General features: G+C 39.4%; 1 protein-coding gene across 1 annotated transcript; it reads right to left on the reverse strand.

Annotated features, from left to right (window-relative positions):
• Positions 1-13,157: 13,157 nt before the first annotated feature.
• IPCEF1 (interaction protein for cytohesin exchange factors 1) lies at positions 13,158-101,019 on the reverse strand (the record flags this gene model as incomplete). Its single annotated transcript, XM_082668721.1, has 10 exons — positions 100,993-101,019; positions 88,176-88,215; positions 87,404-87,573; positions 56,448-56,521; positions 54,944-55,015; positions 48,886-48,944; positions 47,472-47,560; positions 37,331-37,703; positions 22,072-22,265; positions 13,158-13,373 (listed from the first exon to the last, which is right to left on the reverse strand). Exons 1-10 carry the CDS (start codon positions 101,014-101,016, stop codon positions 13,158-13,160), a joined length of 1,311 nt encoding a protein of 436 aa, XP_082524847.1. The 5' UTR covers positions 101,017-101,019.
• Between the last annotated feature and the right edge of the window lie 42,282 nt (positions 101,020-143,301).

A 143,301-nucleotide genomic window follows, 5' to 3' on the forward strand; every position in this document is an offset into this window, starting at 1 on the left:
TCCACTAAGTGCTTTATAATTATTATTTCATTTAATCTTGACAACAACCTTCTCAGGCAATACCACTGCTATCCCATTTTGCAGATGCGGAAATCAAGACTGAGAGATTATATTCTCCTTAGTAAACCAGGGAGTGAATGATTTCAAAAGTATGCTCTTAACTTTCACATTATACTACTTCTTTCAAAAATTATTTCCCAACATTCAAATGAAATATAAATAAAAGCCCATGATTGGAAAAATAAAGCTAGAGGTGAGCTTATGGTAAGGAGAAGAATTACAGCTATTTACAGTGATAAAAAGAATTAGATAAGAGTATATTTACTATTTAAAAATGTATCTGTCGCTGAATATGTTTATTTTCTGTGGCATGTCTTGTGCAAGATTAATGAATTATTTTATGGTTAAATAAAGAGATAAACCTTTATATATTCAGTTCTTTATGCCAATAATTTTATTTTCTAATGTTAGAAATACTTTTTTCTGTAATTTGGACAGACTAATTTAAACAGACATTAATTAGCAAGTGCTCTATAGCTGGAGTATTGGGGGTTATTGGAAATTCAAAACAGAAGATTCTGGTCTGTTTACAGTCTTACTCCAATCATCTTACAAATCCAAATGGGAGTATATGATCTTTATACATACAACATAGAATGGTACAGATTTAGTCATAAATCAAATAATATAATACATGTGTTAAGTGCCATGAGAGGTCAAAGAAAGAAAAACCATTTCAGCCAAGTTAGCCTGGAAAAGTAAGTAGGAAAATGTGGGTAAGATAAAGCGAATAAGTGTGGTGTGGAGATCAATGGATAGGATAATGTGACATTGGAGGCAGAGGGATTCGCAGGAGCCAGGTGCAAAGCAGAAGTGACTCTTGTTAAAAACAAGGCAGGGGCTTCCCTGGTGGTGCAGTGGTTGAGAGTCCGCCTGCCGATGCAGGGGACGCGAGTTCGTGCCCCGGTCCGGGAAGATTCCACATGCCGCGGAGCGGCTGGGCCCGTGAGCCATGGCCGCTGAGCCTGTGCGTCCGGAGCCTGTGCTCCTCAAAGGGAGAGGCCACAACAGTGAGAGGCCCGCGTACCGCAAAAAAAAAAAAAAAAAAAAAAAAGGCAAAAGGCTCAAAATGGAGTCGCTTGTGCTAAGCCACATGTCACCCAACGAAGACTGAAATACAGATTTTGCTCTCCCAGAAATGGAATCTTAAACCAGTCACTTAGGAATCACCTGATCAGCATTAATAGGTAATCTCCCTGACAAATCCCCGCTCTCCTCTGTAAGGAAGGTAACCTTGCAATAACCAACCCACTTTTCTGCCTAGTACAACTTACTCGTCCTGCTCCCCTCTGCCTACAACATCTCTTGCCTTGTAGAGCTCTTTGGAGCTCCTCTCTATATGCCAGGTCGGATGCTGCCTGACTCATGAATAAAGCCATTAGGATCTCTGAAACGTATTCAGCTGAATTTTGGCTTTGAACTCTCTGAAGACCCAGAAGTCAGTGCCAAGACCCATCTCGCTACTGAAAGGCCCTGGAACTCTTGAACAACATACAGGATTCATCGTGTCCAACTATCATCAGGCATAGTGCCGAGCACTAGAAAGAGAGCCATGAAAAGCCTTCATCTTCTCCTTCAAGGGGCTCAGATCCCCGTGTAAAAGAAAATTAAAGCAGCGTCTGGAATGGTGCAGTAATTAAAATTCTGAGCTTTCGAGTCACTGACCGGGTTTAACCCCTCACCCCTTCTACTCACTAGCATTTTCTTAACCTCCCTGGGCCTGTTTCTGCCAGGGCATAATCATTAATAACTGACATGAGGATTAAATTAGACGATATGCAGAAAGTTTTCAGTAAAAAAAAGTGACAGTTATGTGGCTTTTGATAGTGTTAATATTTTAGAGTGTCTTCATACAGAAGTGATTCTTATCCCAGTTATTGATTTAAATCATCTGATTGTTTTCAAATAAAAACTACCAATGCCTGGGCCCTGCTCCAGATGAATTATATCTGTTAAGTGTCTGGAGGTGGGCCCTGGTCATCAGGACATTTTAGAAGTCCCCAGGTAATTCACATATGCATGCCTTCCAGGTTGAACACACAGAAGAGACCTTTGGGAGCTTTGCCCACATGCTTGGAGGGCAGGGAGACAGCCAAGGTGGGCATCCCAGAATTGATGAGTCCTGCCTTGTGCAGCAAGTATCAGAATCCCGCAGAAAAGATGGGAAACATATCAGATGTGTAACAGACATTGGAGAGATCATGAGCAAGGTTATATTTCTCCCTTAGGGGACATAAAAATGTGTCCCCTTCATGGTACATCTCCAAGTCATTGACTTCTCCCCTTGCAGTCTCTTGCCTCTTACTTTTCTTCCAACTAGGAGCAAACTACAAACCAGAAAATACACAGAGTTCAGCAGCTGCAACGGAAAAGGACAGCAATCAATAACAGTGGCCCCTTGAGGAGTCCCCTGTCCATCTTCGCTCTGACCATGTTCCCTCTCTCTCATCTGGTCACTGGAGTGTCAGAAAGAGCCCCTAAAGTGGAGGGCGGGGTATACACCGGGAACACGCTTTTTATTTATTTATTTATTTATTTATTAACATCTTTATTGGAGTATAATTGCTTTACAATGGTGTGTCAGTTGCTGCTGTATAACAAATTGAATCAGCTATACATATACATATATCCCCATATCCCCTCCCTCTTGCGTCTCCCTCCCACCCTCCCTATCCCACCCCTCTAGGTGGTCACAAAGACCAAGCTGATCTCCCTGTGCTATGCGGCTGCTTCCCACTAGCTATCTGTTTCACATTTGGTAGTGTACATGCGTCGATGCTACTCTCTCACTTCATCCCAGCTTACCCTTCCCCCTCCCCGTGTCGGAACACGCTTTTAGTTTAGAATTGTCCTGAAGGAAAGAAAGGGTGTCATCATGGCTGCAGCTGTGTCTAACACAGCCATCAGTCTGTAGTAGGCTAATACATTTTCAGAGAAGCAGTCAGAGTAGAAAACACTGAAGGACCCCGGCAAGTGTGGGTAGCCACTTACATCAGCTCCTAACGCCTAGCTTGCTAGAAATTTAATCAAAAGCTTTTCATTTTCTCCAGTGTTTATAAAATGAAAAACATGATGTGCAGACTGAAATGGCCAGCAACAAGGAACACTGATCCCATGTGTTACATTTCCCGGTAAGGATATCTCTTGGCCAGAGTCACACTTGAACCGGTCCTAACCTGCAGGAAGTTGGAGAAACCAGCGTGCAGACTCCAGTAAGGACACTCCAGCTCTCAAAGAAAACCAGCACAAGGGGCCTGAAACATTGATATGCAAGTCACTCTCGGGCTGTGAGTCAGTTTCTTCTTGAAGCAATTAGCAGTTACCAGCATTTAGTCAGTGAGCAGGGCTCAGGCAGACAGACACTGACAGTCTGTCATTATCACAACAAAAGAACCACAGCTTTCATTCTCCCCAGAGGAAGTAAGATTTTTAAGAACTCCAGGTCTCCATCTCACACTCTTCCCAGACCTATGATTTATTTCATCATCAACCTTAAAAATAAAGTTCAGCCATTTATTTATGAGGGGCTGCTCACAGAAGGGCCTCGCGAGAATCACATGCAGCCTCAGAAAACTCTAGAAAACTACTGGACAGAGAAACAGAGATTTAATAGGTCACCTCCCAGGAGGCGCCATCTCTACCTTCACCCCAGTTGACTACAGTCTGGGAAAGGGCACCCTTTCTTCAAACTTCCTGCAGACCGCTTCCCTTGCGTTACACCCTGATCACTCAGCTGCTGTGCTGGTGTGGTCAAAGCGATCGTTATTTGTCACGTTCTGATTATAGGCCAATATTAGACCCTGGAGAAGCACGAATGAACAAATGAGCCATTTCTGCTCTCAGCTCTTGAGTAGCAGAACCTACGGTTTTGTCGGAGCTTCAGTAACGGAGCCAAAGTCAAACTGGAGTCACAGTAAATCCACCTCCAGCCACAGCTTAGTGGGCATCAATTGGCCGACTCATCCGTCTACTGGGTTGCTTAGTGCTTCTTCTGAAAGGGATGCTCTCTGAGGGGTATGAACATTCAATACAAAGATCAGGTTCTCACACATTACGCCCTCTCCCGTGTGTAGATCCTCAAGCTTCTCCCCCAGGCCTCTTTGTCCTCAGTGTCACCTGGGCCACCCCTCTCTCCACGCAAACTGGATAACCAGTCGCACTGCCGGAAGCTCTGACGGAGGTTTGCTGCTCACCACCGGCTTTCAGAGTCACCCATACGTGAGACGGTAGGGCAGTTGAACAGTTCATTTTTGGCTTGAACTAACATATAAAGTCAACCCACCGATTACCTAGGTTCAGGCATTTTCCTCTTCTGTCTGACAATGAAGACTTCCCATGGGGTCAATGTTACACTAAGGGAGATGACTGTGCGACAGTGACAGGTGGCCGAGGTGTCCGATTCACCTGCTTATGCCATTTCCTTGTGCCCCCTCGAGCTGCTTAAGCCCAGCCTTGGATGTGCCACTTCCATTTTACAAGAAATTACTTCTGGGCCACCCTGAAGTTATGTCTCACAGCACTCACCTCTTGATGGTTAGTTCTGGCTGCAAAGCCAGCAGAGACGCCATGGCAGGACCTTGGTCCAGAATCCTAGGGACCTGTGCCGGGACTCTCATGTTGAAAGCTGTCATAGACTCCACGTTCTTTCTTTCTGTGCTGTATAAACCTCTACTATCATGGGAGCTGCCAAGTCGTATAGCCCAAGCAAGAGAAGGACTGCTTGCACCACAGCCTATTCTCACTGTAGAGCCCATTCTTGTTCTGGGCTCTGAAAGCTTTCCCTGTCACTCAGTGGATAAAGTCAGAACAATCCTCCCAATTACAGGATGTGTTGCCTTCAAAACTTGAACGGTCTCACCAAGCATAACGCTTCTTTCTTATTGGTAGTAGTCTAAGGTATGATAAGTTACCCTTTGCTTGAGATGTCCTGGTTTTCCCCAAGCAATTGGACCCCTAGATATTTCACATATTTAGTAAGATTTTGAATCTTTGACGGGTTTATCTATCACGCTCTGGAGTTCCTGTGTCAAATCATAGCCTCTGAAGCACCTGCCACTTCTTGTTCATCAAGTTTTTATTGTTTATTACATGATGTCATCGATATGGTAAATCAATGTGATTTTCTGTGGAATGTTCCAATGGTCTGGTTCCATTTTAACTACTTTGTGACAATAGCAAGAGATAAACATAGACCTGGGGCAAGACCATAAATGTGTATTGTCATCCCTCTCCTATAAATGTAAAATGAAGGATATTGAAGAGTCCCCTTACCCAGCCAAGGTCTATGTACTTGAGGCTGTAATCTGCTCTAGTAAAGGGACCACATCCAACACCGCAGCTACAGCTGGGGTTATAACTTGGTTAAGTTGGCAAGGATCCACCATAATTTGCCATGATTCATCTTGGTTTTTCAGGAGACAAACTTGTAAATTGAATAGGTATGAGTGGGAACCACTACCCCTGTACCTCAAAGTCTTTTAGGGTGGCGCTAGTCTCTGCCATTCCCCTTGGATGCAATGTTGATTTTCATTTACTATCTTTCCTGAAGAAGGCAGCTTCAGGGACTTCTATTTGGCCTTTTTTTTTTTTACTACAGTAGCTATTACTGGTCAAAGAACTGACATGAGAAGTCTTCCAGCTGCTAAGCATGGCATTTCCAATTGTACATTTAGAAATAAGAGGGAGTTCCCTGGTGGTCCAGTGGTTAAGACTCCGTGCTTCTACTGCAAGGGGTGCGGGTTCAATCCCTGGTCAGGGAACTAAGATCCCACATGTCACATTGTGTGGCCAAAAATTTTTAAAAGAAAGAAAGAAAAGAAAGAAAGAAAGAAAGAAAGGAAGAAAGGAAGGAAGGAAGGAAGGAAGGAAGGAAGGAAGGAAGGAAGGAAGGAAGGAAGGAAGAAAGAAAGAAATTAGAGGACATAGGCTATTTATCACTTGGCGTGTATATGCCCCGCCCCTCCTGTAACCCATTGGCCATATTATTTGGGGGTGGTTCCTGAGAATTTGTACCCTGTATCCAATTTCCCTTGAAGGTATTTCTACATGTTGTTGGCTTCCCATGTATTTTTGTCGCTGGGGTACCATTTTCTATTAGCAGTCTCCAAAGACCCATACGGTCAGCAGCAGACCCAGGCTGTCACTACGTCCATTCCAGTAATTCTGACTACATTTGCTTGTGATTCTCAAGTGCTGCCATCTGGCCTCGGCGTTAATTGGCCACGGCCACCCTGGTTGAGAATGAGGGACATGACGTCCTGGCTAAGTGGCTCTCATTTAGCTGAGGACGGTTTTCTGGAAATGGGGGACGCAGTTAAGTGCAAATCCTGAGGTATGAAAGCTCTGGCCAAGTGAAGGGGTCTGGGCGGGCATCCACGGTGTCCACGACAACCATCTTTGGTGCTAGGATAAGAACTGGCAAAACAGCCAGGCACCCTGTTTGCCTGGGAATTTTGTCCCTTCCCCACACCACCTGCTCTGGACAGAACTGCCGACACACATTCAGCAGAGACCTCGGTGTAGGCAGAGTGCGTATGGCTTCCTCAACCACGAGACGGGATAAACCAGCAGACCAGCATCCAGGAATTACCTGTAAAGATAGGCTTGTTTGGGTGTTTTAAGAGAAAAGGCAAATATAATACTCGGATTGTGATTTATGAGGACCGGGGCCTATCGAAATTCTATGCCTGTCAGTACATTTGAACACCATCACGCTCTCACAAGAGTCTCTGCAACTCTCATGGGAGAGAAAGCTGGGACTCGTCCAGAGCCCTCAGCCAGTCTGACATGGCACAGAGCAGCTCATGAACCTAAGATTTTGAGGCCTGAATTATCCTCTGCATCATGATACTCAATTCTCAACAGTGACATTCTAATGCTTTGTCTTTAAATGCAGGTATTATTAAAACTTGATCTGATTGTGAAACTACTGTACCTGTCAAACCTGTGTATGTGTGACTTTAAAAACTAGAAAACTTTTCCCCTTTCTCCTCATAAAGATGGAATTACTTTCCCTGTGGTGAACATACTTTGATGAAACCAAATTCAAGCCACATGGTATGACAAAGGATTTCATGCTTGTCATGAAAATTTAGATGTCCTGGAATTTCTGGAAGAAATTGATGGTTCAGGGGGACTAAGCAGGATATTTGAAATGGAGGTTTACAGTCGGCAGAATGATGACCATGAATCACTGGACCTGAGTCTATGTTACAAAGGGGAATAAAGGTTGCAGGTTGTATTCAGGTTGCTAAAACAGAGAAGCAACCTGTTGCTACACTATCCAGGTGGGCCCATGTAATCCTAGGGTCCTTAAAAGAGTCAGTCTGATATATACACTACCAAACGTAAGGTAGATAGCTAGTGGGAAGCAGCCGCATAGCACAGGGAGATCAGCTCGGTGCTTTGTGACCACCTAGAGGGGTGAGATAGGGAGAGTGGGAGGGAGGGAGACACAAGAGGGAAGAGATACGGGGATATATGTGTATGTATAACTGATTCACTTTGTTATAAAGCAGAAACTAACACACCATTGTAAAGTAATTATACTCCAAAAAAGATGTTAAAAAAAAACAAAACAAAAAGAGTCAGTCTGGGGACGGTGTGACTAGAGAGAAAAGGTATAGAGAGATACCTTGCTGCCTTTGAAGATGGAGGAAGAGGCAAAGAATGTGGGTGACCTGGAGAGGGCAAGGAAATGATTCTTCCTCGGAGGTTCCCGAAGGAACACAGTTTTGACCACACCTTGATTTTAGCTCAAGGAAACTGGTGTCAGACTTCTGAATCTACAACTGGAAGAAAACACAATTTTCAAGCTACTGCATTTGTGATGATTTGGTACAGCAGCATTGGAAACGAATGCAAGATTGTTCTAGAAATCAAGAACGTACTGTATCAATGCCTTTTGCTAAACTCTTTGGTCTAGAATAATTTTTACTGCTTCCGTGTGGGAGCCTGGACAGATTTGGTGGTGGCAGATGGAGGAAAAAGAGGATGGGCCTCAGCATGTAAAGTGAAAATTTGGAGAGAGAGAGGAAACAAAATAACACTTTGTGTAGACAGCAAACAAGGAGGTGTGAATCAAGTTCAGTGCAGGCTAACTTCCTCTCATCAGTGGATACAGCAAAAAGGCAATTTATTATCTACTTCAATATTTTCTTTGTTCCTTTTTCACAGAGATATCTTATGTATTTTAAGGAGCTTATGTGTTACTGGTTGTAACTTTTATAATCTTCAAATTTTTAAGATTCTCTAAACAAAATGTGGGTGCCTAGTAACGAGTCAAATTGTGTGCACCGACAATTGTGAAAAATATAAATATCTCGATACGAAGAAATCTGTAAGCTGAAGACCATTGGAGGAGGCCACATCAGTTGTTGTGGAAACAGATTTCCCAACGTAATTAAATCTTTTCATTTAATAATAAAAACATCGATCGTCTCGAATCAATTATTTTGCGGCTGCCACCAGAGGGCGCTATAACCCTTTGTAGACGATAAAAGCCCAGCCATGCCACACTTCCCAGGGAGTTTTTATTTTGAGGAAGCAACATTGCAGGGCAGAAAACGAACACCACTGGGACATTTCCAATGTTTTCCAGGTCATTTTACTAGATCTATTTTCTCCTGTTTTTATTTTTATCTTACAAGTCATCCTCAAACACACAGAGCAGGAGAAATGAGTCATGTCTCTTTTTTCAGTTCGGTCAAAGAGGGTAGAAGACAGAACAAAGTACAATGAGATTGAAGGTATCATTCCTACATTAACATCTCGCCCCCAAACACCATGCAGTGCAAAAAACGTCACATCCCCATCATGCAAGGGCGTTAAAATGGTGGTTTAAAATCCTGGGCTTAAACGTAAAATAGCTAGTGGGAAGCAGCCGTATAGCACAGGGAGATCAGCTCGGGGCTTTGTGACCACCTGGAGGGGTGGGATAGGGAGGGTGGGAGGGAGGGAGACGCAAGAGGGAAGAGATATGGGAACATATGTATAACTGATTCACTTTGTTATAAAGCAGAAACTAACACACCATTGTAAAGCAATTCTACTCCAATAAAGATGTTAAATAAATAAATTAATTAAATCCTGGGCTTTATTAAGAGATGCTCGACGTCTCCCTGGGGCATGCTTCCCCTTTGGACTCAAAGAAATATCAAAACAGGGCAGTGAAGTCTTCTCACAGCAGGAGAAATTGAACTATTTTTTAAAATATCTATAAATATCTATTTTTTTCTTCTTTGTTTTCTCTGTGGTCTGTGGTGATGTGAGGAAGAATAGAGATGTGCAGAGGAGGTAAGAACATCACTTCCTGTCTCACAACATAGAGAAACACGTAGAGGTTCGTTATCTTGTTTGCTGAGACGAGCAGCTCTCAGTGCTGGGTGGAAGGATGGCCCATCCCCAGTCCATTTCCTATGCGTGGCTAAAATCTAGTTTCAGGGGCTTCCATTTTTAGTGACATATTACAAAACCATAGGCAGGACAGTCTCCTCACATTTCTAGGACTCCATTCCTCTTATAAGTGTACAAAAAAAATTGAAAGGTGAAATACATTGGAAAACCCCAATCAAATATCAAATTCTATTAGACGAAGAAGAGATGCATCCTAAAACTTCATTTGGACACGGCAGCTTCGCAACACAAAGTGACGGTTGGATGGGCACCTTGTGTGCCTAAATTACTCACTCAATCGTCTGTGTGGCCTCATCAAAATATTATCTTTCAATCAGAGTATCGTACAAAGAGGTACGTGTCCATGAATTTAAATATGGCTGGAATTGGTATAGCCCCTCTCTTCAAAAGACTTAAAAGTATCTGGATCGTCTCTATGATATTGTTTGTGACTTAGAGGCTGTCTGAGGAAATTAGCATAATTACATGAAAAGGAATTGAAAGGAAAGTTAAGGTCCTAACCCTTAATCACTAAGCTCGGTCTCTGGCATCTCCTGACACGTTTTAAAAGGAAAACAAAATAAATGGATCCCTTCCATCCAAGGATCTCACAGCTCCTAACGAGCAGTGTACTTTACAGAAGGAAGGAAAGGAAGCAGAGTGATAAGTTACACCCCAAGCCACAGCCAGCCCAGCAGCAGGTCACTGCAGGAGGGACAGTAACCTTTCAGGCCATGAGGAAGAGACTGTACTCAAGGAAAAGGGGCCTTTGGGTTTCCAGTGGATGACCTCGCAAAAGCTACCACGGCCCTGTGCCCATTGCAGCGCGATGGCACGTACAGTCCAAATCCAGCTGCTGGGTCCCCGCAGCCACCGCACAAGGCAGAGGCACAGGGAGGAGGGAGACTCACGGCAGCCGTGCCCCTACTTCCTAGCACAACGTAACACAGAGTGAAAGCATCCTCAGAAGGGAAGTCACAAGTGAGCAGGTGAGTTTGGTCTAGAAGAGCCGGGTGCGAAATCGTGCATCTCAGTTTAACTTTCGTTTGGGAGGTTCTGCATAGTAACTGTTCTAACTAACAAAGCAAAACATCTCGACGAACCTGACTTTGAAAAGTGACTGAAAAGCTAGACTGAGTAATCTCACGGATCTGTTTTGCCTTTAAGTTGGAGTGGTACCAATGGACTTTAAAAGGTCAGTTAAATATGTATTCATGAAAAGTCAAAGTAAAGCGTTAGAATATATTTGCAAGCCCTGGCCAAAAGCTTTCGAAGCACTTCACTTTAGGAAAAACTGGTTTAACGTTTATAGGTTGGTGCTGGAAACCAAAGAGGAAAAGGTAGAAGAGTGCCTTATCATTCCATCCTTTCCTCTGCGATTATTTCTCCTTTCCTCACCACTTTGGTTACTTTGTGAATCCTAAACAGTCCACCTAATTATGGGAAGAATTAGATGCTGCTAATTACAGAAAGAATCGATGCTGATTTCTAGAGCAAAGAGATTAAAGCACCGGCCTTCAAACCAGAAACTTCAGGGTCCAGTCTGAGGACCTAAATGTTTGCTTCTCTCTCTGCCAACAGTAAACTCCCAGAGGGCCAGGTCCCCTCTTCTGCAGGGTCTGAGCCCTGCCCAGTACGCTCCAACTGTTGCAGGAGCACCTAAATGTTTACTGCGCCAAACTGACTAGCATGGCCTTTCAGAAGCTTCTAGTATTACAACTTGCTTCCTGGGTTTTTGGGGGTTTTTTTTCTTAATGCTAAGGTTGTTTTTTGTTTACAAAGTATTAAGACTTCTTAGTAAAGCTTAGGGAAAATTTCAACAACTATTTCCGTTTAGTTCGCAGATAAAATTCAGGGGGTTATTTCCATTTGAATGTCAAGCCACACACACACTTTGACACTATAAAGCCAACGATGTTGTGTTGACAACTTGCTAGGGGTTAGGCCAAAATGGGTCTTTCATGGGTTGTGGTTATTCTTATGGTGAGAAGTATTCATGGTGATTAGCGGGTGAAAACTTTCCTATTGTTTCTCTAATAAAATGAGTTCTCTTAAACGGTAAACCCCCAAAATTCTATTCGTCTTCCATCAAAAGACTGCATTAATTGTGCTTCCTCTGGTTTAGGATACGTAGGCATAAATGGCATAAAACTTAAAGTATATTTACTAGAAGGGAAAATGTAAGAGGGAAGTCCTTTTCTGGTTAGGAAGATCGTCTACAACAGATAGAAATCTAAGCATTCTGGAGAGAGAGAGAAAAAAGAGAGAAAGAAGCAGAGAGAAAAGCCAGAAAATAAAGATTATTAATGCATGCCCTACATTTATCCCACAAGATCTCCTGAGCATTCCTCAGACATTATAGTGCAACATAATAACTCCAGTGAATCAATAGTATTCCTATTTTTCTCAAGCAAAAAGTATATACTTTGAAACATATACTGAATAAAACATATAATATCATCTTTTAAGACACTAGTAATTTGAACTTCTATAAATATTCTTAAATAACAAATATATTATATTTAGCTATTCACATAGGACACAAAGTGACACATAGACATACAAAAATAAAACAGTCATGTTTTAACTCTTTTGCTGTTTCTGTTGGGTTGATTTTTTTTAGATACTAAAGATACTAAAACAATTCAGACACCAGAATCATCTTGTCAATATTGATCCTAGGGAATCTGGATGTACATTTATTTATTTATTTATTTATTTACTTATTTACTTATTTATTTATTTTAGGCCGTGCTGCACTGCCTGGGGGATCTTAGTTCCCCAACCAGGAATTGAACCCGGCCCCTCGGCAGTGAGACTGCGGAGTCCTAACCACTGGACCGCCAGGGAAGTCCCTGGTTGTACATTTATACTGTGCATAGCTACCACCCCCAAGGGCAAAGGCAGTAAACATTCCTCGCTGGACATATTACTATGTCCTACAGTGGTTTAGAAAATCTCAGAGGGAACAGAGGTGTCCAAGTGTAATGAGAGAGTTTTCTTTAGCTGTTCTGTGGCAAGGAAACATTAATCAGATCCCTTACCCAAACTGGATAAAGTCTGAAAATATTAAGCTGTCCTTTGAGTGGAATATAGGACACGCCTCCTCCTTGGGCGTTCCCGCACACCATTTGCTATGAAGTATTTCTCAACACGTGGAAAAGGCACCACCATTCTGGACCAAAGGCAAGCGATTTGGGTTCCACAATATCACATCTGTCCTGCCCCGGTTACTGCTGTAGATAGCATTCCTCCACTCAAAAGATGACTTAGGGAACTCAGCGACGCTACCAAATGGGATATATACATTCTTCTTTTGGAAAACAGAGTATTTCTATGAAGAAGTATCCCTGGTAAAAAGTGATCTTTTGTCCATGGAATGTTGTCATTCTCTTGAGAGCAACAAACAGAGGTGACAGTTCTCACATCCCACCTAGAACTTAGCATGGCCGGGGGCTCCCAGAAGGAACACAGAGACCATTTGCTCAGCTGGACTCCATCCCTCCAGCTGGAATGGAAGCACTGAAACTGGTGATGCAGCGTCAGTGTTTGTCTTCACCCCAGTTGCATCCCTAGAGGAGGAGCTGGTGCTTCCAGGAACTGGCTTTCAGTTTTCCTTTATAAGGAAAAATGTTAAGCTACTACAACATCTTGAAGAGTTGCTTTGGGGTAAGATGCGGGGGGGAGAGCATCCTGGCTTGTTCTCAAATAGAATTTTCAATGCAGGCAGAGGAAGGTGGTTTCTCGAGTCCCTGGAGGGAGCCTTCGGGGGTGGACGTAGGGGTCCTCTGCTGTTGATGCTGCTGGTAGATATCCTGGATGAGCAGGGTGTTCATGACCTTCCACTCCCTGTATTTTCTGGCTGTCAGCTTCGGATCATCCAGCAGCTGGTTAATCATGGCCAGGTCATGTTCTTTACACTGTCCAAGTAGAAAAAAGAGAGAGAGAGAGAAGGGAGGGAGGGAGAGAGAGAGAGAGAGAGAGAGAGAGAGAGAAGAGAGTGAGATGTGGTGACTATCTTAATTTCAATAAACCATCTTCAGCCCTTTTACAAATAAACTCACATATACCTTGACTGTAAAATTATCAAAGTGTTTTTACATATTAATATTCAAGTCCCTACAACAACCCTAAGAGATATGGCAAGACACCCATTTACATAGGCTGACCACAAAGAAGGTAGGCATCCCACCCAAGACTTAGGGGAAGAACTAGGCATATAACCAAGGTCTCCTATGTCGCTCTTCCCTGATCAATCCACTATTCCACACTACAGTCATATTTCTATCTCGGTGTGAGCTTTATTCCTCCTGGAATGGATAATTGTATAATCATGCTGTTAACCATCCAAACTTCACTAAGTAAAGCTGGGACATAGTACTTTTCCTAAGACATAAGTCAGTACAAAAATATATCTTTTTAGAGACAGAGATAGAGATAGAGATAGAGATATATATTGGATCTGGCCCAACACTGAAATAGCCCACTTAAAAACTCATCAGTTGCCTTATGCTTTGCATATATCTTACCCTTTTTCCTTAAGAAAATCCCTTTATCAGGGAGCTCATTATATTGGGATAATCCTATTCCTTATGCCTTGATCCCAATACATTCTATCCTTACATAATGAAATAAATAAATAAATATATATATATATATATATTTTTTTTTTTTTAGGGATTTCCCTGGTGGCACAATGGTTAAGAATCCACCTGCCAATGCAGGGGATACGGGTTCGAGCCCTGGTCCGGGAAGATCCCACATGCCACGGAGCAACTAAGCTCATGTGCCACAACTACTGAGCCTGCACTCTAGAGCCCATGAGCCACAACTACTGAGCCCGTGGGCCACAACTACTGAAGCCCATGCGCCTAGAGCCCGTGCTCTGCAACAAGAGAAGCCACCGCAATGAGAAGCCCGCGCACCGCAACGAAGAGTAGTCCCCGCTCGCCACAACTAGAGAAAGCCCATGCACAGCAATGAAGACCCGATGCAGCCAAAAATAAATAAATTTATTTTTAAAAAATATATATCTTTTTATTTTCTATTAAATTATACCATTTTTAATAAATTTCACACATTTAATATATACAGAATAAATATGTAGGCTATCATTTTATTCAAAGAAAAGACTATTAAACTTCCATCCAAATAGTGCATATTTCACTGATGCTAGTAGACAATCTATTCATATTACTTCACCTGCCTCCTCTGTAACCAATGACACATTTCCAGAATGTCTGTCTCAGGTTAGGGGATTTTTCTGTAGTCAAGGAATGGAGTGAAACATAAGAGGTATCAGCCGCCACATTCAAAAAAAGATCTCTCAACCTGACACATTTATCTCAAATCTATTCCTGTTCCCTTCATCCCTGTGCACATAATCCCACTTTCGGATACAAAGTCCACTATATCACACTTGACCTGCTGCTACAGCCTCCCAAGTGAGGTTCCTGCCTCCAGTCCCCACTTTGTATCCACCCTCTGCCCGACAGTGCAAGGGGTCCCCCTAAAATTCCAAGTATTCTTAATAGCTCCCCTTCATGCCCAAGGTTCTGTGGACATGAGCCCATCCTCCACTTCCTTCTTCCTTTCCTCTCTAAGAGTGTTGATGTGGATTTTCTCCCCGACACGCTGCTACTTCATACCCCCGGGATGTGCCACACAGAGGACCTTCTCCACCTTCCTTCACTGGAGGACTCTAATTCCTTGAGGGACCTTCACATGGAACATTTCCCAGTTGTTTTTTTTTACTGGATTTTACTACAACTCATAAAGGTATACTCACTTCAGGCATCATGCTCTCCAAAAAAACCTCTGAACCCCCAGATTGAACTGAGAAGCTTTTTGTATGTTCACGTGCTTTCCAATGCTGGGATCCAGCCCTCTTAGAACTTACCATGTTACGCTGAGATGTTCATGGCTCTGTCACGCCACCTATTCTAAAGCTTCTTAAGGAAGGTGACAGGGAACATATTTTATTCATTCCTGTATTCCCTGTACCTAACACAGTCATGAATGACAGGTAGACATTCAATGCCTGTTCACTACTGAACTGATCTCTCTGCCTAGATCCAGGTCAGCACGTGCTAAACATTCACAACTGTGCTCACGGGTCAAAGTTCAAATTCATGACCACTGCCATTAAATGCACTTTCACTACTATCCAATCATTGTGTTTTCTTATCCCTTTTCTCTCCCCCTCTCCCAAATGACTATTTCAAAACTTCTCATTTCTACTCAAATCTCCTCCCCAATCCTCCCTTGTAGCTGATGACCCTGCTCTTTATTTTTTTAAGGAAACGGAAACTATCAGAAGAGTAGTTCTCCCAAGCTCCCAGCACCTTCTACTACATCAGCACCAATATAAGCTGCCTTCCTTCCTGTTCATTTGGGTGAAGTATCTGTGCTCCTAGTGAAGCCCGATCTCTCTACTTGTACAAGTGCTTCCTCTCTCGCATTCAAGAAATTCACTTCCGCAATTCTCCCCTCTTTCCTGTGACTCGTCAGTCTCCTGTCTCCATGTGATCATTCTCACGGGCGTACAAGCATGCTCTCATTTCTCCCATCGTAAAAGCCCTCCCTTGAGCCCACTTCACTATTCCTGCTAACGTTCAGCTCTTCTCTGCCTCCAACGTCCTTGCGCCCGTTCTTTCACAGAATGTCTCCAATCAGGCTTCTGCCCCCATCCTTCCACCAAAACTGCTCTGGTTAGGGCCATCTATGACCACCATGCTGCTAAGTCCAATGATCAATTATTCATCTTCAACTTATCAACAGCATCTAAAACTGCTGACTACTCCTTCTTGAACACCTTCATCATGTTGCTTCTGTGACACATTTTCCTGAATCTTCTCGTCCCAGAGTGACCGCTTATTCTCAGCCTCCTTTGCTGGTTCCACCCAATCTCTTAACACTGGTATGCCCCAGAGCTCCAGATTTAGCCTATTCTCTGTTTTATTTACATTCGTGCTCTTGGAAATTTCACGTACTCTCTTCCCCTCTCCCTACACACTGAGGGTCCCAAATCTACCTTGCCAGCCTTACCATCTCCCTGAACACCATACTTGTTGATCCCTTCAGCAGCTCCATTTGGGCGTCTCCAATAAAACGTATCCAAAACTTACTTCCTGTTATTCTCAATACCCCCATCTACTCCCAATACGTACTGAAACCTGCTCCTACCACAGTCATCCTCAAAGCACCTCATGGCAACTCCATCTTGCCAGCTGCTCAGGCCAGACACTGGAGTTGTCCTTGACTCCTTCTCTTACTCCCAATGTACCAGAAAATTCAGATGGTTCTACCTTCGAAATATGTCAAGCTATGGCACAGCTCTGTTGAGCACTTTCCAAAGGCTTCCTATCGCACTCTGAGTTGAAGCCAAGGTGTTTGCAATGTCAGCGAGGCATTACAGGCTATGATCCCCTGCTGCCCCTTGGACCCATGGCTCTGCTCCCCGTCTTGCCTCCCCACCCCATTCCAGCCACACTGACCTCCTCACCCATCCTTAAATGGACCAGGCACACCCCCATCCCAAGGAATGTGCGTTTTTGTCCCTGTTACTCGAAACATTCTGCCTCAGGTAGACTGAAGGCTCACTCCCTTTCCTTTTTCAGATTTTACTCAAATTCTATCTTTTAAAGAGGCTTCTCATGCTTATCCTAGTTACAAATCAGTCCCTCAACATTCCTTATTCCCCTTCTCTCCTATTTGCTATCAAATGTACCATCACCTAGCACACTACAAATTTAACGTATTTATTTTGTTTATTTTTTTCTCCACCTAAATGTAAGCTTCATGAGGTCAAGCGCTTTTGTCTGATATACAGCCAGGTGTCTGAAAGAATGACTGACACACAGTAGACTTTCACTAAATACCTGTTGAAAAAAATGAATAAATCAAATAAGAAGTAAATGAAAGAACTAGTCACCCATTTGCCTTTTAACCTCTTTTGCATCATGAATGCTATTTAGAGTCTGAGGAAATTCTCTCCATAAACGGACAAACAAACAAACAAACAAACAAAATATATATATATAATTATATATATGATATACGTATTATTGAATATATCTGTACTATATCTACATAATATATAATATGTTATATAGATATATATTACAGATATATAGGTAGATACAGGCATAGACATAGACATAGACATAGACATAGATATATCCACACATTTACATATAGTTTTAGGGATTCTAAGAACTGGCAGCATGTATTTTATCCAAATGAGGTATCTGCTCATGCATGATCCCAAACATTAGTGGCACACAAATGTATTTTCTGTACTCTACAATTAGCTTTAACTTACATTTTATTTGGGGTGTTTTATTACATTTTCTTCTTTTCTTCTTTTCCTACTTCTAGATTGGTCAGAATAATATGGATTTCGAGGGAAAAGTACCACACATATAGTAATCTGAGTGGTGAGATTTATAATTTTACAGCAAGAGAGCAAGGGTGTGGTGATAAATGGAGATCAAAAGATATATTTGGGTTTCAGGAAGGAGAGAAAACTGTGCAGTAGGAAAGTAACCAAAGAGGGATATGAAGCAGGTTGGCCAGGACCCAGAAGCAGAGGGAAGAAAGGTTAGTTAATAAGGGGGTAACTAGGAAGGATTGCTGGTAGAAAGTCAAGCAGGACCAAGAGAGTTTTCTTTCTTCTCTCTGAGTTCTCCACATCTCTACTTCCAAAAACAATCTTTTCCGAAAAAAAAAAAAAAAATGCTTTCATTCTCTAATATTACCATAGTTCTATTCATATGAAGTTACTTAAGGAGTGTTACTTTGTTCTTAAGAAATTTTGATATCTGTGCAGAGAGAGATCCTAATATTTTATTGAAAAAAACTACTAAATAAGATCTTTGCAGATCAACCAAATTTGGAAAATTGATTTTTTTAAGGCAAAAATGAATTCACCACCACTCTAAAGGGGATAAAAGGTTTTAGGAAAGGGTCTCTTCAACTAACACTTCTCAAATGGTTTTTAGCTCTAAATAATGCAAATTTCTTACCATTCAGCTCAAGTCCGTGTTAGTTCTTTTATGGATAAAAGAAAAAACTGTAGATAAGAATAGAGAGGAAGGAAATTAATGCAACAACTTAACCCCCTGAGCTCCTTCCTTGACTCAGCACCCTGGGGTCAACAGGCATCACGCAAAGGCCCTGCTCCTCCCCTATAGAGCAGCGGGCTCACTGGATGCTTTGAACCACTTTGACAACATACTCCTGGCTTTCTGGCAGGCAGGCAGAGTCTGGTAGGGGTTCTGAAAAATAATGTACTTCCATTCTTCACTCCAAATATTCAGTACATGGCTTGCCTTAAGACCTAAGCACTGGAAATGTGTTCTACCAGAGCAGGTGGGCAAAGAAGTGCTCGTTCCTCTTTTGACACAGGCAAGAGGAATCTTGGGAGAAAGTTTCAGTTGGACCCATTAATCATTCCATTAATCATTCATTTAAAAATAAATACAGGCTTAGCCAAAAGTCCGGGGATGTGGAGCTATCAGAAACTCCTAAAGGTCTAATCTAAAGGCCTTTAGTGTGTGACAAGATAGTTTGCTCAACTTTCTAAAAGAATTTCCATGAAGAGCATTCATTCCAATACAGTCCCAGTGAGAGGATTTTTCTTCATTTCTGGAATGTGCCTATTACTAAGACAAACATTATTATTCAAACAGTTTCCTTGTTTCTGCATGAAACTGTTCTTTTTGCTTGTCCACACTCCGGCTTTGAAGTATTTTTTAAGTAAACATTTATACTGCAACGTAACACACATAGAGAAAAACGCCCATACAAGGTTTGTGCTTGATGCAATTATCACAAAATGAACACATCTGTGTAGCCACCATCAAAGTCAAAAAAGACTTATCTCAGAAGCTTCACTTGTGGCCTCTCCCAGTGCATATTCTCCCCTCCCCCTCAAAGGCAACCACTATCCTGACTGCTTTGAGTTTTAAAGACAGTTAAAATAATTCTGATAGCTTTGTGACATGAATGAACATGATGTACCAAATAATCTTTCTCTAATGAATAGGTTGACGTGCTTTTTCTCTTTTTTTTCAACAAGGTCAATTTCCACATCATCATGTCCTCCTCGGAGGTTCACAGGAATACATAACATGGGGTACATTTCATCAGCCCCAGCGTAAGGGATCTGTGGAAAGGTCTTCTTTCTAGAAATGTTCAGAGAGTGCAGTTCTTCAGCTGGGTGGGGTAGAGAGCCCCTGAGATGGCCCCAATGTTCCTTGCTCCCCGGTACTCATGCCCTTCTGTAATTCCCCTCCTTGACTGCAGGAAGGCTGACCTAGCGACTTGCTTCTAATGAACAGAATACTGTAAATGCGATGTGATGTCACTCCTGAGATTGGGGTATAACCCACCCTGCTCGCTCACTCTCGCAGCTTTACTGCTCTGCAGGCAGCCAGCTTCTATTTTGGGAACTGCCCTATGAAGAGACTCACATGGGAAGGAACTGGGGGTGGCCTCCAGCCAACAGACAGTGAACAACTGAGACCCTCAGTCCAACAACCTGCGAGGAACTGAATCCTGCCAACAACCACGTGAGAGAGCTTGGAAGCACACCCTCCCCCAGTGGAGGAATGAAAACTGATGCCTGGATTACAGCCCCAGCTGATGCCTGGATTACAGCCTTATAAGAGACTCTGAAGCAGAAGCACCTAACCAAGCCACACCCAAATGCCTGACTCACAGAAACTGTGAAATGATGAATGTCTATTGCCTGTAGCTGCTAAGTTTGTGGGTATTTTGTTGCCTAGCAATAGATAACTAATACCTGGGAAGAAAAGAAAAAGATGCTGAGTTCCTCAAGTCTGTGGCCATAGTGCATGGAGAACAAGACATCACAGAGAACCAGCTGCGTCAGTAAAACCTTTGAATTCTTTGTACAAACCTGTGCTCCCAGTTTCCAAGCCCCTGGCCACGGTCGGATGAAGGTCCAGAATCCTGAGTTTCCTGCTCTTTGGAAAGCTGAGACCACCGTCTTTCTCCTTCTAGAAGTAGCCTGAACTGTCCGGGCTCTCCATAGCCTCTATTCCCTACTTCTCCCAATGTGGGCTGCAACATCTCATCCACTTTTATGCATCTGCCTAGGCCAGCTCCTCCTCCTTGAATGCACTTCCTTCTCTTCCTGATTTTCTTCATCTCTTATGATGGGCCAGTTTCAGCATCTCCATGGCATTGTCCCTAATGGCCTCAGGTAGGCAGCTGTTTCCCTCCTCTGGGCTACCAAAGCTGGTATCAACTATAGCACTTATCACATCTCATAGCAATTGTTTTCCTTTATGTTTCCATTGTCCAGTGGGGTCTTCTCAGTGGTCCCAGTGTCCTAGAGTAGTGCCTCATACATAGTAAGAGTCGGGAAGTATTTGTTCAATAAAAAATGTATTCACTCGTATCAGTTATCGCAGATAAGACAGTAAAATCCCAACACAGTACGGCATATTACATTGGATGACCAAACACATTTATCAACTCTGTAAATACTACGGAGTAGAACATATTTGACTTTGAAATGAGTGCTAGTGATGTCTTTCATCATTAAATGCTAGGGAATTTCCTCTACATTTGGGTTTTCTTTGTATAAATAAAATACACCTTTGCCTTTTATTTTTCAGCCTTATTTTTACAAGGCTTTTAGGGGGCTTAGGTCTTCCACTGACTCACTGGGACATCTGACTGAGAGTCACTCCACCATCTTTTGTAGCCTTGTCCTTTTGATTGTTGCTATTTCTTCCTGGAGAGGGATTCAAATTCATGATGCAAAAGGACATGTACAAAACAGCATTAAATTGCGGGTCTGCAAGGCTTTCCAGAATCTATAAATCTTCTGCTAATTCAGGACTGTTTTACAAAGTATTCTGGCCTCTACTTGTTTGTGCTATAATCTAAACGTGAAAGCGGGATGCTTGTGTTATAAAGAACCATTTTAGTTATGGGAGGCCATGAACACAGCTTCAGTACATCCTGTGCCCTGTCCCTTATTCTCACTGTGAAAACATCTGCTCGTCTGCTACCGTGAAGTGTCTGTTTCCCACTGCCCAGCTCTCATGGTGTTCTTGGCTCCAGACGCAAGAGTTTAGCATCACGTAAGTCTGCTATATCTGAAACGTAGGAAGTTTCTTCTGGATATAGTCTAAAAGAACGGCACCCTTTAATGAATCAGGCAAAATCCCAAGATCTTATTAAATTTTACTGTGTATTCTCACCAGTTGACTATCTCAGGCTCTCAGCAACATTTATTATTCCAGGTCGTAGGGTACAAAAACAAATTACACACGATCCTTGCCATCTAGGAGCTTAGTATTTGAAATTTTACACCAGAGTGAATGCAAAAATCAAGGCCTATTGTAAAAACAAAACAAAACAAAAAAAAACAAAACAAAAAAACTGCATTGGGTGCTACTGTGTGAATTTCCTACTGTTTTAAGAATGTCAAGGGTCAACTCACCCTATAGAGACTGTATTGGCTTTTACTGCCTTTCCCTACCCTCCACCCACACATGTGGTTAGCATAAATCATTCTACAGAACCAGTATTTTCTCACGCCACATCCACAGAGTTCATCCACAGTCCGAAATTTCTTACCTTTAATGTGCTATTCAAAGTCCGGATTTTGTGGAGCTTCTCATTTATGGATGGATTTTTGCACCGCTTGACAAAGGACTTTCTCAACTCCTTTTTGGTTGAAGGTCGCCGGTCCCCAAGAGGAGATAGACTAGCTTGCTCTAACGATTTGTAGAGCTTCTCCATTTCATCATCTTCAGACACTTTTGTCTCTTCTATTAAAATAAATAAATACCAATAAACCCAGTTAATCAAGGACAGAACATTTGACATGGTCCTAAAACAAGGCCCTCCTGATACCTTGATCTTAGACTTCCAGCCTCCAAAACTGTGAGACATAAATTTTTATTGTCTAAGCCGCTCAGTTGGTGGTACTTTGTCATACCAGGGCCATGTTCCCTTTGAAGGCTGTAGGGAAGGATCTGTTCCAGGCCTCTCTTCCAGCTGCTGGTGGTTCCTTGGCTTGTGGCAGCATAACTCTAATCTTCACATGGTGTTTTACAGTGTGCATGTCTCTGTGTCCAAATTTCCCCCTTTTACAGACACCAGTCATATGGATTAGGGGCTCACCCTATTGACCTCTTAACTAATTACACCTGCAAAAGATAACCATTTCCTAATAAGGTCACATTCTGAGGTCTCAGTGGTTATGACTTCAACACAGGAACTTTGGAAGGACACAATTGAACCCATAATAGTACACAATCTAACCTCCCAAAATTTATGTCCCTCTCACATGCAAAATACATTCACTCATCCCAACATCTCCGAAAGTCTTAACCCATTCAAACATCAACTCTAAGTCTCAAATCTCACCCAAATATCATCTAAATCAGAGACTGGTGGGACTCAGGGAATGATTCATCCTGGAGCAAAGTTCCTCTCCACCTATAAACCTGTGAAACCAAGTAAGTTCTCTGTTTCTAAAATACAATGGTGGGGCAGGATAACCTTACAGACCAGTACACACTCTAAAGCTTGAGAACCATTGTCCCAGATCACTTTTTAATGTCCTTCCTAGAACTGTTCTTTGAATGAAGGAATCCACCTGTGGTCTGTGGCTTTCAGCAGATAATAATAATTCCTCATGCCACACACCTCCATTCTCTTTGTTAACCACACCTTGCCAGCCTCAGCTCAAATGCTTCCAGTAAAGTGACTCCACCCAGGATCCGGGGGGTCCCCGGAGGTGCTAGGCTAAGCCAGTGGCAGTTCCATCATGCTAGCCACAGTCATTCACCCAGGGATGAGCACGTGTCTCAGATCAGGCCCACTGGGGCCAAAGAGACTCAATTCTGAGACTTTGGTTTGAGGTATCAGGGAATCAATTTCTCTATTTTCCTAAATGGAGTGGTGCGATGATGTAACCTGGAAGATTCCAGAAATCATGCCAAGAATCATGAGAATGGAGCCAATCCATAGGATCCAACTGACACATGGATTTCGGTGATACCATTACTGCCCTCTTAGCTTATGGGAGCCAGTACATTGCCTTTGTTAAGATATTCTGAGTGCCGTTTTCAAGCATGTGCAGCTGAAAGAGTCTCAAATGATACAGAAAGTTACTCAAAGAAAACCATCTCTTGATGGTGCTTTAATTTCTTACTAAGAACTTCAGTCCTTTATTCACTTCAGTCTGAAAATAATGTTGGGAAAGATAGACAATAAGATTGTTTTCTACCATGTACTCTCTAGTGTCTATGCATTTTAGCTCCTGTCCTGAGAACAAGCTTGATAGAGGGTCATATAGGAAGTATGGCCTTAGAAGAACTGCAGAAAAGGTCTCACCAAAGAGAAAAGCACACAACAGTAGTCTAGAAGCATCAAAATTAAGCGCACTCACTTACTTTACATTTACTCTTATAAGATTAAGTGTCTTTAGGCAATAGTTTTCCCCCTTCTACTACCAGAAAGCCCACAGGTGTGCCCAATACTCTTTCATAAAATGAAGAGCAAAGATGTTGGGCTAACTTTGCAACTAAATTAAAGTATTGGTCAGTAAACTTCTTTGTTCACTACAATATTATTAAAAAAGGAGAAAATATTCAAAACTACATTTCAACACAATTAGAGTTTTTGGCTCAGGCTGTGCAGACATCAAAAGTAGGTTTTTGTCAATAAGCACATGAAAAGATGCTCAGTATCATCAGTCATTAGAGAAATGCAAGTCAAAACCACAATGAGGGCTTCCCTGGTGGCGCAGTGGTTGCGAGTCCGCCTGCCGATGCAGGGGACATGGGTTCGTGCCCCGGTCTGGGAAGATCCCACATGCCGCGGAGCGGCTGGGCCGGTAAGCCATGGCCACTGAGACTACGCGTCCGGAGCCTGTGCTCCACAACGGGAGAGGCCACAACAGTGAGAGGCCCGCATACCGCAAAAAAAAAAAAAAAAAAAAAACAAACCACAATGAGATACTATTTCACACTCACCAGGATGCCTAAAATCAAAAAGGCACAATAAGAAGTGTGGCCAAGGATGTGGAGAAACTGGAACCCTTAAAGTTGCTGGTGGGAATATAAAATGGACCCACCACTTTAGGAAACCGTTTGGTAATTCCTCAAAATGCTAAATGTAGCATTTTAAGTTACCATATGACCCACCAATTCCATTTCTAGTTATATACTCAAGAAAATTAAAAACATGTTAACACAAAACTTGTGCATGAATGTCATGAATGATATGGACAAAAGGTGCGAACAGCCTAAATGCTCATCAACTGATGAGTGGGGTAACAGATTGTGGTACACGCATGCAATGGAGTTTTAGTCATTAAAAGAAATGAAGTACTGACACATACTAAAACATGGCTGAACCTTGAAAAATTCTTTGAAGTAAAAAAAGCCAGTCACAAAAGACACATACTGTATCGTCCATTTATAATGAAATGTCCAGAATAAACGAATCCATGGAGACAGAAAGTAGATTAGTGGCTGCCTGGGGCTGAGGAAGGGACAAGTAGGAATGGGGAGTGACTGCTAATATGTATGGGGTTTTTCCTGTGTGTGGTGCTAAGATGTCCTCAAATTAGATTGTGGATCTAGTTGCACAACTCTATGAATATACTAAAAACCACTGAACTGTATGTTTTTATGTGTGAATTTTATGGTACGTGAAGCATACGTCAATAGCGCTATTAAAAAGTAGACTTTTATAAGATTATCATGATAACTGATGACACTTGCATAGGAGAAATACTAAGCATGGCAACAGTCCTGGAGTTAAGTTGGAGACATCAGAAAGTCTTAAGAAATCTAAATGAAAAGACATCTGACTCTTAAAGCAGAACATTAGCATTGGCGACTCTGGGAGTTTTCAGTCCCACAAGAACACAATAATTGTACACATCATTTTTTTACAGATAGGCAGGTGGGGACTCTACCTCAAATAAAGCCTGAATACATAGCTTTTAATACCACAGTATTTTTAAAGTAATATATATTTAACAAACCTCAAGAAACAAACCAAACAAGTATACAACAAAGAACATAAACAGAATGACTTCTTTACTTTCTGTGTTCACCAAGCTGCTCAGTTGTGCTGCTAAAGATTGTGATAGAAAATAAAAATACTTTCGACTAACACGTTAATTTGTAATTATGTCAGAGTAAAATGATTATATTAAGATCTTACATCTAATTCAACAATATTAAATCAGTAAAGATGAAAATAAACTTTAGAATCTTGAAATAACATGGCATAAAGGACATTCCCTAAATGAAAAATAAAGAGGACCGCCTCTTTGGATAATTTTATTATTATTTAATATATTTATATCAATATATATTACCTTTAAGTTAAAAATATCAGAGATTATCGCCCTTCCACACACATATTCCTGTCCCTATTTGCCTTTTTTGTATCATAATCTGAGAGATATACAACATATTGCTAGATACTCATGGGAAAGACCTGTGATCTAACCTCATCCATGACCTAAATGGGGATTTTATACTGTTTTACTGTTACTAATGGCTGGTGCCTAGGTCTTCACAGGACAATAAAATGAATATCCAGTAATAATGGAAGCAGATGATAAATAGGATCATAGGACCAAAAAAAAGACCCAAAGGGCACAAGCACACAGGAAAACACAGCTTGCACCTGACCCCAAAGCCGAGGTGAACCGAGTCCTTCCTAACGGTTGTATGGAAGACTAGCGCTGGCTGGCTAATCCTACAGGGCTATCCCTGTACCTTTCAAAGGCTTCTCAATAGAGTAATATTTTAAAAATCTCCATTTCACCTTTTTTATATAAATATTTTTCTAAATTCTAATATCATATTAGGAAACACTACATTGTTCCCTTATCTTACCAGATTATAAAAAGAGCAAAAAAAAAAAAAAAAAAAAAGATTGGCAGAAAAGACCACTGGTCTCTCTCCCTCTGGAAACAGAAGCCAAGTTAATTATTTCTATCTCCCTTGTCTTCTGTGGCAAAATGAAAGACTTTTGTCTGACAATCAAGTGTTTTCAACGCAACTGTTATCCTTCCTCTCAAGTGCATATTTTAGTCTCTTACATAAAATAACAGGACTTTAATTTCCTTCTCCACATAAGGCATCACGCCTCACGAGTTCTTTGCCAAGGAAGATGAAAACTATTTTTATTTTATAGATGAGAAAAAATGTGGAGATTCTTGGAAAACAGTAAGTGATCTTTCCAAAATGTAAAGCAGTGTGGAATGAGGAATAAAAGTTTGCTTCCACACTGTGCAGGCCCAGGCACTTCCAGAGCAGTCTTCTCCAACTTTAATAAGCAAACAACCACCTAGGGATCTTGGTAAAATACAGTTTCGGATTCATTCAGTCTGGGATGGTGGGCACTGAGATGCTAAATTTTTAAGGAGCTCCTAGGTGATGTCTGAAGTGCTGGTCCATGGACATACTCTGAGTAGCAAGGCTAGACTGCTTCCCAGCAATTAGTCATGCAGAAACAGCCTCAGCTCACCGGAAGAGAAAAGGACTGAAATTACAGCTAGAAAGTTGAGACTTGTCCAGAAAGCAGCATCTATTTTCTCTGTGCCATATCATAGTTTTTTTAAAAATCTGGCTTGCTCAAGGGAGGGTTCCAGAATCCCTGCTCTAAAGCATCAGTATCTCAATATTGTTGAGTTGGTAGGAATTTGAGGTAAATGTTAGTGACCCTTTACTTCTGTTAGACTGGCTCAGAATGTCTGGAGGGGTCAGTCTAGAAAACGTTCTCCAAACTTAGGTCAATAATCTAATGATTTAGACTCAATAAAGGGATGATATATATTTAAGAAGATCTTTCTTGTTGACATTAGCAAAAGACAAAACACGGAAGATTCAGAAGGAGGGGAAAGACATGAGGAGCACTTCATGCCAAGAGCAGTGAGGCAAGAGGAAGAAGAAGTCACCCCAATACAATTTCACAAGCAGAAAATGAAGGTTTGGAGCAGATAAATGCCCTTACCTTTCCAAGATGGTGCTCTCTTGTCCTTACGTCTATGGTTATAATCTAGTGTGATCTATAATTACTTGCAAGACATCCTTGTTTCTGCCTTATGGGAAATCCTCAGCGTACACGTTTAGAGTTACATATTTCCACATGGCCATTAAATCCCTACTAATAAACCTTTTCCCAGGAAGTGATAAAAATCCTATACAGTTGAGATTATATTTCATTCCGCAGAGGACTGAATGTCCTGGAAAACTTAGGACTCATCCTTGATTCCTCTCTTTCCCTCACACGTTTGATCCCCTTATTAAGTTCAACCATCACATATCTTTGAATGTCCACTGTGTACTCGGGCAGTGCAGCTGAAAGACTAGGGACAGACTAAACCAGGCAACAATCCTTTATGAATCTTACATTCGTACATTGTATGTTTATAATATATCCCAAATATGTGTATTTTTTCTGCTCCCCACCCCATTGCTACCATCATTTCATTGTTGGTCTATTTCGACAGCTACATTCCTAATACCCATTTTTCATACAGTGAAGTGATCTTTTTAAAATGTAAACCACACCAAAACATTCCTCAGCTTCAGTTCCTCCAAAAGTATCTCATTGCACTTAGAACAAAATCCAAATACCTTAAAGGACCCACTAGTTGCCACATAGCCAGCTGCTACTGAATTCTCCAGTATCTTCCTATGCTGCCCCTACCCACTCTGCTCCAGCCATGCTGAATTTATTTCTGTTTCCTGAACCGCAAAATTTGTGCCAGTCCTATAGCATTTATACTCTACTTTCTCTCTGTCTAGGGCATGTTGCCAGCTATTGTTTATATGTGTAGGTTTCCTTGTGAAATTCAGGTCCCAGATCAAACATTGCCTCCTCATGGAGATCCTCCCCAACCAGTCATTTAAATAAAGGTCCTTCTTCCTACCTCCATTATTATATACCCTTACCTAATTTCCCTTATAGAACTTACTCACTACCAGAAATTATCCTGTTCTTCTACTTACCTAATTGTCTCCAAACCCTGCCAAAACAGACATATGCACCAGACTGTAAGTTCTATGCAAGAGGGCTATTGCCTTTGTTATCTTCAAAAAGCATCTCCAAATGCCAACAATTGAGCCAGAAATATAATACCTCCTCAAAACATATTTGTTAAACATTCACTGTTTGGTCAAAATTTCCATTCTTAATCTCATTCTCACCTCCTTCATATATCCATACATCATCTCCTTCATATATCCATACATAATAAACACAGCAAACTAATTCTGGATTTGGAGTCTTTAAAAACTCAGTAAGTAAACTATTCTTACTAAATGTCAAGTGTCTAGATAGAGTAAAAGTAAAAATTAAGATTTGTTTTTGGTTAGAGAAAAAGGGAAAGGACACAAATTACTAACAGCAGAAATGAAAAAGAGGGTTATCACTACAGAATCCATGGGACATTAAAAGGATAGTAAAAAAATGCTATGAGCTACTCTGTGCCCCAAAATTTAATAACCTAGCTGAAACAGACCAATTCTTTAAAAGAAACAAAACTCACACAAGAAATAAATGATTTGAATAGGCCTATATTCAATCAATAATTGAAAAACCTTCTAATTGAATCAATAATTAATAACCTTCTAAAACAAAGCACCAGTCCCATATGGGTTCACTGATGAATTCTACCAAACATTTAAAGAAAAAATTATACCAATTCTCTACAATCTCCTTCAGAAGACAGAAGCAGAGGGAATACTTCCTGACTCATTCTATGAGGCCAGCATTACCCTAATCATCAAATCCAGACAAATACATTTCATTGCTGAAAATCAATATACCTCATGAACATAGATGCAAAATTCCTCAGCAAAATATTAGCAAATTGAAGAATAAAAAAATTTTACACCATGACCGAGTGGGAATTATCCCAGATATGCAAGGCTGGCTCAACATTTGAAAATAAATTAATGTAGTTGATCACATCAATAGGCTTAAGAGGAAGAAGGAAAAAAACACATGATAATATCAATAGACACAGAAAAAGCATTTAACAAAACCCAATACTCATTTGTGATTAAAAAAAAAAAAAAACTTCTCCGTAATCAAGGAATAAAAAGAAAATTCCTGGCGGCTTCCCTGGTGGCACAGTGGTTAAGAATCTGCCTGCCAATGCAGGAGACATGGGTTCAAGGCCTGGTCCAGGAAGATCCCACATGCTGCAGAGCAACTAAGCCCGTGTGCCACAACTACTGAGTGTGAGCTCTAGAGCCTTCGAGCCACAGCTACTGAAGCCCGTAGGCGCCTGTGGTCTGCAACAAGAGAAGCCACCGCAATGAGAAGCCCGGCACCACAACGAAGAGTAGCCCCTGCTCGCTGCAACTAGAGAAAGCCCGTGCACAGCAACGAAGACCCATCGTAGCCAAAAATAAATAAAAGTAATTAATTAATTTTAAAAAAAAGAAAGAAAATTCCTCAACTCAATACAGAATATCTACAAAAAACCTACAGCTAACTTCATACTTAATGGTGAGAAACTAGAAGCTTTCCCACTAAGATCAGTAACAAGGCAAGGATGTCCCCTCCCACTACTCCTCTTCAACATTGTACTGGAAGTCCTAGCCAACACAATAACACAAGAAAAGGAGATAAAAGTATACAGATTGGGAAGGAATAAATAAAACTATCTTTGTTCATATATGACATGAATTTGCATCTGGAAAAGGCAAAACTATGGAGATAGTAAAACGATCAGTGGTTGCTAGGCATTGGGGAAGGGAAGGATTAAAAGGTGGGGTACAGAGAATTTGTAGGACAGTGAAAATACTCTGTATGATACAGTATTAATGGATACATGTTGTTATACATTTGTCCAAACCCACAGAATGTAGAACACTAAGAGTGAACCCTAAGTTAAACTATGGACTTTGGGTAATTATGACGTGTCAGTGTAAGTTCATCAGTTTTAAAAAATATACTACTTTAGTGGGAGGAATATTGATAATGGAAAAGGCTATTATGCGTAGGGGCAGGGGTAGACAGGAAGTCTCTGTACCTGCCTCTCAATTTTGCTGTGAACCTAAAATTGCTCTAAAAATTAAAATCTACTTTGAAATATTTGTCAATTGGCTGCTTACTATAGTTTTGTAGTTTGAGGCAAATAGAACCTTATTTGCCTTGGCTTTAATTAAGAAAAAATAAAATTGTAGGGAGAGAAATTAAAAATTAACAACCAAAGGGTAGTGCAGGAAAAGATGTCAAAGGCTTATGGTGTTGTCTAGACAAGAAGGATCTACCTGTAAAAACTGATCTTATAGTTTCCATTTCTAGTTGAAAATTCAGACACGTGCTCATATCATTCTAGTTCCTTGCTCTTGATGCACAGGGTGACATATATTCAGGAGTCTCCGGAACAGCCAGGAAGGGTCAGGAGGGTATAATCAAAGAGACAAACAAATGAATCTGAGACCATTAGGTTGGGAGCATCTCAAAGGACTGCACAAGATTCTTCACAGAAGTAAAGTGTAAACTGCAGGTGTATGCATTCAAGAAGACTTGCAGATCAGGGACGTCATTCTCAGACCAGGGGCACAAACAATATTCCCCAGCTTTGTGTAAAAATACCTGGAGACAAATGAAAATGGAAACACACTGATCCAAAGTCTATGGGAATAACAAAAGCAGTTCTAAGAAGGAAGTTTATAGTAATATAAGCTTACCTTGAGAAACAAACAAACAAAAATCTCAAATAAACAATCTAACCCTGTACCTAAAGGAACTAAAAAAAGAACAAACCCCAAAGTTAGTAGAAAGAAACAGTAAAGATCAAAGCGTAAATAAATAAGAGACTAAGGAGTAGAAAAGATCAGTGAAACTAAGATCTGATTCTTTGAAAAGTAAACAAAACTGCTAAGCCGTTAACCAGATTCATCAAGAAAAAAAGGACTCAAAAACAGAAATGAAAGACAGGTTACAAGCAACACTACATGAATACAAAGGCTCATAAGAGATTACTACGACAAACAAATACACACCAATAAAATGAACCTAGAAGAAATGAATAAATTCCTAGAACATGCCAACTCCCAACACTGAATCAGGAAGAAATAGAAAATATGAAGAGACTGATCATCAACAATGAAATTGAATCAGTAATTTAAAAACTCACAACAAACAAAAGTCCAGGACCACACAACTTCACAGGTGAATTCTACCAAACATTTAAAGAAGAGTTAACACCTATTCTTCTGAAACTATTCCAAAAAAATTGAAGAGGACAGAACACTTCTGAACTCATTCTATGAGCCTAGCATCACCCTGACACTAAAACCAGACAAAGATACTATAAAAGAAGAAAATCACAGGCCAATATCACTGATGAACACAGATGTAAAAATCCTCAACAAAATATTAGCAAACCAAATTCAACAATACGTTAGAAGGATCATACATCACGACCAAGTGGGATTTATCCCAGGGATACAAGGCTGGTTCAGTAACTGCAACTATAGCAATGTGATACACCACATCAACAAACTGAAGAATAAAAACCGTTTGATCATCTCAATAGATGCAGAAAAGTTTTTGACAAGATTCAACGTCCATTTATAATAAAAACTCTCAACAATGTGGCTACAGAGGGAACATTCCTCAACATAATAAAGGTCATACATGAGAAAACTAGTCAACATCATACTGAACAGTGAAAAGCTGAAAGCATTTCTTCTAAGATCAGGAACAAGACAAGGATGTCCACTCTTACCACTTTTATTCAACATAGTATTGAAATCCCAGCCACAGCAGACGAGAAAAAGGAATCCAAATTGGAAAGGAAGAAGTAAACTGTCACTGTTTGCGGATGACATGATACTATAGGTAGAAAATCCTAAAGATGCCACCAAAAAACTACTGATCTCAGTTATATGTGGAATCTAAAAAACAAAACAGGGACTTCCCTGGTGGTGCAGTGGTTAAGAATCCACCTGCCAATGCAGGGGACACGGGTTCAAACCCTGGTCCGGGAAGATCCCACATGCTGTGGAGCAACAAAGCCCGCGTGCCACAACTACTGAAGCCCGCACACCTAGAGCCCGTGCTCCGCAACAAGAGAAGCCACCGCAATGAGAAGCACGCACACTGTAACGAAAAGTAGCCCCCGCTCACCACAACTAGAGAAAGCCCGCGTGCAGCAACGAAAACCCAATGCAGCCAAAAATAAATAAATAAATTTATTAAAAAAGAAAAAAATTTAAAAAATAAAAACAAAACAAAACAAAAACAGACTCATAGATACAGAGAACAAATAGGTGGTTGCCTGAAAGGAGGGCAGGGTGGGGGGGAGGGTTAGATAAATAAATGAAGGGAATTAAGAGGTACAAACCCCAGTTATATAACAATTAAATCATGGGGAAGTAACATATAGCATAAGGAATATGGTCAATAATATTGTAATAACTTTGTACGGAGACAGATGGTCACTAGACTTACCATGGTAATCATTGCTAATGTACACAAATGTTAAATCACTATATAGAATGCCTGAACTAACATAATATTGTTCATCAACTATATTCCCCAAAAAATGAGATTAAGGTCTGAGAACTATAACTGACCTAGTTATATGGCATAAATTTGCAGGTAACCTCATCAGCATTATTTCATGACATCATCCAGGGATCTTGGGCCACTTGACATGAAGCAGAGAAAGCAGGTAGTGAGTCATCCATGCTCGAGATTAATGCCATCGAGGTCAAGAATTATAGATTCAAGATTTTTCCAGTAGTAAATATTTACTCCCATTTTCAAATCACTTCGCAAATTATAGTTCAAAAGATAGGATCACTAGGAAATTTTCTAGGGACTAAATTAAGTAGCAGAGATACAAAAACCAAGATTGGTCTTCACCTTGATAGACATGCTATAGAACCCCTCAGGTAAATCTCTCCTTTGCTTCTTATCCCCTCTGCCACCCCAGCTATTACACAAGCTTCCTAACTCTTCTAATTTCCTTTGTCCCCTTACACGTTTCTACCCCCAAATTCTTAAGCTCATATAATTTTTCTAAAGTGCACCTCCAATTATATGATGACCCTGATTAGAAATCGTCATCTATTATCTACTGAAATAAACTAACAACGAGCCCAGTATTCAGCATCACCCAAATTTATTTTCCATTCCTCTTTTCCATGGCTCACCTCTCTACCTGCAGACCTTCCCACTTAGATCTTAGATCAGCTTAGATCACTTAGATACGATCTTCCGTATTTTGAGTTCCTGCTCTCTTTCAAATCCCTCGAGTACTTTGTATGTCTCTGTGGCACTTATTTTACTCTGCTTTCTTTTGTTAAATGAGTCTTATTCTTCCCACTCTCCCCATTACACATTAAAATATTTTAGACCAGAAATTGTATCTTGCTTGTTTTTGTATTCCTATTAGCACAAAGTACATGAGTACATGTTAGGTACTCAAAAATAATAATAATAATGCTTAATTGAATGGAGTTCATTAATCAACTTTTTCTTTTATTATTATCTTGCTTCCTAAAGAGACATACCTCATAATTCCTACAGCATCATCTGAGGTAGCTAGCTAAAATAATGCCGCATCTGTACTGTTTGCCCTAAAATTGTGTAAAATTTTTGGTAATTGTTAAATCCTAAAATCTGGCCCATTTATGTCACTTTTCTGAGATGTCATGCATGCGCTAGTATGTATATATCTTCATTAAAAATGCATTTTTTTCAACATGATTCCCAGGTCCATCCTGTCTGTACTTGTACTTAACAATTTATTTGCATAAATTGGGTATTAGTCTTGTTAGTGGTTATAGCACCCAGGGTAGGGTCACTCCATTCATGGAGTAAGTATAAGTCAAACTGTCTCCACATCGCCAGCATAATGTAAGTAGAGAAATACAATGTGAGTCATCATCACACAGGCGTGAGTCATAGGTCAAATAACCTTTCATTAAAGAAAGAAACGGTATAGAGTAAAACTGAGCTGAGATGAGTATTCCATTTAACCCCATCACCTCTTACCCCATTACACTTTGTGGAAAGACTCAGTGAAGAGTCTCAGGAGCTCTGGCACTCCCAATGTAGAAAGGCAATAGAATGCAATTAACACCCTGCATTGTTTAAATAGCTTACTTTGCAGGGGAAAAATGTCTAAAAAGGTTTAAATTCGGTATAAAATTGTAGCAACCACAATTTTAATCGCATACCAACTGCAAAATATTTCTCTCATTGTGTAAATAAAAAGAAGGCTATAATACATTGTCTGCTTGTTTCAGGGCTCAGTTATTAAACTTTAAGAATCTTTTCTAGGATAAAAGCCTCTTTCTCAGGCAAACACATCTTGAAACTAGGACTTAATCTAAAATCCTAACTCCTGTCATGGACCATGTCGGAACTTCAATCCCTATTATAAAAATTGCTGAACAATATTTCAAACACAGGAAATTCAGCACTTTTCTTTTTTTTTTAATTGGCAGCTAAAATAATAATAATTTTTAGAAGACACAAAAATGAAACACTACCTTCTTTTCCAACACACAAACACACGTTAAAAAAAAAAAAAAGCACAGTACTCAATCTGATTACTCAACAGCACGTCATCGCAAACCCAAGTGAAAACTGGGTTGCTGTTTCCATAGCAATGACTTTATGCAGTTTAACTCTGCTGGGAATTTAACCAAATCCCCAGCAGCAGGAGAAAATCATCAGCAAAAATTTTGTAACATATGGCAAGTGCCAACAGATCAGTGAGGGGAAAAATAGTTTTATTTTCTCTTCCTTCTACTCCAAGGAATACCTTTATGTCAAGCTGTTTGAAGAAGCATACAGATATTGTTGGTCACTCTGTACCTAACTCAAAATTTTAAAATACCTGGTTTCTTCCTTCTTAGATTAACAGAGCTGTTGGTACTCAGCCAGGCTCTGCAGCACACTCGTGCCCAGAATGACATTAGACATGGACAAGAATTGCGTGCATCTTCCCATGACTATCAGGTTACTCGTCCTAAAGGAAAACTCAATCCGCGGTGTTATCTCTTGAGAATGAATGCAAATGCAATTTTATTCTCTGTTTTGCTTTTGAAGCCATCCTCACCCCGGGGTGCTGTGTGTGTGTGCGCACGTGAGTGTATGTGTATTTGTGCATGCATGAAACAAACATTTTAGTTCTACTAATGGCCCAATAATTAAAGCCAGAGTTTTTAGCAGGAAAATAATAGATATGGTCCTCTTCATTATTTTCTTTAGTTCCACCAGGCCTATATCTGGAAGGATCTTCTAAGTATCAAGTTAGAGTCCATCTAGTTCAAAGTACTTAAATTCCCTCTTCAGTATATCTTCATAAGAGAAAAAATTGTAATCGACACGCAACATGCAATTGAGCCTATTCAATTTTGAACAGTTCTCAATGTTACAAAGAAGTTTCTTATGCTGAACCCAAAATTATCTCCTTTTTACTTGCACCACGGGCCTCAAAATTTGCATCAATTTCATACTTCCACAGAGGTACAAATTAAGCCCAATATCTTCGTATCAAAACACCTCACAGAGCTGAGGCCAGCTTGAGTCTACTGCCTTCCATTCTGTACAGTCCAATATTGATCCCCCTGCCCCTACCTCATTCACCTCTAAAAGTAGGTTATTTTGGCCATGACTTCATTTACTCCATTTTTTCTAATTGTAAAGTAGATAATTGGCCTAAATTAGGGGTATCAAACAAAAATGACATCAGAGGCCAGGCAGGTAACTCAACTTATGTTGAGTTGCCTTATGTAAAGCATCTTCACATAAGGTCACAGGGAGCAGTGACAACGGACACACAGGTCTGTAGTTGTAATTCTTGGCCTAAATTACTCTGATACCAAATATCAAATTAATAGGGTAACTATGAAAATCTGAGAACTTAAAGAAACCTTCCCTGATTAGGCTGGGGGAGAGGGGACAGCTGTCACCTACGTCATCAGGCCACCCCGACTGGCGATCATGGGACTTTAGCCAGTCAGCTTCCCCTCAATGGTGCACTGAAAGAATACAGATCAAACTTGTCATTCTCTCATTTTTAAGTATCTGCTATCAGGTAAACGTGTTTTACACTGGAATGAATAAGGCACAGACCATCAGGAAAGACCCATCATGACTGAAAACTAATCATTTTTTAAAAGTTAGTCTGAATAAAAGACAGGGACCAACAATCATGGAGTATTAAGAAAGCCCACACTCTTCATTTCCATACTCCAATAAACACTTTCATTTGCTAAGACTTAACATGCTTTTCTTCAAACACATAAGCTGTGCTCTCCTTCGGTTCTAAAGTCCTCGTGCTGCCCCACAAAGTGCACGTAGACCGTCTGTCTTCCTGCTCACCACGTAGGAAGGCCCCTCAGGAGCTGACCTGCGAGGACCCAGACCTCATCTGTGCTTATAGCCCAGGGAAGGCGGTAGCTCTGCGTATGTTTGGAAACATGGTGGTGATGTCATCTACAAAACGTCGATCTAATCACCACGAGCTCCGGAGCACAGCACACGGGACCAATAAAAACCAAAACAGAACAAAACAAAACACTCAAGTTTTACCTCAGATTGGTGAAAAAGTATCATTCTTTTCTGAACACGTCTCGTAGTTGCAAGCATGTGGTTGGTGACACTTACAGCGGGTAATAAATGGTCCTGAAGCTGGAGTTTTCTACATGCGATCTCTCCTCTACAGAAGTAGCCCCTGGACTTAGCCCCACTTGACTGTTTAATTATTAAATCATTCGTGACTTTAAACATTCTTTTTACAATCGACGTTAGCATTCCACATCCACATACAAATATTCATCCTCGAAAAAGAGTAAATCGTTTCTTGGTTTACCTCTATCTGTCATCTCTGATCCAGCCGGCTTGTCTGGGACACAAAGATGATCTAGGTTGCTACTCAATGAAGAAGCGTCATCACTGGATAAAGAGTTCAAAACTCCACTTTCTGATGTGGCGAAGCTGGTTTCCAGGGCCCTGCGACCATTTGCCTCCGAGGGTGCAGGTGAGCAGGCCTGCACAGCGCGTGTCACAGACTGTCCCACGTCTTCAGCGGCAGACGAGCTGTCAACCACGTCCATCCAGGGCTGTCTTTCTCTAGATATGAGAGAAGACAAACTGCTGGGCGTCTTTTTTATGTTTTCCATGGAAGAGAAAGAACGCGACGTTTCATTCAATTTGGGTGAAGACGAAGATGCCCGCTGGGCAGCCTGTTTTTCACAAATAAAAGCAAAAGAGAATAAAATAAATCATGATTAAGTCAGCATTCTCTACTTTTCATTTTCAAGGAAGGTATTCCAGCGTTTCAAAAAGTTGCCAATAATAAAAGAATCAAAAGAAAAAGAGATGGTATTTATACCGGTATGACAGACACTATGATCCCATTTTCCAAAACCAATCTGTATAACTTTGAATCACTACTCTAGGATCTGAAAGATCTCCATGTCATGAATTACCCTACTCTTCAATGCTCTCCAGGTAACTAAAAGACTCCTTTGAAGAATTCATTGGAACACTGAAGGATGCTTTGAGCAAAAAGTAGATTGCAATCTCTCACTGAATTCTTACCAATTGAGCAAAAAATCTTGAGAAAGGTGATTAAGAGAGGGAAAGCAAAAGCTGGAGCCAGACGGGAAGCAAAATAATATTAACTGAGTGGAAGACCAGTGATGTGGGTACAACACATACATTTACACCCTCAAACATTTGTCACAGTTCCTTAGCACATGACCAGTATAAGCTCATAACTGCAGAGTTAAGTGAAATAATGTTAACTCATTCACTCTTCAATAATTTTAAAATATCAATAAACTTTCACCAAAGAAGACGGGAATACATATGCAGTCTCCTCATTCATTAAAGGGAAACCAAAAACTACGAGAAGTGGGTTGATGGTGGGTGTAGGATCTTCTGAAAGCATCTCCTGGCATACAATCCAAGGGTGAATGCCAATCCTTGGCAAAATTTTCACCAGTCCATGGAGAAAACATCAATGCAACATCACCAATGTCCTCTCTGGGGAAGGACTTCATTTATTCTGAGATTTTATCCTTGTTACATTTTGATGTTAAAATATATGCCTTCATTTGGAAAATGGTAATGGTAGCTATTAGTTTTTGTCTTTTGGAGATTTTTTTTAATGTTCTCCATAGCAAAATAAAGATTTGGTAACTATATGTTGTTCCTCCATTTTTAATTTCATTGGTCAATAAAAATCCAAAAAATCTAAACACCAGTGCTCTAGGGGTCACCCTATATCTCCAATGGCAGATAAGATAGAGAAGGCTTTTTCTGGTTCGGTTTCATTATGTCACCCTATGAGTTACTCCTGTCAATTTCAAGCATTCAGATCTCCAAGGAAGTGGAGGAACTGGTAGGGAGGAGATTGTTAGAGGGAAGAGGCCAAAGAGCAAAGTAGGCTCCTTTCCCCAAAACCTCAGCATCACTGCAACTAACTCGAGATAGTTGACTTTGTTCCAAATTAATATGTGCCCAAGAATTTTGCAGGTTCTAAGCTCTGAGTTCTGATGGAAAAAGTCAGGAAGTGTCCGATGAGTGCCTAGCTGGCTGCATGCTAGACATGGATTGTCAAATAAGCAATAAATCCACTTTTTAGTAGCATGACACTAAAACATCTAGTTAAGATACTAACTCATCACACACATCTTCTTAAAAATAATATATTTGGCATGACATGAAAACTTTCCTTTCAGGAATGTGTCAAAAATCTTTCAAACCAGCTGCCTTCAATCACCCAGACCACTTAACTAGGAGATCCAGATCTGTAATTCACTAAATAAAATCCTAGCTACCCAGAGGAGGTAACGCACCCCCTACCAAACTGTCCAAATAAATGCCAAGACTTGTTTACTCGTTAGCAGGATCTACGGAATAAATGTTAACAAAAATACCCATTCAGGCCCAGTCCTGACACAGTTCCCTATTGTGAGCTATTTTAGTAAAACTTGGCTTCAGTGGGATCAGCTTCCTTTTCTGAAAAGAGACCAAACACGAGCTTTTCCTGCTTCTCCTGCTGATACTACTGTAATTTGATTATAGCAAAATGGGCTATTTGTGCAAAAACGCTGTTGCTGCAGCACGTTCCGTAGCCTTTTTAAACCTCAAAACTCTGCTTAAAAGACTGAGGAAAGACACATTCAATGAGCATCAGAAATTTCCGGGGAGTGTATTTCTGCTTGTGGTACTCCTCAAACACACAGCCAATGCTTCCAGCCCGCTTTCTCTAGCACCACGTAGCACGTATAAAGTTGGTTTTCAAATGGAGAAAAGAAGAGCGAGGGGCGGAAAAAGGAAAAGAACCAGAGAGAAGAAAAATCAAAATGAGAAAAGGATGGTGTGTACCAGGTCAGAGGGAGTTTTCGTCAGAAGAGATTGACACAAATCAAAGGTTACCTGGAGTGCAGTTACAGAGTATCGATAGGGGAATGTGCTTTATAAACCCTGTGGTTTAATAAAGCTAAATCCTGCTTTATTATTTCTACCATCCTCTAGCTACTCATAGCCATAAGTCAAACAGAGAACCTTTAGCTCAGTGCCTCTAGGAACTATCCAAGTAACACACCCAGAAAACTCCCCACTGCAAATCACATGAAGGTAGAAAGGAGCAACAGCTTCTCCTCTCCAGCCCACCCCTGGCTTGGCTCACACAACCCCAATCTTCAAGGGTCAGTTCAAGGGTCACCTCCTCCAGGAAGCCTTCTCCAGTGGCCTCAGGGCGAGGTAGGTATCTTTTCCCCACGCTCCTGGGCTTACTTCTATCCTGGGCTTACTTCTATCACACCAGGTAGAGTATCGTTTTATTTGTCAACTAATACTGTAATTGCTGATGGATCTGTTCCTCTTTTTTGGTGAGTTACTTGACAGCAGGCTGCTTTTAATCATTTTTGCATCTCCATTTTTTTGCATTTGTGCCTGACCTTAGTAAATTAATAAATTAATAGCTAGTTGGTAATAAATTAATGCTACAAAGACTGGTCTAGGAAACCAGCTATGTGAAGGCAAACAGCCCAGAGCAGTTCAGTCCCTTACTCAGGAGCACCCTGAAGTTCTCTGTGAAGTTGCTATGGATGATTTATCCTAATCCTGGGATCCAGGGGTGACCATTACTGATTGCAATGCAGATACTCCTACAAAGTATTCTCAGAATCTCAAATAAAATTATTTTATTTATTAGACATTAATAATTGTATGTTGTTTCATTTATTTCAGAACATTTGGGCTTCAAATTTTTATTTTTTTAATGAGAAAATGAAAGATATTTTAAAAATCTTAGTTTTAATGAGGAGAGTATGTACATGATTAAATAAAAGAATCAATATTGCTTTTCTCCATTTTCTGTATAAGAGATTTTTATTCATTGAAGCTTAGTTCAAAAGCTGATTAGCTCTAAAATTCTTTTCTCTGAATTGTTTTTAAAACACAAGTTTTAAAGAAAAGAAAAAAGAGTTGAAAATGGCCACCAAAAGCCTGTAATTAGAAAGGAGTGAGTCAGCATAGAAATTTAAGCAGCATTAGTCAAAGTATATAAAAAATAAAAGAAAATACAGGAATAACTTAAGACTAAACAAAATACAACCAAATGAGAAAAAAAGGAAAGTACACAGCTGTTCTTTCCTTCCATTGGCCATATTAATGAAAATAAACTAACCAATTGCTGTTAAGCCCTAGGAGGTATTGTGTTTATAATTCTACCATATGCTAGTAGAAACATTATTCTAAAAACCCGAAGACTTTGTATGGTATACTGCCCCCTCTGTCACTGGCCTTCTGCATGACCTTGGGCAATGAGTTGCAGGCCGTCCATTCCTCACTCCAATCTTTAGTATCCAAGTGGCCTTGCAGAAACCACTTTACTTCCAGGTCCTAGTTTACTGACTTCCTGCCTCTACCATTACCCAACCCCTCCCTACCCTAGTCCATCCACCAAACAATAGCTAGAGCATTTCTAAAGCAGAAAATGCATCATAGTGTTGTCCTGCTGAAAATCCTCCAGTGACTGTCCATCATGAGTAGAATATCCATAGTCATCATTATAGCCAAGACAACCCACATGGACCCCTACCCACCTCTCCAGCAACATCTTCAACCTCCCCTTCCCTCTCCTTTCCAACCGCATGGTCTTGTTTCTGTTCCTTGAGCACGTCTCTGGTTCCTTGTGCCTGAAAAGCTCACTCTGTGGATTTGGGGTTGGCTGACTCCTTCCCATCACTTCGGTCTCAAGTCAAATATCACCTCCTTAGCAGGCTCTTCCCTGACGGTCGTAAGCAAAGCAATATCCTCCCCGACCTCAACCCCAGCCACTCCCTAGAACACTGCCCCAGTTAATGCTTCTTCGTAGCATTTATCAGTACTTAGACTGTTTGAATTACAAATTATTGTGACTTTTCTTCAACTTAGAACTTAAGATGCTCCACGGAAGAGACTGTCCAGCTCAGTTCAGCATCCCCTTCTTTGGAAAATACCTGGCACGTGGTTGACACAGAAAAAAAAAGTTGCCAGTGGTTTGTCTGCCTTAGATTATCAAAAAGAGCAAATGAGAGAACATAAAAGATATTCGTAATAAAAGGTAAACTTAAGCTTGCAAAGGTTACTTAAGACAGTTCTATTTACTTCTCTGGCACTTGACTTCATTTGTAAAAGACGGGACTTCTATGAGTCGAATGAAGTCATCCTTCTGAAAGCCAAGTGAAATCACTAGACAAGTGTAAAGTAACTTTCTAATTCACACGGGGGAATATTTGTATAGCTACAGATCTGTGGAGGAAGTGACAATCGTCACCCACCCGCCCATTTATCAATCCATTAAATAAATATTTAATTAGGTTCAAATATGTGTTAGACAAGGTCATAGATGTTGCGGGTAAAGAAAAAGATATTGGACACTGCCTCTAACCTTAAGAATTTAATAATTAGATAAATAAACCCGATACACAAAATCTATAATTCAAGGCAGAGGCTAACACCATGAAAAAAGTATCCCAGAAAATGCACTATAGAAATATAAAGAGTTTAGAAGAAGGAAAGATCCTCCTGTCTCAGGGGACCAGGGAAGGTTTAATGAAAGAAGTCACATTTAAACCAGTCTTGAAAGATATTTAGAAGGTGGAATTGGGGTGAGAGTGAATGGTTCCTGCAAGTGGAGAAACTTTGTAAATATAGGTACAGGAACAGAAAAGTCTGGAAAGCTTTGGGGAAATAGGGGGCAGTTTATTGGGCTGATGAAAAAGGAGGCTGATGAAAAAGGAGGCTGATGAAAAAGGAGGCTGATGAAAAAGGAGGAGACTGTCATGGCAGTTAGAAGTAAGCCCAAGGGCCTGAAATACCAAGCCAATGAATTGAGGATTAATTTGATAAGCAATGAGGATGCACTGAAAGGTCTTTTGTTGTTGAATCAATTTATCAGAACTGCACATTAGGAAGACTAATTTGGAAGTGGTTTTATTAAGAGGAAAGAGAGATTAGAGACAAAAAAAAAAAAAAGAGGCTGCTATTTCAAAATAGCCTGGGCAAGAGCTAGTGCAAACCCCAACTGGGGCAGGGGCAAACATGGAGGCCCGGGAGAGGTTGCCGACAGCCCCCTGCCTGTGACTGACGGCCAGAAGATGAACCGTTAAAGCAAGAGGCGAAATGTAAAATCTAATTTTAGAAAAATCTTAAAATCAGTTAAGTGCTCAACCATAGAGCTTAAGGAAATGTTTTGCATCTTGAGGACAGAGGGTGAATTTTTCTTTCTACCTTTTCTTTGTAAGTATATGTACTCACTAACAACTTTTCATCCAACTATCTCACTTGAAAGCATTTCTACTATTGTATCATAGTACATGTATCGAAAGAACATGTCTTTTAGTAAACAACTGTGCAAGAGCCATCCTACTAAGATTAAATTTGAATTTCTAAAATTGATTTTACCCCTTTTTGTGTTTAATCTTTGACCTCTGGCCAATGGGCCAGAGTACACAGGGTTTTTTTCCCATCCTTTGGATATAAAGGAATTGTACTTCTGAAAAAGCATCAAAATATAAGGACTCTCATGTTAAAATAATCTGCATGAGCTGCTTAAAACTGCGATATTTATCTTCTCTCATATCTGATCCACCTGTAGGTCTACCTTCCAACTACGTTCAAAATCCAACCATTCCATTTCTCAACTGTGACCTCATCCCAGTCATCATGCTCACTACACTAGATTACTGCACACTCCCCCTTAGACTTCTTTGCTTCTATACTTTCCCCCTATGCCACAGGGTCTCTCCCCACAGCAGCATGAGTGGCCCTTTTAAAATGGAGATCAGTCACATCACTCTTCTGCTCAAAACTTCCAAAGGCTAAGGAACTCAAAACATCAAAGTCCTTAATGGTCCACAGGCCCCATACATATGGACACAATTATCCTCCAACCTCATTTCCTGCAACTCTCACCTTGGTTCACCCTGTTCCAGCCATACTGGCCTCTTTGCATTGCCATCTATGCACCAAGGAGATCTGGACTCTAATTGCTCCCTTTGCTTGGAAAACACCTTCCCTGAATATCCACCTGGCTGACTCTTATACCACCTTTCAAGAGTTTTGCTCAGATCTCAACTCTCACTCAGGCCTATCCTGGTTCCCCTATTCATTGTCACAATCTGTCCTGACCCCTTCAGCTCCACTTCTTCTACTGACCTAGCAGATAATTTACTTATGTTGATTGTTTATTTTCAGTCTCCCTCAACCAGAAGTTTGGCTACATGAAGAAATGAATCTTTGTTCATTTACTGTTGTGTCCCAAGTACTATTTAGAATAGTAGCTCTCAATAAATATTTTTTAAATGAATGAATAAGCATATAAGCACAGCTCAAGTTATCAGACACTTTTTAAAAATTAAACTTAGGGGGAAAATATTTGTAACAAATTTTTAATGATCTTTGATCTCTTAAATCACTTTATAACATATAAAATTGAGTTGGAAATATAATTGAAGTCAGTTCCTTTTTTGCTCTTTTGTGAATTTCAAGGAATCACAGGTAGTGATTTCCACAAAGGATCTTCCAAAGTGAAACCTACAGAGTTCCATCTGTTTTGAGCCTGTGGAAAAACTCTCCATTTTTAATTTCTCTGTAAATAAATGGATGTTCTTTTCACTATCCATCCTGTGGAGCTTTCTCAAGAAGGAAACACATAAAGAGAAATCTGCTGTTCACTCAAAGGAGACCCTGTAATGTTCTTTATTCTCTGCAGAACGTGGTCCCACCCATTAGAAACAGGTCCGAATTGGTCTGGTGCTGAAGTCTTACTGTTTATCTTTAGAGCAATCAAAATGACTGGACACAGAATTAAACTCTTAGTTCGAGATTTTATAATTTTGAGAAAATTTTCCAGAATAGTATGATCTTATACTTTTGAATTCATCATTCCAAAATGAAAGTTCATTACCCAGAAATTTTTTTAAAAGCAAGAACTTGGGAAAGGTTGGGGTGTTTTTGGTTTTTGTTTTGTTTTGTTTTCTCGCCTAGGCTTGTATAGCTCAGTCATGTAGCCTATGCCAGATGGAGCCAAAACAATAAGCTGCTTCATGCTCTGGATAAAAGTTACCACGATTTTTAAAATTTCATCTGTTTAGATAAAAAAGCTTAAATGTTGTTTTAACCAAGTGTCTGGCATGTCTGTTTTTCAGAAACAAGAGAAAACAAAATCTGCCTGGGAAATACGTGAGCGGGAACAACATACTCTGTTTCTAAGGAAAGTAAAATCTAACTGTTGAACATTTATCTATTTCTAATACATTTCTTCAGAAAGAATAATGTTAGCCTTAGTGGTCTTCAAACAAATGCTTAACTTCTTAGGACTTTAAGGAATAACATTTGATTGACGTTTAGAATGACATTCTAAAGAATGCTCCCAATTCAGTGACCTAACCTACTGGTCTCACATCCATCCCTTCATTTATTTGTTTGGAAACAAGCATTCTCTGGGCTCCTACTCTAACATTATGTAAGACTATCATTGTATAATGCAATTGAGCCATGATCCTTCATCTAAGAAGACAACTTTGTTGCTTTTACTTTCATCCAGTAGAGTTCTAGATGCCTGACAATGTTCTTTGTAATCTGTGATATAGTTTGCCATTATAAAACTGAAAATCACAGTATTTTAGAACAAAACTAAATCATATAAGAGACAGACAAAAATGGAGAGACACAGAGAAACAGAGATGAAGGCAAAAAGAAACTAAACAGAAACACAGGCTTCTCTATTAAACCAGCAAGGCACATCTATTTCATTTTTTCCAAATGCAGAAACTGATTTTAAAAGAAGAGATAGACTACTTCAAGGGAAAACTATATTAAGAGAGGCTATATTGTAAATCTAGTGCAAAAATTGGTCGACGTTTTACCAAAGTTTAATTTTATTTATGTCTTGCTTAACTTTGGCTAATCCTATTTAATAGATTTTTAATAAATATTCATTCAATAACTATTTATTTCTGGTCTCAGCTGCTAGCCAAATAAATTAGAAAAGTGACCACAATTCCCCACTGGCAGCAGATAAAAACAGTAGAAGTCATTATTTAAATGATATTAACACCTTAAACCCAGGAACTGGCAAATAAAGATTGAAAACCTTATCACACAAAACAGAAAATTCTGGCAGAAGAGGTCTGGTAAGTGAAGGAGTTGCAGTAACCTATTAGAACTTATAGTTACTCGGGTCCATGGATGAACGAGTGTCATAGTAGAATGGAAGGAGCATATGCTATAAAGCTAGACAGACCGGGGTTCCCATCTCAGGTGCTCCATTTTCTGGGGGTATGACTAGGCCATTCTACCTCTCTGAACCTCTGTTTCCTAATCCATGAAACGAGATAGTAATATCTATGTCCTCATGACCTGGGAATAGGAAACAATATGTAAGCCAGAAACAAAGACACCAACCACAACAGACGTGATGCGTAAACCTGACACACAGAAATCAAGAGCATCTGTCAACAAAAAGAAACAGAGTTTAAAAAATATAAACGCCATAGACTGGGAAAGAAGATCTGCCTCATTTTTAACTGACAAAGGACTAAGGTACAGATTAATAAAGAAATCCTATAAATCCAAAATAATAGTAGTAAGACAGCTAAAAATGTACAAAAGACTTGAGACGCTTAACAGAACAGAAAATCCAGATATCAAAAAAAACATGAAAAGATGCTTGACCTCATTAGTAATCAGGAAAATGCAGATTAAATAATACTGCATTTCAGGGTTATCTGAGGGAAGTAAATGATTATATATTTAAAGTAGCTATATAAGTGCTGGTATATGGTAGGTATAAAAGCCATAAGTCAACCTCGCCAAAGATCTCTGCTTGACTCTTTCTACATGCCGTCGCTATAACGCCCATGAACATCCAAATATAAAGCAACTCTCCATAGCCTTAACGTCCATTAATAACCTGAACTTACACTGGATGCTTCCAAAGCTTAGACTCAAGCTTGGACTTCTCTCTAGTAAATATACCCAGATTTAATGCACCAACCCCACTCCTGGCTTCCTGCTCTCTTTCTGATTCTAATTTTCTCTTCATGTTATTGCCTTCATCCCCTTTACATTCATTTTACATCGTTAGAGTGCATGCACCTAGGCAAGGTATTTTCAATTCTTTCTGAGAACAAGTAGGATATAAATAAACATTATAAAACAAATCTTTGCAAGCATTGGCCCATTACCTAGAAGTCCTCTGCATTACCATGAACCCTCTGAGCATAATACATCTGTGGGTCACACACAAATGCACCGAATCTGTCATATAAATGGGTTGCTATGGAGAAGGCTCAAAATCAGCGCCCTGAGAACTGCACTTGCTCTTTGGCGAGTACCTTAACTTAGCGTCCTCTAAAAATGTATTAGTCAAGGTAGTTTCTACCCAACTGGAAAGAACGACATCCACACATTTGATCGATGACCAACAGACCAATTACGACGGTACGTACCAAAGGAGAGAGAGTCTCCGCAGAGTAATGAGGGGGTCGTGTCTCGACAGCTATTTCGGGATCTTCCTGTTCACTCTCACTGTAGCATTCTATAACAAAAAGGAAAACGCTGAATGTTTCAGCACTGTCATCACTTATTCCATAATGCATGAGCAGAGGTTCTTCTCCATCTGGCTATTGCATTTCCAACCCAATTCAGAAAGCACTTATCTAGTGAGCTACCTGATACATAAGACTTTCCCTCTGTGAGGGTTTCTGCCCTCAAAGAGTGTCCAATAAGCAGAAAGACGACTAACCATAGCTCAGGGAAAATGAAACTAATTCCTCAAAAGAGGTGTGAGTCATACACTAAGGGAGCACAAGATCAGTAGTGATTAATTTTGAGCATAGGAATCTTAATGAGCTGAAAATGGCAGGATAAGTAAACCATCAATGGTGCACACAGAGTAATGGGAGTACCAGGCTGAGGACACAGACTGAGCCAAGTATTCAGAGTCCCCTACGGGACAGGGTGGAAAACAAAGCTGAAAGGTTGCTTGAGGCCATATCATAGAAGGCCTTACATACCAGGAAAAGGAGAAGGGTTTTGTGTAGTTACTTTTTGCTCACAATCTATAAATATACTTCACATATATAATGGGTGCTTATTTTATGGAAAAGAAGACCAAGGAGATGATTAGGACACTGGTTTCACAGTATTGCATTACACTTCTTTATTGTTTTAAATCAAGTTGCCACTTTTTCATTTCTAAATTTAAGATTTTATGATTTTGTTCTCCAAAGATATAACTCCCTACTTCCAATTTCCAAGTTTTATGTGGTCTGAGCATTTCAGAAATAGTGTCAGCTCTGTGACCCTGGCACCTAAATCCTCTTTCTTCTCAATATTAAGGAGTAACTTCATCATTAAGAAGAATTAGACTCTTGTAGCTTTTGAACCCTGAAAGCTACAGACTGAGCTAAAAATACGGCTTCTGTCCCAATCTGACATTCAGGCTCCTGGTACAAACTTAGGGTAATTAGTCTCAGCACACACCTGGTGGAAATACTAAAATATCAGAGAGGAAACAGTGGGCTGAAAGTTATCTGTCTCGAACATGACGAGATCATGTCTATGAGTAAGAATTCAGTAAGTGGGGCAATAAAACATTTGCATTGGCAATTGGTTGAGATCCCAGTGAAGCCTACAGCTGCTAATGTGTGGGTGAAGTGTGAAAAGCGTTCTTAGCCAGCATGGGAAGCTCTATTCCATGTTGGTGAGCCTGTGTGTCTATGTCTGTCTATACATATTTTCAGATAATTTTAAATAACAAAGTATGGTTCATTAGAACAAGACTACATAGAACATGACATTGTATTTTCACCCTATTCTAATATTCTTGCTAAATTTTCAGAAATTGAAAATAGAACATACCTTCATCCTTTGTAGTGGATTCAAGATGGATTATAGCTAATCCAAATTTGTTTAACCACCTAAAATTCAAATAGAAAATAAATGTTTGACAGAGACACTGGTTCCCAACATATTCACCTTTATGCTAGACCCTAAAGGAAGGTCTTGTACCAGACTTTATAACAAAATTAAGTCATAGTGCTATCGTCAGTCTAAACATTTCTAGAAACAGCCTAAGTTTGTGGTATGGAAACCTAAGACCTCTGGTTTCACAATACTGTCCGTACTTAGGGCATTCTTTGCCAGATAAGAAATGAGGTGGCCCATTATACAGCCAGTTAAAGTGGGCAACTACATTAGATATTCTAAATATACGAATAAATATACGTTTTGTAATTGTGTATTTGAAATTCTTGTCAACCATCAAAATGAATTTCTTAACTTGACCTTTAAAGTTCTATCTCTTTAATTCTTAAAATGTAAGCTTATTTCACACACACACACAAAATGAAGATGATCTATTTTTAAACCACAATCTTTATATCAATCAGTAAAAAGATCTGGCCAGAGCTTCACAGTTATTCCTAAGCTGGGGAAAATTTCAATTTCTTGAAAAATTTTATGTAAGGTAAAAACTGACAATGTCTCATCTTCCATTGATTTACCATTTATTGGCAATGAATTTCAACTACCCATCAATAATGAAAAAAGAACTAGACAAACCTTAAGGAACACAAACTTGGCTTATGACTTCAGGCCACTGTAGTTCCTTTTCAAGGGTTCAATTAGAAACTTATTTAAATACACAAAAGACACAAAATGTATCTATTTCATATGTTCCTAGCTATATAACCTTCTATTTAAAGGGAAAATATCATTTTGGGGTAGAGATAATCTAAGTGATTTATTTCCCACTTCTTTCCAGTTTTCTTTATTTTTAAAAAATATCCCATAATGTGTATTCATCTTGTTTTGAAACATAAGTAGCCTAAGTCAATCAATATCAACAAAAAGATAATAATAATGCTATGCATTTATTGATTCACCTATATGGTTTATTTTTTCTAGTCCTGTAATTCCTGCTAAATTACCCAGCTACACCCCACCATAGCACAAATATTGCACATTCCCAAGTCTGCAATTGTCAACAAATTAGGAACCCTTACCCAACCCTCATTCTGCCATGGTCTTGCTGTACTGATTATTTTTTAACAGGAAATATGTAATAAATTTTATTTTAAAAAATAAATAAAATAGAACTGCCTACAAGACAGAAGATGAGCTCCAGCCTCATTTAGAAAGTCCCCTTTTGCACCATGATAAACATGAGTCTCTTGGGCCACTTAAAACTGGACCAATACCTGGGCCCAGATCATGCCATAGGAACTGAAAAATGCTCATCAAGACTCAGTAGAAAAACAAACAAAACTAAGAAACAGAAAATGACCAAAAAAGTACAAATGGTTAATAAATATATGGGAAAATTCTCAGGCTCAGTAGTATTTTGGGAAATGCACAGGAAAATATTTTCCACCACTAGATTGGCAAAAATTTTAAATATTGCTGATTTCTATTAGATTTTAGGAAAAACATTCTCATCCCTTGTTGAGTCGACCATGAAGAACTGGAACAGCCAATATTAAGCAGGTAATTTGATGATACTATTCAAAACATAAATTTTCATCCCCTTCGCCCAATAATCCTAGTTATAAATATCTATCCTACAAAACACACCTCATGTACATAAATAAATGTGGAAGAATATTAATTCAATAAGGCTTGCAAAGGCAAAAAGAAAAAACTGATACAATATAATTGTCCATTAACAGGAAAACGGATAAAGTATGGTACCAATTCCAAAAGTACCATGTTATTAAGAAGCTAATAAAAAGACTGAGATGGGGTGGGGGGCCTTGTAATGGCCTGGAAAAATCCTAACATACTATTAAGTGAAAAAAGCAAGTACAAAACAAAGTGTTTATCCTGATTCAATGTGCTTCTAAAACTATATATTTGCATATGTATTATACAAGACTTGGTGTGCAAAGAAAAGCCTCAGAAAGGACACAGTCATATTGTGAAAAGTGGCTTTATCTTAGGGAAAGAAGTAGAACGGGAAGGTAAAGTTGGGGGAATGGGAAGGTTTTCACTTTACATACTTCTGTATTACATGATTCTTTACAAGAAGATGTTTTATGCATTACTCAACTAAAAGAAACACTTAAAAGTACATTTTTAAAAACTGATCAGGCAAAGCACCATGAATTTAATGGCTCACTAATTCCTAGTTTATTCCTGATTTCATAATTGTATAAGCTGACCTGCCCGCAAAACAATCATCTCAAAGTGAAATAGACAAACTTCTTTTTTTAACATAACAAGACAAAAAAATAGATGAATTGAGAATGCCTGAAATAAGAAAAGACGTTTCTAAGTTCCTTTCCAGATATAGCAGAAGAGTATTGAACAGTAAAACAGATTCTTCTCAGCCCTTACCCAAAACTCATATACCTTTAATTGCCACCATCAGTTACCTGCTAGGAAAAACTAGTGATTGTTCAGAATCTTGTTTGTTTTCTTTCTAGAACCCACGGGATTGGAGTACCTCCTTTGCTAAGCACTTTTTTTAAAAAACATCCAGGCAGTAGCAAACTTTCTATTTGTGTCTAAATAGATGGATATACAAAAAGACATATTTACATAAAAGAAGATGACAGATGTTTCCTGGGAGTTTGTTGTATGTTAACTGGATGAGAATGTGTGTGTTGAAGAAGCACAAGTGTTAAGAAACTGATGTACAAAATGACATTTTTCCCACAAACACCGTCTGAGAAAGGCAGCTAACAACAGTCTTTGTTTAGAAACCAACCCTTTCATTACCTTTAATTACTCACCCCTATACTTGTAAATTGAGGGTCCCTGCAGAACACACAGTGCTTCTATTAAACTTAACTACCTTTTCCTTCATCATCACTGAGAGAAATGTCACCACCGAAAAAGGCAGTTTCCCAAGGAGGCGAAATTCTGAAACAGGATCCATCTCTCCAGATACCACTCCCTCCTTCCCTAGCGCCTCTGCATCTCACTAAGAAATACCCAGATGCACTCCGTCCTAGCTTAAACAGACCTCATCAGTAAGAAAGGAAGCTCTTCAGGGGCTACTGCAGAACAAAGCTTTAGGGCTTCCCTGGTGGCACAGTGGTTCAGAACCTGCCTGCTAATGCAGGGGGCAAGGGTTCGAGCCCTGGTCTGGGAGAATCCCACATGCTGCAGAGCAACTAGGCCCGTGAGCCACAACTACTGAGCCTGCACGACTGGAGCCTGTGTTCCGCAACGAGAGGCCGCAACAGTAAGAGGCCCGCGCACAGCGATGAAGAGCGGCCCCCGCTTGCCGCAACTAGAGAAAGCCCACACACAGAAACGAAGACCCAACACAGACAAAAATAAAAATTAATTAATAATAATAAAAAAAAAAAGCTTTAACCCCCCTCCCCCGCAGCGCCTACTCTTGTGGAGGAAGTTAACTTTCGGGATTCTGCATTGTTGGCTATTAGAAAAACCATCTTTAGAATAATAAAGCTTAATAATGACATTATAAATGAAAAATTATGATACATTAATTGTGATACATTCAGGCACAGACAAAATGGGCCATTTATTTATGAGTAGCCAGACGGACAATTTTTGAGTATAAAGGTCACTGAGAGATTCAAATATATGGGTCATGACACCTCACATTCAAATTTCAATTTTACATCTTGTTTGTAAGCTGGAAAGATAAACAAATACTAAAATAATTTCAAGTAAAATTAACAGATCTTCACAGCATAGATAGGCCATGAGATCTTGGCTTTCATAACTATAAAAGGCTTTGGTTTAACGTCAAATAGGCAGAGTGTGTAGATAATAATCATGCAACTGTACTTGCCATTAGATAGAGCTCTGCAAAGGGAGTATGTTGAAAAGTGAAGATAAATGGACCAGAAATGTAAACAAAAACTGGAGGACTGGGTGGGCAGGGAGCTAAATAACTGATGTGTGATTTAGAAAGCACATCTGCCTGAAATAGAGCTGACTCAGATAATCTTGTAAGGGTCTCACACTTTTACTGGCTTAAAATGTGTTTCACTGTGTAGGTAGAGAAATTCTCTCGGTAACAAAACCCTTCGCAGTCATTGTTTTTCTGGTAAACTCAGTCTTACTCTGCCCTTGTTGGAGAGAACAGAACGACTTTGAAAGAACCAGTCACAGGATGAATGGGAAGGATGTGGACCAGAAGAAAGCTGGAGATACAAGAAGCTGTTTGGGAGAAGCCAGGCACCAAGGGAACCTATGGGGGTGGGGAGAGGTTGCTGACGGGCAGCCCTGTTTCACCACCATTAAAGCTTAGAAAGGACAACTTGGGATTGATGGATGGCTCGGCTCCGGACTGACACTCACTACTATATGATTCCAAGGACCGCTGGGCAAGACATTAAGCTTTCCACACACCTAGACCTTGCTAGTCAATAGGATTTAGTGTTACCAACGCAAATAAAAAGAGAAATAAAGAGCTTTGACTGTGAAGTTTTTATCTCCTCCTTTTGTGTATCTGCTCTTATTTTTCTCAGATGCTTGAGAAAGCTGGTGGGGGGGGAGTTAAAAGTCAAAAAGTCAAAAAGTCAAGAAACTTCTTTCCTTGTCCAAGTAAATTAAAGACTTGTTTGGAAGACGCCGTTGTCAGTACCTTGCTTTGTCATTTCTAACGCAGGGTTCTCTAACTTTCTCTGGTAAAGAGCAATTCCGCCCTCATCTAAAGGTTTGTGGTGGCGAGATAAACGCAGGGAACAAATGAGAATGCTTCTAGGGAGAAAAGGCTTCCCTGGGGATATGGTGTAAGGCATTCTGTGTGTGTGTGTGTACTCCTGCTCATACATGTTTAGTAAAAAGCAGCTTTTTTTTCCTTTACATTTCTAAAGCAAGAGGCCAAAGAGAAATTACAGAGAACAGATAGATAAGAAAATCATTACGTCTAAATAAATTAATATGAGGGGTGGGATAAGGAGGATGGGAGGGAGGCTCAGGAGGGAGGGGATATGGGGACACGTGTGTGCACATGGCTGATTCGCTTTGCTGTACAACAGACACTAACACGGTATTGTGATGCAATTATACTCCAATAAAGATCTATTAAAAGATAAACTGATTAATTAATAGATATAAATATATAATTAAATATAAAAATATAAATAGATTAAACGATAAGCTCTGTGAATGGAGGGATGATGTCCATATTTTTCAGGTCTAGTGCCTGGGATCTGCTGCAAGGAAGCGCATAATAGTTATTCCCTACATATACATTTTTTTCATACATATATTTTTAATTAATTAAGTGAAAGTAATAAGAAACACTGAATTCTGAGACTAGGACTTAAATAGAATGCCCTCTGGTGCCTCAAGCACCTTAAATATATAGAGCCTCATCCAAGTAAGAGCCACTGCGATCACACCGCAATCTAAACCAGCAGGGGATGTCGCAAGACGAGTAACACTCTACCAGTATATTCCACTTACTTAAACTGAGCAAACAGGAAATGGAGTTAGGGATATGTATTTATATTAGAGGTACTCTAAACAAAGATGTTTTGCAAAATTTGGGGACAGAACATGGAGAGATGATAACCATGAATCATGATAATCACACAGCAACTATGAAATGCTGCAGATATTTTTCGTGTAGAATTCTGAAAGCTGTGAGATCGGTTACACCATTCTTTCGAGCCTTTCTCCCTGTGATGCTGATTCTCATATTAACATTTTCTTATAATGTCTTCTATTCCTTTCTCAACTTAGTGGTTCCCTCAGAAGAATCTTATTACTTCTTCCTAAAATAGCCGTTTTGATCTGTGTAGCTCTCCAAAATGCTTCTAAATACTAGAAAAGAAAGCGAGAAGACTTTATAACTGCTAAGGAGATTAATCCTTAAAGCAGCAGAAATAAAAAAATCATAATTGATATGCACATGTGCTTAAAATTCAGACACCTGACCAAAGTAATCTATTCCCATAAAGATTGGATTTACTGATGTTTCTCTACTTACAGGTTCATTTCCTGCACATTCTCAGCTGCAAAATAAAAGGTCTTGATCTGTGGATGGCTGATCTTAAAAGCACTTGAAGGGGGAAAAGCACAGACACATAAGAAATTAGAAGTTAGTGTAGTCAACAATGTAGTCGAAAGTAAAACAGTCAAATGTAAGTATGGTAAGTTCATCTGCTTTCTTTGTTAATTTACAAAAACAAAAGTTTTAGTTACGTTAAATACCCATTGTCTAATCTCTATTTTATGTAGAGAGCAGAGGGGTAATTCATCATGTCAGGACATCCAGACCAGGACTGAGTCATGGCTGATCAATAGTTTCTATTTAAAACATATGGATATATTCTTTTATTTTCATTTGCTGTTTTGCTATAAATAGACAATAAATTAAAATATAAAGTGATAGATGTATCACTTCAAAATACTCAGATCAATTCCTTCAAACAAAGTATTCATTCAAATTCAATCAAGCATATACAATAATTGTATTTACAGAAAAACAATCAAGTATAAAACTTCTACACTGTGAAAACACATCAAAAACTTTATCCAAGCTATTCTCTATTAGTAAAGGAAAAATATAAGGCAGATTTTTCGTTTAAAAGTATAGAACATTGAAGATAACAAAGTATTTCCCTTTTACCATTTAGACAGGAAGTCCTGCTGTATGGGCCAGAGATTTTGTAAATGACCAGTGTGGTCAAAACCACAACCTCGTGTATCACTAAAGATAGGAAGCTATATCAGAATGGCAAAGACCTAAAGCCAACACCAGTTTATTCATTAAAAATAAACTAATCAATTGCTGTCACTAGGAACACAGGTCAATAGGGAACTGCCCCACTCTAATAAAACAGGAAAAGATGTCAAAAGCAGAATAAAGAATAAGTGAAAGGTGAAGAGGGCACATATGCAAAATGCAGCTGGATCCTATCATGGGAAGAGCACTTAACTGGGAGTCTGGCTAGCTGGTCTAGAGTCATGGGCTGGTGACTCTTGGCTCCTGTCCGCTCTCAAACCTTTTGGACTTCCGTTATATCAGGGGGCTAATCCCCAAGTCTAAGACATCTCAGAGAATTCAATTTCAAGGATGTTACTGACAATTTCATGAACTAAGAAAAAGAAACTGGTTTGGTATCATATCTGCAGCTCTGGTGACTCCTATGTAGTCATTCTCTTTACAAGGACACAGCCTTGACATCTCGTCACCCTGCCAGTCCTGGATGGCAGCTTGCTTTTCACTGGATCACAGACACCATCATTAACAGCACGCCCTGCTAGGGCTCCGTGGGGTTTTAAAATCCATCTGCTCCACAAAATGAAATTCCAGAAGACAAGAGGTTAAAAGCTTCTATTATTGTTTGGGGTTCCAACCCATAAAGTCAAAATTCTCAGACATTTGAATGTCACCATCATTAACTTCCACATCACCTTATCACCTGAGGAACATTATAAAGAGATGTTATCCTGGCTCCATATTTTGTGGAAAATGATAGACAACTTACTGCTTTTTCTTGCATTCAGATGCTCTCTCTACAGTGAAATCAGGCAGGTTGATAAATCCATCAGCTTTCTCTGCCTGAAACAAATACATACACTAATATGAATAAAAGTGTCCATCTTAGCAGTTCACTTATTGGGATCATATATGTTGAATAGAGATAGAGTAAGTGAAATGGAGGTGTGTCAAAAGATACCCCTCTGGGCTTCCCTGGTGGCACAGTGGTTGAGAGTCTGCCTGCTGATGCAGGGGACACGGGTTCGTGCCCCGGTCCGGGAAGATCCCACATGCCGCGGAGCGGCTGGGCCCGTGAGCCATGGCCGCTGAGCCTGCGCGTCCGGAGCCTGTGCTCCAAAGCAGGAGAGGCCACAGCAGTAAGAGGCCCGCGTACCACGAAAAAAAAAAAAAGATAACCCTCTGAATCAGCATTGGACTTATCCTAGATACATATTTTTAAGAGGAATTAATATTCTTCTGATAAATCATCCAGAATCTTTCCCTGAGAAGTAACATGGCACAGTTTAGGGACAGCCAATGTGTGGCACAAGTAGGACCTGCCCGACCCCTTTTTGTCTTCCTAGAAAACATCAGAGCTCACCTATCAGAGCTCCATTTCCTGCTATCCTCAGCATCTTTCTCATCCTACTTCTCTCACAAGCCACAGGCACATAAGAAGAAACCTAATTAGCTATTATATGGTGAGCAGAGGCCTGACTTTGGAGTCAGTAAATTGAGGTTCATATCATGGATCTACCACCTACTGGTTGTAATAGGACTTAAGTGAGCTCAGACAAATAAAACACTTAACAGATACTGAACAAACATTTTTTCCTCTCCCAAGTCTTTAGGAAGTTCCTTGGGGGTTAAATCACAGAGCCATGTCTTGGAAAATCTCAGTTCCATAATCAATTCCCAGGAGTTTTTTCTATAAAGGAAAGACAGCAGAGGAAAATGACACTTTTAAGGACGTAGAATGAATGCCACTTTAAAACACCAAGAATTTTACAAGAAATGTAATCATTGTTCCACTTAATGTTCCATTAAGACATTCTAAAAATGTCTTAATCTTTACTTTATGAATAAAATTTAACTGAACCATAGGAGGCTAGACTGCTTATCATAGACAGAGCTCAAATCTTCCATCTACACTGGTGTCTCTGATGGAGAATTACAATCCACAAGATTAAACATAAAAGAGTCAGTTATTGGGAGATGAGTAAAAATGGGTTTTAAAAATACAATCTTAATTTTTAGAGTCAGCTAGCTATGAAATCAGCACCATGGGGGCTCTTCATCTGTGTTTCTTTCCCTTATCACCAAATAGGGTGCAACTTGCACTCTTTCTTCAGAAATATTAAACTGTGAAACTTCCAACCTTAGCCCTGTCCTGTCTTCTCTCTCCTGCATGAGTCAACTTATCCAAACTCTTCACCTGAAGTGCTTTCTTCTTATGAAACTCAGAACTCAATTCGAAAGGGCACTTCCTTCTTTAAAAATTATACATGTTTTTTTCACTCAACTTATCTCTCTTTTGATGTGTTATTTAATTACTGAATGGTGGTTTCACCAATCCTATCTCAAAGAGAATGTAAAGAACTTGAAAAGAGACTGGGTACGTTAACTTTTTCTACAATGCACAATGCTCCTTGTGAACTCTCAGTTAGCATTATACAAAAGTATAGTGTTTAGGGCTTCCCTGGTGGCGCAGTGGTTGGGAGTCCACCTGCTGACGCAGGGGACACGGGTTCATTCCCTGGTCTGGGAGGATCCCACATGCCGCGGAGCGGCTGTGCCCGTGAGCCATGGCCGCTGAGCCTACGCTCCGCAACAGGAGAGGCTGCAACAGTGAGAGGCCCACGTACTGCAAAAAAAAAAAAAAAAAGTATAGTGTTTAAAATTTATTTTATTGAAGTATGGTTGATTTACAATGTTGTGTTGATTTCTGCTCTAGAGCAAAGTGATTCAGTTATACATATATATTGATACCCTCTTTTTCACATGCTTTTCCATTATTGTTTATCCCAGGATATTGAATATAGTTCCCTGTGCTCTACAGTAGGATCTTGTTATTCTACAGATAATAGTTTGCATCTGCCAATCCCAAACTCCCAAGCCATCCCTCCCCCACCCACACTAAAAGTATAGTTTTAAAAAACGATGTTAGGCTCCAGCAGTTTCTCTTTTAGATATATACTCAAAAGAAGTGAAAACAGGTACTCAAATAAATACATGTACATGCGTGTTCATAGCAGTATTATTCACAATAGTCAAAAGGTGGAAACAGTCCAAGTGCCCATCAACAGAGGAACAGATAAATAAATGGTGGTCTATCCATACAATGGAGTGTTATTCAGCCATAAAAACAAATGAAGTACTGATACATACTGTAATGTGGAGGAACCTCGAGAACATTATGCAAAGGGAAAGAAGCTAGACACAAACCATCACATACTGCATGCTTCATTTACAGGAAATATCCAGAATAGGTAAATTTATAGACAGAACACAGATTAGTGGCTGCCAGGGGCTGGGGTGGGGGTAGGGAATAGGGAGCCACTGCTTAAAGGGTATGGGTTTTCCTTTGGGTGGATGAAAATGCTTTGGAACTAGACAGAGATAGTGGTTGCACAATACTGTGAGTGTACTAAATACCACTGAATTGTTCATTAAGGAATGGACAATCTCATGTAAATTTCACCTTGATTAAAACAACCCTATGATAGGCTAGGGTATTTTAGTGTAAATTCCTGTAATTATTTTAGAAAGAATAAAACAATTTATATTCACCATTTGTTTCTACTTCCTCCCCTCATTCATTTCTATGCCCACAATTCCACAGAAGGGGTAGTTACCATGAACCCCAGTGATTTTCATGTTGCTAAATCCCACTACCCTATTTAGCCCTCATTTAATTGAAGTCTAGGAACGGACACTCCAGCCCACTTCCTCCCTCTTGAAATGCCTCTTAACAACACATTCCTGCTTCCCCCTTTCTCCTCTAACTACTCCTTGCTTTCTTTCACAGGGTCTTCTTCCCCCTGTCTGTTTCTTAAATGTCAGTATTTCCCAGATTTCTAACCACAGACCTACTCTCTTCTCATTCCAGTACTCTCCACAGGGATCATACACACACCCATGACTGCATGTATAACCATTGTACACACATATCCAAAACCTATACTTCAAACTCGTTTCAATCCTGGTGCTTCTGTCCCAAGATACAACTGCCTAGTGTACCTATTCAATGGGTGTTCCACAGACCCCATATTTGTGCCCCCCCATCCCAAATTCATATGTTGAAGCCCTAAACCCTAAAGTGATGGTATTTGGAGGTGGGACCGTTGGGAGGTAATTAGGTTTATTAATTTATTTTATTTTTGCTGTGTTGGGTCTTCGTTTCTGTGTCAAGGCTTTCTCTAATTGTGGCAAGTGAGGGCCACTCTTCATCGCGGTGCGGAGACCTCTCACTGTTGTGGCCTCTCGTTGCGGAGCACAGGCTCCAGACACGCAGGCTCAGTAGTTGTGGCTCACGAACCCAGTTGCTCCGCAGCATGTGGGATCCTCCCAGACCAGGGCTCGAACCCGTGTCCCCTGCATTAGCAGGCAGATTCTCAACCACTGCGCCACCAGGGAAGCCCGGTAATTAGGTTTAGATGAAGTCATAAGGGTGAAGCCCTTACTAATCCTACGATGGGATTAGTGCCTTTATAAGAAGAGGAAGAGACCAGTGGTTCCCCCTCTTCTCCCTACTCCTCCTCCATCTAAGGATATGGCAAGAAAGCAGCTGTCTGCCAACCAGAATGAAGTCCCTCAGCAGACATGGAATCTGCCAGAACTTGATCTTGGACATCCCAGCCTCCAGAACTGGGAGGAACAAATAGTTGTTGTTGGAGGCACCCAGACTATGGTATTTTGTTATGTGACAGCACAAACTAAGACTCTCCCCAAGAGTGGAAAATCCACAACCAAACTCATCATTTTACTCCATGAAATGCCTGTTCCTCTTTCTCCTGTGTTCTCCTCTTCAGTGAAAGATACCACTTTCTATCCAGTTGTCCAAAAAAAAAAAAAAAAAAAAAAAAAACGGAAATATGGAAGACACCCTTGATGCTTCAATCTCCTTCTCAGCTTCTGTGCAAATAACCACTAAGTTGTATGATTGCTGCATCTGCCACAGCTCTTTAATGCATCCCTTATCCACCACCTCCTTCAGACCACCACTAACTTTCACCTGAATTACTGCAAAAGTCTTCTAAACCATTATCCCTCTCTCTAGTTCTGTCCTTTCCTCTGATTTAGTGTCCAAATCACAGTCACAGCAAATCTTCACTCCATGAACTTCTTCTTTCATTAAAATCCTGTACGGTTTCCAATTGCTCTTAGACCAAGTCTAAGAGGCTTAGCAGAATATAAAAGGTGCTTCATGATCAAGCCCTGCTTAATAATACAATTTCATTTCCTCCAGGGTCCCTACCCCTTATTCAACCAAAATAAACAAAAAAATTAAAACACAGAGAATAATACTTCCATTGAGCTGAATTACAATTAGCACCCAATTTATAGCATTATTAGTCTCTAGACAATTTTTTTTCAGTACAAGAAGCCCATATTAAATGATAACAACACAAAAGTCAATCAACAAAAAACTAAATACAGATATATGTAAAAGATAAATTGTAAGTCTTCATTTGGGTGGATTCCTTTCCTGCAAAATGGAGACGGCTGAGATTCCTTCAAACAAGAGCCAAAATGAATATGAGTAAAAGATGCTTTAGTATTTCCCCAGTAATGTTTCCTTTATGAGCAAAGGCATTTTTCATTGTACCTAAGACATTCAAGGTGTAGTCAAAATCACAACTGTGTCAAAAATTGTCTTTGCTTATTTGACTTGCAAAAAATGCCTCAAAAATGACAATCACAGTGGGAAAATCCTAAGGAAATGACAGTTTTCTCCTCTTCTTCCTCCTTTCCCTCCTCCACCCCCTCAGATCCCTTGTTCCTTATTGTATTAATTAAATAACTTTCTCAAATGGCATCCTTTCTCTTCAATCATTCCTAAATTTCTGAAAAGTTACTTGAAATTTCTGCATCGGTACCTGCAATTTTTTCTCTGGATTCTAATGTAATAAAAATCTTGTTCTCTTACCAGAAGTATCAAACCATCCTTTGGTCACTGTGCAAACTTGTCTTACCAAATCTAGTCTTAAATTCTGAAACAAGACACTGCTCTCTACTTTGTGACGTGATGTTCTACAATCTTAAATGTGTTCCTCCTCATGTACCCATCCATCCACTTTACCCAGCAACTCTGATTTTGTTCAACTCAGTGAAGTTTCATCTGTAGTTGGTGTATTATGCATTAAACACACATGTTTATCAAAACTGTTTGTGGTTATACATTCATTTATTCAATGAATATTTATTGAGTACCATTTCTTTGTGTCAGGTACTGTGTCAGATACCGTGTCAGATATTTGGGCTTTATCAGTGGACAAAACAGACAGAGATCTCTACTTTCAAGGAGAAAAGAGACAATAGCTCAACAAATGAACACATAAATTACATAGCACACGGTAGGCAATAATTGCTATGAAGAAAAGTAAAGGTGATCTGGGTAAAGGGGTTCTGACTGCAAGCAGGGCAGGATGCCTTCTGCTCCTAGGCTTATAATGCCCTTCCTCATTCACTCCCCTAGATATGTCTCCACAAATCAACTTCGGTGTGACCTTCTCCAAAACTTTTTCCTGCTCCTCCAAGCCTGGAATTGTGCCCTCTTCTTTGCACCTCAACCTCAGCAGTGGACTTTGCTTACCATACTTCTCTTAACTGTATTTAGTTATCTAGGTATTCCTCTGGTTCTCCAACAGATGGTGAGCACTTTGGAGGAAACAATTTTGTGTTTATCATTATATCATTAATTCTTGGGACAAGGTACGTGTTCAACACATGCAAAATAAAGAAATGAGTTTTGTGAATGAGTGAATGACAGAAACATGGTCTTTTTCCTCTGACAATAAAGAAAGTGCTAAAATGAGATGCAGAAGCCACTTTGGAAAAACACTGGGCAGTTTCTAAAAAATATAAACATACAATTGCCATACAACCCAGTGATTCCATTCCTAGGTACCTACCCAAGAGAAATGAAAGCGTATGCCCAGGCAAAGATTTGCATGCAAATATTCATAGCAGTACTATTCATAATAGCCAAAAATGGGAAACAATCTAAATATCCATCAACTAGTAAATAGTGTGGTATATTCATACAATGGAATACTGTTCAGTGAACAACTGACACGTGCTAAAACATGGAAGGGTCTTGAAAACATAATGCTAGGTAAAAGACAGACACAAGAAATCATGTAATACTGTATGATTCCTTTATATAAAATGTAGAGAAAAGGCAGATCTACAGAGACAGAAAATAGAATAGTGGTTCCCTGGAGTTGGGGGTGGAAATGGAGATTCACTGTAAATCGGCATAAAGGATTTTATAGATATGATTAAAATGATTTAAAGCTGATGTATTATGATGGCTCACCACTCAGTAAATTTACCAGAAATTACTGAATTGTAAATTTGAATAGGGTAATTTTATGGTATGTAAAACATATTTCAATAAAGCTGTTTTTAAAAACATGAGATGCAGGAAAAGTTTGGGGAGTAAAAAACAATGAATGAAATCCCTCCTGTTTGGCTATCAGTAAGACTTAAATGAAGGCAAAATATGAGGTCTCTGACGATCCCGCTGATGACTCAGTATGATTTGTTCAAACTTTAGACACAAAAGTAGGTTAATATTTCTTACTTGCTTCAATTTTGGACTACAGGAATTTTAGAGTCAAAATATTTTACATAGAATTTGCCACACTCAGACATATTTTTAAAAATTAATTAAGATAGGACATCAAATTTTAATATTTAAATGCAAAGTGTTCATTGCCATCAGTAAAGTTTGGCTTTTTCATACTACAAACCTTGCAAAATAGATAAAATCACTTCTTAAGGGACTACATATGTCAGAAAGGTAGAGACGAGACCTAGAAAAATAAGAATGATATATATATTCCAGAGGATAAGTAGGTCAAAGAAGACCAAACCAGAAGCAAATGAAGTATAATACAGGAAATTATTATGTATATCATGGTGAAAAACAAAAAGTATAACTATCTCTCTATTCTCAGTGGAACTCTATTTCCTTGATTCTGAGAAATCTGATTTTTTACATTTCAATAGTTCTGAAATCAAGAGGCACGTTAGAACCTATATGAATTTTCATTGTATCATTTCCCCCAAAACCCTGTTATTAAATAAAGTATGTGTTTAAGTGAATAGAATCTTAAGTTCAAGGGAAAAATTAGTTTAGAAAACAAAATATAGATTTCTTTGTAATATGCTTTTGCATTTATGTGTGAATATGGATTTGACAGTTTTGGAATTACTTTAAATAAATTTAAGGGAAGTTACCCAATGAATATCAGAATTAGGAGCTTTGCAAGGCTCCAGTTCTCCATATAAATCCGTGGTTTGCTCAGTTCTGCCCTGAAACCCCCAGTATGTTGGAAACGAGCAAAATCTAAACTCTAAGCAGAGCTGTCCATTCTCATGTCACTCTGGAACAGTTGTCACTAAATTCTAATGGCCTATAATTTTCTTTTTTTGCAGTGTCTTTGTCTGGTTTTGGTATCAGGGTAAAATGTTGGCCTTATAGAATGAGTTAGGATATTCCCTCCTCTTCAATTTTTTGGAATAGTTTAGAAGGATTAATTCTTCTTTAAATGTTTGGCAGAATACCCCTGTGAAGCCATCTGGTCCTGGAGTTTTGTCTGTTGGGAGTTTTTTGATTACTGATTCAATTTCAATACCAGGAATTGGTCTATTCAGATTTTCTATTCCTTCCTAATTCAATCTTGGAAGATTGTATGTTTCTAGGAATTAATCATTTCTTCTAGATTGTCCAATTTGTTGGCATGTAACTGTTTGTGGTATTCACTTATGATTGTATTTCTATGACATTGGTTATAACTTCTCCTCTTTCATTTCTAATTTTGTTTATTTGGGCCCACTCTCTTTTTTTTCTTAATGAGTCTGGCTAAAGGTTTATCAATTTTATCAATATCTTCTAAAGATACAACTCAGTTTCTTTCAATGATCTTTTCTACTGTTTTTTTAGTCTCTATTTCCTCTCTAATCTTTATTATTTCCTTCCTTCTGATGACTTTGGGTTTTGTTTGTTCTTCTTTTTCTAATTTCTTTAGATGGGAAGTTAGGTTGTTTATTTGAGATTTTTCTTCTTTTTGAGGTAGGCTTACATTGCTAAAAACATCTCTTAGAACTTCTTTTGCTGCATCCCATATATTTTGAAAAGTTGTGTTTCTATTTTTATTTGTCTCAAGGTATTTTCTGATTTCCTCTTTGATTTCTTCATTAACCCATTGGGCTTTTTTTAGTAGCATGTTGTTTAGTCTGCATGTGTTTGTAGTTTTTCCAGTTTTATTCCTATAATTGATTTCTAGTTTCATACCATTGTGGTCAGAAAAAATATTTGAAGTAATTTCAATCTTTTTAAATTTATTGAAACTTGTTTTGTGGTTTAGCATGTGATCTATCCTGGACAAAGTTTCACGTGTATTTGAAAAGAATGTGTATTCTGCTGATTTTGCAAAGAAGGTTCTGTGAATATCTATTAAGTCTATCTGATCTAATGTGTCTTTTAAGGTCACTGCTTTCTTACTGATTTTCTGTCTGGATGATCTGTCCATTGATATAAGTGGGCTGTTAAAGTCCCCTTGCATTATTATATTAGTGTCAATTTCTCCCTTTATATCTGTTAATGTTTGCTTGCTATATTTAGGTCCTCCTGTATTAGGTGCATAAATGTTTACAAATGTTATAACCTCTTCTTGAATTGACCTGTTTATCAATACATGTCCTTCTTTGTCTTTTGTTATAGATTTTGTTTTAAAGTCGCCTTTGTCTGATATGGGTATTGCTACCCAGTTTTCTTGTCCATCAACAGATGAATGGATAAAGAAGATGTGGTATATATATATGTGTGTGTGTGTGTATATATATATATACACACACACACAATGGAATGTTGTATATATTGTGTATATACATATATATACGATGGAATATTACCCAGCCATAAAAAATAATTAAATTTTGCTATTTGCAACAACATGGATGGACCTGGAGGGTATTATGCTTAGTGACTTAAGTAAGACAGGGAGAGACAAATACTGTATGTTTTCACTTATATGTGGAATCTAAAAAATAAAACAAATGAACAAACATAGCAAGGCAGAAACAGACTCACATATACAGAGAACAAACTGGTGGTTGCCAGTGGAAAGAGGGGTGGGGGAAGGAGCAAAATGGGTGAGGGGGATTAAGAAGTACAAACTACCTGGTATAAAATAGATAAATTACAGGGATATATTGTACAGCACAGGGAATATAGCCAATATTTTATAACAACTTTCTATGGAGTATAATCTATAAAAATATCAAATTACTAAACCATACACCTGAAATTAATATAATGTTATAAATCAACTGTAGTTTAATAAAAATGAAAAATAAATAAGTAAATTCTATTGGTACACAGACTCATGACACTAAAGAAATTTGAATTATATCCTCTAAAATACAAGGTAAAAATAAACTGAGGTGAAAGAAAAGGTGAAATCAATTTTTAAAGTTCTAGCTCTATGGAGAAACAGTCATTCTCATTACACTGTTGGTGGTAATGCAAAATGAAACCCCGTAGAAGGAAACTGAGCAGTAACTAACAAAAATGCATTTACCCTTTGACCCAGAAATTCCACTTCTGAGATCTGTCCTAAATATAAATATGTTAAATGGCATATGTATTGCAACATTATTTGCAAGAACAAAAGACTGTAAAGAATTCAAATGTCTATGATCAGGGGACATTTGAATAAACTATGGCATCTACATATAATGAATAACTATGAAAAATGACATATATACATATAATCTCCAGGACAAAGCAAGAGAAAAAGTAGGGTACAGTACAATAGATACAGTATGCTAATTTCATGTAAGAAAAGAGAGATAGGATACCCCTCAGTATACATACTTGCCTATATTTGTAAAAAGAAACAGTAGAAAAAAATTTTTTAAACAAAAATAATAGGAGGGAGGAAAGTGGGTAGAGGAACGGGATGAAAGCGAGGCCTACCTGGTTGTAATTTGTAAACAGTTTTGACTTTGGAATTGAGTAAATGATTTATATTAAAAAATAAATAAACCAAAAACAAACAAACAAAAAAGAAGCAGTTCCAAAAATTTAAAACAAATAGAAACAAATGAACCTAACTGAACACAAACACGGTGACATAACCCCACACAAATAATAATAGAGCACAGAATTTGGCTATACATATTTAGTGGAATACAGTCTAAGAACGTTTAGTAGTGACATTGTTACTATTTTTAGATAGTTTTAGTAGTGTTTCTTCCTCTCAAAAACTTGCATGAAATCTAAAGCTTCCCTCCTTCTCTTCAGGTGACAGATTATGTGATGCTGCTTTGTTCTGATAAGCAACTCGACCCCCTCTTCCTTTCAGTAAAGGAACTAGGAAGATTATACACCCAGGCAATCTCCATTTTACGAGTATTACCTGGGCCTGCAGGCAGAGAGCCGAGCGTATTAGCACTGGGCTATGACAAGCACTGCAAGGGAAGAAGAAAAAATAATTTTTTGTTTTGTTTTGTTTTTAGATATCAGAAGCAGGCCTGGCAGTGAGAATGCTTGAAACCCTTTTAAGAAATATAATAATTATAATAATCTTGAGTAATATCTAATAAAACCTTAACATTTACTGAGTGCTAAGCATATGCCATCTAGGTACTATTAGCCTTTAGAGGACAATTAATCATATTCAAGTGCCAGAATTTAAGAAATGGATCAGTTTTTAACCTAGACATCAAACTAGATTGGCATTACACAATAGGAAAGTTATGTGATGTCATTAAAGTGACAAAACTCAGAGCAGAAGCCAGAACTCAGTTAAATAATTCTAGACAAAAATTTCTTCAGTCTCAGACAAGAGCTGAAATAGAAGAGAATCTGCAGTTGACGGATTGCATGGAAGGAAGAATCCTGGATTTGAATCAGAGTATCTTGAAGCAAGATTTTTAGGCCGAGCAACTTAACCCCTCAGGTCAGCACCACATGGTGGATCTAACCAGAGTCTTCAGGCTAACTAGAGTTAACATGAATCTATGTAATACTGTAAAACTGTCAGGGCAATACATAATTTAAGATTTTATTATTAATGATAAGAATTGGGAAAAGGCATGGAAAGGAAATAAGAGGAGGAATGACCCAAAAAGGCAAAGGTGAAGTAAAATAAGTTTTTCACTCTGTCCACTGTCAGCCGAGCCCTCTGAGTAGCTCTTTCTGTGTCTAAGCTCCCTGTTTCCTCTGCGTCAGATTAATTGCTGTACAAAATATTTTAAATTCTTTGGAGAACAATAATGTTATCAAGCTCTCTGTATCCTTCATACATTATCTGGGTTATGCTTTTATTAAAATGTTATTGCATTGGGGTTTATCTAGCATTACATTATGAATATAATGAGATTTTCACCCAGAAAGTCTTTCTTCTTACAAAGAGACGTTCCACATAGAAAACATTCGGTAAGTGTTCTTGGTTAATAAACAGAAAGACCTGATTTCCTACAGAACCCACAGATTCCTGGCATTCATTATAAAAATGGACTGAAGGTGTTGATGGTGATAATCATGATGGTTCTGAAAGGCTGACGCTTCCGCAAGGGGGGGAGAAAAGAGCTCTGAAGGAAGCAGACCGCTTGCAGCGGACGCTGCCAGCAACCCAGCCACATGGATCACCTGGGGCACACTGGCCAGACTTCACTGCCAGTCCTTGCATCTCTTTGTGGGAGGACTTCTCTGGCTGCCAGATTCCAGTTCCCCACCTGTGCAGAGATGCACTGCCCCCAGGACAAGCCCTCAACCAATGACCGTTGGGACTGGGTATATAAATATTCCAGTGCCCCTGTCCCTTGGGAGGAAAACTCAGAAGTGCATGTTTTTCTCAGGCTCTCGGAGTTCCCCAGCAGAATTAAGTTACCCACAGTCATAATTTGCTTGCTCAAGACAGCTTTTGTTTTTTTTTTTCTTTTTTCTTTTTTTTTGCGGTACGCGGGCCTCTCACTGTTGTGGCCTCTCCCGTTGCGGAGCACAGGCTCCGGACGCGCAGGCTCAGCGGCCATAGCTAATGGGCCCAGCCGCTCCGCGGCATGTGGGATCCTCCCGGACCGGGGCACGAACCCGTGTCCCCTGCATCAGCAGGCGGACTCTCAACCACTGCGCCACCAGGGAAGCCCTCAAGACAGCTTTATCAGCTAACTTTCCACCCTTTCTCACTTCCTTATTCCCTTTCCAAGTATTTCTGGTATCACCACCCAAATAAATTACTTGAACCCAAATTCTCTTCTCAGGGTCTGCTTCTGGGAAATCTAAATCGAGATGCTATTCCTCTCACTGAAAATGTCCTTACTCGTGGTTCCTGCTCAGGAACAGCCCATCTGCTTGACACCATAATCCCTCTTCATTATTTCCTTTTAAAAATCACCCAAGAATGGGACTACTTCATTATCATATTAGGTCATATTTAAGTGGTGACCAAGAAGTGACTGGCATCTTACTGTATGATTTATAAATCAGCTCCTCTAGCTAGCCATTCTTACTTACATTCTTCCATTCTCTCCCTATGAAATCATATTTTAAATGAAATTAAGTTACTAGTGAACTTTCTGGTAGTCTGACATAAAAGATAGTCATTATCTTCTGAAATATTTTCAGAAACAATTAAGATGGAAATCTTAGCTCAAAACAATCTTGTGTTGTTTTTCTCTGTAATATAATATCCTCACCACAGGGCACAAGCCTTAGTACACGAGGCCATTCGTGATCTGCCCCATGCAGCTTCAACTCTCATCAGTCTTTTAGAAGCCTTAAGACCCTAGAGATGCTATCACTTTCCCCTACGTAGAGTTGGTCTCTTCAGCAACATGGTCAGAAAAAAAAGGAAGAAAGCACTAAAAAGGAAGGAAAAATTTTTAATGAATAGGAAGACATTTGATTAAATTTCGCTATTACAGAATAAATTGTCTCTCTTGCTTCCCAGTAAATTTCATCTACCATCCATGGTTAGAGCAGGAGTGAGGGAAGAGTAAATAAAGGAACATCATTTAAGAAAACTTGAAATCTGGTGCATTTGCTTTCAATATTAGAAATTCAAGAGAAATAAAAAATAAGGTTAGTTCTTTCAAAATCAGTTAGTATAGCACATAATTGTGCCTTCACGCAATGCACATTAAATCTTCGAATACTTCAGAAACTTTCAAATCTCTTCAAACTGTTTTCATAAGTTTCATGAGTGCCAGTAAGTTACTACTGAGCCACAACAAAACAACCCCAAATGGGAAAAGATAGTTTTCCAAAGAAGATCTATAAGTGACCAAAAGGCACATGAAAAGATGCTCAAGGTGATTAATCATTAGGGAAATGCAAATCAAAACCACAGTGAGGGCTTCCCTGGTGGCGCAGTGGGTGGGAATCCGCCTGCCAATGCAGGGGACACGGGTTCGTAACCCAGTCCGGGAAGATCCCACATGCCGCGGAGCGGCTGAGCCCGTGAGCCATGGCCGCTGAGCCTGCATGTCCGGAGTCTGTGCTCCGCAACGGGAGAGGCCACAACAGTGAGAGGCCCGCGTACCGCAAAAAAAAAAAAAAAAAAAAACCACAGTGAGACACCACCTCACACCAACTAGTATGGCTACTATCCAAAAACAAGAACAAACAAAAAACCAGAAAATAACAAGTGTTGGTGAAGATGTGGAGAAAAGGGAACGCTTGTGCACCAGTTGTGGGAATGTAAAATGGCCACCATAAAAAAAATAGTATGGCAGTTCCTCAAAGAATTAAAAATAGAATTATCATATGATCCAGCAATTCCACTGCTGGATATATAACCAAAAGAATTGAAAGAAGGGTCTCAAAAAGACATTTGTACACACATATTCATGTCAACATTATTCACAAAATCCAAAATGTGGATACAACCCAAGTGCCTGTCAACAGATATGAATGGATAAAAAAATATGGTATACACATACAATGGAATATTATTCAGCCTTAAAAAGGAAGGAAATTCTAACACATGCTACAATATGATGCAATGAACCTTGAAGACATTATGTTTAGTGAAATAAGCCAGTCACAAAAGGACAAATACCTTATGATTCCAGTTATACAGGGGACCGAGAGCAGTCAACCTCGTAAAGACAGAAAGTAGAATGGTAGTTGCCAGGGATGGAGGAAAGAAGGAATGCGGAGTTATTGTTTAGTGAATACAGCGTTGCCGTTCTGTAAGATGATAAGACTTCTGGAGATCGTTGCACAATAATGTGAATGTACTTAATGCCACTGAACTGTATACCCTTCAAAATGGTTAAGATGGGAAATTTCACGTTATGTGCAGTGTACCACAATTTTTCAAAAATAAATTCTAAAAAATGTTAAGTTACTCCTCTGAAAATCTTTATTTGTCAGTAAAGGATGAGAATGCATTTGCCACAGTAAGTTTCCTAAGATTCAAAATAGGAAAATATCAGTGGTTACTATGGTGTTCGTGAGACCACCTCTTTCCCAGGGAACAGCCAGCTATTCATGTTCCTATTTCACAGGTAAGGAAGAAAGCCCAGAGAGGGTTGGGGATTAGCCTAAGTTGTTAAGTGGCTGCAGCGTCACGGTGGGACCCATCGTCCTGATTCTGAACCCAGGGACATCTTCGACTATAGCACGTCATTTCCTTGTGTCCTTATTGAAGACATTGTTTCAAACATGTTTTAAATGCTGACTCCTTTAAAAATATATTATATATATATATATATATATATATATATATATATTTCATTTCCACTGCATAGCTTCCTTTCCAAATGTTCTTGAAACACGTTTTATGGGAAACCAAACACAGCAGCACAATGACAGACGAGTTTATCAGCTAGCTTGTCGGTAGAAGAAGCTGGGCCCTTGGTCCTTAAAAAGCTTGCTCCAGGGGGATGATAAATGTTCACATAATGATTTCTCAGGAAAATCCTCAAATCTAACCAAAAGTTCAGCTCATCCCATGGGGCACTTCTCATTCTATTGCTCCGGAAATGTGCACACAGCCCGTATCACTAAATCACGTATTACCTAAACTCTTCCTCCAGGTTAGGAACTACTGTGCTGAAGAATCCCCCAGGGCCTCCTAGTTCACTGTCCAGTTTTATGGCTTAAAATCACCCTTGACACAGGGTCAGTAAGCGTATTTTTAGAATCTCCAGCACACGATAGCCATTGTCACCAAGAAAACAAAACACAAAAACAAACAAACATTTCTGGTGTCTGAAAATCCTTAGCACAATTCTTCTGCATACTAAAATCACAATATTATGTAAGCACATCTCATCTAAAGAATATATATAATTGTCTTTCTTTATATGATTTTATTTTATCACTTTAAGATGCATATGATTTTCTCAAATAACACTCTGAATTACATAGGGACAGCATTCTTGGTCAAAGTGTACTTGTAAGAAAATGGATGCATACAGAGTTACATCACTGACCTAGGATGACACAACTTAGTACGAAAGGGTAGGACTAGAGTTCTGGTGACGTTTGTCCTTCCTACCCATGCTGGCGAAACTCACCTTCCTGCCTGCTTGCTTAAAAGAATAACTGAGTTATACACACACACACCTATCAATATATTTATACACATATTAGTAATTATATAAACACATATATTAAACATACATAACTATAAATACATACTGCTTTATATTCAATTTAGCATATGTGTGCTTGTATATTCTATTTTCTGTTAGGTATTTTAAATGATTTTAAAATAACAGGATTTCCAATTTCAAATTCTATGGATTGATAAACTGTGATATATCCATATGTAACACAGCCATTAGAAATGATGTTGTGGATATATATGCATATTGACATGAAAATATGTTTGTAATATATTGCTTAGTGAGAAAATCAAGTTATAATTTTATTTTTGGAAAACACAGAAAAATGTTTGGAAACAGATACATTAAAATGTTTACAGTGATCGCACCAAGGTGGTGGGATCCTAATTCATTTAAATAAATAAATGATCTTAATTCATTTATTTTTTTCTGTCTGCCTCCATACCTGTCTGATATTTTAAAGCATTTTCTTAATTATTTAAGGCATTTTAAAAATTATTTAAATTTTCAAGAAGGAAGAAGCTGGATCCTACCAAAAAAAAAAGATGAAGTAATTTAAGAGAGAAAGGTTGTGGAAACACCAGAAAAAGCACTATGCACTGCCTACCAGACGAGAGAAGATAATGCTGCATCCCCCTGACTGGGCATTTCAGTCACTACTGTGAGCTAAGAAGACTATCCTCTGATACAGCCCAACCTAGCCGAAACAATGAATATGGATAGCAAACTCATTAGAAGCCCATAATTCATAAAGCATCTCATTTTGTAGAACTCTCAGAATATATTAGGTGTTCGAAATGCTTTGATTAATTGATTTATATAATTAGTTGATAATTAAGTAATGTAATAGGCAATTTTCTCAAAAAAGGACTGGTGCCTACCCTGTGCCTACTGGTTCCAGGCTCTAGGGACACAGTTTAAACCTGAGAGGTAAAGAATACGCCCTCAGGTGTTTCCATTATAATGGGAAAAGAAAACAAGAATATAATAAGCTCTGATTGCACTATAAATTCCTACAGATTCTTTTTATTTAATCTATTTTTTTAATTATTAATTTTATTTAGTTTTTGGCTGCATTGGGTCTTAGTTGTTGTGCGCCAGCTTTCTCTAGTTGTGGCGAGCGGGGGCCACTCTTCGTTGCGGTGCGCTAGCTTCTCATTGTGGTGGTTTCTCTTGTTGCAGAGCACGTGCTCTAGGCGCGTGGGCTTCAGTAGTTGTGGCTCAAGGGCTTAGTTGCTCCATGGCATGTGGGATCTTCCCGGAGCAGGGTTCAAACCCGTGTCCCCTGTGTTGGCAGGTGAATTCTTAATCACTGCACCACCAGGGAAGTCCCAGATTTTTTTTTCAACCTATGCTAAACTTGCTGAGACACTTTTCCCAAAATCTATGCTGATAGGTGATTAATAATGAAAATTAAGAAAACTTAAATGTCTCTTTCAAAGGGAGAATTAACCCATTTCTTATTTTTCTTATGCTGAAAAAAAAAAGGTGCTCTATATTTACTGAAACTTTTAGAACAGTTGTCTCATGAAAAGAGAAATTCTGGCTTTCAAGTAACATTTTCTGCAGAGGTATATTCAGTTTAATCTAAAAACTGATTAGGTTTTTTCTATAGAGATTCTCATAAAACCGATTCCAAGAAAAATCCCTTCCAAATCTAAGATCCTCCAAAATTCGCATGACCTGCATATACAGCTAAATACTAAAAACATCTGATATAGTCCCGGTTACTTGAATCTGCAGACACGTGGAATCATTCAGATGGTGAGGAGGAAAGACAATCACATTAGGGCAGGCAGGTTGGATTCTCAAAGAACTGAAAAGTCTGCATAATATGTATTAAACTACATAGTAACCCACAAACTTCACCAGTTTACCAAAAGTTTTTTATGAAATAAAGAATTGGTGATTCACCTTTTCTATAAGAGACCCAGGGCTCCCTTGAACCACTGGGCTCCCTTGAACCACTGATGCAATAGCACAAATGGCATCAATAAATGGTTACTTCACTACTAAAGAACATGGCTTTCTAGTAATTTTATCCAAAGAAAGAGTGTACAAAGCTAAAATAGACCAGAAAAGTCAATGACATTGAATCTAAATGGAACTCCACATTTTTAGCCACGAACTTGTCCTTCCTCAATTTTCATATTATTTTCCCAGTCTCCCCAGGCTCCAAAACTTGGAGTCATTCTTATTTTAGCTTCAAATGTTTTGTGTCCTATATCAAGTGCTCAACATACCTCGCCCTTTCATATTGCGTAGTGTGTCCCAGATTTTCAGTTTCCCCTCTACTCTAGGAGTTCATGTCTCAATACTTGCATTCTGTCACCATCTCTTAACTGACCCTCTGAAAACTCCTTTATTCTCCAATACATCCCCTTTATTACTGCTTGGTTAGTATTTTCACATTCCAATTTCATGAGATCAACTTCAGACTCAAGAATCTGCAGTTGCTCCCTACTGCCTACTGGATCAAATCCACATTCCTGCCCTGTGCATTTGAGACCCCATTTACCAGCCCTGGCTCACCTCTAAATGGAGAAGCCGTGCAGCCCAGGAAATAGCCTGGCTTTGGTGTTGGTGGATCTTGTTTTTAATCCCAGCCCTGCCATATACTCTTTATGCAACTTTGAGCAAATTACTTAAATTCCCTGAGCTTCATTAAACTCCCTTGAAAAATGGGAATAATACAATCTATCTTGCCAGGTTATTATGAGAATTCAATATAATACCTAAAACAATGGGTTGGCACAGCTCATATATATTTTCATTCCTTTGTTCACATTAGTCCCCAGACAGGAATGCCCACACACTACCCTCTATCCTTAAAAAAAAAAAAAAAAAAAAAAACCTGCCTTCCAAGGCTGATCTTAAGAGAATCTTCTCCATGAAGACTTTCTATATCCACTGCAACCCACAGGAATAATGTTTTTTGATTGGTGAAAATTATGTTTATCTAGTAAAGAAGCCTGGGCTCTTTGACCAAGGAAATGATGCAGCTTTGGAAAATGATAAGAAAAGAAAAAACACACCTTCCTAGGTAGAAAGGAGAAAGAATCTTCCTGGAATAAAAGTTGCTTGGCAGAACTCTCTCACATTCGACCCAAAATATTTTCCTTACCCCTGGAATTTCCAGAATTCATCTGTATTGCTCAATCTCAGAGCCATATTTTCCACCAACTTTTCTTTGATCATGTCACTCACATAGGTCTTTTCCTCTCCACCAGTCTTATAAGTTCTTAAGAGAGAATTGTAGTCTCTCATTTATTTTTAATTCTACGTTTACAACAGTTAGCCCAAATTATTTTTAAGTCCTCGATAAATACTGGTGGAAGGATATGTATGTAGGTGGGTGGGTAGGTGGATGAACGGATGGATGGATGATAAACTTTTCATGTTGGGCTCACTTAAGAAGAGACTTTTGATATCTGTTATCTGTAACTAATATTAAACTGTGCTTTGTAATTAAAGCCTAAATTGTTCAGGCAATGCCTCCAAGCTGTATACCAGCATAATGCATTTGTTCCCTTGATGTATTTTGATCGCTCACATGTGCTCTTGGATAAAGTAAGAAAATACACCACTAAGATGAGTAAATGCTCCTTGAGTAGAAATATTTAAGAACCTCACTGATTTTAAGTGGGTTGTATAACATAATAATATATATAATATTTACTATATGATTGGTCTTGGGTATAAATAAAATCCACAATATATTTCCCAAGGAACTACGCTAAATTTTAATTAAGAATTCTTAAAAAAGAAAAATAAGAATTTATAGCAAAAGAAGGAAATCTAAAAACTGAAAGATATAAGATAGTTTTAACAAATAAGTAATCACATCTTAAGGACCTATACTGTCACTATTTCGTAGCAACATGCCTGAAGGAAAACAATAATTCAGAACTTTGCTTCTCCTTCTCCAGAGAGAAGATATTGATCCCAAACATCAGTCTCCAGCTGTGCCTGAAATCCAGGCGAAATGCTAGAGTGGAGGGAATTCCCTGGGAAACCTTTCTCTCTTTCAACGTTTCTGCCCCCAGCCTGGTGATCTGGATGAATGAACCCTTGTCTTCAGCCAGAGGCCATGGCTAGAAAGAATCTAATAAAATAAACTCTGATAAGATGTTAGCAAAATGGGAACTGCTGTGTGGGACCTATTTGGGACCGTGGAGCCCTTCTAGCAAATCTCAAATTGGACCTTTTCCTGTATTTTTAAGAATAGACGTGACTATACGTGACTATTTTTAAAAGAGACATAGTTTTGCTGGAAAATTATTTTCCAGCAAAAGCAGTCCTGGGGCATTCTCTGGCACTGAGACAAAGTGGCTGTCTGCAATCCAAGAAGAGAGCCCTCACTAGGAATCAACCATGCTGGCACCCTAACCTTGGGACTTCCAAGCCTTCAGAACTGTGAGGGGGAAAAAAACTGTTATTTAATCCACCCAGTTTACGGTAGATTCTTCTGGCATTCAGATCTTAAAAGGGAGAAGGGGGCTTCCCTGGTGGCGCAGTGGTTGGGAGTCCGCCTGCCGATGCAGGGGGCGCGGGTTCGTGCCCCGGTCCGGGAGGATCCCACGTGCCGCGGAGTGGCTGGGCCCATGAGCCATGGCTGCTGGGCCTGCGCGTCTGGAGCCTGTGCTCCGCAACGGGAGAGGCCACAACAGTGAGAGGCCCGCGTACCGCAAAAAAAAAAAAAAAAAAAAAAAGGGAGAAGGTCTTGAGCTTCTGTAAGACTCACTGGTTATAACTGTCTCTTGCTGGAAAAGATCTTTCACTAGAGAACTGGAAGTATCATCTTCACCTGCTTAATGGGAACAATCCCCAACCCATTTGTTGCCTGAATGTAAAAAACAACAACAAAATAAGATACGTTCACTCTAACAAGAATTTAGCAAATCATACCAAGGATTGTGCTGTGATACGAGGGATCGAAGAAGGAAGACAGTAAGTAGTCCACATAATTTTAAAACAGATTTTTTTTCCCCTCCATATAATTTGAAAGCTCCTTCATTCGACTCTGAGAAAGACAGGGGAGATTGGTTCAAGATGGTGGAATAGAAGGACGTGCTCTCACTCCCTTTGCAGGAACACGAGAATCACAACTAACTGCTGAACAATCATCGACGGGAAGACACTGGAACTCACCAAAAAGATACTCACATCCAAAGACAAAGGAGAAGCCATGATGAGATGGTAGGAGGGGCACAATCACAATGAAGTCAAGTCCCATAACTGCTGGGTGGGTGACTCACAAACCGGAGAACACTTATACCACAGAGGTCCGCCCACTGGGGTGAAGGTTCTGAGCCCCATGTCAGGCTTTCCAATCTGGGGGTCTGGGAACGGGAGGAGGAATTCCTAGAGAATCAGACTTTGAAGGCTAGCGGGATTTGATTGCAGGACTTCGACAGGACTGCGGGAAGCAGAGACTCCATTCTTGGAGGGCACACACAAAGTAGTGTGCTCATCAGGACCAAGGGGAAGGAGCAGTGACCCCAAGGGAGACTGAACCAGACCTGCCTGCTGGTGTTGGAGGGTCTCCTGCAGAGGCAGAGGGTGGATGTGTGTTACTTTGAGGACAAGGACACTGGCAGCAGAAGTTCCAGGAAGTACTCCATGGCATGACCCCTCCCAGACTCTGCCATTAGCCCCACCAAAGAGCCTGGGTAGGCTCCAGTGTTGCGTCGCCTCAGGCCAAACAACCAACAGGGAGGGAACCCAGCCCCACCCATCAGCAGACAAGTGGATTAAAGTTTTACTGAGCTCTGCCCACCAGAGCAATAGCCAGCTCTACCCACCACCAGTCCCTCCCATCAGGAAGCTTGCACAAGCCTCTTAGATAGCCTCATCCACCAGAGGGCAGACAGCAGAAGCAAGAAGAACTACAATCCTGCAGCCTGTGGAACAAAAACCACAAGATGAAAAGGCAGAGGGCTATGTACCAGATGAAGGAATAAGATAAAACCACAGAAAAACAACTAAATGAAGTGGAGATAGGCAACCTTCCAGAAAAATAATTCAGAATAATGATAGTGAAGATGATCCAGGACCTCAGAAAAAAAATGGAGGCAAAGATTGAGAAGTTGCAAGAAATGTTTAACAAAGATCTAGAAGAATTAAAGAACAAACAAACAGAGATGAACAACACAATAACTGAAATGAAAAATACACTAGAAGGAATCAATAGCAGAATAACTGAGGGAGAAGAATGGATACATGACCTGGAAGACACACTGGTGGAATTCACTGCTACGGAACAGAATAAAGAAAAAAGAATGAAAGGAAATGAAGACAGCCTAAGAGACTTCTGGGAAAACATTAAACGCAACAACATTCACATTACAGGGGTCCCAGAAGGAGAAGAGAAAAAGAAAGGGTCTGAGAAAAAATTTGAAGAGATTATAGTTGAAAACTTCTCTAACATTGGAAAGAAAACAGCCATCCAAGTCCAGGAAGCACAGCGAGTGCCATACAGGATAAACCCAAGGAGAAACACGCCGAGACGCCGAGACACATAGTAATCAAATTAGCAAAAATTAAAGAAAAAGAAAAATTATTGAAAGCAGGAAGGGAAAAACGACAAAAAACATACAAGGGAACTCCCATAACAGCTGATTTCTCAGCAGAAACTCTACAAGCCAGAAGGGAGTGGCACGATATACTTAAAGTGATGAAAGGGAAGAACCTACAACCAAGATTACTCTACTTGCAAGGATCTCATTCAGATTCGATGGAGAAATCAAAAGCTTTACAGACAAGCGAAGCTAAGAGAATTCAGCAACACCAAACCAGTTCTACAACAAATGCTAAAGGAACTTCTCTAAGTGGGAAACACAAGAGGAGACAAGGACCTACAAAAACAAACCCAAAACAGTTAAGAAAATGGTCATAGGAACATACGTATCGATAATTACCTTAAATGTGAATGCATTAAATGCTCCAACCAAAAGACACAGGCTTGTTGAATGGATACAAAAACAAGATCTATATATACGCTATCTAAAAGACACCCACTTCAGACCTAGGGACACATTCAGACTGAAAGTGAGTGGATGGAAAAAGATATTCCATGCAAATGGAAATCAAAAGTAAGCTGCAGTAGCAATACTCATATCAGATAAAATAGATTTTAAAATAAAGAATGTTACAGTAGATAAGGAAGGACATTACATAATGATCAAGGGATCAACTGAAGAAGAAGATATCACAATTATAAATATATATGCACCCAACATAGGAGCACTTCAATACATAAGGCAAGTGCTAACAGCTATAAAAGAGGAAATGGACAGTAACACAATAATAGTGGGGGATCTTAACACCTCACTTACACCAATGGACAGATCATCCAAACAGAAAATTAACGAGGAAAACCAAGCTTTAAATGACACAATAGACCAGATACATTTAATTGATACTTACAGGACATTCCATCCAAAAACACCAGATTACACTTTTTTCTCAAATGCACACAGAACATTCTCCAGGATAGATCACAAATCTTGATCACAAGATTGTGATCTATCTTGGGTCACAAATCAAGCCTCAGTAAATTTAAGAAAATAGAAATCATATCAAGCATCTTTTCTGACCACGATGCTGTGAGATCAGAAATCAATTACAGGGAAAAAAAAGTACAAAACACATGGAGGCTAAACAATACGTTACTAAATAACCAAGAGATCACTGAAGAAATCAAAGAGGAAATAAAAAAATACCTGGAGACAAATGACAATGAAAACATGACAATCCAAAACCTATGGGATGCAGCGAAAGCAGTTCTAAGAGGGAAGTTTATAGCTATACAAGCCTACCTCAAGAAACAAGAAAAATCTCAAATAAACAATCTAACCTTACACCAGAAGGAGCTAGAGAAAGAAGAACAAACAAAACCCAAAGTTAGCAGAAGGAAAGAAATCATAAAGATCACAGCAGAAATAAATGAAACAGAAACAAAGAAAACAATAGCAAAGATAAAAGTAAAAGCTGGTTCTTTGAGAAGATAAACAAAACTGATAAACCATTAGTCAGACTCACCAAGAAAAAGAGGGAGAGGACTCAAATCAATAAAATTAGAAATGGAAAAGAAGTTACAACAGACACTGCAGAAATACAAAGCATCCTAAGAGACTACTACAAGCAACTCTATGCCAATAAAATGGACAACCTGGAAGAAATGGACAAATTCTTTTTTTTTTTTTTTGGGGGGGGGTGGGTGGGGTATGTGGGCCTCTCGCTGTTGTGGCATCTCCCATTGCAGAGCACAGGCTCCGGATGCGCAGGCTCAGCAGCCATGGCTCACGGGCCCAGCAGCTCCACGGCGTGTGGGATCTTCCCACACCGGGGCACGAACCCGTGTCCCCTGCATCAGCAGGCAGACTCTCAACCACTGTGCCACCAGGGAAGCCCAAAAATGGACAAATTCTTAGAAAGGTATAACCTTCCAAGACTGAACCAGGAAGAAATAGAAAATACGAACAGACCAATCACAAGTAATGAAATTGAAACTGTGATTAAAAATCTTCCAACAAACAAAAGTCCAGGACCAGATGGCTTCACAGGTGAATTCAATCAAACATTTAGAGAAGAGCTAACACCCATCCTTCTCAAACTCTTCCAAAAACTTGCAGAGGAAGGAATACTCCCAAACTCATTCTATGAGGCCACCATCACCCTGACACCAAGACCAGACAAAGATACTACAAAAAAAGACCCAATATCACTGATGAATATAGATGCAAAAATCCTCAACAAAACGTTAGCAAACAGAATCCAACAACACATTAAAAGGATCATACACCATGATCAAGTGGGATTTATCCCAAGAATGCAAGGATTCTTCAATATATGCAAATCAATCAATGTGATACACCATATTAACAAACTGAAGGAGAAAAACCATATGATCATCTCAATAGATGCAGAAAAAGCTTTTGACAAAATTCAACACCCATTTATGATCAAACTCTCCAGAAAGTGGGCATAGAGGGAACCTACCTCAACATAATAAAGGCCATATACAACAAACCCACAGCAAACATCGTTCTCAATGGTGAAAAACTGAAAGTATTTCCACTAAGATCAGTAACAAGGCAAGGATGTCCACTCTCACCACTCTTATTCAACATAGTTTGGGAAGTCCTAGCCACAGCAATCAGAGAAGAAAAAGAAATAAAAGGAATGCAAATTGGAAAAGAAGAAGTAAAACTGTCACTGTTTGCAGATGACATGATACTATACATAGAGAATCCTAAAGATGCCACCAGAAAACTACTAGAGCTAATCAATGAATTTGGTAAAGTAGCAGGATACAAAATTAATGCACAGAAATCTCTTGCATTCCTATATACTAATGATGAAAAATCTGAAAGAGAAATTAAGGAAACACTCCCATTTACCATTGCAACAAAAAGAATAAAATACCTAGGAATAAACCTACTTAGGGAGCCATAGATCTGTATGCAGAAAACTATAAGATACTGTTGAAAGAAGTTAAAAATGATACCAACAGATGGAGAGATATACCATGTTCTTGGATTGGAAGAATCAATATTGTGAAAATGACTATACTGCCCAAAGCAATTTACAGATTCAATGTAATCTCTATCAAATTACCAATGGAATTTTTTACAGAAAAAAAAAAGATTTTAAAAAAATCTTAAAATTTATATGGAGACACAAAAGACCCTGAATAGCCAAAGCAGTCTTAAGGGAAAGAAACAGAGCCGGAGGAATCAGACTCCCTGACTTCAGACTATACTACAAAGCTACAGTAATCAAGACAATATCGTACTGGCACAAAAACAGAAATGTAGATCAATGGAACAGGATAGAAAGCCCAGCGATAAACCCATGCACCTATGGTCAACTAATCTACGACAAAGTAGGCAATGATATGCAATGGAGAAAAGACAGTCTCTTCAATAAGTGGTGCTGGGGAAACTGGACAGCTACATGTAAAAGAATGAAATTAGAACATACCCTAACACCATACACAAAAATAAACTCAAAATGGATTAGAGGGGCTTCCCTGGTGGCACAGTGGTTGGGAGTCCGCCTGTCAATGCAGGGGACGCGGGTTCGTGCCCCGGTCCTGGAGGATCCCACATGCGGCGGAGAGGCTGGGCCCGTGAGTCATGGCCGCTGAGCCTGCGCGTCCGGAGCCTGTGCTCCGCAAAGGGAGAGGCCACAACAGTGAGAGGCCCGCGTACCGCAAAGAAAAAAAAATGGATTAGAGAACTAAATGTAAGACTGGACACTATAAAACTCTTAGAGGAAAACATAGGAAGAACACTCTGACATAAATCACAGCAAGATCTTTTTTGATCCACCTCCTAGATTAATGGAAATAGAAACAAAAATAAACAAATGGGGCCTAATGAAACTTAAAAGCTTTTGCAAAGCAAAGGAAACTACAAACAAGATGAAAAGACAAACTCAGAATGGGAAAAAATTTTTGCAAATGAATCAATGGATAAAGGATTAATCTCCAAAATATATAAACAGCTCATGCAGCTCAATATTAAAAAAACAAACAATCCAGTCCAAAAATGGGCAGAAGACCTAAATAGACATTTCTGCAAAGAAGACATACAGATGGCCAAGAAGCACATGAAAAGCTACTCATCATCACTAATTATTACAGAAATGCAAATCAAAACTACAATGAGGTATCACCTCACACCAGTTAGAATGGGCATCATCAGAAAATCTACAAACAACAAATGCTGGAGAAGGTGTGGAGAAAACGGAACCCTCTTGCACTGTTTTTGGGAATGTAAATTGATACAGCCACTATCAACAGTAGGGAGGTTCCTAAAAAAACTAAAAATAGAACTACCATATGACCCAGCAATCCCACTACTGGGCACATACCCTGAGAAAACCATAATTCAAAAAGACACATGCACCCCAATGTTCACTGCTGCACTATTTACAATAGCCAGGTCATGGAAGCAACCTAAATGCCCATCGACAGACGAATGGGTAAAGAAGATGTGGTACATATATACAACGGAATATTACTCAGCCAAAAAAGGGAACGAAATTGGGTCATTTGTAGAGACTAGATGAATCTAGAGACTGTCATACAGAGTGAAATAAGTCAGAAAGAGAAAAACAAATATCGTATATTAACACGTATATGTGGAACCTAGAAAAACGGTACAGATGAACCGGTTTGCAGGGCAGAAATAGAGACACAGATGGGGAGAACAAACGTATGGACACCAAGGGGGGAAGTGGAGGGGTGGGGGTGGTAGTGTGATGAACTGCGAGATTGGGATTGACATGTATACACTGATGTGTATAAAATGGATGACTAATAAGAACCTGCTGTATAAAAATAAAGAAAATAAATTTTTTTTAAAAAAGCAGTCCTTATTCACCATCCCATTTCTCAAAATTCCCATGGGTAAGGTAAATGCTGATGATTCCTAAATCTGATTTATTTATGAAATCAACAAATATTACTTGAGTACCTAGGAAGTATCAGACACTACCTAAGGCGCTAAAGATATACTACAGTCTCTCTCTACAGAGATTATTATCAATTATGGAAAACAGCAAGTCTAACAACATGTACGAAAGAGGAAGATAAGTGTAATAAGTATAGGTTGCTATGGGAGAAGAAGAGGCAGCCTAATTTGGGTCAGAGGAAAGGTAAGAACACCTCGAGGATGCGCTATTTAAACTAAAATTTGACTTATGAGGAGGAATAAGCTTGATGGAATTGGGTGGGAGAAAGACTGTACAGCATGAAGGCAAAGAGTTTGCTGAGCTGAAAAACAGCATATGCAAAGGCTTAAAGAGACAGCCAGCATATAGGACATTAATAAGGAATTAAAAGCAGTTGTGTAGTTGAAGCTTGGGTGGAGGTGGGGAAGCTGGGGAAGTAAGACAGGTACAGGTCAGGAGACGCCCAGGAGCCAGGAAATGAATTGGTACTTTATCTAGAGGCAAAGGAAAACAATTGTGTGGATTTCAATCCAGGATTTTAAACAGCCTGGATTTTTAAGGCTGTTCAACTTGAATACGGTTTTGTAAGACATGGCATAAATTCTTGTGTGCTGCATCACATTCTATGCACATAATATGGGGTGTGAAAAATGGTAGATGAGTGTCTGGACTTGACCTTTCTCAAGGAAATCTGCGTAGTACTTTTTAAAGCAGCAAAGAGTGATGGAAGAAGGCAGTACACCATGCGTCAGTTACTAGGTAACAACAATGACAAAACGCTTAGAGAGGTGAGGGTGATGTCTCCTCGGGTTGTGTCAGGGAACAAGAGAGACAAGCAAAGGGATCCCGTGAGCTCACTTGTACTTGCACATAAGAACGGCCCCACGTTTCACTTCTAGAGTTGTTCTCTCCAAACCCCATTGAACGCAGACAATAGGGGAGTTGAACCACATCATTTATCCTGGTCCCCGCATGGGGTCAGGTTGGCATATGACAACAACCGGGGGCTGAAGAGTCAAAGGGGCTAAAGAGGATCTATTGTACCCCCTCCCCTTAGGACTTGGGTCACTTGAAGAATGTACACAAGTTCTATGAGTCTCAGCCTTCCCAACTTTCTAAACGTGTTGACAATTGCTACCTTGGAGGGTATTTTGGAGAAGTTAAAAAGAGTGTGTATGAAAGGTACCTTGACTCTCCCTTGACATATGGTAGGCATTCGATAAGAGGTGGCTCTGGCTGTGATGCTATCAGCTCCATTACCATATGAGAAAGCATAGGGAACAGGGAAGGTAGAAGAAACAGAAGTTTGTTCATAAGACATTGGTGCCTTGGGAGCTACTCCGTTGAATCTGAATTCCTTGAGTGGCAGAAAGTAAATAAATATTCTCAGCCTGAGGGTATGTGTTCGGCAATTATTTCACAGTTGATATTCACACAGATAGCAGGACTATGACCGTTAATTAAGTATTCACTGAGTAGCCTTTTTTCCCCAAAACAAACATATAATTAAGATGTCAGGGTGTGTGCGCGCGTGCGTGCGTGCGTGCGTGCGTGTGTGGAGAGATTATTCCTCTGTAACACAGAGTCATAGAATTAGGAAGTTGAAAGGGTTCTTCTGTTATATACCACAAGTTTAATAGAGTCATTCTGTGGCCAAATGACAGTCAATTTATTCTCCATTCAATGTTGCTAATCTAATTCTATTCGAGTACGTGAGATTCCTAATGCCTAAAATAGGTAATTCATTGCTCTTCTAAGAGAAACTTAAGCCAAATGAACTTATGAAGCCAAATAAGCCAAATCTGTAAGTATGTGTGGTTCCGAGGGGGCTCGATCCTATGAAGACAGGGGCAGTACCAGAACATACGTGCAGAATAATGTGACTGAATGAGAAAATTAATGCCATGCTTATATCTGAGTTTTGTTACTTCCCACAGATGTGTCATGCTCCATCAGCACCCAATCCTTCCAACAGCCTCGGAAAATTCCTAGAGAGCTGTTAAAAGGTAAATCGGTAAGCCCTCTCATTTCATAGAAGATGCAAACTATCACTTGCACAACTAACCAAAAGCAAGAGCCTAAAATATTATAAACGAGAAGGAAAAAGTTATATTAACCATAATTAATTAACCTTCGTTAAGAAGGAAGCTGTATTTGTTCAGGAAAAATCCCTTAGGATAGAAGGTGAGACCCCAGCTCCAGTTTGCCTTAATTTGGGTAAAATTATCCCATGCTAGACAAGATGGTAAACGTATCCAGGAGGGGAGAAGAAAAGAGAGAAAAAGAAGATAGTGGAAGACTGCATACTCTGCAAGGTGCTTCTTTCTTGTGAAGCTCCCAATATTTGATAAAATTGTTAAAACTCGCCAAAAGCTCAAAAATATATATTTTTATAAAACTCAGTGAAGAATTTTGTACCATGTTTTGGGTGAAACCAAATCTGTAAGCTTGGGAACAGGGGACAGGGGAGGGGGAGTACAGAGAAAAGCACAGGGGAGGATGCTTATTCCAGGGCACTGGAATTGGATTTGGGTCCAGTTTAATCAAATCCTTACAGGACAGGTGCCTTGGGTTATGTGGGTACACAACTTTTTGATTAGTGGCCAGTGAATGTAAATTTATCGACTAAAAATTTCACCCACAAACTACACGGGGCACTTATTTTACATTTATAAAGTTATTTGCCCTAAAGCTCTGTTGCTTGAGAGATGGGCATACACAAGTCATTTTAAAATAATGGTATCACGTAAAAAGAATTTTTCTGGCTTGTGGTCAATTTTTAAATGATTTTCCCTTAATGGATTAAAGGACATCCATTGCTGACCTTCACTCTACCACAAAGGGAAACTCAGGCTCTCCTGAGATCAGCAAATGGCTACTCGGTGTTCATGGAGAGAGTTCCTTTGTGAAAGGTCTCTACTCAGTATTCGACAAATATCGTTGTTTTCAGAATGTTTCAAGCCAGGAAAGATCAGTACACATTTTAACAGAAACTTTATTTGCAGCCCTTTCCAACAGAAAACTCGCCTGCAAAGCAGACCACAAAAGTGAAGTGCCTATTACAGGATAAATGAGGCAGGTTTCTTATCAAGTGCTGTCCAAGCATCATTAGTTTAATGCCTTCACTGTACATGCCAAAGAACGACAGATGACAGTCACCGACACAATGCCGGCACACAGGTTAGCGATTCCAAAACCAACCCACCTAATAGAGAAGGTCAGAGGAAAAAAAGATAATAAAGGAGGAGAAAAGAAAATAGCTTCCTGTGCACTGAATCAATTTACACCCCAATAGGTCTTAAAGTTGAGTCCCTTTTTTTTAGTAGAGATCTTAACAATGTCAAGTTCCCATATCAAGTGCTGTCCAAGGAAATCCTGAAATGATTAGCATCGACCATGGAAGAGTAACATTAATAGGCCCTGAAATCCTCCTTCAATAGGATATATATTTGGATGCCCCTCTTCAACCAAAGATTAGTCAAGCAGGATGGTTTTCTCCTCCATCAAGTATAATAGAATAACCTACATACCTACAGAAACAGTTTCTAGAACTTATTTGTTTCTTTGCCCTGTTCCAAGTCCCAGAAATAAAAACGATCTTTCCCATGGGGTTCACCTGCTCCACAATGATCTTTGACCCACCCTTTGTTAAAGCGTCCTGGGACAGGAGGAAGACAGTGGACTCACCATTTGATTGCTGTACCAGTACAGTGATGATCCCTTCAGGACCACCCAGAACTTTTTCCATTTGTTGCCTAGGAAAGTTCCTTTTTCCTTTTTCTTACATAGCCACCCTTGGCAGTCAGCGTGCCCCAGGTCTTTACATGATATCCTCCTCCGACTCATGGTGAAAAAACCTGCAACAATTATGTGAAAAGGTAGGTAACATCGTACCCTGATGTATGTGTTCGCTGTTTACCTCCAGGAAGTTGGATTTTTGTACCAAGATTTACGCAAAGCAAATGCAAAAAGAAAGTAATTTATCGATTTTCTTTTTAACCATTCATTTGGTGCTTAGAAGGTACAAGATATGATCAAGGAAACAGTGAGACTCACATGCAAGTGTTAGTCTAAGAATATTCTTCAATGGAATAAGCTGAAAACATGAAAATCATGAGTCTGGCAGGCACATCACTGCACTAACACAGCTCGTTTCAACAATAATAGCAGTAGTTATGCAAGAGATGCTAAAGGGTTAATGCCCACCTAGAAACACGGCCACTTCCCCGACTCAGTGCCAGTCTTTCTAAGCTCTATTGACATACCACGGGGATTAACCCAAACGAACAGCATGCCGTCATTTCTTACAATCGATCCAAAAGAACCCCAAATTAATCTGCCATCCACCTTCTGATACTAGCATTAAGACAGACAAAAATCAGATCCTAAAGAAGGCATCCAGGAGAAAAGGACTCTCACACACACACAAACGGGATAAAGAAACAAAAGATCTAATTACCTTTAGTTTTCCTTCTCTGCTTCTGACGCAAGGGAACCTGCTGGAAATGCAGGAAGGAAAGAAAAGAGGAAATTTCTGATTGTGTTGTAACATTTGTAACGAGAGAAAGAGGGAGGAGGTGGCAGTATGTACGAGCAGGATGGAAGCTAAAAAAAAAAACTCTCCAAGCAGAGCTAAAGGGGAGCTACTAGCTGAGGCACAAAATGTGCTAATTAGAATCAACAGACATGGAGCTGCACCTGAAAAACATACGTAACAGCATTTATCACTAATGTTTCCTGTTTGCACCCACAGGCATCTTTCCCACTACCGCTTTAGTTATGACAGGACACCGTTCACTCAATATCTTAAAAATAATAAAAATATTTCCCTTTTTATTTTTTGTGAGAGAAGACAAAATTACGTTGTGCTTCTTTTTGTGCCATTTCTAAATAACAGCAATTATTTAAATAAACCTGCAAGATAACCATTGCAATGTCACAATACTACAGGTTCACATCAGATTGTTAAATTCATGGTCCTGCTAATACCATGGGGTTGCATCTAAGCCACATGAAGTAAACATCCCAGAAAAAAGAAGTTCCACAACCTCTTTTGGTGAGATCTAAGTACCTATCAACCCTCCTTATCAGGAAATTCTTATTTACATCTAGATTTAAATTGCATATTGCCTTAAGTATCTCTGAATGTTTCTCGTATGTTTTATGGAAGATAAATTAATTGCCAATTTCTATTTGATACTAGCTCTTCAAATATTCAAATCAGACAAAAGACAATCTGAAATACATGTTTTTCACAATACATTTTAAACAATTCATGTAAAATCATCAGACTATCAGCAAAAATAGAAAACAAAAAAAAAATGCTTTCAACGGCTGTGTGTGTGTGTGCAGAGAGAGAAACATTTTAGATTAAAGAAGTTTCATTTTTTCCTCCACAATATCTAAACCGAATTTAGTCAAGTTTAATTGACTTAATCTTTTCTGGTAACAAGTGGAGAATTTGAAAAACATTCTACATAATTGAAAAGCAGTTCTAAAAATTGGTATGCAATCTTATTACAAGATTTTATAATGTTATTTTCGATGTACCTGGCTAGTATTCTCCATATCTAACTATTGATCTAATAGCTACAATGGTTCTACGATATGTTTGAAGAGGGAATATGACAGAGCGGAAATAAAATGGGATTTTAAAATCCAGAGGCCTGAAATCAACTCACGGTTGTCATACGTAGTAGCTGTGTTACTCGGGGAAAAATCCGTTTATTACTCGAAACCAACTTCCTCATTCGTAAAATCAAGATATTTATAATAATTCCAATCCTGTAGGTCTCAAAAATATTTAACAAGATTGTACCTGAAAATGCACTAAAAACTAAAAATACTTTATGTGACTATGTACTATAATACATGATTATAGATATAAACAAGTACTTCATATCTAATAAACAAAAATTTCCTAGTTTTCAAGATAGGTAGGATTTGTATTTCCTTCAGCAACAATGATGAAGTTAAAGTGCTTAAATTGTATTTCCTGGGAAATCCCATACCGACTTTTTATTTTACAAATGTTAGAAGAAAATTTTATTCCTGAAGAAATTAATCATCCTTGTGAAAAAAGGACATGACAAAGGCAATAATTGCTCTAAATTTTAGTCAAGAGTAGACATGCTAGAGTCATGACACACAACTAAAATTTAGGCATTTTTGACCAAGTTCTAGTCTCAGCTTCATAAGATATCTCCCACACTGACCTGCATCTTGGTCTAAAATTCCCACCATTCCCTCAAATGGTCTCCTGAAGTCTTTTCTATAGGCAATTATCTGAGGTCAGCAAAACCTATTAACAAAATATATTAGCCCAAATATCTTATTTGCATAATGTATACCACTTGGATAGCTAGAACTTAGTTGAGAGCCAGGACGAAAGGTGAAGAAGAGAGTAAGTCAATTTAGATAGTGGGAACACTTTAGAAAATCTGGGCTCCAGGAGACCCCAGGAGGCACTCAAGACAAACTAAGAACCAGGGGAATAGGGAGAAAAGGGAGTTGTAGACAGAGGCATTCCTAGAACGTTCTGGCCCCATGTGAACAAGGTAAATCACATTAGCTCATACAAAAAAAGCAGCTCTGATAAGAAGAGAGAGAGGACGTAGGCGAGGACAGCTGTAGGATCTGTAAAGGGAAGCATCACCCACTCCAAGCCTCCTGACTGGGAGCCAGTGAATCTCCTCCACTCATCGCTTATGGGCTCCCAGTGCAGCAAGGGCTCTCCAGCTCTACCACCCAACCTTATGGCTGGTTCTAGAGAAAGCCCCCTATCAAACTGCAGGCTCGGTCTCAACCTTGCCCCACGCCAGGCCTCCGTCTACGCTAGATTCTTGCACCTGGGCTGGATGAGAAGTGGGGCTCTAAGCAGCACAATACCTCAAGCAATGTGAGCACCCAACACCGAGAGGACTTTATTCAGACTTTTTTAAAGGGGGGCAGGGAGTTTAGTCATTGAGTCAGCCCTCCTCAGACAGTACTTCTCCTAAGGCAAATGATCGTAAAATCTATATAACTGTTCAAACTGTTTCCCCCAACCAGAAGCAGAACTGCATATTATAGAAATGATAAATTAGAGAGGATTTCAGTTTCACTTGAAATATATGAATTTGAAACCTAAACTGGTTTACATGAAAGAATGAAAACAATCTTGAGAACTTCGGTGAGTTTGAGATACATCTAACCCCTCACAACAGGAAATGGAACCCACAAACTAGTCAGTTTCATAAAGGCCTTACATGTGGTTTATTTCACTGGTGAGTGACAAAAAGCCGAGCAAGCAGTGTGTATTTTATGAGACAGTTTTTCCATAGGGAATTATAACAATCATAACAAATACCCGAAGCCTAATAAGATAGTTTCTCACACAATTTTCTTCCCATTGGCATGTTGTAGGTAAAACTGAAGAATTACTCTAAATTCTGAATTTGCCCTAACTTGGTTCTAAAACTTGAGAAAATTTTCTCTTTTAAATAAATATTTCCTTTTTATTGAAAAAGACTATTTTTCTTTTACTTTTTAAGGTGGTTAAAAAAATTCACTTGGTCATTAATCACTCAAAATCACACGTTGTATAAACGTAAAAAGGAACCAGTGTAAAAGATACAAATGGACCTCCTCTGATATTGAATGATGGTGCTCACACCCAAGATCAGGGTAATTATTATATTGACTTCTAATATATATAGTAACTATTAACTCTTACAGGTACAATTTACCCCCCATCATATATTAAAATTCACCATAAAGTGGTTTGTCATTACATCAAACTTCACAAGGGTCCTGGTATTAAGCAAAATTATATAGTGTTATGCTAGTCTTGATTTGTGGCATTTATCCAAGTTCCATGGTGTAAAACTTCACGATTGCCAATTTTAGCGCTACTTTAACGAAGCCACAACAATTCCTAAATATTTTAGATCCAAGCCAGCTCCAGCTGATAAAGCTATTAGGCATGTTTCTCCACAAACACCTTTGCTCCACAAACATCTTTCCTCCTTCCTGGCAAATTAAACTCAACTTTGTAAAGAGAATTTTAAAGCTTTTACATATTAAAATTTTACCTGTAAAAATACATGAAAAACTTGCTTAGTTTTTTTCAGAAGACTAACCACTTTAATATTACTTAATAAGTGAATATGAAAAGAAAATCTCTAATAGTGAAAAATGAAGACAGATAAGAGACTTTATAATAACAATAGACAGTAATTGAAAACAATGATAGCTAAGAAATATATATAAAGCTTATACTCATATAATGTTTGCCATAGGCCAGTCACTGCTCTGAGTCTTTTCATAAATACCTGGATTGAATTCTCACAACATTTATGGCTTAGGTGCTATTATAATGCACGTTTTACAGATGAGGAAATTGAAGCAAACGGAGGTTCAGTATTGTGCCCAAAGTCACAGGAGTAAATGGTGAAATGCAAATATTTGTTTCAAGAGTAAAATTCACAAAGTAGTAGGCTTTAAGGAATTTGCTTTGGTTGTTGATGTTATAACGGAGGAGGACAGAGAAGCAAGGACTAGAGTCTGAGGGGAAGCTGGAAGCAATGGCACTTTCTACACAGAAGAGAAATTCGAGAAATATTATAAAAGACGGACTAGGGGGCTTCCCTGGTGGCACAGTGGTTGAGAGTCCGCCTGCCGATGCAGGGGACACGGGTTCGTGCCCCGGTCCGGGAAGATCCCACATGCCGCGGAGCGGCTGGGCCCGTGAGCCATGGCCGCTGAGCCTGCGCGTCCGGAGCCTGTGCTCCGCAACGGGAGAGGCCACGGCAGTGAGAGGCCCACGTACCGCAAAAAACAAAACAAAACAAAAAAAGAAAGACTAGGGCAAAGGGGAAGAAGAAAGAGAGAGGAGAAAAGGAAGGACGGACAGGGAGCTGAGGGGGAAGAGGAGGAGGATTTTAGAACATGGAAAGTGAGGGAGAGCAATGTGCCAGGGAAAGAGTTTCTAGCTTAAGCAATAGGATAAATGACATCAATATAGAGGACACGGTCATATATACTGAATTATAATATATTCAGTAATAAACATATTGAGTTTGATGTACATAAGAGGCATCTGATGGAAATAGTATACATACTACTTAAGGGTTTAAGGATTTGGAGGAAATCTGGAATAAAGACATAAAATTAGGAATCATCAGTGTACAGAGAGTGGACGTCTTGAGTTTGGATAAGATAACCCAGATGTGTAGAATGTCAAAGGGTTGAAGTCAGAATCCGAAGGAAGACCAGTATGTTTACACAGAAGCAGCAGGAAAGGTCTAGGAGACTGAGCAGAACAGCACAGGACAAAAGGAAACCAGAAGAGGAGCTGCCATGGAAGTGAGGGAGAGATTGAAGGGAAAGATGAGTCCAAACCATTAAATACTACCAGTGTCAAAGAGAAAGAAAAAGTTACTGGAGACCTTGGCAAAACAGTTTCATTGTCGTGTTGGCTGGAAAACAAATTCCAGTAGCTTGGGGAGGAATGGGAATTAAAGAAGTCAACACGGCACTGAAGATTAGTCTCACCAGAACCTTGATTGAAAAGAGGAGACATGATAGTAACAGGAGGGCCTAGGGCCAAAAGAGAGATCGTCACGTGTTTTTTCAAAACCACACTCCTGTGCTTCTAATCTCTCCTGCAGTAAATTCCAGATACACACTTACTCACTGATAGTGGGGAGTGGAAATTGAAAAGCAATTTAACAACATGGTATCAAGAGTCTCAACTCTATCATATTCTAACTCACTGAGCACACAGCTCTTTCTTCCTTCTTTTCTTTCTTACTCTTTGATTTTACTTTTAAGGTAATGAAATCTAAATACGCTCATGTCTCCCTATGTACAACTTCCCTCTCATTCACCCCAGGTTACACTAAGCTGAATGTGATTTTTATCATTCCCATGCGATTTTAGTATTTATAAGCAACACTCACAATACTATAAATAATAGCATTAATGGAAATACTTAATTTTTAGTATTGTGTTTTTGAGATTTTTTTCCATGTTGAGACAAGTAGCTCTAATTCTAATATAGCACTGTAGTGAATGAAAATGACACAATTTATTTATCCATTCACTTAATGACCCACATTTAGTTTACTATCACAACACTGTTGCAATTAACAACTTTGTATAACTGCACTGTGCCCCTGGACACGTGTTCCTCTGGGCTAGAGTATTTATCTGAGAGTGGACTTCATGGTCATAGGATACGTGCATCTTTAATATTGCAGGTATCCCCAAATTGCTTTCAAAGTGTCCTACTTATAATCCCTCCTGCAATATATAAAACTTTTAGTTCTCTACAACCTGGAATATATTTTGGTCTTTTCTTTCAAAATTTCAGCAATCTTTCTACCTGTTTCTTTTTTTTTTTTTAACTATTCCATTATTTTCTGCTCTTAATTTTCTGTCTTAATTTTTAATCTGTTTATCTCCCTGTGCCATACATGTCCTGCATAAATTTGTCAATTTACTAACACTCTTTTAGAAAGTATCCAACGTGGAATGTATGCCATTTACTGAGCTTTCTATTTCAAACATTATGGTTTCTTTTCCAATACCTCAGTTTTTTCAAAGCCCACTTGCATTTTACACTTTTTCATTTGTGCCTGCTTTTCTTTCAAAATTGTGCAAAAGATTCTTTGAGCTTCATACTTAAAATTTTTTGTCATGCTTTAAAATTTTGTTTTTATGTAAAATAAAGCTATACTTGAATTTTGTATTTGAGAGTCTATCTTTCTTAGCATTTCTCAAATCTGTTTTGGACTTTTAAGTTTGCAGAATTGTGAGTGGAAGGGCCTTATGTTCTCTCCCCCTCCCTCTCTCTCTCAGTCTCTCCCTCCCTCTCTGCTCCCCTTTCCCCCATTACGGCCGCACCTCCCTCCTTATCCGTTTGGACGTTGCCTCCACCTGATGTGGAATCGGTCCTACAATCAGGTCCTGACGCCGTCATGGGAACTCCTGCCTATCCAGTTGCTGGTCTGGCTGGTGACTAGGTTTAGCTCCTGATTTTGATATGTGTCCCTACTCCTTCCTTCTTAGGCCCTCAGGTAGCTTGTGGAATTGTATAACCCCAGGCAGTGCTTTTAACAACTGTTTTCTCTTTTCATCTTTAGCCCCTTTCACAAGTGGGGGAGCTGCCGTTTACCACTGTCATTGAGAAGTGAACGTAGGGGCTTCCCTGGTGGCACAGCAGTTAAGAATCCGCCTGCCAGTGCAGGGGACACAGGTTCCAGCCCTGGTCAGGGAAGATCCCACATGCCGCGGAGCAACTAAGCCCGTGCGCCGCAACTACTGAGCCTGCGCTCTAGAGCCTGCAAGCCACAACTACTGAAGCCTACAAGCCACAACTACTGAAGCCCGTGCTCCTAGAGCCCGTGCTCCACAACAAGAGAAGCCACCGCAATAAGAAGCCCGTGCACTGCAGGGAAGAGTAGCCCGTGCTCACCGCAACCAAAGGCCGTGGGCAGCAACCAAGACCCAACACAGCCAAAAATAAATAAAATTTAAAAAAAGAAGTGACCATAGTTCTCTCATATTTAGTGGAGCGTTTTCCCACCTCCCTAACCTGGACCAGGAGGCAAACTGCTTCCTGCCTCCAGATGAGGTAGGTGCCCAGCAGGCCGTAGCTTCAGTCATGTTGCCACTTTTTATTTCTGATCCATAGAGATGATTACTGTGTTTTTGAGCCTAACTGTGCTTTCCCTGTTTTCTATGTTTCTCTTTGTCTGTCATTGCTCTGTATTTACAGTAGAGTGGAGTGTCTACGTGTGAACCTGCAGAACCATTATTGAATGGAAGCCAGTCATTTAATGTATGAGATTCCATCTTGAAATCACAGTTTAAGTGTCAAGCGAGTCCCTTCCCACAGTAGCTTCAATATCCCACCAAGACATCTGTCCAATTCCGTTCCTGGCACCTTAGACTTTTTTCTATCCTAGAGAAATGTCAGACACTTTAACAACTCCATACTTCTGAATGCTTTATTCTCTTCCCCCATTTTTCATCTGCTTAATGCTTACTCATCCTTTCAGATCGAGGTCAAATGCCACCTCCACCATAAAGCCCTTTCTGACTTTAGAAGGCATGAGCTCTTATAAAAATCTTACATTCACCCAGTGTTATTTATCTGTAGTCACTGTAACAATTGATTTATATTATTTCCCAAAGATCTTCACGATAGGTACTATTTTTACCTTCCTTTTCACGAAAGGAACTTCATCTCGGTGTGCTTAAGTAACTTCCCCTCAGATCACACATAGCTAGTAGCAGAGCCAAGACTAGGACCCAGGCCAGTCAGGCTCCTACGCCTATTGTTTAACTCAGTGTTACTACTTCTTCTGTCTTTTATATTCCACAATGCATTGCTGATGCCTCTTAAATGGATATTATAATCTATCTGTTTATATATCTGAGTGGTACATATATGGTAGTAACACAATCCATCAATGGTCCAACCCTCTATCCCGCACAGCTGCTCAATCACTTCCCCTGTTAATGTTGCTTTTTATCAAATCTCTTTTATCAGCTCTGTTGTTGAATGATGACTTTGTTTAGAGTCAATGATTGGCCAAGCATTCAAGATAGAATTGACATTCTTGAACACGTCATGACTTCAAAATCTAGCACCTAGAGGGATGCCTGGCACATAGGAAGCATTCAATAAATATTTACCAAAAGATTAACCGGGTCTTGTATTAAATTTTACTTCCTATAATGCCTTAATAATAGTGCCTGGTACAAGTGGAGATTTAACAAATATCTGGAAAGCCATCTCTACTGTTTGATTACTCAGAGCTGAGAAATACCTCTGCTAACATCAGCAGAGAAAAGCAACATAAAAGTTGCTCCAACATCTTTCTTCCCCCAGAGAGGCACATACACAGAGAAAAGCCCCTGGGATCAGCGGACACGAAGTTTGAACCCACCCCGAGAGATGACCCTTGGTGTTTCCTTGAAGGTAAAATACTATTTCCTCAAGAAACACAGTAGCTCTCCAGCATCCTGTTTTAACCATATCCACCAAATACTAAGAATCAGGAACCCAAGAAGTAGGAAGGCGTGGGGTGGAGGAGAGGCGCTGGGAGGAGGGACACAAGTTTTCCAGTGGTAGCTAACAAGCCCTCACCCAGGCATCTGTTCCCCAGATAGCTGTCATGCACTTCTCCACTCGAAGTCCTACTTGGGACAGAAAATATGCAAAACAGTCTCCTGTGTCCAAGGCAGCATTGGCACAGCCAATTCAACATAGAGTTCTGTTGATGGAGCCTAAAAAAACAAGGTGCCAACATTTCAGCTCTTTCTAGTTGATCAAAAAGGTGGAAAATAGATTCCTCACTTCATCCCTGAATATCACCACATCCCTGAGACACACACCATGAGCACAGGGATGGAGTGGGGGGCAGAGCAGGTTCCCATGGGGGCTGGAATCGTATCTGGGCTGCTCACAGCACACAGTACACATAAAGGCCAGGCAATACACGTTCTGTGAACAACGAATGGAGAGCTCTCTTGTGAAGAAACGCATCGGGGCCCAGTCTGCTGTTAGATCACCACACAGATGACAGTCCACGCAACAGCAGATATAACCCAGTGACCACCGGGCCAGAAGCAAATGTCCATTCACATTCAGTGAGCTTGTCCTTATCAGCAGAAAACTGAGCAATGTAACCATGATTTATACGCAGAGACTTTCATTTCAGGAAAAAGTTTTCACTTGACATTTTTTCCAGGCAATATTTACTGAAGTAAATTTATTTTAAACAATTTTCGAGAAAACACTGTCATAAAGTTTTGATCTAAGATGATTCTGACATTTCTTCCCCACTAGAGCAGTCCCTGAAAGTAATCCCTGAAAGCTTTAGGTAAAAGAATTATGTACGATGGTAAAAGAGGTGATGTGTACATTCCCTCTGAGCCTTGTCATCATTAGATTAAGGCTGTTTTCCTTCTCTAGGCAGAATGTTGTTACTAAAATCTGAGACCAGAGAAGTTTCTTAACCAAGCCTTAAGATTCACATGCTGGTCGTTATTATTTATTTATCTATCTATTTATTTTAATAAGAAACTAATCATAACCATATGACCCAGCAATCCCACTACTGCGCATATACCCTGAGAAAACCATAATTCAAAAAGAGTCATGTACCAAAATGTTCACTGCAGCTCTATTTACAATAGCCAGGACATGGAAGCAACCTAAGTGTCCATCATTGGATGAATGGATAAAGAAGACGTGGCACATATATACAATGGAATATTACTCAGCCATAAAAAGAAATGAAACTGAGCTATTTGTAAGGAGGTGGATGGACCTAGAGTCTGTCATACAGAGTGAAGTAAGTCAGAAAGAGAAAGACAAATACTGTATGCTAACACATATATATGGAATTTAAGGGGAAAAAAATGTCATGAAGAACCTAGGGGTAAGACAGGAATAAAGACACAGACCTACTAGAGAATGGACTTGAGGATATGGGGGGGCGGGAAGGGTGAGCTGTGACAAAGCGAGAGAGTGGCATGGACATATATACACTACCAAACGTAAGGTAGATAGCTAGTGGGAAGCAGCTGCATGGCACAGGGAGATCAGTTCAGTGCTTTGTGACCGCCTGGAGGGGTGGGATAGGGAGGGTGGGAGGGAGGGAGACACAAGAGGGAAGAGATATGGGGACATATGTATATGTATAACTGATTCATTTTATTATAAAGTAGAAACGAACACACCATTGTAAAGCAATTATACTCCAATAAAGATGTAAAAGAAAAAAAGAAACTAATCATAAAAGAAAACTAAGCCATACGGATTTGGTGTATAATGCTTAATCACCACAGTATAATGTACGGAAAGCCTTATAAACATCAAGAATTACACAAATGGATGTTTAGCGATTGCACCAAATTTAATCATTTATGTTAAAAATTTCCCCAAAAGCTACAGGTGACCCGGATCCTACAGGTGATTACCACCACTTACTGCACAACTACTAAGTGCCAAGGACCAGAGATTCGATGGCAAGCAAGTTCTAACACAGCTTCCAGTGAAACCCAGACAAAAGAGAGCTGAACAAGGATAATGAGGTCTGCACACCATTACAGTGCTTACCTAGAACTGGGGAGTCAGGGCAGGCCCTCCAGATAAAGACCTGCGCCTAAGAGGATGTGATACAGAGATGCAGGTACAAGCCAGGAGGCACTGACCACCGACTGCAGGTAGGTTTTGGACGTGGTCACCACATTCCGAGTGGCCAAGCCACATCATGTAAGTTATGTTTGAAAGTATGAAGTTCATCTGAGAGCCAAGCGAAGCCACTGAACAGATAGAAGCAGGGGGGTGGCAAAGTCACATCTGCAGTTAGGAAAATCCACCCTGGCTGTTGTGAGGCGGCGGAGAGTAGTCGGGGGTGGGGTAGTTGAGAGCAGGTGCAGAGAGAGGCAGAGAGCCCAGTGAACAGAAGGAAGGGCAAGCGTTGCATCTGCGAAGACGGAGAGATATTTAGGAGGGAAAACAGACAGAACTTGGTGAGTTAATACTGTTTGATTCTGTGTGACGCTTTAGCTTTGAAAATTCTGCTCTTTCCCTTCAGAGGAGAGAAAACCGGAGGAAAGAAAAGAATACCAGCAGATAACAGCAACTCAGCTTAACAAAAAAAGAGCAATGCTTTTTAACTATGCTATACTATAATATACTATAATGAGATTTCAGATGCTTAGAATCTACTTTCTTGAACAGTTTTATTAGCACCACTTCACCATATCACCCTGCCCCGACCAGGTGGTCGGCTTCTCCTCTTCGTACCCCAGCACCAAGCAGAGAGCTCAGCACACGTAGCTCAATACATGTTAGTTTAGTGGAAATGAGGTGTAATTCGGGATGCGATTAGGCCACATGTGTCACGCCTACAGAAACTACCTAGCATAAAAATAGGTCTCCTGTGCTACATTTTATTTAGAGAACAAATGACAGCAGAAAATTGAACTAATTTTCTGAATGGAAAGATAAAGTAGGGTAACCACTGAAAAGCAGCTGGAAGAAATGCTTAAGAGAGACATTAAGCAGTACTGCCCAGATGCTGATGGCTGTGAGATAAAAATAACAGGTAAATAGACACACAAGGAGAGCTGAGCTGATTGCGTCTAGGAGTGGAGAATGGCTCATGAAATGAGAAAGACCCATAAAGAGCCAGAGTTCCCACCAAGAAGAACAGAATCCACTTGTGCCCAGGACCAAGGGGAAGCAGGTTACCTATTACAGCAGTAATAGCTATAGACTGGGGGCTACAGAACGATATGTTAGTCCTTTGGTAATCACATCTGCCATCTTTGTTCCAAAACCCAAGGCTATACTTTTTTTTATAAGATGTGGAGATTTTAACTTGTTTCAAGTCACAATTAAATCTCCAATTCCCACCTATTACAGTGGTTGACACTTGATAAACTCAGGAGAGGTAATCAGTGAGCATTAAATGAATGTCTCAATGAATGAATGAACGAACTTATTCATTTAACGTCCTTAGGTGGTCTCTTATTATTTAATTTCCATTCTCTTAAACATATAAGATAAACTCCTTCCAGCTGGAAGACTACATTTTTTCTTCAGAAAAAGCAAAGCAGTGTAATAATTAAACCCTCCATTACCTTTCTCAAGGATCCAACAGTCCTAATTCTTTCTTTTCATATCTTTGTTCCACATAACACATACACATGACACATATGCTTATAATCCCATGCATTTTTTTCTTTTTAAAACTTCTCATAAACTTTGGCTTTTCTGAACCTGAGTCTCCCTGACTCTATCTTTACAGATCTGTGACATCCATTTGCTTTTGTCCTTGACCAAACCACAGTGAGGGCTTCCCTGGTGGCACAGTGGTTGGGAATCCGCCTGCCAATGCAGGGGACACAGGTTCGTGCCCCGGTCTGGGAAGATCCCACGTGCCGCGGAGTAGCTGGGCCCATGAGCCATGGCCGCTGAGCCTGCGCGTCCGAAGCCTGTGCTCCGCAACGGGAGAGGCCACAGCAGTGAGAGGCCCGTGTACCGCAAAAAAAAAAAAAAAAAAAAAAAGTAAATAGCTAGGAGTCTTAAACAAATGCTTGGTGATCATAAGAAACCCTCAGACTCTAACAAGAGGATCATTTAATTCCATTGTGACTAACCAAATGGAGGACAATAAATAGCTAGCCAAACTTAAAATCGACATAATTTTTTACTCATTCTTCAAACTGACAATTAATATTTCAAGTCAAGTATTCCAAAGGGTACTTACAAGATCACTGCCATCAGTAGCCATGTATGATGTCAAATTGATAGAAACAAAAACTAGAAGAAAAGAAGGATTTTCAGTTAAATGTGGAATTAAATTGTTCATAAAAGCGTATATCTCTTTGACGGGAAGAAGGGCATTTCTATTTTGATTGATGATTTTCACAATAACAGTGATTCATTACATGGCCTTTTAATCCAGAATAAGCCCACTGTTAAAAACTGAGTTCATAAAATAAGCCAGAATTTCATCTGCAAGTTTGTCAGTATTTTTTTCAAGTCTACAGCAAGATGTATCTATTTTTTATCTACTTAATATTGTATAATACATAAACGTATATCTTTGAAAAGTGAAAATATTTTCATCTTCATGATGAACAACATAATGTAAGATGCAGAAATATTTGATCCATTACTATTATTCTGATTGTGTTAATTTAACAATTTCAAAAATGTAACTAATCCCTCTGCCTCAGAAGTCCCAACTTTAATATAAAGATGAGCTCCTTTTGATGTATTGCACTTTGTAGTGGATTACCTGAAAAACAAGACACTCTGGTTTCAAGAAAAGGAGATGAAAACAAAAAGAAAAAAAAAATCTCATATCTTCAGACTTTGACAAGCGAGAAACTTGGTAAACATCCACAAGCCACTGAAACTCTCTCCAAAGCAAAGAGCTTTTCAGTTCTTCCCAGTGACACCATAAATGCAGATCCAAACCCCATGTGACTTTATTTCTTATACCAATGGTTCCCAAGTTCTGAAAGATGTATACCGCTTTTTTATGTCAAAAATGCCATATTTATATTACATAAATATGAATAAAACATTTATTTGTAAAATGCCAAAGAGAAAAACCACAATAAAAAGACGAATCAATTTAATTACTTAATTTTTAAATTACTTGTTTAAAAAATACACTAAAATATAAATAGAAAATCAAACCACAAGCTGATGAAAATATCTGCAATATACATTTAATACATGAGAATCATAACATAAAGAGTCCTTACTCACCAATAAGAAAATAATAAGCAGACTGGGAGATGAAGATGGTGAAATAGAAGGACGTGGAGCTCACCTCCTCCCACAGATACATCAAAACTATATCACATGTGGAGCAGTTCTCACAGAACACCCACTGAGTGCTGGCTGAAGGGCTCATACAGCCACAGCTGCAAGAAAGACCACCACATGACTGGGTAGGATGAAAGGGGGAGAAAAGGAAGCAGGACGGGACCTGTACCCCTGGAGGGAGCTGTGAAAAGTTCCCTAACCCTGGGAACCGCCTTCACTGGCTGGGAGATCAGCCAGGACAGATAGGAAGCTTCAGGGGCTCAGAGGTGAGTGCAGCAGCCAGCTTGTAGAAGGCAGGACAAACAGAGACCTGCACAGAAGGTCCTGGCCACCTCACTGCATGCCCCAGCCTGAAGCGCATACCTGCTGGAGTGCTCGCTGGTGGCAGCTGGGTTCTGATACTCGGGCTTCAGCAGACAAACCCAGGGAGAAGATTCAGTTAGGCCATGCAGAGACAGCCCCAAGGGCCTCAGGAGTGGTCCAGGTCACAGCTGGCGGTGTGTGAGGGCAAATAGGAGCCCTATTGTCACTGCTAGTGCAAAGGGAGGGGCATGGCCCTGTCACAGCAGCCTCATTCTCAGCCTGCTCGGGTGCAGCCCCAACTCTACAAGCTCTGGGCGCACCCAAACACCTGCAGGTTGCCCACACACAGAAGTGGGGCTGAAATCTGAACTGATTCCTGGTGGGCGCGTGACTTCCACAGATTTACGCCACTGGCAGATTTGTGAGCGCAGCGCCTGAGGGACTTGCAGCCTGATTGCCAGCTTTTCCTCTGCTGAGATGGGGCAGAGGGCAGTTTCAACAGTGCACTTTGTAAGCACGCACAAGGGTGAGAGGCAACATCACAGAGCACACGTCTCAGTGGACGGCTCCTGCGGGGGAATACCCACTGGCTCCTTTCCCAGCGAGAGTGCGCCAGTCCCTTTCCCAGCGAGAGTGCGCCACAGCTTAGAACCAGATCTGAGGGCTTCTATTCCAATAAGTGGGGAGCAGGCCCTGCCCCCGACAGGGCTATGACAACCATGGAGCAAAGAGGAGACCCCTCCAACACCAGTGCAGGCTTTGGCCACCACAACATCAATCACACCCTCTATCAAGGGGATAATGGCCAGCACACACTGAGGAAAGATGTGGCAGGCATCCATACCGAAAACAGCCCTAGCACGAAAAATATTAGCCTCATACAGGACGCTAAAAATATTAGACTCAAATAAAAACAGCCCTTCAAGACCACAATAGATAACTGCTTCTCCTAAATTAATAGAGTCAGAGAAATATAAGTAAAATGAAGGAGAACCATTCCCAATTAAAAGAAGAGAAATCCCCTGAAAGAACAAACAATGAGACAGACCTCTCCAGTTTACTAGACCCCAAGTTCAAAAAGGAAGTAATAAAAATCCTGAAGAAATTCAGAAAGACTATGGATAGAAGTGTGGATCACTGTAATGAGGAAGTAGAAACTATAAAGAGGACAATTAAAATTAGACAACTCAATTGCCAAGATGAAAACTGAGCTAAATGCAACAAATAGCAAACTAAATAATGCAGAAGAGAGAAGAAGTGATCTGGAAGATAGAATAATGGAAATCACTCAATCAGAAGAGCAGACAGAAAGAAAAATGAAAAAAATGAAAGCAACATGAGACCTATGGGATAATATAAAGCGTGCCACAGGAAGATCAGCTCAGTGCTTTGTGACCACCTAGAGGGCTGGGATAGGGAGGGTGGGAGCGAGACGCAGAGGGAGGAGATATGGGGATATAGGTATATGTATAGCTGATTCACTTTGCTATAAAGCAGAAACTAACACACCAATGTAAAGCAATTATACTCCAATAAAGATGTTAAAAAAAAAAAAAAGCATGCCAATCTACACATAACAGGGATCCCAGAGGATAAAAAAGAGAAAAGGGGACCAAAAAAGTATTTGAAGAAATTATGGCTGAAAACTTCCAAAACCTAAAGAAGGAAACATATTCAGGTACAGGAAACACAGAAATGAAATGAACTGTCAGAAAAAAAAAAAAAAAACCTCTTTTAAAATCATGTCAAAAAAAAATAAACCTCTTTTAAAATCATGTCAAAAAAAAATAAAATACCTAGGAATAAACTTGACCAAGGAGGTGAAAGACTTATACACTGAGAACTATAAAACACTGATAAAGGAAACTGAAGATGATTCAAAGAAATGGAAAGATACCCCATGCTCTTGGATTGGAAGAATTAATATTGTTAAAATGACCATATTACCCAAAGCAATCTACAGATTTAATGCAATGCACCCTATCAAATTACCCATGATATTTTTCACAGAACTAGAACAAATAATCCTAAAATTTATATGGAACCACAAAAGACCCAGAATTGCTAAAGCAATCCTGAGGAAAAAGAAGAAAGCTAGAGGCATGACACTCCCAGACTTCAGACAATACTACAAAACTACATAATCAAAATAGCATGGTATTAGCACAAAACAGACATATGGATCAATGAAACAGAATAGCCCAGAAATAAACCCATACACCTATGGTCAATTAATCTTCGACAAAGGAAGCAAGAATATACAATGGAGAAAAGACAGTCTCTTCAGCAAGTGTTGTTGGGAAAGCTGGACAGCTGCATGTAAATCAATGAAGTTAGAACACTCCCTCACAACATACACAAAAATAAACGAAAAATGACTTAAAGACTTAAATATAAGACAGGACACCTTAAAACTCCTAGAAGAGAACATAGGCAGAACATCCTCCATCATAAACTGAGCTTGGTATTAACAGATCCACACTACTACATATAAAACAGATAAGCAACAAGGTCCTACTGTACAGCTTAGGGAACTAGATTCAATACCTTATAATAACCTACAATGGAAAAGAATCTGAAAAACTATATATACATATGTGTAGATACATATATATGTATAACTGTATCACCTTTCTGTACACCAGAAACTAACACAACAGTCTAAATCAAATATACATCAAGAAAAAAAACTAAAAATTAAAAAAATAAAATAGAGAACGAATAAAATAGCAAGTGAAGGAAAATTCAAAACATAAAAATGACTAATGTTTAATCTCATTAGTAATAAAATATGTGCAGAGTAAAACAACAGCCTAATTCCATTTTCATTCTTCAAGATTGGCATACACAAAAGAATTGTCAGAAGCCAAGTTTGCTGGAGGTGTGGTGAAAAGAATAATTTGTTGTTGGGATGTCAAATTATTACAGCCTTCCTGGAGGGCAAGATGATGTTGATGACAGTGGTGACAACGGCTGCTGACATTTGCTGCATCTTTACTATGTGCCATCAACCATGCTTAGTACTACTGAGTTTTCAATAATTCTTAATGAAAAAGTAGGGTAAAATATGTGCGATTTAACTTCATTCAATTTTTATTATAAAAATGTGGGTTTACATACATACAACTCAAACATCAATGCAATGGGAAAAACGTCTGAAGAAATCCACAGCAAAATGTGTATAGTAATTATGAGTTATAATAAGAAGTTATTTTTTATTCCCATACCTATTTATTTTCCTACAATAAGTGTTTATTTATAAAATGAAGATGTTCAGGTAAAATACTATGAATATTTTTTGATTCTGTATACTAACGTATTTTTCGTATCAATCAACTGAGCAAGTACATAATAAGTAAAAGCTAGTTTTAATTCAGCAGCGCTTTTAGGTAAAGAAGCTTGCAGAACTTGTAGAAGTTAAAAGCGAAGCTTGGAATTGGTCTGGACTGAACTTAAATCCCAGCTTAAATACAGCTTTTACTCTGTAATCGTGGGCAAATAACTGATGTTTTGAGACCTCAGGACTCCCATCTGTGAAATGTGGATAAGAATTGTATTTTCTTCTTAGGATCAGATAAGAATTAAATGAGAAAATATCTTTATTTTCTTTATCTATAAAATATCTATAAAATATCTATATCTATAAAATATCTTTATAAGGCCCTTTATAAGGGGCTTAACATAGAATAAATGCTCAATAAATTATTTTATTGTCATAAAACATACTCATTCCCTAAGCAAGCATTTATTAAAGGTCAATTATATATACTCTTTAAATAAGTTGTAAGGGATCACAGTGTAACCTTTCCTGACTCTATGCAGATGGCTAATTGGCCCCTCCCCTATAATAACATAAATTGATTGCATTTATTAAGCAGTTACTATGTGCCTGGCCAATTGATGATTTAATATATCATGCTATACTACTGTTAGAACCACTTTATGAATAATATACTATTATTAGTCCCATGTCTTAGATAAGGCAATTTAGAGGAGGAAGTTAGTAAATAGGTATTTCCAAATTCAAACCCAGACTCCAGAGCCTGCTCTCTTAACCACCACAATATTATCCTGGCTCCCTCAAAGTCTCCCCACTAACTCCTAATGGCCTTGGTATTGTACCATGATGCTCTGGACAGGTCTCCCTGGTTTGACAATGAGAATGTCAAAAAGGCAGAGGCCAAGACCCAGTCTTCTTTATGCCCCATGTTCTAGCCCAGTGAGGCACACAGCTTAGACTGTACCCTCAGGCAACTTTATTTTTTCAGTGGGAACCTAAACCCCTTCACTCAGCCAGCTTTCTAGTAGTAAAACAAGCACAGAATTGACAGGAGATGATGGAAGACAAAGGGAAAAATTCACCTCTAAGTCTTCTCCTAAGAATTGGGATAGGTAGACAATACACTTCTTCAGTCACTGATATTAAGCCTTCCTTGGAACTCGAGGAATACTTCCCTTGTACATATTGTACCTCTTTACCACTTGACTGTCTCTTAAATGCATCCATTCTGTCTCTACCCATTGCTACCACCGTAGCAATTGGACCACTGCAGGAACATCCTAGCTGATGTCCTGGCTTTCCTTCTTGCCCAGAGTCATGCTTTTTCAATGCACATCTAACTATTCATCTCTTTCCTTACACTTCTACAATAGCTGTTGAGTCTTGAGATAAAGACCAAAATTATGAAAGGAAGGCTTTGTACTACCAGCCCTTTGCTTCCTTCTCCAACCTCAACTTGGATCATTTCCATGTCTCTTTCTTTCCATCTCCCTGACTCACTAGATGTTTTAAATTCCTTAAACATGTTTCTACCAATCTCAGAACCTTTGTGCATGCTCTTCAACAGTCACTAGCCAAGATGACTTATACCATCTAATCTTTCAACACTCAGACCAAATATCATTTAGTCAAGAAAGCTTTCCATGATCCTTATTAGAGATCAATCTCCTTTTGTTTGCCCTCATAGTACCTTATCTTTTACTTATAGAAGGTCTCAGACTCGTACAGAATTATTAATTTTGCAATTAGTTCTTTAACATCTGACCTCCCACTATAGTATAACTTGTCTAAGGGCAGGCACTCTGTCTTACCTTTTCTATCTGTTTACTGCTATATCCACAGTCATTGTATACCAGGTGATTAAATAGACATTTGTTGAGCAAATGAATTAAAAATACAAAAAAATGAAAGTACTAAACTATAGATGAGTTTCCATAAAGAAAACCTATGAATTACAAATTTTTTCATTTAGTGAAATAGTACTGTCATGAATATCCCATGAGAAATCTTCCCAATCTGAAGAATATGGAAATAAAACTGTGTTGATTGATGTCAAACCTCCCAAATCAAAGAGCAAGTGGGTAGAAATAATATGCAATCACTGGTGCAAGGAAGCATAGGTGAGGGGACCTAGGAATGAATGTACCTTTGTGGAGGCTATGGGAGTGTTTACTTAATGATTTTGGAGTTTCGGTATTTTGTTCCCTGAGGTAGTTGACATATATAAAACCTAAAATTTCACCAGAATGATTCAATGATAAATAATATGTAGCTCCAAGATTTGATAAAAATATTTATAAAGCACACCATAAAAGTAACTCATGAAAAATAATAATAATGCTGGCAAAAGTGCTTCGGAAGTAATTATTTTTCCATTTTCCCAACCTTTCTGAGAATGTCATTTTGAGCAAGGTGCCCATGAGTGAAAGAGTTAAAGGAAGAAGTAGTAGTTATTTGGTATGTCTTGATAAAGAATTTTTGTATAGTTCCCAGGAATTAAAAACATATAAGAGCCTAACGACAGGGTAACAAATAACATTGTAAGTCAAGTTTCCAGTTCTTTGTTTTCAACAAAATTGAAGAAAAATCTACTTTAAGTCTCTTAATCATTAAAAGTAGTAGTTGTGGGTTTCCCTGGTGGCGCAGTGGTTGAGAGTCCACCTGCCGATGCAAGGGACACGGGTTTGTGCCCTGGTCCAGGAGGATCCCACATGCCGCGGAGCGGCTGGGCTCATGAGCCGTGGCCACTGAGTCTGCGCGTCCAGAGCCTGTGCTCCGCAATGGGAGAGGCCACAACAGTGAGAGGCCTGCGTATCGAAAAAAAAAAAAAAAAGTAGTTGTGATAAATTACCATAATATTTGGCATATCCTTGGAAGGAGTCCAAAAAGTGCTCCATTCCCATCTATTTATTTATGTGAAAAATAGTTTTAAGTGCTCAGCATACATAAAAAACAATAATAGATTAAAATTGGTTCTGAACTCTCATTCTAGAAGTAAATAATATTCATGGGTATGTTACATAATTAGAAGGAAAGCTTCATCTATGTCATTAAACAATGCATTTTCAATAAAAAATATTTACCTCTTGGACTTCCGGGAAGATGGCAGAAGAGTAAGACATGGAGATCACCTTCCTCCCCACAGATACACCAGAAATACATCTATACGTGGAACAACTCCTACAGAACACCTAATGAACGCTGGCAGAAGACCTCAGACCTCCCAAAAGGCAAGAAACCCCCCACGTACCTGGGTAGGGCAAAAGAAAAAAGAATAAACAGAGACAAAAGGATAGGGATGGGACCTGCACCAGTAGGAGGGAGCCGTGAAGAAGGAAAGGTTTCCACACACTAGGAGCCCCTTCGTGGGCGGAGACTGCGTGTGGCGGAGGGGGGAAGCTTCGGAGCCGCGGAGGAGAGCACAGACAGCAACAGAGGTGCGGAGGGCAAAGCGGGGAGATTCCCGCACAGAGGATCAGGGCCGACCCGCACTCACCAGGCCGAGAGGCTTGTCTGCTCACCCGCCGGGGCGGGCGGGGCTGGGAGCTGAGGCTCGGGCTTCGGGTCGGAGCACCGGGAGAGGACTGGGGTTGGCGGCGTGAACACAGCCTGCAGGGGGTCGGTGCACCACGGCTAGCCGGGAGGGAGTCCAGGAAAAAGTCTGGAGCTGCCGAAGAGGCAAGAGACTTTTTCTTCCCTCTTTGTTTCCTGGTGCGCGAGGAGAAGGGATTAAGAGCGCTGCTTAAAGGAGCTCCAGAGACGGGCGCGAGCCGCGGCCAAACGGGCGGACCCCAGAGACGGGCCTAAGATGCTAAGGCTGCTGCTGCCGCCACCAAGAAGCCTGTGTGCGAGCACAGGCCACTGTCCACACCTCCCCTCCCGCGGAGCCTGTGCAGCCCGCCACTGTCAGGGTCCCGGGAACCAGGGCCAACTCCCCCGGAAGAATGCACGGCGCGCCTCAGGCTGGTGCAACGTCACGCTGGCGCAACGTCACGCTGGCCTCTGCCGCCGCAGGCCCGCCCCGCACTCCGTGCCCCTCCCTCCCCGAATCCGCGGCTCCTTTAACCCCGTCCTGTCTGAGCGAAGAACAGACGCCCTCCGGCGACCTACACGCAGAGGCGGGGCCAAATCCAAAGCTGAGCCCCTGGGAGCTGTGAGAACATAGAAGAGAAAGGGAAATCTCTCCCAGCAGCCTCAGAAGCAGCGGATTAAATCTCCACAATCAACTTGATGTCTGTAGAATACATGAATAGACAAGGAATCATCCCAAATTGAGGAGGTGGACTTTGAGAGGAAGATTTATGATTTTTTTCCCCTTTTCCTCTTTTTGTGAGTGTGTATGTGTATGCTTCTGTGTGAGATTTTGTCTGTATAGCTTTGCTTCCACCATTTTTCCTAGGGTTCTACCTGTCCGTTTTTTGGTTTTTTAAATTTTTTTTCTTAATAATTAATTTTTATTTTAATAACTCTATTTTTATTTTATCTTTTTTCTTTCTTTGCTTCTTTCCCTCCTTCCCTCCTTTAGACAACGAATCATCCCCAATTGAGGAGGTGGACTTTGAGAGCAAGATGTATGATTTATTCCCCTTTTCCTCTTTTTGTAAGTGTGTATGTGTATGCTTCTGTGTGAGATTTTGTCTGTATAGCTTTGCTTCCACCATTGGTCCTAGGGTTCTATCCGTCCGGTTTTTTTTTTGTTTTATTTTATTTTATTTTCTCTTAAGTTTTTTTATTTTAATAACTTTATTATATTTTATCTTATTTTATTTTACTTTATCTTCTTTCTTTCTTTATTTCCTTCCTTCCTTCCTTCCTTCTGCCCTCCCTCCCTCCCTCCTTTCTTTCTTTCTACTTCTACTAATTTTTTCTTCTACTTTTTCTCCCTTTTATTCTGAGCCGTGTGGATGAAAGGCTCTTGGTGCTGCAGCCAGGAGTCAGTGCTGTGCCTCTGAGGTGGGAGAGCCAACTTCAGGAAACTGGTCCACAAGAGACCTCCCAGCTCCACATAATAACAAACGGCGAAAATCTTCCAGAGATCTCCATCTCAACACCAGCACCCAGCTTCACTCAACGACCAGCAAGCTACAGTGCTGGACATCCTATGCCAAACAACTAGCAAGACAGGAACACAACCCCACCCATTAGCAGACAGGCTGCCTAAAATCATAATAAGGCCACAGACACCCCAAAACACACCACCAGACGTGGACCTTCCCACCAGAAAGACAAGATCCAGCCTCATCCACCAGAACACAGGCACTAGTCCCCTCCACCAGGAAGCCTACACAACCCACTGAACCAACCTTAGCCACTGGTGACAGACACCAAAAACAATGGGAACTACGAATCTGTAGCCTGCAAAAAGGAGACCCCAAACACAGTAAGATACGCAAAATGAGAAGACAAGGAAACACACAGCAGATGAAGGAGCAAGGTAAAAACCCACCAGACCTAACAAATGAAGACGAAATAGGCAGTCTACCTGAAAAAGAATTCAGAATAATGAGAGTAAAGATGATCCAAAATCTTGGAAATAGAATAGACAAAATGCAAGAAACATTTAACAAGGACCTAGAAGAACTAAAGATGAAACAAACAACAATGAACAACACAATAAATGAAATTAAAAATACTCTAGATGGGATCAATAGCAGAATAACTGAGGCAGAAGAACGGATAAGTGACCTGGAAGATAAAATAGTGGAAATAACTACTGCAGAGCAGAATAAAGAAAAAAGAATGAAAAGAACTGAAGACAGTCTCAGAGACCTCTAGGACAACATTAAACGCACCAACATTCGAATTATAGGGGTTCCAGAAGAAGAGAAAAAGAAAGGGACTGAGAAAATATTTGAAGAGATTATAGTTGAAAACTTCCCTAATATGGGAAAGGAAATAGTTAATCAAGTCCAGGAAGCACAGAGAGTCCCATACAGGATAAATCCAAGGAGAAATATGCCAAGACACATATTAATCAAACTCTCAAAAATTAAATACAAAGAAAACATATTAAAAGCAGCAAGGGAAAAGCAACAAATAACACACAAGGGAATCCCCATAAGGTTAACAGCTGATCTTTCAGCAGAAACTCTGCAAGCCAGAAGGGACTGGCAGGACATATTTAAAGTGATGAAGGAAAAAAACCTGCAACCAAGATTACTCTACCCAGCAAGGATCTTATTCAGATTTGGTGGAGAAATTAAAACCTTTACAGACAAGCAAAAGCTGAGAGAGTTCAGCACCACCAAACCAGCTTTACAACAACTGCTAAAGGAACTTCTCTAGGCAAGAAACACAAGAGGAGGAAAAGACCTACAATAACGAACCCAAAACAATTAAGAAAATGGGAATAGGAACATATATATTGATAATTACCTTAAATGTAAATGGACTAAATGCTCCCACCAAAAGACACAGATTGGCTGAATGGGTACAAAGACAAGACCCGTATATTTTCTGTCTACAAGAGACGCACTTCAGACCTAGAGACACATACAGACTGAAAGTAAGGGGATGGAAAAAGATATTTCATGCAAAAGAAAGCTGAAGTAGCAATTCTCATATCAGAAAAAATAGACTTTAAAATAAAGACTATTAGAAGAGACAAACTGATTCACTTTGTTATAAAGCAGAAACTAACACACCATTGTAAAGCAATTATACCCCAATAAAGATGTTAAAAAAAAAGAAAGAAGAAGAAGAGACAAAGAAGGACACTACATAATGATCAAGGGATCGATCAAAGAAGAAGCTATAACAATTGTAAATATGCACCCAACATAGGAGCACCTCAATACATAAGGCAAATACTAACAGCCATAAAAGGGGAAATCGACAGTAACACATTCGTAGTAAGGGACTTTAACACCCCACTTTCACCAATGGACAGATCATCCAATATGAAAATAAATAAGGAAACACAGGCTTTAAATGATACATTAAACAAGATGGACTTAATTGATATTTATAGGACATTCCATCCAAAAACAACAGAATACACATTTTTCTCAAGTGCTCATGGAAACTTCTCCAGGATAGATCATATCCTGGGTCACAAATCAAGCCTTGGTAAATTTAAGAAAATTGAAATTGTATCTTTTCTGACCACAACGCTATGAGACTAGATATCAATTACAGGAAGAGATCTGTAAAAAATACAAACACATGGAGGCTAAACAATACACTACTTAATAACGAAGTGATCACTGACGAATTCAAAGAGGAAATAAAAAAATACCTAGAAACAAATGACAATGGAGACACGACGACCCAAAATCTATGGGATGCAGCAAAAGCAGTTCTAAGAGGGAAGTTTATAGCAATACAACCCTACCTTAAGAAACAGGAAACATCTCGAATAAACAAACTAACGTTGCACCTAAAGCAATTAGAGAAAGAAGAACAAAAATACCCCAAAGGTAGCAGAAGGAAAGAAATCATAAAGATCAGATCAGAAATAAAGGAAAAAGAAATGAAGGAAACGATAGCAAAGATCAATAAAACTAAAAGCTGCTTCTTTGAGAAGATAAACAAAATTGATAAACCATTAGCCAGACTCATCAAGAAAAAAAGGGAGAAGACTCAAATCAATAGAATTAGAAATAAAAAAGGAGACGTAACAACTGACACTGCAGAAATACAAAAGATCATGAGAGATTACTACAAGCAACTCTATGCCAATAAAATGGACAACCTGGAAGAAATGGACAAATTCTTAGAAATGCACAACCTGCCAAACCTAAATCAGGAAGAAATAGAAAATATGAGCAGACCAATCACAAGCACTGAAATTGAAACTGTGATTTAAAATATTCCAACAAACAAAAGCCCAGGACCAGATGGCTTCACAGGCGAATTCTATCAAACATTTAGAGAAGAGCTATCACCTATCCTTCTCAAACTCTTCCAAAATATAGGAGAGGGAGGAACACTCCCAAACTCATTCTACGAGGCCACCATCACCCTGATACCAAAACCAGACAAGGATGTCACAAAGAAAGAAAACTATATGGGCTTCCTTGGTGGCACAGTGGTTGAGAGTCCGCCTGCCGATGCAGGGGACGCGGGTTTGTGCCCCCGCCTGGGAAGATCCCACATGCCGTGGAGTGGCTGGGCCTGTGAGCCATGGCCGCTGAGCCTGTGCATCCGGAGCCTGTGCTCCGCAACGGGAGAGGCCACAACGGTGAGAGGCCCGCATACCGCAAAAAAAAAAAAAAAAAAGAAAAGAAAAAAGAAAACTATAGGCCAATATCACTGACGAACATAGATGCAAAAATCCTCAACAAAATACTAGCAAACAGAATCCAACAGCATATTAAATGGATCATACATCATGATCAAGTGGGGTTTATTCCAGGAATGCAAGGATTCTTCAATATATGCAAATCAATCAACGTGATACACCGTATTAACAAATTGAAGGAGAAAAACCATATGATCATCTCAATAGATGCAGAGAAAGCTTTTGACAAAATTCAACACCCATTTCTGATAAAAACCTTGCAGAAAGTAGGCATAGAGGGAACTTTCCTCAACATAATAAAGGCCATATATGACAAACCCACAGCCAACATCGTCCTCAATGGTGAAAAACTGAAAGCATTTCCACTAAGATCAGGAACAAGAAAAGGTTGCCCACTCTCACCACTCTTATTCAACATAGTTTTGGAAGTTTTAGCCACAGAAATCAGAGAAGAAAAGGAAATAAAAGGAATCCAAATTGGAAAAGAAGAAGTAAAGCTGTCATTGTTTGCAGATGACATGATACTATACATAGAGAATCCTAAAGATGCTACCAGAAAACTACTAGAGCTAATCAATGAATTTGGTAAAGTAGCAGGATACAAAATTAATGCACAGAAATCTCTGGCATTCCTATACACTAATGATGACAAATCTGAAAGTGAAATCAAGAAAACACTCCCATTTACCACTGCAACAAAAAGAATAAAATATCTAGGAATAAACCTACCTAAGGAGAGAAAAGACCTGTATGCAGAAAATTATAAGACACTGATGAAAGAAATTAAAGATGATACAAATAGATGGAGAGATATACCATGTTCTTGGATTGGAAGAATCAACATTGTGAAAATGACTCTACTACCCAAAGCAATCTACAGATTCAATGTAATCCCTATCAAACTACCACTGGCAATTTTTACAGAACTAGAACCAAAAAAATCACAATTTGTATGGAAACACAAAAGACCCCGAATAGCCAAAGCAATCTTGAGAACAAAAAACGGAGCTGGAGGAATCAGGCTCCCTGACTTCAGACTATACTACAAAACTACAGTAATCAAGACAGTATGGTACTGGCACTAAAACAGAAAGATAGATCAATGGAACAGTATAGAAAGCCCAGAGATAAACCCACACACATATGGTCACCTTATCTTTGATAAAGGAGGCAGGAATGTACAGTGGAGAAAGGACAGCCTCTTCAATAAGTGGTGCTGGGAAAACTGGACAGCTACATGTAAAAGTATGAGATTAGATCACTCCCTAACACCATACACAAAAAAAAGCTCAAAATGGATTAAAGACCTAAATGTAGGGCCAGACACTATCAAACTCTTAGAGGAAAACATAGGCAGAACTCTCTATGACATAAATCACAGCAAGATCCTTTTTGACCCACCTCCTAGGGAAATGAAAATAAAAACAAAAATAAACAAATGGGACCTAATGAAACTTCAAAGCTTTTGCAAAGCAAAGGAAACCATAAACAAAACCAAAAGACAACCCTCAGAATGGGAGAAAATATTTGCAAATGAAGTAACTGACAAAGGATTAATCTCCAAAATTTATAAGCAGCTCATGCAGCTCAATAACAAAAAAACAAACAGCCCAATCCAAAAATGGGCAGAAGACCTAAATAGACATTTCTCCAAAGAAGATATACGGACTGCCAACAAACACATGAAATAATGCTCAACATCATTAATCATTAGAGAAGTGAAAATCAAAACTACAATGAGATATCATCTCACACCGGTCAGAATGGCCATCATCAAAAAATCTAGAAACAATAAATGCTGGAGAGGGTGTGGAGAAAAGGGAACCCTCTTGCACTGTTGGTGGGAATGTAAATTGATACAGCCACTGTGGTGAACAGTATGGAGGTTCCTTAAAAAACTACAAATAGAGCTACCATATGACCCAGCAATCCCACTACTGGGCATATACCCTGAGAAAACCATAATTCAAAAAGAGTCATGTACCAAAATGTTCATTGCAGCTCTATTTACAATACCCAGGACATGGAAGCAACCTAAGTGTCCATCATTGGATGAATGGATAAAGAAGACGTGGCACATATATACAATGGAATATTACTCAGCCATAAAAAGAAACGAAATTGAGCTATTTGTAAGGAGGTGGATAGACCTAGAGTCTGTCATACAGAGTGAAGTAAGTCAGAAACAGAAAGACAAATACTGTATGCTAACACATATATATGGAATTTAAGAAAAAAAATGTCATGAAGAACCTAGGGGTAAGACAGGAATAAAGACACAGACCTACTAGAGAATGGACTTGAGGATATGGGGAGGGGGAAGGGTAAGCTGTGACAAAGCGAGAGAGAGGGATGGACATATATACACTACCAAACGTAAGGTAGATAGCTAGTGGTAAGCAGCCGCATAGCACAGGGAGATCAGCTCAGTGCTTTGTGACCACTTAGAGGGGTGGGATAGGGAGGGTCGGAGGGAGGGAGATTGAAGAGGGAAGAGATATGGGGACATATGTATATGTATAACTGGTTCACTTTGTTATAAAGCAGAAACTAACACACCATTGTAAAGCAATTATACTCCAATAAAGATGTTAAAAAAAAATTTACCTCTTGTAGTTATCATTATGCATCAAAATGTGTAACATTCATATTGTTTGTTATGTACCAATAAGAATTATAATAATAACTCATTCCAAATGAAATCATTTATGGCTTAAAGAATTATGTCACCTCAAATTTTTTAAATTAATTTAATTTTAAATATATATATAGTTGAAATGTATTACATAATTATCAATAAATTATTAATAATAATTTTATTAATTATTATTGATTATCAATAAATTTTCAAGCATAAAAATATTATATAATTGAACAAAAATCTATGGAGTACTGGAATGAGAAAATGAGCTCCAGGGGAAAAAATAAAAAAGAGCTATGTAGGGCTCCCCTGTTGGCGCAGTGGTTGAGAGTCCGCCTGCCGATGCAGGGGACACGGGTTCGTGCCCCGGTCCGGGAAGATCCCACATGCCGTGGAGCGGCTGGGCCCGTGAGCCATGGCTGCTGAGCCTGCACGTCTGGAGCGTGTGCTCTGCAACGGGAGAGGCCACAACAGGGAGAGGCCCACATACCACAAAAAAAAAAAGAGCTATGTAAAACTTCAAAGATTACTTTAAAAAAATAGCAAGACATGTCAGATTTCGGTTTATATTGCCTAAGTTATATTTAAAGAGAAATTTTACCTTTTTCACTATGAAGATTTATAATATGCCAGAAATTACATCTTTCACATCTATTTAAACATACGATAAAAACTCTGAGTGACGATTTAAACTGTGAAGGAGCACATAGGGTTTCCATATTATTTTATGGGTACACAACCAAAAAAAGAAAAAAAAAGCTTTAAAACTACTGCATACACATGGATTATGGTCAAACAGATTTCACTCTGCCACTTGCTAAATGTGGAAACTTAGGAAAATCACTTAACTTCTATAAATGGTAAGAGCTTCATCTCTTAAACAGAAATGATAATAACCAGCTGATAGGGTTTTTGTGAGAATTAAGTGAAATCTCATATGGGAAACACGTGGATGCTCAAAAAGAGGTAGCAATTACATAGAATGGGAGCAATTACCTAGAAACAGCTTTGTTATAGAAAACTATTCTTCCTAATGGACTTAGCACACAACTGAAGGGTCTGAGCCAGGGTGACAGCAGTTTTCATCAAATAAAATAGCATTCACATTTGGAGGTGGATTAAACTCCCTAACCTACTCTCCTCTAGACATTTTTGGTACCATATTTCAGAGTTTAAGGGAATAGTTTTCTCAGTCATATTTGAGACAGTTACCTTCTTTAAAGAACAATCCTTAACACACCACAACATGAGACTTAGCCAAAACACTGTGGTTATTAATACTTTTTAAGTTAGTGCAATGACATAAAATGTATTTCTGATAAGCTCTGTAACTGCAAAGTAGAAACACATTTCATTACCAAATGCATAATAAAGCTAATTTCAAAGAAGAGATTTTTTCCTTAATATATACTGGTTGTTATGGACTGAATGTTTGTGGCCCTGAAAAATTTGTATGTTGAAATCTAATTCCCAGTGTGGTAGTATTTGGAGGTGGGGCCTTGGGGAGGTAAATAGGTCATAATGGCAGGGGCCCTCATAAATGAGATTAGTGCCCTTTTAAGAAGGGGTCAGAGAGCCAGCTCACTCTTTCCACCATGTGAAGATACAAGAAGAAGGGTTAGCACTCTGCAACCCAGAAAAGGGCTCGTACCAGAACCTGACCGTGCTGGCACCATAATGCCAGTTCCAGACTCCAGAACTGTGAGAAATGAATTTCTGTTGTTGATAAGCCACCTAGTTTACAGTATTTTGTTACAGAAGCCCAAACTGACTAAGACACTGGTGAAGAATCGGTCCCTCTCATTTTACACAAACAAAAGTTCATTCTAGCAACTTATTTTAGAAACTGTTTGGTAAATCAGTTAAGTCAGAAATATGGATTCTGGTCCTGTATCATTTTAAAACCAGAAAATAAACCAAGAATATCAATATGCAACAAAGGCACTATTGATAAAGCAGACAGTAGATAGTATAACTGGTATTTTTTTAAAAATCTTTAAAAAAAAACCTCACTAAAGGCAGTTATAGGTTCAACTGATCCAAAAGTAACTGTCTTGATTATCCCTCAGTGAACATTATAATCTTTGGGATGATGCAGCAAAACAAGTACCATGCCTACTGTTTTAAAGATTTTTTTAAAAGAATACAATTTATTGTGATTTTGAGATAATTTTCCAATTAAAAGAAACTATGAGCCAGGTTTATTCTCTTTTTTCATAGAGCCTTAAGTGAAAACAACAAAACTGAATAAAAATTTAAAACACCAACAGATTAATTCACATGTTTATCCTTTAACATTACAGTGCTAGCATTTGACAAGACATTCTCAGAACAGTGAATGGATTTATGGACAATCCATGAGGCAAACAATGTGCATTATCCTTAATCCAAAAACTAGAGCTCTTTGGAGCCAGAAGATGCAGGTCACCCTAGAGGCAGAAGTCTCAATCATCGAAAAGCATGGAAAACATGTAACAACAAAGTGTACACTTAACTAACAATGAGAACTGTCTGTAAGCATCTTCTGTTAAGTGATTGTCCATCGTAGTGATGCCACGGGAAGCAGGAGAGAAAATTCATCTTTGCTCAGATATAAAAGCAAAGGACATGAAACAATCCATTAGCTTTGCTACTTAGCAGGAAATCTCTTGTTAAGGCAGAGCAGGAGAGAAGGGAGCCAAATGCAAGATGACCTTCCTGTGAGTACACCTGCAGGGATGTATGGGGTGGGCTGGCCTGGGGTTGTTACTTTGTCCAGGAAATTTACGAAATGGAAATATTTATCCAAATTATTTCAAGCTTTTTCCTTTTTAATTTTAGCTCTATTGTCTTCTGTTCCAATCCATCTCCTACACGCTTTAAAAGTCTCATTCTTCCTCTGTCATTTATTTTCTCTTTTTTATCTTTAACTTTTCCACTCATTTCACTGCATTTCTTTTCTGCAGTCTCTCAACTTTGAGGATAATCTGACAGATGGTTTTAAGAGCTGCGACTTTTTTAAAACAGAAACTATAATAAAATTATTTTATTTTCAACACTACTGCAATGCCGTGATCCATCACCTGAGGAGATTGGCAGGCTTCTTCCTTACTCTCCTGCATTCCCACGTAAGCTGTCAGCCCTGACAATCAAGGTTTAGACATAAAAATCCACAAATCTAAGGGGGGAAAAAAAAACCCTTCTTTCAGCCAACAATGTCATTCTCTATTCCCAAAGGATCATTTTACCAAAGTAACAAGCAGGTGGCAAACTGTAAGCGATCACCAACAATCTGCCTCTTCTACGTCCTGGAAGAACCTGCACCAAACCGAAAGGGCTGCTGGACCTGCCCCTTAGGGAGGCACGAAGCTCCCTCGCATCTCTTGCGGCAGGCGTATATGCCCGAGTGCAGCCTCCAGAACCCGAAAGAGTCACAGATTATGGTCTGTGTCCCAGCATGCCCTTAGGGCTCTGGCAAGGGGGCAGGGCCCTACCAATCCACCTCCGGGCAGTAGCCAGGAGCCGCCCATGTGCGCCCTGTGCCCATTGCTCCCAACCGAGGCGCTTTCCCTTCACCAGCTAGTGAGGTCGACCAGATGCCCAGAGACCACCAGAACTCATCTTTGTAGGGTTGATTCTGTTTCCGCAATTGTCTTAAATTCCACAGCACCACCCAGTAAGTGATTGATCCCACCAGCCCTCCAGAATCGGGCTAGCACACTGACTTTTGGCTCTTCAAATTATTTATAGAAGTAGGGGCCCTGCAAAATATGTTTTCACACCTCCCAACACACACACACACACACACACACACACACACATGCCATAGTAGCAGCTTCATGCACCAATGCAGATAAAACCTGCAAGGCACCTGCCTCCTAGACCAGTGACAGATCCAAGGCACTTCTAGGAGCCAGGCATTCTAAGATCCAAACTAGCTGTGTGCTTAGGTTGGATTTAAAAGATTGGTGATGGAAACCCAAGGAACCTCTTCACCGATTTGTACTAGCCTCAGGATGCTCCATCAAGTAGGGACGGGGCCACCAGGCCTGTGACAAGACCACAGGCAGCACTAGTAGCCCACAGGCAAAGCATCAGTTATTAGGGCAACAACAGTCTGTCGCATAAGCACACCCTGGTCGTCTACAATGGCAGCCCCTGAGTAACAACACCTGATTCATAAATTCACTTCACTCCAGCCTGTGTGGGGTGAGAGCAGATACAATGCACTAAGATGGGCCAGACAAGAATGGCAAATGATCACCCTCACCTTTCGGCCATTTGCAGCCCTAAATTTCTCCACATGAGTTATATTCATATTTTTGCTTTCTGGGAGAGAGTATATGTTTCTGCCTGTGAACTCCAGACTGTGTTCACACTGCTCCGAGGCAGCCCTTCACTTTAACTCAGCTTTGCCAAACAACCCTCCATTGAATCCTCTTTTCACTAAAAGGAATAGGTGTACCCCATGCAGCAGTGGCCTCTGCTACAGGACCATTGCAGGCTAGAAGGAAGCCAGAAAAGGAAGAACTATTACAAAGCTGCCTGTTGTTTGCACGCATTGCTCTGCAGTTGGAGCAAAACTTCCCCTTTTGTCTGGCTAGCTCTTTCTTGGGAAATATCACTTTGATGGGCCTTATGATTTTGCAAAATGAGTGCCCAAGGCCCTGTCCGACAGGAGAAGTAGTGACCGTGATTAACTAACCTGCTGTGCATCATAAGAGGAAAGGCTGCCTTTACCAAGAAGAGGGAGACTTCTCCTGGAAGCCCTTACAATGATACTCGTCAGAATTATAGCAAATTATTTGCAGTCTTCACATCAACTCTGTAATTTTTTTCTTTTTTTTTTTGGCCACACCGTGAGGCACGTGGAATCTTAGTTTCCCAACCAGGGAGCGAAACCTCACCCCCTGCATTGGCAGCGTGGAGTCTTAACCACTGGACTGCCAGGGAAGTCCCAACTCTGTAAAGTAATATTACCTATACTTTTACAAGTAAAGAAACTGACATACAGAGCAGATAGACTAACTACTCTACACAGCTAGCAAGTCATAAAGTCAGAATTCAAGCCTTCAGACCCCAAGCTCAGGGTCCTTTGGACATTAACAGTGTTGCCTCTTATAATAATGTTGCCTTTTCAACTTCTCCTTAGAAGCATGCGTAATTTTTCTGCAAACAGTAAGCCTCATCACATTCTTAGAGAATGAATTGAGTCCCAGAATTCTCGTAGACACTACAGGCCAGGCATACAGTAGGCACCTAATAAATATCTGTTGATTTATATTGACCCTGCCTGTATTTTAGGACAAGTTAGAGAAGGTAAACAATTTACCAAATTTGAACAATTCAAAGAAGCCTAATGTGACTCACCACAGTTGACATCTTTTACTCAAAGGGCTACATACGGGACCACAGATCAGCTGCCACTGGGCGATTTTGAAGGATCTGATCCACAAGGAATATAGTTTCTGGAAAGAGAGACATTGGAGAGCCAAAGGCAGCTTGTTTTGGAATTGAGCACCCTTGCCAAGGCTTCATTTATAAATAATGGAGGGCTAACTTCCTGGTTGCAATCCTAAATGGGCAGGCTACCTGTATCAACAACCCTGATGCAAGTACCTGAATTCTGTGTCTGCTGACAATTCCTGGTTAATGTCTCCAAAATTTTTTTAAAGCAAGAATGAGAGCTCTAGCCAAGATGCCTCTATTTATTAAAGAAGACCTGTTAAATTAAAGCCATTCTTAAATACCCCAAAACTGAGACATTTGTTGACACGGTCCACGCAAACTATTGCCTGCGGAAATAGATTAGCTTTCTCTGGAATCATAACATGTATGCAAAGAGACACCTAGTGGACAAACATGTAAGTACACTGTTTAGCTTGAGACCAAAGACTGAAAGATCATTTTGAAAGATCATTCTCACTCCTGCTTTTGATTTCAATAGAGCATTTTTAAAAACTACTAGAATCATAAAGCTGGAAATCTAAGCTTTAAAAAAGACTATTTTGTGTTTATTTCTAAAGGAAATTTTTGCTCTTTACTGATTTTTAATTAGATTATCATACTGCATAAAGTCTTGAGAAGTAACACAAAAATTAGAGTAGAATGTTATTGGCCAGCCACTTGAGTTCACCTTTCTCTGAACTCGCGTGTGCTTATTTTTTTTGTTTCCATCTCTTTACAGACTTCGTGTATGAGATTTTCCATTTGTCTTTGGGTTGTTTTATTCTGGCTTTTAATTAAGTAAAGCCAAAGACGTTTTTTCCAGCCAGCTTCCTGTGGTCCGCCCAGCTTCCTGTGACCTGCCTGCTCTCTTCATTTTGCACTCTCTCACCCACACCTCACCTACACACTGTTTTATACCCATCTTCTCACACTCAGCTTACATCTGCACCTGCCACCCTCCCACTGCCCTAGATGACTTTAACCTCAAAAGTCTGTCATCACAAGGAAACAAGGAATTATTTATTTTTTCCTGACACCATTTTACTGAAATTTGGCTTATGTCAAACGTTTAGAGGAGAAACGTTTTTTTAATTAAATAGATAAGTTTAATTTCAATGGGTATGAACTCACCGACCCCAACCCATAGAATTTTAAATCTGAAAGAGAAACACTTGTTCTCAGGGAAGCCAGATTACATTTACAAAGTCCAGTCACTCTAAGACTGCTGGACCAGGAAAAGCCAAGCCACATAGAGAGTCCCAGGAGAACAAAGTGCTAGGAAAAGGAGGACCTAAGGAACACAGACGTGTGGATGAAAAAGTGATCTTGGGGCTTCCCTGGTGGCGCAGTGGTTGAGAGTCCGCCTGCCGATGCAGGGGACGCGGGTTCGTGACCCGGTCCGGGAGGATCCCACATGCCGCGGAGCGGCTGGGCCCGTGAGCCATGGCCGCTGAATCTGCGCGTCCGGAGCCTGTGCTCTGCAACGGGAGAGGCCACAACGGTGAGAGGCCACAACGGTGAGAGGCCCGCGTACCGCAAAAAAAAAAAAAAAAAAAAAAAGTGATCTTGGAAGCGGATCCTTCTGTCACAACCACTCCAGCTAAAACCACATGAATCAGAGAAGAACTGCCAAGCCAAGCTCTTCTCAAATTCTGTCCTGGGCAAAACAAAGAGGTCCTCACTACCATTTTCAGTAAGTAAGGTGGTCCTTCTTTCTTCCATCACATATTTGATGGTAATATGTTGAAACCTTTTCTTGGATATTAGGAATAAACCAAAGATGCTGAACATTGTATCAGAAGAGCTCATTAAAAATCAGTAAGCATTACAATAATTAAAAAATAAGAAATTAAGATTGTCAATATTTTCAGATGATATGATTTTACATATGGAAAAGAATCTACATGTGAATTATTTAAACTGAAAAGTGGATATAGAAGGGTTGCTAGATACCTGCCCAATATGTAAAAATCAATAACTTTTCTACATGCCAGCAACAGATAGCATGAAAATAAAATTTATAAGAAGATACAAATATAACAACATCATTAAATTCCAAATACATTAGAATGACTCTAACAAAACACATGTAATACTTCTGTGAAGAAATCTATAAAGCATTATTGAAAGAAATTAAAGAAGATACAAACAAATGGAAGGATATGTCATATTCATTAATTAGAGGACTCAAGATTGCAAAGATGGAGCTTCCCTGGTGGCGCAGTGGTTAGGAATCTGCCTGTCAATGCAAGGGACACGGGTTCAAGCCCTGGTCCGGGAAGATCCCACAGGCCATGGAGCAACTAAGCCCGTGCGCCACAACTACTGAGCCTGAGCTCTAGAGCCCACAAACCACAACTACTGAGCCCATGTGCCACAACTACTGAAGCCAACACTCCTAGAGCCCATGCTCCACAACAAAAGAGGCCACCACAATGAGGAGCCCGCGCACCACAACAGAGTAGCCCCCACTCGCCACAACTAGAGAAAGCCTGCACACAGCAACGAAGACCCAACGCAGCCAAAAAATAAAATAATAAGTAAATTTTTAAAAAAAGATCGCAAAGATGACTATGGTTAGTGCTTTTTCTTTGTTGTTAATTTTATTATCCTATTGGCAAAAGGATATTATCTTACCTTTTCTTCTAGAACTTCTGTTGTTTTGCCTTTCATTTTAGATCTATAATCTACTTGCAATTGATCTTTGATTCTGGTTTCAAATAAGGGTTAATTTTCATTTTTAAAATTAATAACCAATTGTCTCAGTATCATTTATTGAAAATACTGTCATTTCCCCATTGGTTCTAATCATAAAGGAAAAACTTGATAAGTTGGAACCCACTAAAATTAAGAATTTCCGTTTACCAAAAGACAACAGTAGGGATTGTAAAAGCAAGTAAATGAATGAGAAAAGATATATGCAGTACATATAACCTATACAAGGCTATATACCGGAATGCATAAAGAATTTCTATAAATCAGTCAGAAACAGACAGAAAAACCCAAGAGAAAAATGAGAAAAAACTTAAGAGCCGTTTCACAAATGAGGATATCAATTAGCCAATATATGTATGAAAAGGTGCTTAACCTCATTACCGTTCAATGAAATACAAGGTAAAACTGTAAAGAAACATCATTAAACACTGGCCAAAATCATGAAGTTTTAGAAGACTGACAATAACAAGTACATTGTAGAGCCAAAGAAAACACTCAAACACTGCTGTAGAGAGCGTAAATTAGGACAACCATTTTGGAAAACTGTTGGGCAAAATCTGCTAAACTGACCACATGCATAGCCTATGACCCATAAGTTTTACTCTTAAATGTACATGCATCAGATATGCACGCACATGTACACTGAAAACATGTATAATAATGTTTCTAGAAGCTTTATTAATAATAGAGAAAATGTTAAAAAAAATAATCCAAATGTCCATAAACAGGAAAGTAGATAAATAAATTGTGGATTAGTCATACAATGGAATACTACTTAGCAATAAAAAAGGGGAAACTCCATATCTCACAGTCATATAATATTGAGAGAAAGAAACAAGACACCAAAGAATATACAATGTATAATTCTGTTTATATAAAATAATAAAACTGACAAAACTAGACCTCAGTGTTTAGCAAAGTACACCTGGGTCACTAAATTATACAGGAATGCAAGGCAGTAATTATCACAAATGGCGGGAGAGTGGCTACCTTTAAGGGAAGGCAGGGATTATTTATTAGAAGAGGCCAAGACGTGATTCGGGCTATCCCAACAGTATCCTATTTCTTGACTCAAGTAGTTGTTACAAGAATTTTTGCTCTGTGATAAAGCATCAAGCTATTCAAATAAGTTTTGTGCAATCTATGAATATTATAGTTAATATAATATACGTTATATTTCAAAATAAAATTTATTTTAAAAAGTAAGATTTAGCAGTATGTTATCTAAAAGAAGAAAAACAGAAAACAGAAGGATGTGAAATGTTAAAATTTAAAAGATGGAAACAAATATACAGGCAAACATGAACAAAGAAAGCTGTGATGACAATTTTAATATCTGAAAATATAAAATTCATGGTAAATATACATATATAACAAAAAATACAATCAGAAAATATAACCTTCATAGACATATAAATATATTGCCTCAAGCAAGCACAACTCATAGAACTGGAAAGAGAAATATATAACTTGACAATTATAGTTGAAGATTATAGCACACATCTCTCAGATATCAATAGCTTAAGCAGACAATAAATAAACAGAAATGTAGATGACCCAAATGACACAAATTAGTAAATTTAGACACACAGAACTCTATACTTGAGAAACAGAGAATAAACTCTCATTTTCAGCACACATGGTATATTGTCAAAAATTGACAAAAGTACTGTATTACAAAGGAAGTCTTGATAAATTTCACAGAACCAGTTTAATACAGATTATGTCCTCTGGCTGTAATGCATTAATTATAGAAATTAATAATGAAAACATAGCTTTAAATAGTCTACATGTCTGGAAACTAAATCTTGCACTACTAAAAAAATTGTATAGATAATCAACAAGGACCTGTGTATAGCACAGGGAACTCCACTTGATATTTTATAATAACCTATGTGGGAAAAGAATCTGAAAAAGAATAGATATATGTACATGTATAACTGAACCACTTTGCTGTACACCTGAAACTAACACAACATTGTAAATCAGCTATACCCCAATATAAAATAAAAATTAAATTTTAAAAAAGAATTAAGGAAATCAAATGGGAAATATTTAAAATTTATCACCACTGAAAACACTACATATCAAAAAAGTTTTAGGAAACACAGCTAAAGCATTTTTCAAAGGAAAATTTATACTTTAAATGCATTTATCAAAAAAAGAAGGGTTGAAAACAAATAAGTTAAGAGCTTAACACATGAAACGAGAAAAATAGCAAAATAACAAACCCAAGATAGAAATAGTAAAAATAAAGGCAGAAATCAATAAAATAGAAAAATATAGAGAAGATTAATAAAACACAAAGGTAATTCTTTGAACAAAAATTAATAAAGTAGAACTCCAGCAAGACTGGTAAAGTAGGAAAAACTAGATACAAAATAAACACTTCTGAGTTATACCTCTTAACCTGCCAATTATTCAGCCTGAAACTGTTAACATCAAAAACTTTCATTTGGATGCAGGTAAATAGTTAAGAAAAAATCTAATATAGAGAGATTACCCAATTATCCATCTTGCAACCTGCTCTCCTGAAAGAAATAAAATATTCTTTGCCGAAGTCTAACATTTTTTTCACACATTGATCAGTGGGAGTAAACATCTAACTGAAAATGAAATAAATTATTCATAAAATCAGAGAAAATTATTTTCCCCATAATTTTTTCCAGGCAAAATTACTTTAACATTTAAAAACTAATTATAACATATCGGACTACTGTATACATGCAAAATTCAGAATCAAACAAATTGGAAAATTACTGTCAGGTTTCAGATCTGCTGCTTTCTTCCACCTATTAATCTTAGGCCCTTTTAATACAGACTGCCATTTCTCAAAGCTCACTAGAAGAATCTTTTATTGGTTATTTATTAATTTTTGTCAGACCAGCTCCTTTTACTTCAAGGAATTGCCTCTTCCCCTCCTTGAGGCACTGTCAATCATGTGGTCCCACATTCCCCCAAACAGGAGCAAGCACATGGCTTAGGTTTGCCAATCATTCATTCATTCGTCAGATACGTATTGGCTGACAGTTTTATAGCCTGAAGATACAATATTGAACACAATAGATAAAACCTCCTGCCCTCATGGGGCCTACATTTCATGGGGATAGACAAATAATTAATAAGATAAGTAAGTAAAATAAATGGTATATTAGACTGGGATAAATGGGGAAAAATAAAATAGGGGAGAGTATTAGAGAGGGTTGTGATTTTTAAATGGATAGATAGAAATGGACTCACTAAATAGCCGATATTAGGGTAAAGACCTGAAAGAGGTGAAGAAATAGCCCATGGCTATCCAAGGGTGAAGCAGCCCAGCTTTGGGGAACGGCCAACGCAGTGGCCCCAGAGTGGGACTGAGAAGGTGTCTGGCATGTGTGAGGCATAACAAGGAGGCCAGCACAGCTGAGGCTGGGGGTGCAACGGAAGGAGAGTGGCAGCAGATGAGGTCAGAGGGGTCATGGGAAGTCAGATCATGCAGATCTGACTTGGTCTTGGTGGTCTTTTTTTTTTTGAGTTAGGAATTAATATTAATATTATTTTTATTTTAAAGTCAAGGAGAGATTTGAATTGAGAATTATGTAAATTATTTAAGGTCATACAGCTAGTAGGTGAGAGAGCCAGGTCTGAACTAAGGTCATGTAGAGTAACAAAGAGCAACTGATTCTCCTTTATAAACATCACTGATATAAATCTACCTCTCTTTCATTCTCACTGCTCCAAAGTGTAGTTCAGCCCATCATCACTCGGCCTAGACCACTTTAGTGGATCTCCCTTATCTTGGTTTGTATGTCTCCATTTCATCTTTAATACTGCTACCAGATAAATCTTTCTAAGATCTGATCATGTCAATTAAAAACGCTTCAAAGGCATCTCATTAACTATATGACGTGCTACAAATTTGTCAGTGTGGCCTTCCAGAAGCTGCATCCTTCCTCTCTCTTGTATCCTCTCTTAGATCTTAGTGGTCTCTTAGGCAATGGTTGAAGACTCTAGATTCCCTTGAATCTTTCCAGGCAAGCTTTGTAGGGTTTTGATCTGACAAACACATTAACAGCTCTGGCTCTAGCCAAAATACTGATGCGAGCAAGGATATTAATTGAGAAACCAGTTAAGAGGCTCCCACAGTCATCCCGAGAAGATGTTAGAATGTCTTGAGCCAGAGCAGAAGCAGTAGAGGCGATAAGAAATAGATGAATCAAAGTACTTATCCTCTTTGACACAATGACCAATTCAGAAAGGAGCACATGAACCTACTCAGGCTAATCAGGAAATTCTGCCTAGAGAATTAGGAAAAAGACTTGTCCTTTTTTCTGGGATTTTAGTCATGAGTGCAATGCAAACCCAGAGTTAGCAGTAGCCATCTTGGTTACCTGGTGGAGAGAATAGAGAATGAAACCAAAATAGTGGGAATCAGAGCTCAGAGAGAGAGGGAAAATAATAATCTTCCTATGCCACAAAATGCTGAATCAGACATATTTTTAAAGATGTACATTTGAATATGTCTTGTGAAATTTCAGAATTTTGAAGGTATGCAGAGAGGATAAAAAGGTATTTATCTACAAAGAAACAAGAATAAGAATGACATCAGATTTCTCATATGCAACATGGAATGTCAAAGATGTTGGAGCAATGCCTTGAAAGTTCTAAATGAAAATAAATTTTCTACATAAAATTCAATATCCAGTCAGACACACAATCAATCATGAGATCAAAATATCTTCTCAGGGAGAGACCTGAAAGATGGCGGAGGAGTAAGACGTGGAGATCACCTTCCTCCCAACAAATACATCAGAAATACATCTACATGTGGAACAACTCCTACAGAACACCTACCGAACGCTGGCAGAAGACCTCAGACTTCCCGAAATGCAAGAAACTCCCCATGTACCTGGGTAAGGCAAAAGAAAAAACAGAAACATAAGAATAGGGACCATGGGCTTCCCTGGTGGCGCAGTGGTTGAGAGTCTGCTTGCCGATGCAGGGGACACGGGTTCATGCCCCGGTCCGGGAAGATCCCACATGCCGCCGAGTGGCTGGGCCCATGAGTCATGGTCGCTGAGCCTGCGCGTCCGGAGCCTGTGCTCCGCAATGGGAGAGGCCACAACAGTGAGAGGCCCGTGTACCGCAAAAAAAAAAAAAAAAAAAAAAAAGAATAGGGACCAGACCTGCACCTCGGGGAGGGAACTGTGAAGAAGGAAAAGTTTCCACACACTAGGAAACCCCTTCACTGGTAGAGACGGGGGGTGGCAGGGGGGAAGCATCGGAGCCACAGAGGAGAACACAGCAATAGGAGTGCAGAGAACAAAGCAGAGAGATTCCTGCACAGAGGATCAGTGCTGACCAGCACTCACCAGCCTGAGAAGCTTGTCTGCTCACCAGCCAGGGCGGGTTGGGGGCTAGGAGCTGAGGTTCCAGCTTCGGAAGTCAGATCCCAGGGAGAGGACGGGGGTTGGTTGTGTGAACACAGCCTGAAGGGGGCCAGTGCACCACAGCTAGCTGAGGGGGAGTCCTGGAAAAAGTCTGGACCTGCCTAAGAGGCGAGAGACCATTGCTTCGGGGTGCGCAAGGAGAGGGGATACAGAGCACCGCCTAAACGAGCTTCAGAGATGGACGAGAGCCGCGGCTATCTGCGTGGACAGCAGAGGCGGGCATGAGAATGCTAAGGCTGCTGCTGCAGCCACCAAGAAGCCTGTGTGCAAGCACAGGTCACTATCCACACCTCCCCTCCTGGGAGACTGTGCAGCCCGCCACTGTCAGGGTCCTGAGATCCAGGGAGAATTTCCCCAGGAAACACACGGTGCGCCTCAGGTTGGTGCAACATCACACTGGCCTCTGCTGCCACAGGTTCACCCCGCATTTGGTGCTTCTCCCTCCCCCCGGCCTGAGTGAGCCAGAGCCCTTACCTAAAGCAATTAGAGAAAGGAGAACAAAGAAACCCCAAAGTTAGCAGAAGGAAAGAAATCATAAAGATCAGATCAGAAATAAATGAAAAAGAAATGAAAGAAACGATAGCAAAGATCAATAAAACTAAAAGCATGTTCTTTGAGAAGATAAACAAAATTGATAAACCATTAGCCAGACTCATCAAGAAAAAAACGGAGAAGACTCAAATCAATAGAATTAGAAATGAAAAAGGAGAAGTAATAAGTGACACTGCAGAAATACAAAGGATCATAAGAGATTACTACAATCAACTATGTGCCAATAAAATGGACAACCTGGAAGAAATGGACAAATTCTTAGAAAAGCACAACCTTCCAAGACTGAACCAGGAAGAAATAGAAAATATGAACAGACCAATCACAAGCACTGAAATTGAGACTGTGATTTAAAATCTTCCAGCAAACAAAAGCCCAAGACCAGATGGCTTCACAGGCAAATTCTATCAAACATTTAAAGTAGAGCTAACACTTATCCTTCTCAAACTCTTCCAAAATATAGCAGAGGAGGGACACTCCCAAACTCATTCTACGAGGCCACCATCACCCTGATACCAAAACCAGACAAAGATGTCAAAAACTACAGGCTAATATCACTGATGAACATAGATGCAAAAGTCCTCAACAAAATACTAGCAAACAGAATCCAAAAGCACATTAAAAGGGTCATACACCATGATCAAGGGGGTTTATCCCAGGAACGCAGGATTCTTCAATATATGCAAATCAGTCAATGTGATAAACCATATTAACAAATTGAAGGAGAAAAACCATATGATCATCTCAATAGATGCAGAAAAAGCTTTCAACAAAATTCAACACCCATTTATGATAAAAAATCCTCCAGAAAGTAGGCATAGAGGGAACTTTTCTCAACATAATATAGGCCATATATGACAAACCCACAGCCAACATCATCCTCAATGGTGAAAAACTGAAACCATTTCCACTAAGATCAGGAAAAGACAAGGTTGCCCACTCTCACCACTATTACTCAACATTGTTTTGGAAGTTTTAGCCACAGCAATCAGAGAAGAAAAAGAAATAAGAGGAATCCAAATCAGAAAAGAAGTAAAGCTGTCACTGTTTGCAGATGACATGATACTATACATACAGAATCCTAAAGATGCTACCAGAAAACTACTAGAGCTAATCAATGAATTTGGTAAAGTAGCAGGATACAAAACTAATGCACAGAAATCTCTTGCATTCCTATGCAGTAATGATGAAAAATCTGAAAGAGAAATTAATGAAACACTCCCATTTACCACTGCAACAAAAAGAATAAAATACCTAGGAATAAACCTACCTAAGGAGAAAAAAGACAAAAGTTTTCGGTATGCAGAAAACCATAAGACACTGATGAAAGGAATTAAAGATGATACAAACAGATGGAGAGATATACCACGTTCTTGGATTGGAAGATTCAACATTGTCAAAACGACTATACTACCCAAAGCAAACTACAGATTCAATGCAATCCCTATCAAACTACCAAAGGCATTTTTCACAGAATTAGAACAAAAGGTTGCTCAATTTGTATGGAAACACAAAAGACCCCAAGTAGGCAAAGCAATCTTGAGAAAGAAAAACGGAGCTGGAGGAATCAGGCTCTTGGATTTCAGACTATACTACAAAGCTACAGTAATCAAGACAGTATGGTACTGGCACAAAAAAAGAAATGTAGATTAATGGAACAGGATAGAAAGCCCAGAGATAAACCCACACACATATGGTCACCTTATTTTTGATAAAGGAGGCAAGAATATACAATGGAGAAAAGATAGCCTCTTCAATAAGTGGTGCTTTGAAAACTGGACAGCTACATGTAAAAGAGTGAAATTAGAACACTCTCTAACACCATACACAAAAATAAACTCAAAATGGATTAAAGACCTAAATGTAAGGCCAGACACTATAAAACTCTTAGAGGAAAACATAGGCAGAACCCTCTATGACATAAATCACAGCAAGATCCTTTTTGACCCACCTCCTAGAGTAATGGAAATAAAAACAAAAATAAACAAATGGGACCTAATGAAACTTAAAAGCGTTTGCACAGCAAGGGAAACCATAACAAGACGAAAAGACAACCCTCAGAATGGGAGAAAACATTTGCAAATGAAGCAAGTGACAAAAGATTCATCTCCAAAGTTTACAAGCAGCTCATGCAGCTCAATATCAAAAAAAAAAAAAAAAAAAAAAAAACCAATCAAAAAATGGGCAGAAGACCTAAACAGACATTTCTCCAAAGAAGATATACAGATTGCCAACAAACACATGAAAGGATGCTCAACATCACTAATCATTAGAGAAATGCAAATCAAAACTACAACGAGTTATCACCGCACACCAGTCAAAATGGTCTTCATTAAAACATCTACAAACAATAAATACTATAAAGGGTGTGGAGAAAAGGGAGCCCTCTTGCCTTGTTTGTGGGAATGTAAATTGATACAGCCACTATGGAGAACCATACGCAGGTTCCTTAAAAAACTAAAAATCGAACTACCATACAACCCCGCAATCCCACTACTGGGTATATACCTTGAGAAAACCATAATTCAAAAAGAGTCAGGCTTCCCTGATGGCGCAGTGGTTGAGAGTCCACCTGCCGATGCAGGGGACACGGGTTCATGCTCCGGTCCGGGAAGATCCCACATGCCGCGGAGCAGCTAGGCCTGTGAGCCAGGGCCACTGACCCTGCGCGTCCAGAGCCTGTGCTCCACAATGGGAGAGGTCACAACGGTGAGAGGCCCGTGTACCGCAAAAAAAATAAAATAAAATAAAAGAGTCATGTACCACAATGTTCATTACAGCTCTATTTACAATAGCCAGGACATGGAAGCAACCTCAGTGTCCATCGACAGATAAATGGATAAAGAAGATGTGGCACATATATACAGTGGAATATTACTCAGCCATAAAAAGAAACAAAATTGAGTTTTTGTAGTGAGGTGGATGGACCTAGAGTCCATTATACAGAGCGAAGTAAGTCAGAAAGAGAAAAACAAATACCGTATGCTCACACATATATATGGAATCTAAAAAAAAAAAAAAAAGGTTCTGATGAAGCTAGGGACAGGACAGGAATAAAGACTCAGACGTAGAGAGTGGACTTGAGGCTGTGGGGAGGGGGAAGGGTAAGCTGGGACGAAGTGAGAGAGTGGCATGGACACATATACACTACCAAATGTAAAATAGATAGCTAGTGGGAAGCAGCCACATAGCACAGACAGATCAGCTCAGTGCTTTGTGACCACCTAGAGGGGTGGGATAGGGAGGGTGGGAGGGAGACGCAAGAGGGAGGAGATATGGGGGTATATGTATATGTATAGCTGATTCACTTAGTTATAAAGCAGAAACTAACACACCATCGTAAAGCAATTATACTCCTATTAAGATATTAAAAAAAAATGATGGTGACTAATGGGTCATGAGTAACAAAGTTTCAAAGGCAGTTGCTAGGTAATTGGAAGTGGTAGAAAGTACATACTGGGGAGAAAAGTGATTATTATTACTATTGTTTCTTCGCTTCATAGAAAAATAATAGCTCTTGAATTAATATACTAATATTTTCTGAAAAATTACTACTATTTCATTATATCCATGGAGTCACAAAAGAAGGTATTCTTGATAGATAGCTATGAAAAGAATGCTTCTCTTGTATTCTCTGGCAAGTTATAAGCAGAGTTAAACTAAACAAGTGATAGGTGTCCCAGTGAGGAACTAAGACATTCTTTTTGAATCATTTTATAAACAGGAAATTAAAGGAATAATGAGAAAAATTAGATACATATTTGTAGAACTCCAGTCTTACCTAGCTCATTAGGGATGAACTTTAAAGATGAGAACATCTTAAGATTATTTTACTTTTATATTGATATAATAATTACTAAATATAAATATTTCATTATAGTCCTTAGTAAATTTATATTAGTAAACGCCTCATTTCTAGAACTTTCAATTTACATATGGGCATCTAAACCCATAGTTGCTTATAAAATAGATTCTTCACATAATTATAGTTCTATGGTACTTTGACAGTTTGGTATGTCCCTGACCACTAAGGGGCTCAAACAAGATAATTCCATAAATAAATTGCTTTACTAAGCAGCTCTCCTACTGAAATGTAATCGCCGTCAAGAATCCGTTTTCAAGGGAAATCCAGAGGACCAAATACAGTTGGTTATTTATGAATACCATTAGCTTCTCTCTGCCTTAATCCTAGCCTCGGGGTAAATATACCTATACTATTATAATTTGGTTCACAAATTAGAATAACAAAGTGGAGTACGGGCTGTTCAGGTCATGAATATCACCAAAAGAAAGAATTAGTTTTGAAGAGTTCTCAATTACATACCAAAAAGTTATGCACTTCCTCGTTCCAGGTCTGTTGCTTCTGATCTGTGCAAGAAAAAGACAAGAAAGAGGTCATCAGATTTCTGCCAGGACTCAACTGCCTGGGAGGAAGTCAGAGTCCTACCACATCAACCCCAAGAAGAGGCAGCAAAAGAGTAACTTGCTCATCATAATAATTACCCAGTGTCTCTCCTGGAGAATGAGACAGAAAGTTGTATCTCATAGAAAACAGGAAAACTTGGGTAGTAAGCTAGCAGGAAATCATTAAACTGAGATTCTCCCAGAATTGAACATTTTCTAAAAGATAAAATGAAAATAATATTCTAATCTCTTGAACATTCCTCAAAATACATTTCCGCTTTTCCTTTTTTTTAATTTTTATTTTTTATTGAAGTATAATTAATTTACAATGTTTCAGGCGTACAGCAAACAGATTCAGTTATAGTATAGATATATATTATGGTTTTTTATTGAAGTATAGTTGATTTACAATGTTGTGTTAGTTTCAGGTGTACAGCAAAGTGATTCAGTTATACCTATATAAATATCTATTCTTTTTTAGATTCTCTTCACACATAGGTTATTATAGAATATTGAGCAGAGTTCCCTGTGCTATACACTAGGTCCTTGTTGTTTATCTACTTTATATATAGTAATGTGCACATTTTAATCTGAAGCTCCTAATTAATTCCTCCCCCCCTTCCCCTTTGGTAAACATAAGTTTGTTTTCTATGTCTGTGAGAATATTTCTGGTTTGTAAGTAAGTTCATATGTATTTTTTTTATGTTCCACATATAAGTATTATCATATGATATTTATCTTTCTCTGTCTGACTTCACTTAGTATGATAATCTCTAGGTCCATCCACGTTGCTGCAAATGGCATTATTTCATTCGTTTTTATGGCTGAGTGAGGTAGGTATTTTTTTTAAGAGTTTTTGATGTGGACCACTTTTAAAGTCTTTATTGAATTTGTTACAATATTGCTTCTGTTTTATGTTTTGGTTTTTTGGCCACAAGGCATGTGAGATCTTAGCTCCCTGACCAGGGATCGAACCCGCAACCTCTGCATTGGAAGGTGAAGTCTTAACCACTGGACCACCAGGGAAGTCCCAAGGTAGGTGGTTTTAATCATCTTTTCTTTTTGGATGGAAATCTATCCAAGTGTATATAACCAGTAAGACTACTTCTGTGGCCAAAATTTAAGTATAAAGATACTGTAAATATCATACTGCAGTAAAAAACCCTCTATTTTCATGGCAAATACATCTAGACATCGTTTTTTCTCTCCTACAACCTGCACTCCACATTGTTCACACTGTGTGGCTTAAAGTTCCAGTTCTGTTATTTTAAATTGAAAAGTAATGTGACGTTATGTTTTATCTAAATATTTTCCAACTATAATGATTTGAAATTATAATAGTTCACCAGAAACAACGTAAAAGTAGATGAATGCTAGCTGTACTGGACGCCAAGTCATTGACTTCTGTTCAAGTTTGTCTTTGCACTTAGCGTACCTAGTAATAAACCAGCTCTTTCTTTCTCCCCGGAACAAGATTTCTACTTCCCAAAACAGTGAAAACAGCATTGTTTCACATTGTAGTAATTAGCATTTGTACAAGAACTCCATAGTATATTAAATTCGTTTCAAAATTTTTCTTTTTACTGTTGGACCTCACAGTCCTGGTATTGTTTAGTTGAGGGCCAAATCAAGAAAATTTGGGGTACCAGTGTATGTAACTTGATCACAGCCAGCAGAATGAATCTCTAACTAGACATTCCAGCCAGAAAGAGCACAAAGAAGTTTTCCCAACCTCTAAATCAAGAGAACTGATAGGGGTAAAAGCCAGACAACTTTTATAGTAATACTGAAATTTAAAAAGCAATGCCACCCACGTCCAGGTAAATGTGACTGCAGATGCTTATCTGGGTGGTATTCAGACTCAGATTACTATCTAAATCATTCTGAGCTTGGGAAGATCTTGTAGAAATCGGGTGCTATTTTCCACTGATTAAAACCACTTTACCACCTCCAGAAAGCCTCATGCTGAGAGGACAGATCAAGATCCGTTTATTCTAACACCCATGCACAATTTCTCTAACACTCAATGATTTGAATATCTCATTTCAAAGGAAAAGAGTAATTTCAAATGCCTGAATAATGAGAGTGATATTCTTGTCCTTGTCTAGTGCACAGTTTCATAAGGAAGCAGAAGCAGAATCCTGAAAACACCCAAAGCAGGAACAAAAGGAACAAAATTCTCTTTTCAACTTTCACAGAGTTCTGCAAGTGTAACATCATTTTCTTTTGAGGAAAAAAAAATCTATAGCCCCTCAAAAGAAAAATCTATATCTTAGCCCTAGGAAAAGCATTATTCTTCTCCTTCACTTGAATTCATTTTCTAGGCCAAATACAGCAAAGAAAGCTGCATTTGAAGACTATGCCTTGAATACATAAATTGTAGGCAGACAAAAAGAGTGATGAAAAATGTTTCAGCAGTGAAGTCTTTACTAAAACATGTATCATTCATTTTGTGCCCCACCAATCCTCAACAGACTCCTATTGTCTTCAAATAACAATAAGAGAAGCTACCTGCAGTTAATCATTGTAATTTCCTAAGAAATAAAGACTGATGTCTATTGAAAAGTATTCCAATTATGTCTTTAAAAATGAGTTCAAAACTGTTAAAATTACTACCTTAAATACTATATTAACCTCTACCAAGTGTTATTAGTTATTCCCACGATCTTCTTAGAGCAAAAAAAATGACATTCGTGCCTAATTTTTTTATTCAGTAAAAATGCAACTTGGAGATGCCACAATCATTTTTAAAACTTTGCTCAAGTTCAATGTACTTAAGGTGTAATCTAACCCTTTTCTATTACATCCCGAGAAGTAATTTCTCTGATTAAAAACAAAAACACTGGCAAAATCCGTTTTATTGCATCACATAAAATCAAACTATGCAACCACTTGAAAATAAGCAGAAGATAAGCAGAGAGAAGGGATCTCACAAAAGCAACGATGATGAAAATAACAATAGCCAACGTTTATTAAACGCTGTTTATCACGTTGTTTGTGCTGGCGTATGTCAAATGCTGTACACGCATTAATCATTTAGTTTTCACAACTCTGTGAAGTTGGTGCTGTCTTTATTCCCATTTTACAGATGAAGACGACTGCCCTGAAAGATGCAGCTCTGGCTGGCATCCTCTGCTCTGTGAACAGCTACCACCCCAATGCTCATCGGAGGCTGCCTGCACTACCCCAACCTCCTCTAGACACGCCCACCAACACACACACACACACACACACTCACACACACACACCTGTTTCTGATCAGTACTTTGATGAGCACTCTCCACAGTGACATATGCTTTCCTTTGACCGTATCTCTCTCCCTCCAGAACCCACAGACACCCTAGAAGAGTGATTGTGCAGGGAGGGGTAGAGAACAGGAAGGATCTGGGTTAGGAAACTCTGTACCCGCAGCCCAGCTTCCTCCCATGCTGCCAGACTTCCCTCATCTTAGCTTTTGCCAGGCACCCAGGGCTCTCCCTCTAGTCCAGGTCCTTTTGGAAGCCTTCTGTCCATCAGTCAAGTCTGCCATGTCTAAACCAAAACTGCAGATAAGTTTAGCCCCTCTTTCCCAGGGTTCTTGGACCCCATGCAGTGCACCTGGTCATGCCTCTGAGTCCTTTCTGAAGCTACTTGGCTGTTCACCAAATGCTCTCAGCCAGCCAGGAGTGACCCTGCTGTGACATGCACACGTGTATGAGCGGTTGGTTGGCTGCAGCCTAACCTTGCCAGTTGTGTTGGCCAACTCTCATCCTGACATGGTTCGAGAGACTACATTCCAAATGATTAGCTACATGAAGGAGGTAAAGTTCACGACTCTCAAACTTTCCTGTGCTTTGGTTATTGATGTGCTGTCAACTCTATGTACATTTGATGAGAATGAAGGGAAGCACGGGGAGAAAGAAAAGAAAGGGGAAGACAGCAATTTGATGGTGTGTTATTTTAGGTCTCTGACCAGCCAGAGGGTGGCAGGAGGCCAGGCATGGGAGGCGAGGGAAAGAAGCTGCCACAGAAGCGGATATAAAGAAGACAGGCAAACACGAAACACAAAAGTCCCTGCTCAGCTTTATCATTCCTTATTCTGCTTCTCCCAGAAACCAAAAACACATATTTTACCTATGTCTGCCCTCCCTAAAGCACCGTCACGCTCCCCAGAAGCTCCCATGACTGCAGGTTCATTTGTGTCACCTCCTGCACCTAGAAAGACTCCCCTTCTGTACCTCTCACTGACAAAAATGTGTATTCCACCTACAGTGCTAATTCGTAAATATCCGCATCAGTGGTTTAAAGACAAAGGAACATTAAAGGAGAAGAGGCTGCCAGGGACCTCCCACCAACCTCCCGATGCTGGGAGGGAGGGGTGGAAGGATGGGATGCACATGCTAAACGCAGGTTATACAAGAAGCTTTCCCCTTCTCTTCCCTATTGGTCTAGAGTCACTACATTTCTAGTTGTTTGGTACTTCTTGCAAGAGCAGACTCCTGATTCACCACCTCTACCATAAGCATATTTTTAAACCCAAAGTTGACAGGCACGTCTGACATGGTGCCTATCATTGAGTGTTGGAAGGAACAAGGTGTCTTCAGGACCCTCGTTCACCATGTCCTTACTCCAAGGTTGGCTCTGCCAATAACTCCAGCATCTATTCTACTTTTCAGAAAATGAAATTTTTGATATTAAAACAATACATATTTGCATTGTTTTAAACTTTAAAATGCAAAAGAAAAAAAGTTGAAAAAAGAAAACAGAAGTCACCCATAAGCCCAAACTCCAGAGATACCCGCTCTTAACTTGTGTATTCCTGCTCCGTTTTCTTGTATCCATTTGGAAAATCTGTAATGTAACAAGGGATATTCTACATATACAGCTTTGGGTCTACAGAGCCTAAAATTAGAGCTCTGTGCGAATGGGGATTAGAGCTAATATTTGAGCTACGTGACAAGTCACATTTAGATGTTTTAATCACAGCAGAGACCCTGACATTCCACTAACTTTATCAGGCATATATGAGATTTTGGACAGCACCCTAATGCTCTCAAGAGCATTCTTTTCTTATCTCAGCTGTTGAGCAGGAGGTCCTAGGGTACAGAATAATGTAAAAGTCCACATGGACATTTTCAGCATTTGAAACCAGCACGTAAACACAGAAGTGCTTTCGAGAACAAGACCAGTAACTTACAAGGCTCAAGGATTGGCGCCGTCTCAAATATGCATTGTTTAACCTTTCTGTGTTCTTTGGGGAAAAAAGCTGCATCATGACAGAAAGCAAAGATTGTTTCACTCAAAATTCACTGAAAAACGTGCGATTCAGGATCATCTGGCTCTATTTTAGAGAACTATAGAACATTCTTCTTAGAAAAAACTTTGAGGTCATATTAGAAAACATATTACAATGATATTTCATATACACACCACTTTGATTTAACAATTTCTCAAATTGTCCCCAAAATATCTTTTTAAATTTGGTTTGTAGAGAACGTCTTATTACTAACAAAGCAAATTTAAGCCGGCGGCTTAACTTTAACTTCCCAAACATTTCATGAGTTATTACAGTCGATTATATCATCTCCAATCAAGAAGATATTTTTATTTGTGCATTCAAGAAACAGACTGTGCCCAGTTCATTCAACTGAAAAAATGACACAAACCCAAAGAGAGCAAAGGAAATACAGGGCGGCCTTCCTTTAAAGAATGAAGAACCATGAAGAGTCTCTTCTCCTTTCGATAGAAAATGAGTAATTCTTACTCAGGTTACCAGGGTCAGCCTCTCACAAACACACACATGTGTAATCTAAGGAAGAAAGATTGCCAGTGTTTCTATCTATTGCAGTATTCACCCCCAAAAGTTCTCAGGAAATACTATTTCTTTCACAGTAAGGTTGTGAAACATCCCTGCCTTAAAATGCTATTGTCAGTGGTTCTCCTTCTGAAACCTTGAACAAGCAATCCTCCCATGAGAGCTTCATGAACTTGGGTACCTGCTCTATGCCCAAGAGCAGGCAGAGTTCTAGGCAGGGAGAAGAGACCAAGGAGGATGCAGAGAGCCTGGGTGAGCTTAGCAAGTCCACACTTACTGGTTTCACCTTGAACTGCAGGCCATACTTTCATTCAAAGAAAAGGTTCCATGACTTTGAAAAAAATGTTTTTTAATTCTTTTGAAAATTGTGAATCTATACTATTCTCATTATTCTATGTCTGAATAATTTATAAAATTCATAGTTGGATTACTACATAAAAAATGAAAACCCATATCTAGAATTGTTATAAATCAGTTGAAGCTAATGCAGATGTATTATGCTTCTGGTCTACAACCTCACTGCTCATTTTCTAAGCCTCCATGCCTGGAGGAGGGCGTTCCTCCCACTATGATTTCTAGTGTTATGCATTCCTTCCCAGAAAGAAAAAACAGCTCCTCTGCATCTCCATTAAAAATAAAATGCAGCTGGGACTTCCCTGGTGGTCCAGCAGTTAAGACTCCGAGCTTCCACAACACGGGACAGGGGTTCGACCCCTGGTCGGGGAACTAAGTTCCCACGTGCCATGTGGTGTGGCCAAAAAGTAAAAAAAATTTAAAAATTAAATAAAATGCAGGTTTGGCCTCTTTGTGGGTAAAGTCCAAAGCAGAGGATATTTTAGGTTAAACATAAGCAGAGTGTTCTTATTTATTCTGATTCTTCAACTGAGTCTCTGAAAATATTTATTTCCAACTTATTTGAACATAGGTATTGAGAGAAGTGGCTTTTTCTCTTAAACAAGCAAAGTAGATACTCCCCCAAAAATACAAAGTCAAAAACATAAACATGGTGCTTCCCATAGGCTTTGAAGAAGCAGACGTTTCATGCCTTTACAACTCACTCTTCTCTTGGATGAAATAGACACTTCCCTTCGTAATAAAATAAGAATTCCTGTATTCGAAACAATAGCTTTTATTGTTGCAAGCTAGGAGTGGCTTTAATGGAGAAGTTGCCTTGATACCTGACCCCTGAAAAGAAGACTACAGATCAACAATTCTAAACCCAAAGTGAGCATCTTTGTTAGACGTAGCTTCTCATGTAATCTGCTTATAGTCAATATATCTATAAAATAAGTTAACTCGACCAATTACCAAAGCCTATATTTTGTAGCTAATTATCTTGCGGCAGTCACCAGAAAATTACATCAATGAATTAAAATAGTCCATGTGTGCTGAACTAAGAGTTTTAGCGTTGAAATGATCATATGGTTCTAGATCTTCCAGGTTAAAATCACTGAAGCCATATGCTATGGTCTATGTGTCTATGGCCTTAAACACCCTTTCATCTGTGAATTGAAATAAATCCCATACTGTTCCAAGTGGCTTTTTCCCATTCTGATCTTAGGCTGGTGTGTTCTGAGATATTTGTCTTATTGGGACCTATGGTAAGATCATACCCCTGCAACTGGGAATGAGATCTTCCCGGAAGAGGGCATATACTTCCCATGTCTACAAACTTGGAAAAACTGAGATTCTGAGATATGGTAAGAAAAATTGTCCTGCTCCTTCTTTTCTTGGCCTTGCTCTCTTGAGCCTGAACTCTAAGGAATCTTACTAGAAGGCTCTATGGAGGTGCTGCAAAGACAGCCACAGCCATATGTAGACAGCCCTTGGAGTAGGCTGTGAGAGAGGAGAACAAAAAAGCTCTCACGAGGGTGAGCTGTGGCCTATGATTTCAAACAGCAGGCATATAAGGAGGGATATACCTGCTTTGTAGTTACCAGGATATATTTATGTTTCTTACAATCTCTTCTTTGTACAGTTAGGTTATAGCCAGCTGTCAAGTGTGGTAATAACTTCCAGTGACACTCTACTTTCCATTGGCCAATTCACCTGGCACAGTGATATGATGGCTCAGGACCAGAGATCATATTACAATGTAAACAGGTCATGTGTCTCCCTGTGCCTATGGGTAGTGGAGGGAAACAGGGTTTCTAATGAACAGAACCAGAAGTAAGTTTGGGGGGAATTCTTCCTAATTTTATAGGTCACAGGTGAAAGAAACTTGAAAGAGAAATCCTAAAATTTTACATTACCAGCAATAAACTGTGAAGGCAAAGAGGTTTTTCTGAACAATCAATAAAAAACAATTCTGATCAACTTATGCTAGACAGACTGGATTACCTTTCTATGTTCTCTCAAGAAAAATGACTATAAAATCATTATCATGTGAAGAGGCAACAAAAAACATGCAGCTAAAAATGTAGGGGGAAAGGATTTTAGAGATATGTCA

Source organism: Grampus griseus, assembly GCF_964374135.1.
Source record: "Grampus griseus genome assembly, chromosome: 13".
In the NCBI taxonomy this organism is placed as follows: Eukaryota; Metazoa; Chordata; class Mammalia; order Artiodactyla; family Delphinidae; genus Grampus; species Grampus griseus.